The sequence below is a fragment of the Sorex fumeus genome, unplaced genomic scaffold (genome assembly GCF_029834395.1).
Source record: "Sorex fumeus unplaced genomic scaffold, SorFum_2.1 ptg000115l, whole genome shotgun sequence".
NCBI classification, from domain to species: domain Eukaryota; kingdom Metazoa; phylum Chordata; class Mammalia; order Eulipotyphla; family Soricidae; genus Sorex; species Sorex fumeus.
In genome coordinates, this window is record NW_026606172.1 from 2,293,133 (window position 1) to 2,437,311 (window position 144,179).

Consider the following 144,179-nt stretch of genomic DNA (forward strand, 5'->3'; position numbering starts at 1 on the left):
GTGGCCTAGAAGGAGGTGGAGACGGAGATGATGGAAGTTTCTGTAACTAGGCAACGAGAGCGTCCGGAGATGAGCTACTGGAGGGATCCCTGACAGGTTTCAGGCCAGACTTACACGTACACCTGTCTAAAGTGTGTTATCCTCTGAGGGTGCTGATCCTCGTCTGTCTCCATCTCCAGATGAGGTGCACATATCTCCGATCTTGTACTTGTTTGGTTTTGTTTTATGCAGCAGGGATGACAATCCTGTGGGAGTCCCACAGACTCTGGCTGCACGGCTACAGAAACAATACACTGAGGCAATTACTGTAAGTTAAAGACAAGGGAGACTCACTTGTAACTATCTCAATAGGTCATATGAGAGTTCATATGCTTGAATCTGTATAACGTTGACTCTTTGTTACATAAACTGGGGAATGGAATTTATGATATTTGCCAGTAGGGAAGAGGCAAATAAGTGACTATTTCAAAAATTACAGATTAAAGTTGAGGCCGCGCTGCCGCCGCCGGGTCTCCGGCCTCGAGGGCTCGGGCTCGCAGCGGCGGCGGTGGCCGCGCCGAGAGGCGGCGGGGGCGGGGGGAGAGGAGGGCCCGGGCCCGCGCTCCCCCAGCCCCAGAGCGGCGGGCCGCGGGCGGATCGGGCCCCCCGGGGGGTCGGACACCCCTGCTGCAGCCGCCCGGGGCGGGGGGGATCATGACCCCGGCGGGGGTCGCCGCCACCGCCGCCGCCGCCGCGGCCGAGACCGCGCAGCCCGCGGGACCTCATCAGGACCCTGCTTTTGGGGTGCTAGGAACTAAGAGCAACTGAGTCAAGAAAGCAGATTCCCAGGAGTTAATATTACCTGGCCCCCTGGCGCCGTGTAATCCCATCAGCGGCCAAGACTCAGAGACTATAAAATCCAGATCCCGGACGAGAGCAGTGCAGTCTCTGCCCCCGCTCCTCGGTGTTCCTTCCCGGAGTCCCTTGGAGGGGAGCGGGTTGAGCTTTCCTCCCCGCCCCGGCCAGGGCTACGGCAGCCGGAGACCTCCAGGACCAGCCACCACCATGCTGAGACCACTCTCCGCACACCTGAAGGTACTGGCAGAGGGACAAAGCCACGCGGGTTCCGGGGCCGAGACCTCCAAGCCTACTCGAATTGGAGTCGAGCATCTTCCACCCAGATCCTCCAAATTCCAGTAGGCGGGGGTCACACCCACCACCTGGCCCCCTGGCGCCGTGTAATCCCATCAGCGGCCAAGACTCAGAGACTATAAAATCCAGATCCCGGACGAGAGCAGTGCAGTCTCTGCCCCCGCTCCTCGGTGTTCCTTCCCGGAGTCCCTTGGAGGGGAGCGGGTTGAGCTTTCCTCCCCGCCCCGGCCAGGGCTACGGCAGCCGGAGACCTCCAGGACCAGCCACCACCATGCTGAGACCACTCTCCGCACACCTGAAGGTACTGGCAGAGGGACAAAGCCACGCGGGTTCCGGGGCCGAGACCTCCAAGCCTACTCGAATTGGAGTCGAGCATCTTCCACCCAGATCCTCCAAATTCCAGTAGGCGGGGGTCACACCCACCACCTGGCCCCCTGGCGCCGTGTAATCCCATCAGCGGCCAAGACTCAGAGACTATAAAATCCAGATCCCGGACGAGAGCAGTGCAGTCTCTGCCCCCGCTCCTCGGTGTTCCTTCCCGGAGTCCCTTGGAGGGGAGCGGGTTGAGCTTTCCTCCCCGCCCCGGCCAGGGCTACGGCAGCCGGAGACCTCCAGGACCAGCCACCACCATGCTGAGACCACTCTCCGCACACCTGAAGGTACTGGCAGAGGGACAAAGCCACGCGGGTTCCGGGGCCGAGACCTCCAAGCCTACTCGAATTGGAGTCGAGCATCTTCCACCCAGATCCTCCAAATTCCAGTAGGCGGGGGTCACACCCACCACCTGGCCCCCTGGCGCCGTGTAATCCCATCAGCGGCCAAGACTCAGAGACTATAAAATCCAGATCCCGGACGAGAGCAGTGCAGTCTCTGCCCCTGCTCCTCGGTGTTCTTTCCCGGAGTCCCTTGGAGGGGAGCGGGTTGAGCTTTCCTCCCCGCCCCGGCCAGGGCTACGGCAGCCGGAGACCTCCAGGACCAGCCACCACCATGCTGAGACCACTCTCCGCACACCTGAAGGTACTGGCAGAGGGACAAAGCCACGCGGGTTCCGGGGCCGAGACCTCCAAGCCTACTCGAATTGGAGTCGAGCATCTTCCACCCAGATCCTCCAAATTCCAGTAGGCGGGGGTCACACCCACCACCTGGCCCCCTGGCGCCGTGTAATCCCATCAGCGGCCAAGACTCAGAGACTATAAAATCCAGATCCCGGACGAGAGCAGTGCAGTCTCTGCCCCTGCTCCTCGGTGTTCCTTCCCGGAGTCCCTTGGAGGGGAGCGGGTTGAGCTTTCCTCCCCGCCCCGGCCAGGGCTACGGCAGCCGGAGACCTCCAGGACCAGCCACCACCATGCTGAGACCACTCTCCGCACACCTGAAGGTACTGGCAGAGGGACAAAGCCACGCGGGTTCCGGGGCCGAGACCTCCAAGCCTACTCGAATTGGAGTCGAGCATCTTCCACCCAGATCCTCCAAATTCCAGTAGGCGGGGGTCACACCCACCACCTGGCCCCCTGGCGCCGTGTAATCCCATCAGCGGCCAAGACTCAGAGACTATAAAATCCAGATCCCGGAACCTTATCAGGACATCTTTTTATGACATCTTATTATCTCATTCCTACTTTGGACAAACTTGCAGGCTGTCGAATGTAGCCTGCCCACAGGGCAGAGTCTGGCAAACTCCCCGTGGCCTACCAAATATGCCAAATACCAGTAACAATGATGGGTCTCATTCTCCTAAAGAGCCCTGAATATAATCTCAGGGCTAGGATGAAAGAGACGTTACTGGGGCCTGCTCGAGGCAATCGACGATTAACAGGATGATGAAATGAAATGAAATGAAAAGTTCCTGCAGACAATGTGAAAGAAAAAAAGGAACAAGATGAAGAAAATACAATTTCACACTCACCAGTCAAATATAAGCAGAACTAAAATTTTGATGTGCACTCTTCCCTGGACATTTCTTTGCTTGTTTTTTGTTTGTGACATATCCTATGCTATTGTTTTTGCAAAGGAGACGTTACTGAGCCTGTTCGAGCAAATGGATGAACAACGGGAGGACCTTTACCTTTACCTTTACCTCAACCTTCCAATCATGATAAGCTCAGCTCACAGGTTCTGTTGTTTGGGGTCATTTGTTATTTCCTTCCTTTGCTGTTTTATATCCCTCGGATGTATCTGTCCATCTCCTTTTGGCTGATGTCACTCAGCATAATAGTCTTCAGATTCATCCAGTAGCAGCAAACTGCATGATTTTGTCATTTCTTATTTAGATTTATGGTTTCTGCATTGTAGGGATTGTGAACACCTAGCTATATTATAACAAGTTTTTGCTTTAGAGTTAAACATCTCCATGTCTTTTTATACTAAGTACATGATAGGTGGGGACTGTATTCTGCTTCTATTTATTTCACATATTAAAACTATGTTTAAGAGAGAAACAGAGAGAGAAAAAAGAGAGAGAAACTGAGAAGCCCATGTTATCTAGAGGGAAGCAATAATTTGGAACTAAATTCTAAAATTTTAAAGTACTTTTTATTTTATAGAATAAAGTATAATATATAGTTTATAATTATGTGTATATATAATTATATGTATATATGCAAATACATGTGTATATAATATCTATCTATATATAATATAAGGAGGTTAAAACCTTTCATCCACTCAAAGGGCCCGCACAGTGGGTTCTTGAGTAATCTTAGTTAAAACTCAAATATTTTTCTTACTGTTTGTGTCCTGAACACAAGTATCCATCTGCAGAACGAGACTGAAAGTACATACTTTTTAGGTATGCTGAAATAATAAAAAGAGAGAATTAAAGTTCAAGTGAAAATTCTAGCATAGTAGATAAATCTTAAAATTGATATCACGTACCCTATAAACATTTAAAGCAATTATCATTTTGTCTCTTTCTCTAAACTTCTAGTGCTCTTATGCACTGTTGTCATTTTCCACCTCGGTAATCTGTTATTTTGCAATAAATCTGTGGGGAACATAAAGTTAGATGATGCCTTGACAAATTCTCCTCACCCCTGCTTTTCCTGTATCATCTCATTTTCTAATATTTTAAGATCTCCTTCCAAGATTAACTCCTTGCCTTGAACTTTTTTAACTTTCCTGAAACCCTATTATTTTAATAATTTCTCCTTGATCGAACAATTTCTATATATTCTACCTATATATGAAACCTCCTGTTTCATCCCTGAATCTTTGCTTAGAAACCCAGGGTGAGGTATGTGTAAGAGGATAGTGCAGAAAATGGTTCTTAACTATAAGCCAAGGTATAAAAAACTACGCACGCTGAAGGTTGTGTGTTCGCAGGCTTTCTGGACAGCTCTATCTCACTGCCGGCGTTCGGTGCCCTAGAGCTGCTGTGTGTGGCCTGCATCGGGACGGCTGTTGGCCAAGGGCAGATGAAGGAAGAGATGAGGGCCAGACCGGTTGATCTTTGTAGCAGTTTATTACAAGGAAGTTTATCCCATAGAAGAAATTTATGTTATGGAGGGCCTAGATTCTCTCAAGCACACGTTCTCCTTGCTAGTCTCTCGGTAGTCCATCTTTCAGCCCTGCTCTTTCATTCTCCAGCTCCCTTCTAGTCTGGGCTGACACTCCACCCAGTCAGGTAGCCAAATCAACATAAGAAAGCCCTTTCTGACTGCTCAAGGGCAAGATACCTCTTAAGGTGTTTTTCTCTTTTCCTCAGTCCAATAAACTATCAACTATTCCTGAGGTTATGCAGGAAGGACAGAACAGTGTTATCCTACACCAAGATAGTACTATTTTGCTAATTTCTGACATTCATACCTGTATCACTATCTTAGTAATTCACAAACTCTAATGCACTATTTTTGTTGTTCATTTTTTTATCAATTACTACAATTGATTTTTTTATCCAATCAAAGCATTAAAAATGCATTTTTATATGTAATTTTTGGCTTCCTAAGTATCAAGCTATTTTTCAATTTTTTTCATCATTTAATACCATGTGGTACAGTTAACTATTCAAAAGTCTTTGAATAGTTATTTTACCTATCATAATTATGTATTATTTTGGTTCTCTTTTGATTTCACTGATAAGAAACAGAATAATAATTATGTATTATTCTGGTTCTCTTTTGATCTCACTCATCCAGCTTCAAGATGTGGCCTTGGGCCAGAGAGATTAAACCATGCAACCCACTAACCCTGCTTCAAATCTTAAGCACCATATGTGGTACTCTGAATATCACCAGAGGTCACACTGCTAAGCACAAAGTCAGAAATAATCCCTGAACAGCAATGCTTATGAATCCCTCCTAAAACACTGTCCTCCCATTTTTCATCAATTTGCTCGAGGAACATCTCACAACAAATTGTGAGATTTGTTGTTACTGTTTTTGGCATATCGAATACAACACAGGCAGCTTGCCAGACTTTGCCATGCAGGTGGGATACTCTCGGTAGCTTGCTGGGTTCTCCAAGAGGGGCAGAGGAATCGAACCCTGGTCAGCCACATACAAGGCAAACGCCCTACCTGCTGCGCTATCGCTCCAGCCTCTCCTAAAACAAACTAAAAAATTATATATATATATATATATAATATTATCTCTCTCTGATTTTTTTTAAATACATGTTCTCTTGGAGAATTAAATTTTTACTTCTGTGATGAAGAGATTTTATTATGTGATATTTCTTTAGCAGTTTGGAGTATCTTTATCTTCCATGAATACACCTGAACCTAAATGAATTTATAGTTTCCATGGTACTATATTGAATTCGGCTGGAGGTCTTCGGCTGCTGGAGCCCTGGTCAGGGCGGGGAGGAAAGCTCAACCCGCTCCGCTCCAAGGGGCCCTGGCGAGGACAGCCAGGCGCCAGGGCAGGAGACTGCACTCTTCTCTTCCAGGAGCTGGTTTTTATAGTCTCTGAGTCTTGGCCGTTGATGGGATTACCAGGCGCCAGGGGGCCAGTTGGTGGATGTGACCCCCGCCTACTGGAATTCAGAGGATCTGGGTGGAGGATGCTCAGCCCCGATCCTAGTAGGCTTGAAGATCTCAGCCCCGGGACCCGCTTGCCTTTGTTCCTCTGCCGGTACCTTCAGGTATGCGGAGAGTGTTCTCAGCATGGTGGTGGCTGGTCCTGGAGGTCTTCGACTGCCAGAGCCCTGGTCGGGGTGGGGAGGAAAGCTCAACCCGCTCCCCTCCAAGGGGCCCCAGTGAGGACAGTCAGATGCGGGAGCAGACTGCACTCTTCTCTTCCGGGAGCTGGGTTTTATAGTCTCTGAGTCTTGGCAGCCGAAGACCTCCAGGACCAGCCACCACCACTTGCACACCTTGCCTTGCCCTGGGTTCGATTTTCAGCATTCCATATCATCCCCAAGCACCTCCAGGAGTAACACCTGAGTGCATGAGCCAGGAGTAACCTCTGTGCATTGCCAAGTGTGACCCAAAAAGCAAAAAAAAAAAAAAAAAAAAAAAAGAAAAAGAAAAGACTAAGTTCTGAGCACTGCCAGGTGTAGGCTGCAATAAATAAAAGGAAGGAAAGACAATTTCTATGTTTTCTCTTTCCTAACAATGGTAATTGTAGATGCCTATGTTAATTTTGAAGTCCTATAGAATTAAAATGGCATAGAATACTGACCCAATGCATTGGAGACAGCTGCCTCCAAAGTCCTACTGATATGTGTGTTTGTGTGTATAGTTATATCTTTAAAATATCATAATAAATATTTCTTGGCTTTTCCTCTCTATCTCAGCTTTATAGAAGTAAAATTCACTTATAAAATTCACTTGTAATATATTATGTGATCACATGATCTATAAATACATCTATTTATAAATAAAACTATTCAACCACAACCAAGCTATTGTGTGAGAACAATTAAGACCTATGCTTGTTCATTTTTTTCAAATAGTCTCAAAATTTTAGTATATAATAGAGTATAGGGCTGGAGCGATAGCACAGCGGTAGGACGTTTGCCTTGCACGCAGCCAGCCAGGCCGAGCTGGGTTCGATTCCTCCGCCCCTCACGGCAAAGCCTGGCAAGCTACCCATGACATATTCGATATGCCAAACACAGTAACAATTGTCACAATGGAGACATTACTGGCCCGCTCAAGCAAATTGATGAACAACAGGAGGACAGTGACAGTGAATAGAGTATAAATAAATGTAGTCATTAAGTTATTCATTTTATCTTCAAACTTATTCAACTCCTTACTTGGAATCTGTACCCTTTAATCAGATTCTCCAAATGTCCCTACCCTACTCCAACTGCTGACAAGAACTGTGCTACTTTGTCGCAGAATATCCTAGAGCTCTCCCTCTATTCTATTAATCTGCAGACAATTATGTTATTTTCATATCTTAGCAATTGCACTAATGCTGAAATTACTATAGGAGTGCAAAAGCCTCTTTAACATACTTCCTTTTGATATATGTCTAGAATTGTTGAATCATATGACATCTATTTTTTATTTATCTAAGAATTTTTTTCCTTTTATATAGAGACCACATCCACCAGAATAATGGGAACATATGGATATCAAGGAATCAACTCAGACGCCATCCTTTCTAGTCTTGTGCTCTGCCACTTCGTTTCTCTTTCCAGTCCTTTATCTTTTTTTTTTTATAAATGTCAGTTGGTTTTTAATCATTCCCTGGTGGAAAAGAAGCATTTTATAAACACTTTAAGGAAAACATTCTTAAGTACAACCATGTAATTCACTCTTATCTAAACAAACATATAAGCAAAGATAAACTAATAAAATAAGATCAGATCTCAATGACAATATTTTAAGTATGTTAGCCTGACCACTGGCTTTAGTTAACCAAATATTTTAATTTTTTTTAAAGTTTCTTTATTTTATTTTGTTTATTTTTTTTATTGAATCACTGTAAGATACACAGTTACAAAGTTGTTTATGATTCGGTTTCAGTCATATAATGTTTCAACACTCATCCATTCACCAGTATACATTTCTGACCACCAACACCAGACTCCATTGTTGGCTCTCAAAACATGGTTGTAAACTCTGGAAACATTTCAAAGTCAAAGTCAAGTTTCCATCCTGCTCCACATCTTTCAGCCTGCCTCTATGGCAAACACATCTCTCCTCTCCCCTCTCTCTCTCTCTCTCTCTCTCCCCTCATTTCCTTCACCCCTCTTCTCATCCCTCTTCCTCTTGTGTAACCAAATATTTTAATTCTATTGTGAAAAAAAATTCACATTTTAGGAAAATAAAATGTGCCCTGATCTTACTACTGTAAATTATTTTTTTAATTTTTGTAATAAATATTCATGGGTCTGTCTTATTAAATTTCAATGAATTGAATGTTTATACACCAGACTCCGTTGTTGGCTCTCAAAATATAGTTGTATACACTGGAAACATTTCAAAGTCAAATTCGTCCTAAAAAATACTTTTCTGGGACTATCCCAATAAAAATGCAAACAACAGGGAGATAAGAAACTGAGTGGGTAAGGGTGGCATGGAAGTTTTGGTTAAAATCTAAGCAGCTTTCTTGGAGGAAAAAAATGATGAAAGGCATCTCTTTCCCCAACTTTAAACTATACTGCAGTTCTGGAATTAAAACAGACCCTCAGATCAATGGGATAGAGTTGAAAATACAGAGACAGACCATCAGATACAGGCATTTGATCAATTAATCTTCGATAAAAGAGCAAAAAAAAAATGAGGTGGAGCAAGATAGTCTCTTCAACAAGTGGTGCTGGGAAAACTGGTAGCTACATGCAGAAAAAGAGAACTCAGACTTCTTATATTCCATATTCAAAATTCAAATTAAAAATTATTAAAGACCTTGATAGATCTTAATCCATAAGGCACACAGAGGAAAGCATATTCAGAACTCTTCTATGTAGCTGACATTGTCGCTAAAGTTATCTTTAAATGAAGACCAGAATCCAAAGACAGTCCACAGAATGGAAGAGATTATTCGCCCATAATTTATCTGATAATGGATTAATCATTTGGATCACTTGTTTTCCCATTGTTCATTGATTTGCTCGAGCGGGCGCCAGTAACGTCTCCATTTGTCTCTGTCGCGTACTAGCATAGCCCAGTGGCATATTGAAGACTCTTTCAGGATCAGGGGAATGAGACCTGTTAATGTTACTGTTTTTGACATATCAAATATGTCATGAGTAGCTTGCCAGGCTCTGCCATGCGGGCAGGATACACTCGGTAGCTTGCAGGGCTCTCCAAGAGGGAGAAACTGCATCGCTCTCTTCCGGGAGCTTTGTTTTATAGTCTCTGGATCTTGGCCATTGATGGCATTACATGGTGCTGGGGGTAGTTTGTGGATGTGACTGCCAAGCTACTGGTAAATGGAGGATCTGGGTGGAGGAGGCCCAGTTCCGATCTGAGCAGGCTTGGAGATCTCAGCCCCGGGTCCTGCATACCTGGGTTCCTCTGCCTTTTCCTTCATGCATGAGGCTTGTCCGAGCATGTGGAGAGTGACCTTGAGCATGGCTGTGGCTGGGTTCTGGAAGTTTTCAGCTGCAGAGGCTCTGCTTGGGACATGGAATGAAACTCAGTCTATGCCCTCTGAAGGTCCCCGGTGAAGACAGCCTGGCGCAGGGGGCAGGAGATTGTGTCACAGGGTTAATATCAAAGATATATAAAGCACTGGAAAAATTTGACAAGAAAAGAAATCCAACCTCATCAAAAAAACTTCCACCAATAATAAATATAACTGGCCAAAATACACATGAACATGTGCTCTGCAACACTAATCTGCAAATCAAAACAACAATGTGATATAAACTCACAGCACAGAGACTGGCATATCAAAAATAACAAGAACAGCCAGTATTGGTGAGGCTGCATGATACTCTGTTGATGGCGATGCCAAATGGTCCTGACTTTCTCTAAAGCAATGTGGACCTTCCTTTGAAAAACTAGGAATTGACTTCCATCCGACACAACAATCTCACTTCTTGGAATATACCCCAAGGCCCTAAAAACAAAATGGAGAAAAGAGATTGGTACCCCCATGTTCCTTGAAGTACTATCCATAATAGACAAAATATGAAAACAAACTAACTGTCCAACAAACGATGACTGGACAAAGAAACTTTGTACATAAATATAATGGAATAGTGGAATAATACTCAGCCATATGAAAAGATAAAATTAGCAGTTTGGTAGTACTTTAATGGAATATGCTGAGTGAAGTTAGTAAGAAAAAGACCAACACAGAATTAACTCTCTCATTTGAGGAATATAAAGAAGTATAATGTTGGAATAGTGAATGCCCAAAGACAATGGAAACAGACATGAGAACCGGCCTTCACTAGGAAACATGCCACTTGGGGGTTTTGGGGGTTAGGACAGGGAGGGGGCAACTACTATGATAGAGGAAAGCTTTTAACCAGGAAGCAGAGGCAGTGCTGAAAAGTGGTAAAGTACTATGTTTAACATGGTACTGTAAACCATAGTGCAAAAGCCAATTTAGAAAGAGGCAGACGGAGAGGCTCATAAACAAATCTCAAGAGAGATCAACAAGATATAGAGATTCTTCCAGACCCTGTGCAATGGTGAGTTCATCAAGGGTACCTCGGAGAGAGGTGGGTGAGCACCCACCCAAACAAAGGCCCGGCAGCCAAAATCTCCCACACTCCACAATTGCTTCCATGATTCCAGTTGGACTCCATTGCTCAGGACAAGCCTCACCCAGAAATTAACCTGCTAAAAAACTCAGGTATGTGGATTTTGTGACGAAATATCCAGGTTTTCACGGAGTGGGGATGGGCTGCATCCCTCCTTCTCCCAGCACTTCCAGAAGTCGAGGCAATCTCACACACATGCCCCCAAATATCACCCAGTTAAAAATTTAACTTTAGTTGTATCACCTCATTTAAAATTCCTGGAGTGGCTTCTCAAACTCTACAATACTGGTAAACCAGGAGTACCATACCAGATTGGATTAGATATAATATAGAAGGCATCCAATCTCTATTAACAAAGTGTCAACACAGAAGCTTTAACCCTATAGTAATTTCTTATACTAGGGCTCAGTGGTTCCATGGTGAGATACAAAAATCTTCACTAACTTTCTGTTGAGAAAACATTTGTTAATCATTCTTTTGGCAAATTTTAACAAACAGTATATTTTAAAAACCATTAATAACTATTAATACTAAATTTAACTTGATATTTGGCTTATTATTGCATAATAATTTAAGTAAGACATTAGAGTCTACTAAGAAACATGTTTTGAGGATAGGATTATAATATAGCTGGTAGGGCACTTGCCTGGCACACAGTATGGTCCTCCAAGCACTGTTGTGACATTTGAGCATAGAGCCAGGACTAAGTCCTGAGTACTGCTAGGTGTATCCCCAAAACTAAAAATAAAAGAAGGAGAAGAAACATATTTTTTAGCACATTGGACAATTTTCTGATCAAGAATGTATTTTAATTGTTTTATTTTAATTAAGACCACTCTCCACACGCTCAAATGAGCCTCACACATGAAGAAACTGGCAGAGGAGCCCAGGGTATGCGGGACCCGGGGCATAGATCTCCAAGCCTGCTTGGATTGGGACTGGGCCTCCTCCACCAAGATCCCCCATCTTCCAGTATGTAGGAGTTACACCCACCAACTGACCAACTGCCCTGACGCCATGTAATCCCATCAACGGCCAAGACCCAGAGACTATAAAACCCAGCTCCCGGAAGCTGGGACATCTTATTATCTGGTTCTTACTCTGAAGAACCTGGCAGGCTACCAAAAGTATCCTGCCTACACAGCAGAGTCTGGAAAACTCCCTGTGGTGAATTCAATGTGCCCAAAACCAGTAACAATGATGGGTCTCATTCTCCTGACCCAGAAAGAGCCTCGACTGTGGCACTTTCTAAAATCTCAGGGCTAGGACGAAGGAGACGTTACTCGAGGAAATCGATGAACAACAGGATGACAGTGACAGTGATACAGTGATTTTTAGTTAATTAATTAATTTTTGTATAGGACCCACCAGTTTTCCCAATGTCAGTTAGGATGGTTCTTAATAAAATAAACAGGCAAACTTTAATGTTATTCCATTATGGACTAGATTCCAGCTGGTATTTTAAAAACCTGGTTTGTAAACCAGATCCATGAACCTGCAAGTAATGGTGTCATGTAATGTCATGTGTTTACTGCAGACAGGTGCTCCTCTGTGCTTATTTAACTGCCCATGTTGATTTCTTCTCCTAATTCTTTTTACCCAGTTTCAATTCCCATAATCAGTTTTTAAAATCTTAAGGACATTTGTCCAGACACATCATTTAGATGATCATTTTGAGATTTACACCAAGTTCTCCATTTTCCAGCTTGCACAGTTTTCAAAAATGAAGTTTTTCTCTTAATCGGTGTAAGACAAAAAGGAAAAACATTAATATTGAATCTTAGGAAATCATATATATCAAGTGTCAGGCAAATTTGGTATCCATAGAGGTGAGCAGGTGGGAAGAGGGCGAGAAACTGGGGACTTTGATGGCGGTAAATATACACTGATGAAGGGATGGGTGTTGGAACATTGTATGACTGAAACCTAATCCTGAACAACTTTGTAACTGTGTATCTTTGTAATTGTGACTCAATTAAGAAAATAAGTCAATACACTAGAAAAAATCTGGTATCCATTCTGGTTTATGGGTTAAAATAATCTACAAAAATTATTAAGAGAGTAATTATCTGAGGCCTATAAAATATAATTACAGAAAATTGTTAATTTTCATTACTCTTTCCTCCAAAGTGTGTCAAATATTGTAAAAATAACCTATTTGTTAATCAAATTTACTTCTTATAAACATGGTTAGTTATGCTATGTAAACACAGCTAGTACAGAGAAAACCATATAAATTCTTTCACTGTGCTTTGTTGAAATTTTAATATTTCAGGGCTAAGGAGTCATTTGTCTTTCCCAGGAGCCATCTTTAGACACCCCTTACAATATCTGCATTTCTTTCTTTTTAGAAGGTTTTTTTATTAGATATTTGTAATCTGGGCCACCAGAGTGATAGTATAGCAGATGAAGCACTTACCTAGAGTGCAGCCCACCTGAGTTGATTCCCTGTTGCTCATAAGATCCTCTGAGACCTGCCAGGAGTGATTCCTAAGTGCAAAACCAGGAGTAAGCCCTGTGCTTTGTGATTTACAAAGTTACTGATGGTTGAGTTTTAGATGTGCAACATTTTGCAGCAATCCAATCTGTATCAATTTCCCTTCACCAGTATTCCTAGGTGATTACCCTCCCCCATCATCCTTCCCTAGCTTCTAACCTTGACTGAGACTTTTGAAAGTTTGCAGTTTAAATGCTTTCGGTGTTGTTGACTCTCTGGTTTGGATATATAGCTATCCCACTCCTTTGCATCACCAACGTACCTGAGACCCTTGGCCCCTACTCTTCTATTGTTTCCTATCTGCCTCTTCTTAATTTGACCCTGGGTTTCCTTTGAAAGAATCCATATTAGGGCATCAAATTTTTGCGTGCTTCAGCTAACTTGCAACATTGCTTTCTGTAAAACTGCTTGGCTGCTTTGTACCTGGGGGAGAAGGGACTTGGAATGTGAACAGGGCATAACTTCTTTCTAAACCAAGTGTGACAGGATTCAGGTGTATTTACTGTTCCTGAAATGTATTGTCTCAGTAAAGCACCCTGCAGATTTGGGTAAAGGATAACTCAGGATGCAGTGGCTAGGGGAAATTGCCCTTTCCTGGAGTGTATTGTCTCACTAAAGCACCCTGCAGACTTGGGTAACTCAAAATGTGGATGGTCAAGGGAGATTACCTAAGGCTTAATGATTCCGGCTATAACCTTGCTTGTGCTGACAATCGATGTACGATGTACATAAATGCTGATCTTTGAATCTACAGGCTAAGGAGTGAGGTACTTTTAAATGGATTGGTAAAGAAAGTATATGTTGTTACAAATCTATTGGCTATGAAATGTGCGGGCCTTGCTGTAACAGCCAGTGAAGGCCTATATAAGATCCCCTTTGAAGAAGCTCGGGGCTCTCAGCCACTGCCCACTCTGGGGTATGCTGTGGAGCCCCAGCACGCTGGTCTAAATAAACCTCGTTTTACTCCTGCAGGAATTGTGTCTATCTGTTCTCTCCTTGCCTCCCAGGGCTAGGGAACTCCCGATCCCAACACCTTCTCTACCAGGTCTCTTTCCCCCCTTATACTTTGAAGTCAAGGATGATCTAGGAAACCCTCTTTGATGTTATTGCATTTCTTCATCCTGTTATTCTATATACCACAGAAAAGTGAGATTATCCTTTATTTATCCTTCTTCTGGATTACTTCACTTAACATGATATCTTCCCGTTCCATCCAAATTGTAGCACATTGCATTATTTCATCTTTCATTAAAACTGCATATATTCCATTGTGTATGTATACACCCCATATTCATAATCCATCTGTTTTGGCCACCTAGGTTGATTTCATCTCTTAGCTATTGTACTAAGTGCTGCAGTGAATATTGGAATGCAAAGGTCAATATGAATGCATGTCCTGGGGATATGTACCTATAGCGGAACTGTCAGGTCATATGACAGCTCTTAGTTACTGAGAACTCTCCATACTATTTTCCTCAGGGTTTGAACCAGGTTACATTCCTATCAGCAGTGGATGAGAATTCCTTTCTCACCATATTCCCTCCAGTACAGATTGTTTCTGGTATTTTTGATATGTGCCACTCTCACTGGTGTGAGATGATATATACTTGTTGTCTTGATTTAGATTTCTGGAGTCACGAGTGATTATGAGCATTTTTTCATGTAAATTGACCCTTGTCTCCCATTGCTTTCTGTCTGCCTCTTCTTACTATGTCCCCTACGCCAGATTTCTTTCCTTCTATGTTATTTCCCTCCCTGTACTTCATTTTTTTTTACACTTCAATCTCCTGTCTTAGTTCCATAATAAACCTGGATTCTTATGCTTTTTTTTAATTCTAAGAATTATTCTGAATAGTAAACAAATAACTTCTGTAAATGGCAAAAAAAGTTCTAAAGTCATCAAAATTTAAATTTTATTGAAGTGCAATTAACAAAGACATTTGTACAATTTGAGGCACACAACATGATTTTTTTTAATTTTCAATTTTCTAATTGAGGCACCATGATTTGCAAAGTTACTCATGATTGAGTTTCAGGCCTACAATGCTCCAACACTAATCCCTCCACTGGTGTCCACTTTCCTCCACCAATGTTCCCAGTTTCCCTCCCATTCCTCAGCCTGCCTCTATGACCCAACTTTTTAAAAATGTTTTAGACAGTGTGGTTTATGATACTATTACTGATAAGGTTTGTGCATGGCACTTTACCACCTTCCAGCAATTTTCCCTCCTCCAGAGTGACCACTTCCCTCCCCCATTGTTGTACCATTGCTCTCCTGGTCCACCTTCCCAGTTGGCAAGCTGTTTATTGAAAACCAGTTCTTATGTTTTTCTTTTCTTTTGAAGCACCCAGTACTTTAGAATAATAGCCACAACTAATCAGGACATATTAATAGACTCTTAGCAGGTTTCACATATTTTTGAATGCTCATTAATATTCACACATATATGATAGTTAAATGCATTTCTTTATTGCCAATATTCCCTGACATTTCACTTTATTAAATTGGACTAATATTTATGTAGTTCTCCATAAAGGAAAGAAAAATATTATGGCTTTTATTTATTTTTGAGGGGGGGGTCACACCCGCCGATGCACAGGCGTTATTCCTGGTTCATGCACTCAGGAATTACTCCTGGTAGTGCTTGGGGGACCATACGGGATGCTGGGAATTGAACCTGGGTCAGCCCCGTGCAAGGCAAATGCCCTGCCTGCTGTGGCTCCAGCCTCTGGGTTTCTTAAGAGCTTAGAGTTCTACAATTTCCCACATTTTTCCTCTAAGACCTCATTCTTAGAATTTGTTTGTTTATTTGGGGACCTCACCTGGGAGTGCGTGGGGCTTATTCCTGGCTCTTTGCTGGCTCTTTGTTGAGGGTTCATTCCTAGCAGGGCCTGGGGCCATATGGAATTGCAGGGATTGAAACTGTATTAGTCACATGGAAGGCAAGCACCTTGCCCTCTGTACTATATCTCTAGCCTTTTTCTTAGAATTTTGATACCTATGCCTTGTCATAGATATTAAAAGATAACATACTTATATAGATCATTTTCGAAAAAAATCTAAGTTATCCATTCAACAAATGTGGCAAAGATTTCAAAGGCGATTTAAAAGCTTTCCATGCTTATAAAAAAATCAATTCTCCTAATAATAATAGTAGGCTTACTTGGGAAAATGAATTTTTTCTGATAACACAGGATATCTTTGTTTTCTAGGAAAATTACTTAGATAATTCATAATATGTTATTAAGAATGGATCACAGTCAAGAAAACTTTTGTCCTAGGAGAGAGAGCAAAAGGGAATGCCCTGCCACAGAGGCAGGGTGGGATGGAGGGATGGGGGGTGGGAGGGAGGCTGGGACCCGTGGTGGTGGAGGATAGGCTCTAGTGGAGGGATGGATACTTGATCATTGTATAACTGAAACCCAAGCACAAAATTTGTAAGTCTATTACTACCTCATGGCGTCTCACTAATAAAAAAAAAAAGAAAACTTTTGTCCTGTTTTAGATATAAGAAATGAAAGGTAATGTTCATTCCAACAGCACATATACTAAAACTGGAATGATACAGAGAAGACAAGCATGGCCCTTCAGCAGGATAACACACAAATTCATTAAGCTTTCCATATTTAATACTTGTCTCCTGGGTGGTATACAACGTCATACAAGATGTGGCTGAAAATGGCACCAAAGCAAGACCACCATGGCATTCAAATTTGTCTCAGTTTCAAAAAGGGTTAAGAATGATGATCGTGAAATTCAACTTTCCTGGTGGCCCTCATATCTGAGGACACATAGAGCATCTTCTTCCTGTACAAAGTGGCTGACCTTCCGGCAAGACTCTGCTCTCTACATGGACTTGACTTCAGCAGCAGCTGCTGTGGACCAAGCCGTCTTGGCCCCAGAATGCTGCAGGGCAGGAACTGTTCATGTCATTTCCCTGATGGCTGTGCCCCTATAGGGGGCTGTGGTAGGAGCAATAAACTTTTTCAGCAAAATAATAAAAAGAAAAGAAATGAAAGATAATGCAGGGGTTTAGGTGCTTGCTTTGAATGCAGCTGATTCTGCTTTTAATACTCAGCACTGAATAAACCCTGAACACAGCCAGGAGAGATTCTTGAATCGGTGTAAGAAGTGATCACTGAGCACAGATCTAGGAGAGGGTCCTGAGCCCATCTGGGTATGACCCAAACCTCTCCCATCCTGTGACCCACCCCCCTCCCATGCCTTCTCACTCCTCCCCAGGCTGCCCAAAGAAATGACAATCTAGTTTCACAAGAGTTATATTATAGATATTATAACTTAAAGTAGGTGATACAATTTAGTAAATACTATCCAGTTTGACCAATAGTGTGGCTTTTCTTTAGATTTTTTTCTTATAAAACCTATGTTTATTTCTTTTACATTCACATACGGTTCTATGTGAATTCATTACATTCCATACATAGCCAGTTTTGCCTCAAAACAATTATTTCATTCTTAAAAACAAAATATTTATATTCTTTATACTTTTCCTAACAAGACCATATATTTACTAGTGCTAGATTCAGAGTTGTTTTTCTTATATTTATTAATTGTAGTAGAATTCTTATAAAGTGTACATTCAAGCCTGTAATTTTTAAATTCAAAAATTAAGCAATTGTAAAAAAGTGTTGGTATAACCACATGCTTTAGATCAGAAAAATGCAAATAAATTCTTATAATTTTCTGAATTTTTTTTATAATATGATCTTAAGATGTCATAGGCATGTTTTAACTATAAATCTAATTCCCAATTTCAAAAGTAAATCCAAATTTATTTTAGCAATGTGACTTAGCTATTGATTGAAACTTTATTATTAACTTTAGTAAAAAAAAGCCATTTATTTCTTCCATGAGATTGCATGATCAAATTCCTGGCCAAACTATCAACGGTAGAACAACATAGTTATGATACCCAGTATTAAAATTCAAAAAATATATGTTCTAAATTGTCTTTAAAATTATTTAAATTATTTTTAAAATTTATCATAAATTACCCCAGATTACGAAAAGTTTGGAACAATTATTCTAATAATTCTATTTGAAGGCAAAACCTAAGTACAGAAGAAACATGAACATAAAAACAAACAGAAATTCCCCAAGTGTTCTTTTAAGATTATACTGATTTCTTCCCTTACACATTCAGATAAATGGTGCAGTGTTTTCAGGCCCTGTTTGTCCAATTAAGTAGGGTGTTTTCTCAGATGAGAGATTCCCAGGTCCCTTACTTTATTGGTGAATTTTTAGATTTCGCATTGAAGTAAAAAAAAAAATTTGTTCTTTGATCATAGATTCATAACTGCATATAATCACATCAGATCACATGCCCCAGTGGGCCTTTACACACACAGTGATACTTAATGCTGCCCTGTTAATAGCATTAGCAAAAAGAACCAATAAAACCAAATTCAAATCCAAATGGAGCTTTTTCAAATTCAATCCTCCTATAGAGGAGTCAGATACAGGTCTCCAAATCTTTCTCATCTGATGATGGAAGTGTCTCAAAGGACTGAAAAATTCAAATGAACCAGAGAGATGCTTATCTTACATGCTGCCAATCTCTGAGCACTGCCAGGAGTGATCCTTGGGCACAAAACCTACAGTGAAACCTGAACACAAAGTCAGGCAGAATTCTTGAGCACGACCAGGTGTGATCCCCAAAACGAAACAAACAGAAAAAAAAAATCTAAATAGTAAGGATACGATTTCTGGTTCTCCACATCAGGGACTTACCAGGTTTAGAGTGAATCAACTTAGGTCGTTTTTTTTCCTTTAGTAATGTAGTTCTTTGGGTAACTGCAGTGACCGGAAAAAGAGGGAGGGTTCCTAATAGGGCTCAACAAGTGTTGGGATACTAAAAAATTGCACCTACAGGCTTAGCTGAGCACTAGTAAGCAGCAGTCTTGGGCCGACCATTCCCAATCTCTATGGTGGTTGACTGAGCCTCACTCCTAACATAGAGAACCAAGAGGGTTGAACCATCTGGGTTGCAACAGCCTCCTACCTGCCTCATCTCTTCCAAAGCTGTCACTGGTGGTTGGCCAGGCAAAAAGCCAATTATCTGACAGACAAGTGCTGGTGGAAGAAAAACAAGTTCAGGTACTGAACAATCTGAGATGTCAGATTTACAACGCCCTACCGCCAACCCTTCAGGCTGGGGTTAGGGGTTCTGAAAGGAGATATATATATATATATATATATATATATATATATATATAATATATATAGCCAAAATTATGGGGAGCAGTAGAAAGGGGGTAGTGAAGGGTGAGGATCGCAGTGTTGAGGCTGTGACCTGGCCATCAGCGGGGTTCATGACGGTGGTCTGCATCTTGGAACATCTCTGAAATAATTCCTGCCCTGCAGCCTCGGGACATTTTCCCCTCTCTCTGGAGGACCTGATGGTTTGCGTTGGTCTCTTTGAAACTCTTGGTTTAATATTAGCCCGACAAAGAGGAAAACCCACTCTTGGGTCTTGGGAAGGGAAAAGGCAGAGAGAAGCCCAGGAAGGGGAGCAAGAGAGGTTTGATGCCCACCATGGCCTAGTCGTTAAAGCTTGCTCACTGACACCCTGGCCTCTGAGTCCTCGACGTTCTCAGGTCCCTAGATGCACCCTTGCCCGTGGGAAACTCTGCTTTTTTTTCCCAGAGAGAGAGAGAGAGAGAGAGAGAGAGTGAGAGGAAAGGGCTGCGGGCATGCGGGCACGGGCTGGGAAGGGCGTTTCTGCCCTGTTTACTACTAGGCCTCCGCCACCGGTCAGAGCCCAGCCTCCCGCACCGCAAAGCTTCCTGGAAATGTCCTCATTATCACTTCCCCTGCAGGGCTGGGGGCTGGGAGCGGGCAGTCCCCTCCGCCCCCGGCTCGGGCCGCTCCCGCCTGCTCCGTTGCGCAGCAGTCCTTGGAGAGCGGCTGCCCGGGCTGGCGGCTCCCACACGCGCGGCCCGCGCTCCGGCTCCCAGCCGCTTCGCCATGAGGGTCCCGGGTGGGCGCTGCGGGGCGCTGCTGCCCTGCCTCGCCTTCGTGATCGTCGTCTCCGAGGCCAACTGTGAGTTAATCGGGCATCCCGTCCGCCTTTCCCCGACCGAGCTCCCGCGGAGCAGGAGCGCCGGAGGTGGGGTGGCCACCCTCTACGAACCTCAGCCCGCTTGCAAAGTTTCCCCGAAGTGCCTCCTTAGCAGCACCGGGGCAACCGGGCTGCGTGCAGGGACCACAGCAGGGCAAGAACTGCCCGACTTTGGGAATCGCGTGGGGTTTGCCGGGAGAGGCAAGGACCTAGAGGCGAGAAACTGGGGCTGAGGGAGTTATCCTGGGAGAATCAGAACACCTACGGCTTTGCATCCAGCTGTTCCCCCATCGGACCGCACGCGAGAGAGCTCGTTGCAGGATTAAGATTTGGGGGGGGGGGGGGGGGAAGGCTCCTTTCACCGCCTTCCATTTGTAAATTGCAGGTCCCAGACCTGCACTCCCTCCCTCCCTCCCCGCTACCTGCCTCCCTTTTGCAATTTCTTGGACTTTGACCTTGGCTTGCTTATCGCAACATAGACACACAAATGATTGTAGGGTTTTTGCAGAGCCCTAGGCAGATGTCATTTTTCTAATCTTGAAATAAAAGGATTGTTGAATATTGCATTTCTCAGATCATTTTGTACTGAGGTTTTTGACACCCAGTGTCACTGATCTGAGGTGTGGGTGTGAAGTTTTTGTACTTTATCTTTGAATTACCAGCTCCTTATGTTCCCTTGCTTGGATTCAAGGCAGGCTGCTGAGTTTACTCTGAAAAATATATAAGTTAATATCAATGTTGTTAGTACGCTTAGTCATCAGTCGATTTGCTCATTTTCTAAAGTTGAACATACTGATTTATTAAAATACTTGCGCTATATTTTATTCTCAGGAAATGATATGGAAGAGATAAATTCTGAATTACAAATGACTTTTGGGCTGCCTGAAGCTCCAATGGGTACTTTCAAAGAGCAATTTCAGGAGCGTAAAATAGTAATTTTCTAACAGTCCACTACTTCTTACTTTGCTGATCAAGATATGTGAGATAATTTAGGGCGAAAGCCTTACTTGTTGATCTTATATTAAAGAGATACAGTAGCAGGACTTCAGCATTTTTATTGAGCCTGTATATCCACAACCTGCACTAACTCATCACTTATATTGCTAATTAGGACTGTATGATTTTGTTCTTGGTAACCTGTGCCTGTAGAGCTGCAATTACTATTTTCATTGGCTGTTCCTAAGACCTTTATTTATTTATTTATTTATTTATTTATTGCTTTTTGGGTCATACCCAGCAATGCACAGGGGTTACTCCTGGCTCTGCGCTCAGGAATTATCCCTGGCGAAGACCTTTATTTTTATAGTTGTTACATTTTCATTGACTCTAGGCAGAGTTAAATATTGTCTATGTGTGTGTTGTATGTGTGTGTGTATATTGACACTGATTGAATGTATTCATTCTATAAGTTTATCATATAATAAGAGTTGACCCTGTATTAAACTTACGAAATGACAGTTTATGAGATTGAGATAGATGCAAAATCCTTTTACTTACTAAGATTTTAAGTTTGAGATAGAAATAGAACCCAATATTTGTAGTACAAGGGCTAGGGTGTTTGTCTTGAACATGGCTGACTTGGGTTCAATTCCTCCCATATGGTTCTTTCTTTGAGCACTTCCAACAAGTGATTCCTGAGTGCAGAGCTTGAAGTAACTCCAGGACATCACCAGGTGTGGCCAAAACCAAAACATATAACACAGTTTTCTTTAAATAGTTTACTTGGATCAAAATGTTAACTGATAAGATTGAGACAGATGCAGAATCTTTTTACTTAAAAGGATTTTAAATTTGAGATAGAAATAAAGCCCAATATTTGGTTATTAATTCAGTGTTTGGTCACGGTCATGGTCCTCCCATTGCTCATCGATTTGCTCCAGCGGGCCCAGTAACGTCTCCATCATGAGACTTGTTGTTACTGTATTTGGCATATCGAGTGTGTCACGGGTAGCTTGCCAGGCTCGGCCTTGCGGGCGAGAAACTCTCGGTAGCTTGCCAGGCTCTCAGAGAGGGGCGGAGGAATTGAACTCCAGTTGGCCATGTTGGCTGCGTGCAAGGCAAACGTCCTACCGCTGTGCTATCGCCCCAGTGTTTAACACATATAAATGTAGTGACAAACCCTGGCAAGCTACCCGCGACGTATTCAATATGCCAAACACAGTAACAACAAGTCTCAAAAAAAATGGAGATGTTACTGGGCCCACTAGAGCAAAATCGATGAACAACGGGAGGACAGTTTGTTTTTGTTTTGCTATTTAGAGAAAAACACGAGCAATCATGTTAGTTATTGTTCTAGTTCATCATTTTAAAAATAAGTTATTTAAAGATGTTAGTTGATTTCCCAGAATTTTTCTACTATATACCTGTGTTTATCTATCCATCAGGTAGAGGTATAAAATATGTTTGCATATTTTATATTGTTTCTCACTAAGGGCTTATGGTAAAGTGAAATAGGAGAAAGGAAATGTTTCCCTTTCCTGTGCTAATTTGGCTCTCATTTCTGGTAAGTATATGCTATTTTTGATATCGCAGATATTTTTTTTCTTCCCTTTTCTTGCTTATCTTTGTTCCTCCCCTAGTTATTACTTTTACTCTCTATCTTTCTCTTTTTAAAACTTCATTTTCTACCAGAGCCCCAAATATGGCACTGATGGAGATATTTGACCAAGGTTAGGTCAGAATTGAAGTTGGTGGTAGCAGAGTTAAAGGTTATTTCTGTATTTTGCTTAGCAACAACAGCAACCATAAGTACATCAGCAAAACCGTATACCATATTCTTGTACTATTATGTCTATGTTATGAAACAGAAAAGCTTTTCAAAATAGATCCTTGTTTTGGTCAAATTTAATAGTTCTTAGAATGATTTATATGAATATTTAAGCTATCAAAATATGAGAAAATACTGTATGAGTCCTGATAAAACATGTCAAAATTTCTTAGATACAATATTGTGAATGTTTGAAGGAAGGAGGGGAGGGAGTGAGGGACAGAGGAAGAGAGATAGGAAAGGAGGGAAGGGAGGAAGGAAGAAGGGAGGAAGGAGGAAGGAAGGAAGGAGAGAGGGAAGAAGGAAGAAGGGAGGGAGGGAGGGAGGAAGGAAGGAAGGAAGGAAGGAAGGAAGGAAGGAAGGAAGGAAGGAGAGAGGGAAGGAGGGAGAGAAGGAGGGAAGGAAGGAAGGAAGGAAGGAGGAAGGAAGGAAGGAAGGAAGGAGAGAGGGAGGGAGGGAGAGAAGGAGGGAAGGAAGGAAGGAAGGAAGGAAGGAAGGAAGGAAGGGAGGAAGGGAGGAGGGAGGGAGGGAGGGAGGGAGAGAGGAGGGGAGAGGGAGGGAGAGAGGAAGAAAGGAAGAAGCTGATTCACTGCAAGGCCACTGAATGAACTGCAGAATAACCAGGCCTAGGTCAGGGACTTGGGTATTTACTGGGAGGAACTCATGGGTTTTCTGTATTAGAGCTGACAAAAGATGACTCATTTTGAACTGCCTTGGTCCTTTGTTTCTCTGCTTTAATTCCTAGGAAAGAAACTTCCTCCTTTGTCTCAACTTGTCTTTGGAGTCTTGTGACAGCAACTTTCTCAAATTAGCCTCTACAAAGGAAAAGATGTTGGGAAGGAAGCAGAAATAAAAGAAATCAATACATTATCATTATTGCCTGTAAAACTTTCACACACACCTTTCTTCCAGTAAATATCATTTGTGCCTGTTATAACTATAAATAATGCAGATAATTAGTATAGACTCCCAAGAACCCCCTCCATAGGTTACATTGAGCCACACCCAGAGAGGCAGTGAGATTACTTTCTAGTTTAGTATTTACCAGGGATGTCCACACTTCCTGCCGATCTGTCACAGTCACATCTCCATTTTTCTACATTATGTTGACGTACATTGTTCTGTGATAGTGCAGCATATGTGCCAAATAATATTTAAAAGACAGGCACAGGAGTATATTGTCTTTCAGGCTTACCTGACTTTCTTGGTTTCAAACTTGAGTTGGCATTTATGACATCCTCCTTTGGCTCTTGCTCTCAGACTGTTGTTTATGTGTTTTTGTCTGCTCAGGGAGATGATCTATACTCTTCTTTGGAAGATTCTGTGCCTTGCTTTCCACTGTGTGGGTGGTGTCCTCTCCCTGGAAGAATTCATTTTCCGGCCGCTGTATGAGTAGGAGCCTGAAACTCCAGCTATTCCTACCATATGGGCCTCTCTCCAGCATGGTAGTTTTCTTCCGAAAGATCTGCAGGAGGGTTCTGCTGATGCCTTTGTCTCTTCTGTTTCTAAAACCTAAACCTGGCATACAGGATTCATGGAGATTTCCAGATCTTTGCTTCTAGGCTACCTTTCTCTGCTTCCCTCTTTAAAATGGTCTTTTCCTGTGGCCGTTTCATAGGAGAGTCCCTTTGTCTGGAAGCACCTTCATTCCCCACCCATGCCAGATGATTTATCCAGTGGCTCTTTAGAACATATTATAAGATTTTCTTCCTTTTGTTCTAGCTTGTTTTCTTTATAGTAATGGATTGACATTTGATAATGCTTTCTTCTTTTACTTCTCTGTTATTTTATCTATTTATTTTTGGTTTGGGAGAACCACCCCAGTAGTGCTCAGTGCTTACTCCTGGCCTATGCTCAGGGATCACTTCACTCCCTTCAGGAATCAGGAGGACTGTAATGGGGTGCTGAGATTGAATCCAGGTCCACCACATGCAAGGCAAGCCCTATCCACTCTACTATTGCTTCAGCCCTATTTCTCTTTTGATTTTCTTTTTTCTTTTTGGGTCACACCTGGCGATGCACAGGGGTTACTCCTGGCTCTGCACTCAGGAGTTACTCCTGGCGGTGCTCAGGGGACCATATGGGACGCTGGGAATCGAACCCAGGTCGGCCGCGTGTAAGGCAAACGCCCTACCCGCTGTGCTATCTCTCTAGCTCCTCTCTTTTGATTTTTAAAGGATAATTTATAAAATTATTTTCTGAGTTCCTGTTGTATAATATACAAAAAATCATTTGCCTTTTCTTTTTAATCTTTTGGTTTCTTGCTTTTTTATTTAAGGGATAAATTGGAGTACTCTGTTTCATCTGAATTTTTTTTTTTTGCTTTTTTTTAGAGCTCTCTGATTTTTAGAAATGAGGGGATAAATTAATGCAGTATTAAATGCTCTGTGTTGTGAACTTTAAATAAAGTATTTCATAATTTTATACTTTTTTGCAAAAAATATGTTGGAATGATAACATTTTTAGTTACCAAATCTTCAAATCAGTCCAGTCTCTGAATATAGTTGCTTAATAAAATAAGAGGTCTTTTCTCAGTCACGTGAAGTCTAATGTGGTTTGTATAAATGCCTTCCATTTTTAGTTATACCATCTGTTACATGTCATCTCCAGTGTCTTGAAAAGAAAAGTGATCAATGGTAAAGGAATGCATATTCTTACCTTATGAGGTGAGAGTAATGAAACTCACTTTGCTTGTAGAACAAAGGCCCTAATCCAAGAAAGTACATGAAATTTTTGGTTCATTTTGTGTCTGTAATATTTTTTCCTTTCAGATTAGATTAATGGCTTTTTTTTCAAGAGAAGTACACATATAATTATTTTATTTGACCCTTAGTAATATAGTTATAAGTGTGAATTTCTAATGATCTGAGTAACATTTGTTATAGGCATAATTAATTATGTCTACTATTATACCAGATGGGGACTTAATATAACTACGCTAATGGAAGGTAATGTAGCAAGATAAAAAATGTTAATAGCTAATGCTCAAATTATACATGTTGTGAAAACTGTTACTATTTTGCATTTCCTTGAATATCAATTTGAGCTTTAGAAAGTGAAGTGCTGTAAACATGAAAGAAAATACACAAAGCAGCAACAAAAGAAAGAATAAAGGAAATGCACAATATTTAATAATGTTATCTTTGAAAAGTTGAGTTCTCATGCATATCATTCCTAGTTTACTCCCTTTCCTGACATGTAATAAGTTGTCATTAGTTCTAGTATCTGGAAATTACCATGTTTAATAAGCATATTTATTCAAATCCCCTTGGTTTAGTATGTTTATTTATACTACATGTTATAAATACTCATCTAACCAGAACCTGAGTGTTTCTACAGATGACTAAAGTAATAAGAAACACTTTTTACCCATTCTTAGTCATCAGTATAATTCTTCTTAGTCCTTTTGCCCATTTTTAAAAAAATTTTTATTAGTGAAACACCACGAAGTACAGTTGTAGACTTACAAATTTTTGTGCTTGGGTTTCAGTTATACAATGATCAAGTACCCATCCCTCCACCAGTGCCCATTTTCCACCATTTTTTGAGAATAGACTTTTTAAAGAAACATTCAAGAACTTTAAATCTTCATAGAAATCTTTAAATTTTCATAGACTTAAATCTTCACAAAGTGGTAAAATTACAACTTTCTGTAGATGAAAATATGATCTCATTTTTCTGAAGGGTGTATTTTTATTTTCTTAATGGTTTTTTTTAAATTTATTTTTTTATTTTGCTTTTTAGGTCACACCCGGCGATGCTCAGGGGTTACTCCTGGCTCATGCACTCAGGAATTGCTCCTGGCGGTGCTCGGGGGACCATATGGGATGCTGGGAATTGAACCCGGGTCGGCCATGTTGGCTGCGTGCAAGGCAAACCCCCTACCCGCTGTGCTATCACTCCAGCCCCATTCTTAATGAGTTTTATACCTATTTTATAAAGTTTTTACCTAACTTTAGGAAAATGTTTTCTTTATCTTGTTTCTATTTGAAAAGAATTACTCTCACAGACTCACCTTTTTTTCTACTTAATTCTTATTTGAACCTTTAGAAATAGTTTATTCCAGAAGTCACTATTTCCTCACTTTCTTTCTATCACTGGTATTGATTTTTGAAAATATTTATAGTGATTTTGTTTCTAAATTAGCTGTATGTATTTTAGCTCATTTTATATACTAATAACCATTATCTTATTAACTTCTTTACATCATTAACTTCTTTAGATTAGCTTACTGATTCTCTAATATGTGTAAAGTATTCCAACAAACCACATTTATTGGAATATAATTTGAATAAACACATATACATTGGGCCGGAGCGATAGCACAGTGGGTAGGGCGTTTGCCTTGCACGCAGCCAATATGGTCGACCCGAGTTCGATTTCTCCGCCCCTCTCGGAGAGCCCGGCAAGCTACTGAGAGTATCTCGCCCGCACGGCAGAGCCTGGCAAGCCCCCCCGTGATGTATTCGATATGCCAAACACAGTAACAACAAAGTCTCCAGTGGAGACATTACTGGGCCTGCTCGAGCAAATCGATGAACAACGGGAGGATAGTGACAGTGACATATGCATTTAAAAATACATTTGTAGTCCACTAGTCAGAAAGCAATGTAACACTTTGCTTTACATTCTTATAAGCTCCCTCATTTAAACAAAAGCTTCATCTCTTTTTGTTGTACCCATCAGTATATCTGCATTTGCTTTCAAACTTAAGGAATTTATTGAAACCATGAGTCTAATAATGACTCTTAGTGTTTTCTCAAGTTTTGTGCTCTATCCTTATATTTTTCTTTTCTTATTATGGTTTTAATTGGACCTAAAGGAGACGGTTCCCTGACATCATTAACCTGAAATGTGTCCTTAAAGAAAAGGGCACACTTCTTTTCATCCACAGTAACTAAAAATAAGAAAAGCATTTGTGTTTTAACTTATAAGACATTATGAACAGTTATTTTTGACCACTGGAGCGATAGCATAGTGGTAGGGCGTTTGCCTTGCACGCAGCCAACATGGCTGACCCGAGTTCATTTACTCCGCCCCTCTCGGAGAGCCCGGCAAGCTACCGAGAGTATCTCGCCCGCATGGCAGAGCCTGGCAAGCTCCCCGTGACGTATTTAATATGCCAAACACAGTAACAATAAAATCTCCAATGGAGACGTTACTGGGCCCGCTCGAACAAATCGATGAACAACGGGAGGGCCTCGAGCAATTTTTGACCACACCTGGCAGTGCTGAGGGTTTACTCTAGTCTCTGAGCTCAGCAATAACTCCTGGTGGGATTGGGTACTATATTGGGTGCTGGGAATTGAACCTTCATAAACTGTGTGCAAGGCAAATACCCTACCTGCTCTACTATCTCTCAGAATATTTGTGCTCCACCAAATTCATATGGCGAATTCTTAGTTTCCATTTTAATATATCTGAATGGAGGCGCTAAGGATGTCTAACTAAAGTTAAGAGTAGTATGAGTGAGACCCTGATCCCATAGGATCCTTAGTATTACAAGAAAAGACACTGGAGAGTTCATTCTTTCTTTCACTGAACACATACATGCTTGCATCCCCTGAGAAATGCTATGTGAGGATATAATCAGTCGGAAGACTGCAACACCAGGAATGGTTCTTCCAGAACCTTGATCACCTTGGAATTTCTGAGCCCACAAACTATAATTTTCTGTTGCTTAAGATGTTCCGTCAGTCTGTAACATTTTGTTAGAGCAGATAATTACTGATGTTTATTATGCTGACTGAATGTTGCTACATATACAGCGGGACTTAGAAATATTCAGCTCTCTTGAGTATTTATGTGTTAAAGCTACCATTTTCTAATTGCATGCTTTATTTTTCTTCTCATACTAGTCATTTTTTTCTCCTTTCCTAAAGGTTATCAATTTATTCCTCTGTTATTGAGATAGCTTTTGCAAAGTCAGCAAGGAATTCTAAAAGACGGACAGAAATAGTAGCGAGTCATAAAAAACTAGGTGACACACCAATTTTTAAAATAATCTTAATTCCAAATGAGCAGTTAAAAATAATATGCTGGGGCTGGAGTGATAGCACAGCGGGTAGGGTGTTTGCCTTGCACACGGCTGACCTGAGTTTGATTCCCAGCATTCCATATGGTCCCCCGAGCACTGCCAGGAGTAATTCCCGAGTGCATGAGCCAGGAGTAACCCCTGTGCATTGCCAGGCGTGACCCAAAAAGAAATAATAAAAGTAATAGTAATAATAATAATAATAATAATAATATGCTTACGGTCGAAAGGGAAAAAATTGAGATCCAAAGCCTTTTTCTAGTCTTTAAGGACACGTAAAATTTTCTTTTAGGCAGAACTCTGAAATAGTGCAAGAGTTGGAGACATAATTGCAGAAGTAGGCCTACTCTTTTATTGTCACCCTTAAAAATGTTCAGAACAGTTTGCCCATTGCTTTTTAAACTGATAAACAGACACAGGGCCAGTGAACCAGAATATTGATACAATCCTAAAAAAAATAGGTCAAATAGAACAAAAACAAACATTTTTTTTAATAATTTATTTCTTTATTGAATCACTGTGGGAAAAGTTACAGAGCTTTCGGGTTTAGGTCTCAGTCATGTAAATATCAAACACATTTCCCTTTACCAATACTTATTTTTAACCGCGAACCCCAATAGAACCCCACCTCCCACCCCTCCCAATTCCTGTGAGGCAGATGAGTTCTAGTTAATACTCTATCTACTTTGACTAGATACATTGTTTCGATAGAAGATGCACAATTATTGTTTAGAGTTTACGACCCCCCCCCCCCACAATCAGACATGCTGAAACAGCGTTGTGAAATGATTTGCTTTCTACAACTTGGTTTAAGAATAAAATGATGTCCGGCCGCGCGGTTTTGGATTTCTGCTATTTTACTTATTAACCCTGGAAGAATTTCTACTAAAAGTTAGATAGTTAAGAGATTGGTTTCTGTGCTCTGGAGTCGTGGCCGTGCCGGAGAGCCGCTCGTGGGGGGCAGCTGGCGACCTCGGTCGGGCGTGAAGGACTGCCCATTACGACCCCCTTCCCATGAGGTCCCTGCCGCCTCCAGCCGCAGCTCAAACCTGCTGTCCACAAGGCTCCCGTGCGGCCGCCATCTTTCTTTCCAGCCCAAAACAAACATTTACTATTTGTAATCTCTTGAAACATCTCATCAAATCAAATGGGTGCTTTGGTTTTCCAGTTTGTAGGAGCTAAAGCTATCTGTGAATATCTTACGGCATGTATTAAAGAGACACCTGTTGTGATCACAAGTGATATGGCTAGCTTTTCATGAAGTGAAGACAAGAAAAGAGAAAGCTCAGAAAATTCTTTTATCTTGCCCAAATATAAACCTCCAAATAATGTACCCTCACTTATCACTGAACAAGAGCAAGCAAGTGAGTCATTAAATAGAAATGGTCAATATAGTTCCCTTTTCTATAATAAGCTGCCTGTTCTGTCATATGGTTAAAAACATTTGTTGAGGGCTAGCACGATAGCACAGTGGGTAGGGCGTTTGCCTTGCAAATGGCCAACCCGGGGTAGATTCCCAGCATCCCATAAGGTCCCCCCCCCTCCCCCGCACCACCAGGAGTAATTCCTGAGTGCAGGCAGAGTCAGGAGTAATCCCTGTGCATCACTGAGTGTGACCCCCCTACCCCCCCAAAAAATAAAACATTTGTTGATTTGGAAGGAATAACTATATGCACCTCTTTCTTAGTTTAAGACTAAATCAAATGTTTTAATTTGGGGGCAGGAGAGGCAAGAGCAGTAAGTTTGGTTTATTGTTTCTTTTTCTAGAGCTGGATCTGAAATTAAAATTGCATTCTTCAGAGTAAGGGGAGGTTTCTTTCACTTCAGTTCAGGCATTGTTTCCATTCACATTTATCAGTGTGTTATAAAATGGGTGAGTAGGTGGTCAATGATAATGACCCCCAGTGACTTTCTTACAGCTAAAGACCAATCCTTGTCCTTTACAGGCCAAATTATTTAGAACTCACCTTTATGTATATAACATATAACTACCAGATTATTTTCTGGTTTTCTTTCTTATTCATACCTATCTCATGATTTTTGCTTTCTTAACACATTGCTCACGAGTTTATTTATTGCTCAGTTTTCTTCAAGAAAAGAATCATGGTTTATTTGTTTAAAATACTTTTTCTGACATTTTTTAACCCCTACCATAATAATTGGAGAATCAGTTCCTTAGCTGCCTTGTCCTCAGTGTGAATTATAGACAAAACTTAAGTATAACATCTATTACAAACTTTGTTTAAAAATTAAACTCTATCTTAAGTACACACATAGCATTTCTACTAGCCAACAAGTTTTTCTGAAAGTTATTGATAATTATTCATGTTGATAAATGGCTAATAAAAAATCTTTGTGTTATTCTTTTTTCTTGATATTTTCAAACATTATTCATCTGAATCTTCTGTGACAGAAATCTTTATTGATAAATGTAAGATATCACATTGAATAAGTGGTTTAATTAAAATTTGTAATACATGGCTATAAGCTTTGGTCATTATTAATTTTTAACTATTGCATTCAATTTTTCCTCAGGAAAAATTTTAATTAGAAAAAATATGCCGTTTCAAGAACTGAAGCACAGTTATATCTCGAAGTTTTATCTATTTGTTCTCTCTCTTTGAACACTGAGAGCCACTTTTTTTTTAATCTCATCCTACACTAAAACAGAAACAAAGGTTCAAACACCAATCTATATGCTAGTCAATGACTCACAGATACATATACTCATTAAGAGGCAGTTTTTCATACCTGGGATACTAGATAATGCAGGGCTGGAGAAAAGGAGGCAGAAGGAAGAACGTAGATCAAGAAGATTTTTGAAAAGAGGAATATAAAAATGCATTTGTAAAGAATTAGCAGTTAGAATGGAAGAGATCAGAAGCCGAGCTATCCTAGCTCTTGGACTATTCACCCTCATCACACTGATCATTATGAAGTAGCCTGAAGCTCTGTGGTTCTGTTCCACCTTGAGCAGAGGATAGGAAGCTTGGAAACCAAGTGCATATGGAGGATCAAGGACTAGACCTCCCTCTGGAATAAGGAACTGAACCGAAGATTGGAGACCGTGCCTATGAGGAGAAGCAATGCTAACCTCACTGTCCTGAAGATGAAGTCCAATATTAATGTATATAATTATGTAATAATTATATATAATATGCAATAAAATATATTCTATGCTAAAGCATATTATAGAATATATTTTATTTGTATAATATATACAATATATTTTTATTTATTTATATAAATATATAATATTTAAATAATAATAAAATAAAAATATAATGATATATTACCTTTGAAGATAAAACAGTCAAGTTTATGCTCCAAAAATAAAAGTTTTGTGCTCACAGAAAAATACTGAAGAGAACAGATGAAGGCTCTGATGACAATTTTGAAAAAAAAAATGCAATCAGTGTGGGTAATGGTTATGCCTAATTATCTAATCTTCTGGAGCCCTATTTAAAAGTAGGGATACAAAAAAAAAATCAAACAGATACAGTCATACTTCTCATTTAAAAATACAATTAAATATTATAACATCAAATTTTAATCTGGATGTAATACTTTTCAAGTAACATAGTTGGGTTTGAACAAGGACCTTTCTTGGAAGTCTTAACCCAGAAAAGAAAAACAAACTGTTGACTCTTATGCAGTGATGCAAAAAAGTTTTGGAAGCAGAAAGAATTCAGCGCTGGGAATTGGGTAAACATCCAATTTTCTTGAATTTTGATTTGTTCGCATATAAAAAGAAGACTAATTTCTACTTAGAGAACTTGTGATAAGGATTAAAGGACAATGCAAAAACAACATTCACATGCTTAAGTTGTTTCCAATCATGATGACTAATGAAACTTGCTGGAACTGTGGGGTAAGATGTTTTGGAGCAGACAGACCTTGAATCAGCTTATAAAAGCAATTCTAAACATTATTTGTCTCTGTAGTGCTTTTGGATCTGTGATATCATCATGCTGTTTTCTCCCCCAGGCCCAAGTTTTATTAAGAAATTACTGACATCTTTTGCTGAAAAATTCTGATATATAGCAATGCAGTTTGATTTTAAAATATTGTGAAATCATTACAAAAAATCAGATAATAGTCATTATCTCATAGATATAATTAAAAAAAGAAAAAGAAACAAAAACATTTTATTGCACTGAGAACTCCTAGAATCCATAATACTGTTATATATAGTTATGATGCTGTATATTATACTCTCTGTACTTATCTTCTAACTGGTAATTTTAGTTTGGGGACTCTTTCCTCCAACCCTTGCCCTTCGCTTTACCCTTTGCCTCTGATAACCACAAGTCTGATCCTTTTTATTAGTTTTGTCCTTCTTTCCACACCTTGTTTATTATTTTTTAAACTTATATGGGTCACTGTCCTCCCGTTGTTCATCAATTTTCTCTAGCGGGCCCAGTAACATCTCCATCGTGAGACTCGTTGTTACTGTGTTTGGCATATCGAATACGTCACGGGTAGCTTGCCAGGCTCTGCCGTGCGGGCGAGATACTCTCGGTAGCTTGCCGGGCTCTCCGAGAGGGGCAGAGGAATCGAACTCGGGTCGACATGTTGGCTGCGTGCAAGGCAAATGCCCTACCGCTGTGCTATCGCTCCAGCTTATATGAGTTCATACAATATATGTCTTTCTCTAGATGACTTATTTCCTTTAGCAAACTCCCTTTACATTTTACATAATCATAATAGTAGGATTCATAAATTGTAGGATTTTAATCATAAATAGGATTTCCACACATATATTTTTGATGAGATGTCAAAATTTTCCTTTGAAAGCACACTATTAGATGGATAAGTTTATATGACAAATAATATTATCTTGCGTAAGATCAATCCAGGCTATGTAGTTCTTTTGTTAAATTAAGCATTTGAATAGCAGAGTGCATAGGAAATTGAGCACTAAACTAAAGGGATTATTTCATTATTATTATTACTATTTTGGTTTTTGGGCCATGCTTTGTGTGGCTTACTCCTTGCTTTGTGCTTAGAGGTTGCTCCTAGCAGTGCTCAGAGAATCATAGGTGGTGCCAAGGATCAAAACAGGACTGTAGAGGAAGTGCCTTACCTCTGGCCCCGCAAAAAAGATTATTTTGAAATTCTTGTTACATTAACACCATTCCTAGTTCTGTGACCTCAGTATGCACTTTTTTTCAAATTTTTCAGTAGGACAATGGGGGGATAGTGATTTTATCCTACGGTGTATTTTATTATTTTCAATAAATATTTTAATATTTATTTTGTGAAGATTAAATGCAATAATATATAATTCAAGTGTTATTAAGTACCAGACCAATTAAAATATTAGGATGAAACTTAATAAGATAAAAATTTCACATTTAAATTTATTTAGATAAAATTAACTTATCGTTGGCTTTATTATTCCTTCAGAGTTGTAGCAGTTTTCTTTGTACTTCTCTCATCAGTGGAGGCAATAAAACTCATATCTTCTGAGAAGCAGCAATTAGTAATGGATAGGTAGCAGATCTGAGCATCATCAAAGACATTTTTTTATTTTGTAAATTTTATTATAAAAAGATACATTGTGCTTCTTTATCTGATTTTCAATATTTCTCTTTAGCAATGTTTGTGTGACTGGTTAGTATTCTTTTATCTTTTATTTATGTTACTTGTAATATTTTTCTATTTACCTGCATAATTGTCGTCACAGCATTGTACTCTTTAAACATACACCAATTTTTCTCTGTAAACCGATGTGAACTTAATAAAAAGTTTAGAGGACTAACATACATATCTCAAAGACTAGGAGCAACTCTTTTGCACACAGGAGCTCCAGGATTGATCCCTAACACTGAAGGGTCCCGCAAGCACCGCCAGGAGAAAAATCCCCAAGGACCTCATTTATCCACTCATCTGTCACTGGTCATTTGGTGTAGTTTCCAAGTCATGACTATTATAAATAGCACTGCAGTGAACATAGGAGTGCATGTATCTTCTCAAATTAATGTTTTTCTGTTCATTTAGTATGTACCTGGAAATAGAATTGTTGGATCATATGATAATTTTTTAGTTTTGAAGATTTCCACACTATCACAAGAAATGATATGCATATTTTGAGTTATCCTTGTATCCCTGGAATAAATCTTCTTGCTTATAATGTAGAATCCTCCTTTGGGGAGATGCAGGTGAATAAACTCAGGGTATAGTACAAAAGCAAGTGTTCTACCACTGAGTTATATCCCTGGTCCAAAAACTCTTAATGTTTTGTTGAATGTCATTAGCTAAGATTATGTTCCCTTGGCGTTCCTTGGGGCAGGGAGTGATCTCACCCCGCCCCAAGGAACCCAGCCCCAGCCCCTCCACTACCAACTGCTGCCTCGCTTCAGGCTGCTTTCCACATGCTCAGGCCAAGCCTCACATATGAGTGAACATATTCCTGGACATATCATAAGACACTCCCTACCCATTTTCCATAATTACACACCATATTTGATGGGGTTCAAACAGTAGAGACTTTTTTTGTCCATGTTCACATCAGTATTTGTTGTTCTGGTCTTTTTTGATGTTATAACAGGTGTGAGGTAATATATCTTTATTGCTTTGATTTTCATTTCCCGATAATCCGTGATGATAAACAGTTTTTCATAAGGCTGTTGTTTCCTTGTTGATTTTATGTCTGTTGACCTGTTTATTCAGCTGAGTGCATTGATCAGATATCTTACTACAAATGTATTGCTGTTGAGGTCTCTCATTAGTCATTATTTCTGTTATTTGTTGCTTTAAAAATATATATATTATATACAAATATATTTATATAAAACATTCATATATAAATATATATTTATAAATATAAATGACTATATATTACATATTTGGTATATTGTTTGGTGTATATATGTTAAGTGTCAAGATATATATGACCTCTTTCCTTACTCATTGTATCACGAATCATGAATCACGACCATCCTGTTATTTGTCGATTGCCTCGAGCAGGCCCCAGTAATGTCTCCTTCATCCTAGCCCTGAGATTTAACTCATTGTATAATGTCTCTTTTTACTCATTACCTTTCATATTTAGCTTGAAATATATTTTATCTGACATAGGCATGAATATACCTGCCCCTTTTGTCTACCATTTTTATGTATGTTTGCTTTTAAATCTTTTATTATAACCCCCCATTTTATTTTTATTTATTTATTTTGCTTTTTGGATCACACCCAGTGATGCACAGGGGTTACTCCTGGCTCATGCTCTCAGGATTTACTCCTGGTGGTGCTTGGGAGACCATATGGGATGCTGGGAATTGAACCCGGTTCAGCCACATGCAAGGCAAATGCCCTACCCACTGCGTTATCACTCCAGCCCTGTTTTTTTATTTTTGGTTTGGAAGTCAAACCAACAATTTGTTTATTTATTAATTTATTTTATTAGTGAAACGCCATGAGGTACAGTTGTAGACTTACAAACTTTCATGCTTGGGTTTCAGTTATACAATGATCAAGTACCCATCCTTCCACCAGTGTCCATTCTCCACCACCAATGAACCCAGTAGCCCTCCCACCCTCCACCCTCCCACCCCCCACCTTTGTGGCATGGCATTCCTTTTTGCTCTCTCTTTAGGGTGTTGTGGTTTATCCACCCCTTTTTTTCATAATCCTATCTAAGGCATGTTCTCTTGTAGAGAGCTTCAAGTTGGATTGTGTGTGTGTGGCGGCGGGGGCGGGGGGCGGGTGTTGTGTATGTAAGAGATCCATCCACTTTGTGGTTTCTGAGTCTTGATTCATGAATTTAGGTCATGAAATTTAGTGGAATTATAAATGTTAATAAATTTATTATTTTTTCTGTAAATCTGGGACATATTTTGTCCCTGTTCACCTGTTGGTCTCATTCTCTTCCCTTATACTCCATTACCTTCCTTTTCTGTAGTCATCAAGCTTCATTTGCCTCTTGTTTGTTTCCTCACACATTTGTTTTGAGGCTACCAGAACCCCAAATTTTTTTGACTAGGTTCTAAGTTTAGATTCAGTCTTTTTTGTTTTTGGACACAACTGGCAGTACTCAGGGCTTACTCCTGGCTCTGATCCGTCCTGTCAGATTCAGCAGATCATATGTGGTGCAGCAGAATGAACCCATTTTGACTTTGTGCAAGGCAAAGAGCCCTACCCTCTGTACTATCACTCCAACACCATAGATCCCACTTTTGATGGAAAGCTATTAAGTCAATTCATGAGTGCTCAATATTAGTCTCTTCCTTTCCCACACACTATGTTTTTTAGATATCTTGCTACTTCCCAATAAGACTTTCCTTCTAAAGCTGGAGGTAAGGCACTTCCTTTGCATTCTGCTAATCCAAATTCAATCCTCAGCACTTTACATGGACGACTGAACCCTCCCAGGAAAGATCCTTGAGCACAAAACCAGCTAGGAGTAAAGAATAAGCACAGCTTGGTGTGGCCCAAAAAAATAAATACATTTTATATTTTATTTATTTATTTGCTTTTTTGGGTCACACCCAGCGATGCACAGGGTTTATTCTTGGCTCTGCACTCAGGAATTACTCCTGGCAGTGCTCAGGGAACCATATGGGATGCTGGGACTTGAACCCGGGTCGGCCTTGTGCAAGGCAAACACCCTACCCGCTGTGCTATCTCTCTAGCCCCTCTTTTATTTTATAGAATTTCCTTTATTATTTATTTCACAGTTGGTTTAGTGGCAATGAATTCTTTTCTTTACTATAAAGCTTTTTGTCACTTCTTCAAACGTAAGTGATGTATCAGCAGGATACATCAATAGGTGGTCTTGGAAGGTCTTTTTTCACTCAATATTGTGAATATATCATGCAGTTTCCTTCAAGTCCTTAGAGTTTATGTGGAGAAATTCACCAATGGCACTAATGAGAGTCATATCTTCTTTTAGGATTCTTTCTTTATCTCTGACTCTTTGTATACTTCTATTTGAACTGTATTGTTTATAGCTCTTTCAACTTCCAGTATCTATTGCCTTCAACTTGGGAAATTCCTTTGCTATTATATCTTCAAAGAAAAATTCTGCCTCCTCACATCTCTTTCTGGAATTCTTATAAGCAAATGTTCTTCATCTTGATCCTATCTCACCTTGCTCTTATATTATATTTAGTTTAATTCTTTAATATATTTTTTTAAATTCTTTAATATCTTGTTTAAAATTCTTTTTCCCTGCTGCTCCTTTTGGATACTTTCCTCCAATATTATCTTCGAGTTCACTGTTTTAATATTTGGTGGTTTAATAATCTTTTATTTAAACTCTCTGTGTAAGTTTTAGTTGCTCTTCTGTATTCTTTTTCTTCACCTCCCTCTTCTTCCATAACTTTCCCCTAACTTCTCTTTATGGAGTCCAAATTGTTGGATGAGCAGGGGGTACACACAAACTCGGTTGTGTTGCTTTCACTTTTGGGTGTGGTATAAGAGGTACATCTCATCGCAAATTTGTACATTTGGCCATGGTGCTTGCCAGGAGACACACAAAACTAAATTTGGTGCTGGACATGTGCAAGGGGTTCCATTGTTTAGTTATTGGTGCTTGTACACAATCTGGTTGTGTTCACTTGGAATTGCTGTGGATCTCCCAATCACTCTTGCCATGTGTTATACTCTTGGCTGCTTTGCTCACACATACTTTTGTTGCAGTGCTCATCAAGGACTTCAAAGTTTAGCTTCAGCGTATGAAGCTGAAGTTCCTGCGTGTATGGTAGAGACTGCAAATCCTGATGTTTAACTGGAGTTCCCAAACAGTAGAGCGGAAGAGACCATGTTTGACATAGGCAGGAAATATTGGAGATGAACTTATGAACTAACATTTGCAAGCAAGGACTTTTGGCCTCTGAGTCACCCCCCAGGCCCAGTGTGTCTGTCCCCTTCACCTCTATGACTTTTGTTTGAATTCTTCTCATACTTTCTGGGTCCTTGTTGAAGTTCTCTTACATTGCTTTCATTTCAGTATCATCTGTGCTCATCCTTTGAGGTCTTCATTAGGGATTTCCCGTAGCTCTGATATACTTGGAATTCTTTCCAGGCCTTTTTGATTTCTCATCCCTTTGTCTCTTGATAACGGTGCTATAAGAGGATTTGATTAGAGGGTCCATGTTCAAACAAGTCCTGCCAATTCTGGGTGTTCGTGATTCCAAGTGCCGGGTCACAGTAATGTTTCCAAGTTTATGTGCGTGCCCTGCAGTGAGTGTAGCACTACTCAGATCTCTATGACCACTGGCATATTTGTCATAACGAGGATTATGCAACACATACAATGTTAGGGTCAAGCCGACCTGGGAAACATCAGGAGGATTGAAGTTGCATGTGTTTTGCATCACATTTCAGTGGACCTGGTCTGTCACTTGATCTTCTAGACTCCCGGTGCTTCAACAGGCAAACCTGGAGAGGTGGCTAGGGAGTCCATATCAGGAAAGTCTGTGGAGGAAGCTGGACGCTTAGTCATAGAACGTGTCCTCTGGGGTTAACAGAGCAAGGGGTAGGCGGACCATAGATCAACAAAGAATTTGCAGCAGACAACGGGGCCCTTGCTAACTGGTGGTACTTTGCTGCTTTATTTATTTATTTATTTATTTATTTATTTTGTCACCTTTACCACTGAATATTTTAATTTGGACGAACATTTATGATATTGCACTTTAATTTCAGATTTCACATGTTCATCACTTTACATAGAAATGCAAATTTTTATGTGTTAGTATTCTCATTATAATTTAAATTAAAAAAATTATTAGTGAATCACTATGAGGTACAGTTACAGACTTATAACTTTTGTGCTTGCATTTCAGTCATACAATGATTGAGGACCCATCTCTCCACCAGTGCCCATTTTCCACCACCAATGATTTCAGTATCCCTCCCACCACCCGCAACCCATCTTTCCTTTTAGGTGTTGTGGTTTGCAATCGAGGTATTTAGTGGCCATCGTGTTCAGTGTATAGTCTACTTTCGGCACGCATCTCCCATTCCGAGCGGGTCCTCCAAACACCCTTTACCTGGTATTCCCTTCTCTATCTGAGCTGCCTTTGTGGCTTTCTTAGTAGCAGTAAGATGGGGACTGAGATTTGTCTGCTGGGTTTAAGAATTTTGTCTGCTGGGTTTAAGATAAGTATCTCTCAGGCCCCAGCTAGCAAAAAGATGACTAATATGACACTCATAGGTGACTCTGACTCCGCTTTTTTGCTCTAAAATTTGTCTCTCAGTAAATGGTTTTAAGTATAAGATTGTAGATTTGAGGTGTGGGTGTTCTTTGTAACCCACTCCCTATTTATTCCCTGGGCAGAGTGCAACCTCTTAGATATTTCTTGCTTGCTGCAGCTTCTTCCTTGTGATGGGTGTCCTTTAGTGAGGGTTTCTCTATCTCAAATCCATCTAAAAGCTTATTCTGTCCCTTTCCTATAAAATTAATTGGGCTTCAGGTTGTTTTCTGTGTAACCATGCAAGTTTTAATATATGTTTACCTTCATCTGAGAAGGGTACAAATACAGGTTCTCAAGTTCAGCCACTTCCTGTATTTTTTTTTATTTTACTTTTTAATTTGAAAAAGTTGCTGCTTTTTTGGTATTGTTTCTATCTCTTCTTTATGATGCTGTTTTCCCCCCCTTAAATCTGTTGCTCAGTGTTGAATTTATTATGTTTTTTTTGTTATTCGTTTCAACTTTTAAAAATGTTAAGATAGTTGAAGTTGTCATTTTCTTTTCCCTTTACTTCCTGTCCTTTACGCTTTGTATAAGGTCTTCCCCCCCCCCTTCTGCTGATTTATCCTCCTGTGTTTCTCTTTTCTCGTAGAGTCGTGGAAGTTTATCATTAGCATTAAGAAAGTTCATTACTCTAGCTTAAAAGATGGTGTAGCTATGACTTCTGACATAGCTTAATTCTTTTTATCCAATGTAGTCATAAAAAAGTAAGCATTAAGTATTGTTTGGTAATTTGAACTCAAGCATGAACTTGAATAATTTCTGTAGATCTTTGTACAAGTGCTGTAGTGCGCAATAATTCTACTCAGAGTTATTAACCAAGGTGCACATATACATATTTTTTTCTCCTTTCAATGATACTATTTTAAATTTCCATACCTTAAAAGTAAATTACATTTAATCCAATATGCAATGGATTTTGTTATTTTATTTGGATCAGGTTTTGTTATTTTATTATTTAATAAGTATTTTATCATTATGTTTATTATTTTATTTTTGGATTTTGTCATTTTATTTATAAAATATGCTATTTTATTAAATAATTCTCTTTGTTTAATAATATAACATCTTAGTTAAAACAATAAAGTATTTGTTCACATTAATTTCATTTTTCCTTCAGTTTTATCCAGGCAGGATGCTTCCCAAGTCCTAGTTAGGAAACGTCGTGCAAACTCTATGTTGGAAGAAGCCAGAGAGGGCAACCTTGAAAGAGAATGCATTGAAGAAATTTGTAATAAAGAAGAAGCCAGAGAAATCTTTGAAAATCATCCTGAAACAGTAAGAATTCATGCAAACTATTAACGTAGCACACCTAAGCAGCTTGAGTCTGTGTTCTATTGTGTCTGTGTTGCAGTTAAATTGTGTGTATCTCCTTCCAGTTCTAATCACTGAAGCATTTTAGGAGGAAATATCTTCAAAGGAAGGTGGACTTGTTAGGAAGACACTGTTGCCAAAGGCATTATATTCTGACCAGTGTATAATTTAGTTCAACCTTATTATCAGCAAATAGTATTTACAAAATGGGTTTGTAAATAATCTCCACCAGAATTTGGTGGTTTTGGATGTACGAGGGACTCATTTCATGTACATTGTGTGTGTGTGTGTGTGTTGTGTGTGTATGTGTTATTACATTGTCATTATGCTTTATTAAAGTTCTACATTGGCCACGTAATAGAAAAAGAAACCTGATAATCCAGAACATGGTACATAAGTAGGTGTTTAGTGAATGTATAGTGATGAATTCTTTTCAATGTTATGTATCCTGAGTATACTTTAATTTACCCCATATACCTTGAGATGTATCTATGCCTATTCTGACTCTTGGGCTAGAATTTATATTTTTAATAAATAAATTTTTCCTAGTTAGTGGAAAATAATCTAATCAGAAAGACTTCTGAGCATTGCAGAGAAATCTGGATACCCCCTGGACCTCATTTTTAGTCCACTAATTTTCCTTAGACATATGCTAGTTTTAAGATGTCCTGTGCAACGCAAGAAGCAAGTGTGTAAACGGTACTTCTAAGAGTGAGGATGAGCACTACATTGAGAATTCAATCTAATAAACCTCAGGATACCTCAGGTATTTTCTGAGATAAACTCTAAAATATCCAAGAGGAGATGAGGGAGAAAGCATTACCAAATAACTCCTTTACCTTTGCCTTGGCCTCTGAGTTCATGATACTAGATGAGAGTTAAGAAAGTGGAAGCCCCTTCTTTAAAGAGATCTTGTCTGACTCAGTAATCATTTAGTTACTCTCTTTCTCTTTGGGGTTTCTCTTTGATCCTTTTTACCGCCACCTACTTCCACCTAGGTTCAAAGGCATTCCCAACCTAGGCATTCATTTTTAATAGTGGGTGAGAGGGAGTAGGTGAAATTTAAAAGTTTTTCTTTCATTTTTATTGCTTTTTAGGATAAGCTATTGACAAGGCCCAATTGTATTTCTACTATTTAGCAGTCTGATGGAAACAGATACACATGATATATATATTTACACATTTCTTTTTTATCATGTAAACTTGAAATATTCACCAAAGTAGAGACAATATGATAAACTTCCACACCCTTTTTCCTAGGCTTCAACAATGGTAAACCCTCTGCCATTCTTGATTGGTCTATTTTTCATCCCAACTATTTTTTATTGTATTATTTTTATATGTTAATAATGTGATTCTATTTGTTAATAATATAAATTTGTGTATATATTAATCACAATATAATAATATTATACAATTATTTTAGATTGTTGTATTATTTTGTATTATTGAATTATTGTATTATCTAATACAATACTATACTGTATTAGATATGTATTGTATTATTTGTATTATTGTATTGTATTGTATTATTTTTGCTAGAACAGCTTAAGAAAAGTCTGCATGACTGAGACTTCATTTTTTTAATTACATTCATATACATTCTTGAGTATTTGTTTCTGGTACTATTTATATGTTCTAATAGTTTAGCCTTTGAGTAGCAAATGGCAGTCATCACGATGAGGAGGGGAGATGGTGAAGAATGGAAGCTCATCTACCTGCTTCTACTTCTCTAATTTATTCTCACTTTGGTCTCAACAGTATCAGCTGATACCATAAGGAAGAAATAAAGAGAAATGAAATAAAAGAAGACAAAACAGAGAGAGATAGCACAGAGGTTAAAGTGCTTGCCTGACAAGTGCAGACTGTGGTTTCATTTCCTGCACCACATATGGTCCCCGTGAACCAGCTGGATGATCCCTTAGCAAAGGGCCAGTAGTAAGCACTGAGCACTGCTGAGTGTGACCTCTAAATAAAATCAAGAAAAGTTAAAGAAAAAATCTGTTACTGATTTTAACTTTCTTTCCTTCTGTCTGTTTCCTTCCTTCCTTCCTTCCTTCCTTCCTTCCTTCCTTCCTTCCTTCCTTCCTCCCTCCCTCCCTCCCTCCCTCCCTCCCTCCCCTGCACCACTTGTCTCCCACCCTGAATCCCTAGGTGTAGCCCTAGAGACCCCTGAGTATCCCTAGATGTGGCCCTCGTGATCCCCAGCACTGTAGCACTGCTGGGCCCCGGCAGCACTGATTCCTCAGGACTTCTCATTGGACTCCCTGTGTGTTCACTGAGAATTGTCGGATGTGCTCTCCATCCCTCAAGCATCACTTGGGAGACCCTGTACATAGTTCAGTAAGAAATTATTCACTGTAACTTTATAAGTTTAGAAGGTCTTTCTATCTGAGACACAACTCTACAAGTCAGTTGACAATTATACCTGGAATTACATTGACTCTAACATCCAGTTTTATCTGATTTCTTTCTACCTTAGTAATTTTATTTAGTTCGCCTCCCCCTCTCCCTCCCTTCCCCTTCCTTCCTTCCTTCCTTCCTTCCTTCCTTCCTTCCTTCCTTCCTTCCTTCCTTCCTTCCTTCCCTCCCTCCCTCCCTCCCTCCAGTCATTATGCCTGACAGTGCTGGGGGACCATACAGGGTGCCAGAAATGGAACCCAAGTCAGCTGTGTGCAAGGCAAGCACTCTACCACCGTACAACCTCACCATTTCATCATTTCATTTCATCATCCTGTTATTCGTCGATTGCCTCGAGCAGTCCCCAGTCCATCCTAGCCCTGAGATTATATTCAAGGCTCTTTAGGAGAATGAGACCCATCATTGTTACTGGTATTTGGCATATTGGGTACGCCACGGGGAGTTTGCCAGACTCTGCCCTGTGGGCAGGCTACATTCGATAGCCTGCCAGTTTGTCCAAAGTAGGAATGAGATAATAAGATGTCATAAAAAGATGTCCTGATAAGATGTCGGCCGCGCGGTTCCGGGATCTGGATTTTATAGTCTCTGAGTCTTGGCTGCTGATGGGATTACACAGCGCCAGGGGGCCAGGTGGTGGGTGTGACCCCCGCCTACTGGAATTTGGAGGATCTGGGTGGAGGATGCTCGACTCCAATCCGAGTAGGCTTGGAAATCTCGGCCCCGGAGCCCGCGTGGCTTTGTCCCTCTGCCAGTACCTTCATGTGTGCGGAGAGTGGTCTCAGCATGGTGGTGGCTGGTCCTGGAGGTCTTCGGCTGCCAGAGCCCTGGTGGGGGCGGGGAGGAAAGCTCAACCCGCTCCCCTCCAAGGGGCCCCGGCGAGGAACCTCAGAAGACAACCTCACCAGTCCCTACTTTTTATTTTTCTATGCAACATCAGTCACTTCCTGTCCTTGTAAAAATCCCAATATAGACATTCCTCAGCACCATTCCATTACTTACCTCCTTTATCACTAAAATAGACTTTTCTTCCATATCTTCTCCTTTCAACCTTTCACTATTGCCGCTCCTCTTGAGTTTTGTTCTGTGAAAAACAACACTGCTGTCTGAATTCCTCAGTGTGAGAGTCCATCCTTAAATTTGTAAGTCTGTAACAGTACCTCATGGTGTTTCACTAAAAAAAAAAAGAGTAGATAACTGTTGTGTATTTAAATCACAAGAGAAAAGAGTGGTTACTTTGAGTCTACAACTGGATAAAATTATATAATGTATCTGATTACAGTTTTGTCAGGAAGTATTTGTTTCTCATTAGCTAATCTTATGTTACTATTGCTTTGCATTATATATGTATATAGTAGATGCTGTAGCTTCAGAAAGCTTTTGTAAACTATCCTGGGAGCCAGAAAATTAATTTGTTAGTGGAAATTAGCGATTTAGTTGCTTAATATTGTCTTACACCTTTGCATTTTATTGTTTTAATGCTATTAGTTGTTTATTCCTGGTATATTTATTATAGAATAAATGTTGTAGTATGTTAACAACAGTTATATGTAATTTATATGTATTCTTTATGTAAAAAAATATAAAAGTAAGTTTTAAGTCCACATAAAATTTATTTTTGCTAAAATATTGTTATTTTTTCCTTCTAGGATTATTTTTATCCAAATTACTTAGGTAAGTTCAAAGGAGCATACTTATATAATCTTAGAGATGGATGCAAACTTATATTTGATCCAGTCCAACCCTCTATTCATGTATTAACTCCAATGTAATTACAATCACCTTGGTAGTAAAACTTTTTCCTATATGCAATTTGTTTTCTATTTAGAGTTGAAGACAAATTTGACATGGCTTCTTAATGATCATGAGCTTTTTTGACATTTATTCTTTTTTTTATTCTTATGTCTTTCTCAGAAAGATTTATGAACTCAATATATAAACATAGTATGTGTTAGTTATACATATAATGTTGAAGATTTTTGTTTTCCTTTATAATTTTTTTTTGGCGGTGACTATACCCAGTTGAACTTGGGTCCACTTCTGGCTCACTGATGCTGGAGATCAAACATGGGGCATCTGCACTCTAGGGTATTTCTCGTGCCATACAACTTTTCTCTTTTTTTTCTTCTCTCCTAACCCCAGTCCTAAGATCTGGAAACAAATTTAAACCTTGTCTTCCTTCTCTTTGTTGGTTTATTTTTGGAGCACACCCAGCGGTACTCATAGTTTACTCCCAGCTCATGCTCAGAGATCACTCCTGGTGGTCTTGGGAGGTAGGGGGGCATCTTTGGTGCCAGGAATTGAACCTGGATTAGTCATGTGCAAGGCAAACGCTCAGTCTTATATTATCTCTCTGGTCTACCATAAAGCCTTTTCTTATAACAACAATAACATTGTACCTGACTCACATTCCAAAGCTAACACAAAGCTAAAACTCACAATGCTAAAACTCACATCTCAAAGCTAAACAACTATTTAATGTTAAAGTGCAGAAGTTGGTACACCAATATTTACTTTTAAAGTGGAGAGGGGGGCTAAAGAGGTAGGGCAGAGGTTAAGACACCACCATTGCCTGTGGCCAACCCTAGTTCAATGCCTGGCACAGCATATGGTCCCCTAAACACAGCCAGGACTGATCCCTGAACACAAATTCAGGGTAAACCCTAAGCATCCCTGGTTGTGGCTCAACCCCAACTCTATCAAAAAGCGTAAAGAAGATTGAACGTCATAACTATCACAGTTTCTCAATGCTAAGTAGGAATTTAAGTATTTTATAATATAAATGAGATATTTTTTAGTCAATAAAATTTATAAACTTGCTTTAAAATTGAATTTAGCCTGTGTTTCTTAAAGTCGTGGAATGAAGGCTGTGTTTACAGGTATCAGCTTTCCAGAAGATACATACTTTCAGTCACAGAATATGTTTGAATAGAAATAATGAATATTTTAGTACAATATTAATGTCATGGAGAAGTTTTATAGATAAAATATATTTATTTTTCCTCCCCTTATCCCTATCAACTTCCTTTACTTAACTCTATTTAGATTGTCTTTTCTTTGCCTATCTTATTTGGCAGTAAAAACCCCATAAAAACCCACAAAAAACCTGGCAGATGTAAAAAAATAAAAAAACAAAACAGTCAGAATATTTGTACTTTGTTAGTATAAGCGAATTATTTTACTTTTCATGTTTTGTATTAAAATGAGCACTATACTTTCTGACTTTAGAGTGTTTTGGAATTTCATATAAGCATGTATATGTTTTTAGATTTTTAAAACAGCATCAAACTTACTTTAAACACAAAGTATTATTATTTTACTGACTCGTTATAAAACAAAAATAGACTATTATTTATTGTTATTTTATTTATTGGAAGGGGGTTGATACCCAGCTGCACTCAGGGCTTACTCCTGGCTCTGCACTCAGGGATCACTTCCGGCGAGACTCCGGGGACCATACAATGGTACTGAGGGTTGAACTGAACCCATGTTAGCTGTATGCAAGACTGATACTCTATCCACTGTACTACTGCTCTAGCCTAATACTAATTTTTTTATTCAGATTTTGTATTTTGATCTTTACTTTTATGTAGACATATGCAGTGAACTCTGCTGTTGACAATAAAAAAGAAGCACTTTGCCTAAACTAAACTTTTCTGACATTTGATGTATATATTTTATACAGGTCAGTGATTCCATTTAGAAAAAAAAACACATTGTAATTCTGTCTGTAAACATAAGAGTACTTCTGTTAATGACTACAGCATAAGCAGGGAGTTCCATACATTGAAACGAGAATTACTACACTCTTCCATAGGTTTTGGATAGTGTTTAGATTTATGATTCCAGGAATTTGGAGATTACTTCAGTCTATCTCTTAATTCCGTGTACATTTCTGAAAACATGAAATTTTGACAAAAAAGGGAATCTGGATTTTATTATATAAATATGTTTTTATGCAATTTTGTTTTCATTGAAAAACAATAAATATATCTATGTCTTATATAAACCCTTATGATATTGTTTGATAGAATGGGTGATTATATCAATGGGAGAGGTATTTCTTGGGAGGTATATTAAATTTTCTGCCTAAATAGAAGTATTGGAAGTAACTATTAGTATGTAGCACTTGATAAATTGTCATAGCTTAGACTGCTGACTTAAAATAATCTCAAGTGCAACAATAACATTCTTAAAATTATCTCAAGTGCAACAATAATATTCTAGGCACTATTAATAGCAAAATAAAATGAAAAAAAAATATGAGCAATCCTGATAGCCTAAAGGCTGAATTGGCCTAGTATGTGTGGGAATTGAGGTACTGACTGTGAGACAGCAGTAAGAACTCATATCAGAATAATTGGGAAATGACTTAACCATTAAAATCAAGAAAAAAATTAAAAGAAAGTATAATAAATAATGAAAAATAGGAAATAAAGACCTAGATGGCCATCTTGCATCAATCTTGCCTTGTACATAGCCAGCTCAGGTTCAGTACGTGGCACCACAAATGGTCCCCTGAGCTTGCCAGAAGTGATCCATGAGCACAGGGACTATGTGCTGAGCATCGCCAGTTGTGGCCTCAAAATCCAAATCCTCCCCATAAAAAAAGACATATAAAAATAGGTAGAGTTAAATGTAAAATTTAAAAATTTAAATGCAATTCTATACTTAGTCAAGATTAGTAAATTAGGTTGACCTCTGGTGAGAAGAACAGAACATAAAGGAAAAGCAAAAGAGAAAAAGATGAAATAACAGAATACAAACTGAAAAAGAGGAAATGTTATCAAACTAAATATTTTGTATTTATTTCCATAAAATAGTCATAATAAATTGTTACTGCCCCTGTCCTCCCGTTGTTCATCGAGTTACTCGAGCAGGCCTAGTAATGACTCCATTGTGACACTTTTTACTGTATTTGGCATATCAGATACATCACGGGTAGCTTGCCAGGCTTTGCTGTGTGGGTGAGATACTCTCGGTAGCTTGCTGGGCTCTCCCAGAGGGGTGGAGGAATCAAACCTGGGTCTGCAGAGTCAGCCATGTGCAAGGCAAATGCCCTAATTGCTGTGCTATTGCTTGAAATATACTAATACATTATTTTAAAATACTCATTAAACAACGAATGTAAAATATTATAAACAGCCATATGAAAATAAAATTTGAATCTTAATATGTTTGCATTCTTAGAAAAATATATATCTATAATTTCACAGGAAGGAATACAGAACTTTATTACACAAATAAATACTGAGCCACCTAAAACTTAAATCAAAGCCAGTTTCTGTATCTCACTGAAATTTAGACCAAGGAATTTTTGCAAATTATAAAAAAAATATTAAAGAATACTGAAATTCTAAAACCATTTAGGTTTCATTGTGCCCCTAATATAACCAATATGTTTTAAGGTGTTTTTCCCATGGAAAGGAACTCCTACCTCCCAAGGTAGGCTGACTAATGTGTTTCCTCTGCACCCCAAAGATGTCAATGTTTTTCTGCAGAATCTGTGAATGTTGTGTTGGAAACGGGCTTGTAAGAATAAGTCCAGGAAATTATTCTGGGTCTGTTACTTGAATTCCTTCAATGGTGAGGGTTCTTAAATGAGGAAAGCAGGAAATTAGGGTTGGTAGTAGTTGTTGGGATTGTTATGAGAATGGGTCCATGATCCCAGAGTGCAGAAGGCCTCTCAACGCCAAAAAATGGGAGGAAAAGGGCCAGAAATACATTGTGCATTTGTCTAACATGGTGCTGACTGGGTTTTGATTCCCAGTGTATTATAATGGTCCCTGGAGCACAGCCAGGAGTAATTCCTGAGTGCAGAGCCAGGAGCAACCCCTGAACATCACTAGGTATAGTCCCCTCATACACACAAAAATAATTTAAAAGGCAGAAAAGTTGTATTCTCCATAAAGCCTTTCAAAAGGACCCATGTTTTTCTAACACCTTAGTTTTAGATATCAATATAAGCATATTGATGTAACAATAGCAATACAACATCTTTTGGTTCTTTTTGGTCACTGTGATTGTGATAACTTTTCAGAGCATCTTAGGACTAATCCACAAATAAGCCTTTCAGTAGTAAATTGAGTATTCTAATAGACAAATAGAACTAATACACAAGAAAGCCCTTTCAGTAGTAAATTGAATCTTCCTTCCAAAGATGGTTGCCAGCACATTTCTCATCCCCTCTTCTGCAGTATCAACTGCTGTTCCCCATCACTATGGAATATGTCTGTTTGTTTGTTTGTTTTTAATTTTTATTAGTGAAACACCATGAGGTACAGTTGTAGACTTACAAATTTTTGTGCTTGGGTTTCAGTTATACAGTGATTGAGTACCCATTCCTCCACCAGTTGAAATATGTTTTCTACCCTCTTCTTCACTTGAATTGGGTGAACACTGGGCTGCTTTGATCAACAGAATACTATGGGAGTGATAAAATGCCTTCTTGTGGCTAGGCTGTTTCTGCTCTCTTCCTTTTGAAAGTGAGTTGCCCTGAAAGAAGAGCCTAATTTGAAACCAGTAAGAGAAACTCGGTCCAGGGGAAAAACCCAGAGCATGCCATAACTATGTAGGATGACTGGGACTCTGAACAGTGAAGCCTGTGAGAGAAGAACCCGTGGTGGTGGATTCTTCATGCAGCCATCCCAGCTGATCCCACATGAAGAGAGAGAAAGGGTACAAATGAACCCTTTCCCAAAATTTATCTCACAAATCCTGTACCAAATACAATGATCATTTTGAGCTACAAATATTTGGTATTGACTATAAAACCCTGCTCCCGGAAGCATTCGCGGCCGTGCGACATCTTATAGTCTAGTTTTTACTCTGGAGAACCTGGCAGTCTACTAAAAGTATCCTGCCCACACGGTAGAGTCTGGCAAACTCCCCGTGGCATATTCAGTATGCCAAAAACCAGTAACAGTGATAGGTCTCATTCTTCTGACCCTGAAAGAGTCTCGAATGTGGCACTTTTTAAAATCTCAGGGCTAGGATGAAGGAGACGTTACTGGGGTCTGCTTGAGGCAATCGATGAACAACAGGATTACAGTGACAGTGATATAGTGACATATAACATAACCAAAACAGCATCTTTTCAGTATGTTGCTCTGATAGTGAACTAATTTATATCTCAACTCTAGCTCTTATCTATATCTGTATAATGACATCACAGTGGTATCTATTCAGAAAAGTTTTGCTGCTAGTATTCAGTGAAGGCTAGTTTTTAAAGACCCCTGGTATTTTATCTTTACTGTTTTAGTTGTCATTTCCACCAGATTGCTATGTCAGATGTCACAGTGTAGGATGCAAAATAAAATAAAGTCAAGCTACTGTATATTATTGAGACATTAGGAAAATAATATTACATTATTATCTATGAAGCAGTATAAGAATGTAACTTGCCTACAGCAACAAGAAACACTAACTCATTCTTTTGACTTAATTATAGGTACTTTCTGAGAGCATGCACTATTTTACAGACTTGAGATTACTTTAGATCTCTCCTGCAGAACTAACATAGATAAGCATGACCACAAATTTCTCTGCTATTTCCAGATGTTTTTCATTTCTGGCTTTGTATTTATTCTCCAAAGAGAAGAAGCTTCCATAACATTTTTCACAATACTGCATTGATTAAAGTTTTTCTTGTGGAGTTTTAATTTTTCAAAAAGGTTGATGGATGCATTAATGATTGATAGGTTAAATGCTGAATCCTGTACAGCCTCAAGATCTAAACTAGTCTTTTTCTCTTGATAATAGCTACCATTATTTCTAGTAAAATTAAATGTGACTATTCTAAAAATTACCTTTGTTTGTATTTGCAGTTTGTCTTGGCTCCTTCAGAGCTGGATTGTCCAACAAAGAACTTTCGAAAAAAGCTGTTGCTACTGAACTAAGGAACTGTGTCAATGGTAATCCTATCAACCATGGAGTTAAAAAAAAATAAAATGACCTGGTTTTCCAAATTACAATGGACAAAAGTGGTCAGATTTGTTGGCTGCACGTAGTGGGATATAAGTCACTGGCTCTATGTAAAAATTTTTTTCTGATGAATTCATATTGTGAATAATACTGAGTTGAATATATTTTGGTTCTAGATTTTTGTATTTTGGCTAAAATGAACTCAACTCATAGATGATCTAATTGATTTTTATATGACTCATTAAGAGGATTCTAAAGACACAACTGAAAAATAACCTAGTTTTAGATGAAAATATCTGACTGAATAAATAAGCATAGTTATATTATTTTTCATTTTTATAAAGATAAGGGATAGTAAACATGCGTGTGCATTGTTATGTCGTATGTTTGTTTTGCTTTTGTTTTGGGACCACACATGGGAGTGCTCAATCTTTACTTCTGGTTCTCTTCTCAGAGATCACCCCTAGTGAGCTCTGGGCTCCCCATGGGTTGCCAGGGATTAAACTGACTGTGTGCAAGGCGAGTGCCCTTTTCACTGTACTATCACTCCAGCTCCCTATTATGTCATGTGAACTGTGGACTCTAGTTTGTGAAATTACTTTGTTTGCATAAAAACAAAACACAGGTGAGGTGTGCAAGTAAAGTATGCAGTTGTTTAAAACTCCATGAATAAGCCATTTATGGCTTGCAACTCAACAAAGAGGTTTTCTTAAAAATCATATTTGAAAGATCAGTTTTCAGATGCAAATGCTGTTGTTTTACTCGAGGAATTTTTTAACTGGCACTCAAATTGTTTTATTTATTTTTTTAAATTAAGCTAATCATTATAGACTTCAGAATTTTAATTTTAGCAGTTTTATTTTGGCTGTTCTTGCATGTCCATGTAGTATGACCAAATGTCGGTTGAATAATAGTTCATAATATTACCTTGTATATTCTCCTTTTGGGATCTACAAGTGGAAAATGTTATACTGACAGTGCTCAGAACTTACTCCTGGCTTTGAATTCTGAGGTCACTTCTTGCGGGCTCAGGGGAACATGTTGGGTGCTGGGGTTCAAACCCAGGTCAACCATATGCAGGAAAATGCCCTAACTGCTGCACAGTTGCTCCCTCCAATTCTATTATTTAATAATTAATTTTTGTTTTTTGGGTCACACCTGGTGATGCTCAGGGGTTACTCCCGGTTCTGCACACAGGAATTACTTCTTGTAGTTCCTAGGGTACGATATGGGTTATAGGGGATTGAACCCGTTCCACCACATATAAGGCAAGCATCTACATGCTATATTATCGCTCTGCCCCCCACAATTTTTTTTTGCTTTTGGGTCACACCCGGCGATGTGCAGGGCTTACTCCTGACTCTGCACTCAGGAATTACTCCTGGTGGTGCTTGGGGAACCATATGGGATGCTGCGAATCGAACCTGGGTCAGCCACGCACAAGGCAAATGCCCTACCTACTGTGCTATCGCTCCAACCCCCCCATTCTATTTTTTAAACAGAAAAATTATTTACCATATCTAGGAAATGATGAACTTTCACTGTGTCTAGTGGGAGGAGAGAGAGACCACAAATAAATATCAGCTTAAAGTGTCTATGACATTTTGTGAAGAAAGTTTTCTCTTTTAGTAAATACTGCTACCATTTGTCCTTTCTTAAAACCTTTGTTCCATCTATGTGACCAGAGGTCTTATTTATTTAAAATCAGGAGGACAAACATGATGCCTGTTAAATATTTTGCCCAAATTGGAAGCCCTAACTTCTGTTTTTCTGCTTAAACTGATAGTTTCAATAGTATTATTTTTGTTGCCTATGTCATGGAATGTTTTTAGGATCCAGTGAGGAAATATGTGTAAATAGAAGTCTGTTACAATTAAAACCACTATTCATGCTTGCGAGTATAAAAGTAGTTTGTTTTTGTAAAATAATTATAATGGTTTATCGAATGAATTCACCTTTTCAATGAAAAAGTATTGTTTGCCGGAAGGAACTTAATTTTTTTTATTAATTATAATGCTTCAGCACAGGATTTACATTAGAGGGGTTATAATTCCATTTTATTTCTGGCATGTGGTAAGAACTAGATTTCTATTTGCTTCAGCCATTCCTGACCAGTGCAATCCAATGCCGTGCAGTGAAGATGGATATATGAAGTGCAAAGATGGCTTAGCTACATTCACTTGCATTTGTAAGCCTGGCTGGCAAGGAGAGCTGTGTGACTTTGGTATGTTTTCTAAGCTCACTTGAGTCATTTGGATGGGCCTTGGGAAAAGTTATCTGAAGTCTAAATACTATCTAATTGATTCCCCCTTTTAGATATAAATGAATGCAAAGATCCCTCAAATATCAATGGAGGTTGTGAACAGATTTGTGATAATACACCTGGAAGTTACCAATGTTCCTGTAGAAGTGGTTTTCTTATGCTTTCAAATCAAAAAGGATGTAGAGGTAAGAACAAGAAGCTATAATTAAAAGGGTCTTTAGTGAGTGAGATCAAAATTTAGTTTTAGGAATTTTCCCAGGAATGTTTCGGGGCCTCACCCAGCTGTGTTTAGGTCTTATTTTTAATGATCACTCCTGGAGGGGCAAAAGGGACCATATGGGGTGCCAGGGATCTAATCTAACTGAGTCACATGCAAGGCAGTGCCCTATCCACTGTACTATCTGTATAGCCCTTCCAAAAATTTCTTGAAATTTTTTCTAATATAGAGGGAATAGGCCAACTTCTGCCCTGACAAAAGATAGACCAACTCCTGCTCCAACAGCTCTTCCCACACCCCAAAGGCCCCACCACACCTCTGGCTGGACTGCCCAGCTAAATATTCTGGATTTTCTGAACATCTCCAAACTCCATTCCAGTAGTAGCACACCAGATTAAATGGGATGTAACATAGAAGCCACAATCTTGACTAACAAAAATATTAACACAGAAGACTTTCCTCCTAACAACAGCTAAGTAAACCCTCAGACAAGGACTTAATGTCTCATGATCAGATACAATAATTTTCACAAAATTTTTTTGTATGTAAATATTGCTTGACCATTGCATTAGCCAGTTAGTGGTAACAAGCAGTATAAAATAAATTATTGTGGGCCTGCTACATGGGCGGGCTTGAGGTGTGGTTGGCGAAATGGAGACAATGCTAGAGGGACGTGACAGTGGTGGTGGAATATTGAATGCCTGTAACAAACCATCATGAACAACTTTGTGAACCAAGGTGTTTAAAGAAAGTGAGAGAAAAATTTTCTAGTCTAAGTGCTTATGATAAATGTATATTATTATCCATCTTAATTCATCATGAAAGTGCATTTTTACTTCCTTATAATTTTGCCACTTAAAGAATATTTTATTGATTTCTTATTGCTTTTTTTATTATTTGTAGACATTCTGTTATTTTGTGCATGTGCATCTACATGTGCACATGAAATTATTTCGTTATGTAGTGACTAGTCGAGTTTCAACGCATGTAATAGTCTTTGCAAAATTATTGTTTATACTTTTCTCAGGTAATAATATTACTTTGTTTATGTCAATGAGATAAGCATCTGCATAAAGAAATTCAACAGCATCCTTAAAAACTTTTTCCACTGCATTTTATGTTTCCTTATCAGAAATACCTTTCCAATCTCTAATATAAAATCTTTCATCTTCTGCCTCATCCTGTTGTGGTCTTGGGAGAAATAAAAATCTGGTTTTCCTTCTCTTTATGCTTTTAAGATTACTTTCTTGGTCATAACTTATTTTTTTCTTGATATTGAATTAATCCCTATTACTATAATTTTTTGACATGTCATTTTACTAGTGTATTTCTTTTGTTTTTCTTTAGCTTTCCAGTTCAACCCAATTTCAACATTCTTACTTTAGATAATGTTCTTAGTATTTGATGTTTGATATTACGCCAGAGTCTGGCAAACTCCCTGTGGCGTATTCAATATGCCAAAAACCAGTAACAATGATGATGGGTCTCATTCTCCTGACCCTGAAAGAGCCTCGACTGTGACACTTTCTAAAATCTCAGGGCTAGGACGAAAGAGACGTTACTGGTGCCTGCTCGAGGGAATCGATGAACAACAGGATGACAGTGATACAGTATTTGATAACTTCAGCTGTCATATCAATATCTTCAAATATTCACATTGACTTTATGCTTGGCTTAAAAACGAAATATCACAGTTTAAGTTTTACTTCTCTTAAAACTGGGGCATGTTTTTCATTCTTTTTTTTTCTCTCCCATTCTCCTCTCCCTCCTTCTCTCTCCACCTAGTCCCTATTTTCTTACCCTTATCCTTTTCCCTTTTCTTTTCTTAATCCCCATTTCTCCTCTTTCAAATTCTATTCCTCCACCTCCACCTCCTTATTCAGCCCCTCCTGTTTTTTTTTTCTTCTCAATATCTTCTTCATCTTGCTTTTTTCTTTTTTTGGCTTTTTGGGTCACACCTGGCGATGCACAGGGGTTACTCCTGGCTCCGCACTCAGGAATCACTCCCAGTAGTAGCTCAGGGGACCATATGAGATACTGGGAATCGAACCTGGGTTGGCCACTTACAAGGCAAACTCCCTACCCACTGTGCTATCGCTCCAGCCCCTCTTCTTCATCTTACTAGGAGGTAGAAACAATTTTAAGTTCAAGTATAAAGTTTTGCCTAATTCTATTCATTTGGTAAAGCTACAAATGTAATTTATATTCAAATAATGGGCTGTCCACAGCATTCTAGTGTTTATTATGGTTTACTATAATGTTATTTAAAATGGTGCTATAATACTCTAAAATAAAGTGTATTAACTGTCAATTTTTTTTCTAAATCATTGTCCATTTTGCAATCGTGTTTCTTTCTTACTTGCCTATTTGAAAGTTTAACATTAAAAATTTAGAATATGGGATGTTAATGAAACTTTGATGGTGTGATGAGTCTTGCATGCAAATAGAGGTGAAAATTGTACTTCAAAAATTCTATAGTATTTTAAACAAATGATAAAATAATAAAACTACGAGAAACCAAATTATTAGACCTCTAGTTAGTAAAAACTTTAAGAATACAGGGTATTTTTTTACATTCCGTAAGCAAATAATATTCTGCATGCTCTTTTAAACATTAAATATTTTGTCTTAAAACATTTGTGACTATGTTATTAATTAAAATGTAGTCTTAGGTGCTGGAAAACTAGTAGAGTGAATCGGAGCTTGACTTGCATGTGGCCAGCTATGTTAGTTCCCCGGCATTCTGTAGTATCCATCCCGCAAGATCCTCAAGGAGTAATCCCTAAGCACAGAGCCAGGAGTGAGTCCTGAGCATTGCTGGGTATAGCCCTAAAACCAAACTCTCCCCTCCATAAAAGTGGTCTTTACCAATTGAGTGAGTATAGTATATAAATGATAACAAATGTTTTTTTATAAATGTGAATGCCACAGATGACTAGAACATAGATTTTTATGTGTTTATTTATAAAATCCTTATCCATAAAGTCTTAGTGTTAGAGTACAGAACTATTAGAAGAATATGTGTACAACTGTCACTATCGGGCCTTTGCCAAGATGTCATTGTGTTTGGATTCATTTTGCCAGTAAATTTCTTAAAAAGTAAGAATGGACCTTTTCATTAGAGTTGTAAATCAAAGTGCTATAACCTAAACTCATATGATTTTAATAGTTCCCTCAATATGCCACAAATGAATTATTTTTAGTCCTATGACATTTTTTAAATAATGAAATATTTTGAGGTAATAATTATTTCACTAAATTGTAAACGATAAAAGCAATTTTTTAGTTTCTGTACCCTATGCCCAATTTATTCACTTTATAAAACTATGGTAGTATGTCACACCCAGGATAATGACATATATATATATATATATATATATATATAGTCAAGATCAGAAATATTTCTTTATTACTTGAGTTTGGTTGCATTCGTTTGGGGGGGGTGCAGGGTGTGCTTATTAGGCTGTGGAAAACTCTTTGTTTTTTTCTTTTTTTGCTTTGTTTTGGGTCACACCTGGCGATGCATAAGGGTTACTCCTGGCTTTGCAATGAGCAATTACTCCTGGCAGTGCTCAGGCGACCCTATGGGATGTTGGGAATTGAACCCAGGTCATCTGCGTGCAAGGCAAACACCCTACTTGCTGTACTATTGCTCCAGCCCAGCTGTGGACATCTTTTAACTTTTTAAAATAGAAGATCCATTTTCTATTGTTTTGGGGAGAGTGCTCTTAAGTAGTGTTCAGAAGGCTCAGACACAACTCCGAAAGCTACTCCAGCAGCCTACCCGAGGTTTAGTGCCAGGCACTGAGTATGCAGCACTGACAGCTGACCCTGGTAGTACTTAGAGCACCATGGAGTCCTAGGACTTGTGTGTCTTTTTGTTTGTTTGTTTGCTTTGATTTTGTTTGGGGGGCCACACCCAGCAGTGTTTAGAGATTGCTCCTGGTTCTGCAGTCAGGGATTACTCCTGATGGGGCTCAAGGGAACATATGTGATACCGGGGATCAAACCTGAGTCAGCCACGTGCTGAGCAAGCACTCTATTTACCGTATTAGCTCTTCAGCTCCATAATAGTCCCAGGATTGAACCTAGTTCCTGGACATGCAAAGCTTGCACAGCTAACCATTGGCCTATCTCTCTGACCTTAATTTTCTATTCTTCGCTTGCCTTATTCTGAGAGTACAAATAGAAAATTTTACTGGTAATTTCAATTTTCTCTGAACTATTTCTCTCACAGGTGCTTATGTAGTAATCAGTTGCAATGAATATTTTGTTTCTTGTCTCCTATATAAAATTCTGGAATGGTAACTTAGAGCTGAAAGGTCTTTTCTATTAGCTTCAGCTTTATAAATATGTTGACACTTTACTCAGTCTCACATTAAATTGATTTATTTTAGGCAATAATGAAAGAATGAAGATCTAGCTGTTGTCCATTTTCAAGGAGAAAGGAAAGTCTTATGAGCCATCTCATTCTTATTTATTTATATCTGTGATAATTAAGTTTTAATCTTCATTTGAAACTTTATTTCATAAACTTCTATTAATAATATGGTCATTTATTATATATTATACTCTAGTAGATAAAAGAATGACTAAAACCTGTTTTTTCATAAACACAAGGAATATGGTAAATGTTAATCAAATTCCTTATGCCTTTTATAAAGAAATAATATTTAGTGAAGTAAACTACAATGATAGATTTAATATTTTGTAATTCCAAGGTTACTTTGTTGTCTTATTACATAAACTAGATCCAGGAAACACAAATCAAGGGTTCTTTGCTAGCATCTTCTGGCATGAGAAAAATGCTCTTTAATATATTGGTTTCCTTTATAGATGTGGATGAATGCTTTTTAAAGCCAGACATTTGTGGCACAGCTGTGTGCAGAAACTTCCCAGGAGGCTTCGAATGTGAATGTGCTGAAGGCTACAGATACAGTCCCAAATCAAAAACGTGTGAAGGTAGAGTTTTGATGATATAATTGTTGATGGTTAAGAGAGTATTTTTGAAACCTGATTCCATATTAAAAGCACTGTTTTTGTTTGAGATGAACAATCCTATTTTTGAAGATGGCAAAGTCTGTGGTATGGCTCAGCCAATGGGGTAATCATTGGCTTCTTTTCAGAGGAAAGATATGTGAGACACATGATCCTCAGGCTTAATATTATGCACTTCTAGTCTCCCCTAACCTATATATGCATGATAAAAGCAAAATAACCACATAGTCACAACGTTTAAACAAAACTCACAGATAGAAGAGAATTACAAGTTGGAAGGAGAAGGACAGTATGGAAAATATAGATAGTATAAAAGTCATGGGGGTGGTATAATGTTGGTGGTTAGAAACCTAAGGTTTTTCTAATAAATTTCTGTCCATATAACACTATGTTATTTGTTATACAGAAAAGAAAGGTCATTTTAAGAACAGATTTAGAATAATTAGCATTATAGGATCTTTATATGTATAATTATTCTGTTATGATGAAATATTTATAAAAAATCTTATAATCAAGTGATAACTAATGAAGCTCCACAAATTTGAGAAATACCATTAATTTAATAATCCCTATGGACTTGGGAGCCATTTGGATTTGTTATTATTTCATTTGATTACAATCATGCTGCTTATAATTTTTTTAATATGTTACAGATTTTTTGGAAAGTAAAATAGCTTTGCTGAAATAAATTTATAGAAATGTGAGGGTGGAGAAAGAGATCTGTGTTTAAGAGAGAATACAAACTTTTCCTGAGTGGAAAAAACTAAGTATATATCCTAAGTATGGATGTATAGGCCATTTTCCCAAAATGGGGAAATGTACCCTAAAGTAAGGAAGTACGTATCTCAGACATATGGGCGCCAAAGAGGCTTCTAGGTTGTTTTTTTTTAAATTTAATCATTAATTACTTTTATATATATATACACACACACACAGTTGTCACATGTATATATGTATATGATATCTCATATATCCTTTAAATTAAAAAGTTTAAAATGCATTCAGTATCATAAAGTGAATTATATCAGGTCTGGAGACAGATTATAATGATAGGTTGCTTGCCTTACATATACAAGACCACAGTTTGATCCTGGCACCATATTACCAGGAGTTATCCCTGTTGGTAGATCCAGGAGTAAGCCCTAAGCATAGCTGATGTAACCCCCAAAACAGAAATGAGTAAAATAAAATAAATCAACAGTAGTTATAATCTACTGTGCAAAATAAATAATCATCCCTTTTTAAACATTTTAGGTGTACGCTTTATCATAAAGCCATTACCATTGTTTCCAAAACTTTTTAATAATCCTAACTAGCAACTCTAAGTATTTAAGCAATAAGTACTCTATACTTCTTCTCCCAAGCCCTGAGATCCTTAAATCTATTTCTGTAGCTGTGTATTTGTTTGAATAAATACTATTTTCAAAATATCTTTAAATATCTTTCGTGTCCTTCTGAAGAATTTGATGCCTTTTTTTCTCTTGCACTCACCAAAACTGATATTGCTTTTCTGTACATCAAATATACTTCGTTGCCAGTAAAAATTACTGGGGTGACCAACCCCAGACCCAACTCTACACCAGATAAGGGTGTGGCAACCTGGTAGGCCTGCCCATATCCCCCCACCAGTCCAGACCCCTATGCCTTTAGCTCCCGTGAGCAAAATGGAGAGTCAGGCTACCACACACCAAACTCAATGAGGAAGCATAGGAAGCCTCCCATATTAATTGGTGACCTCAAAAATTTGGTCAAGGCCCCAAATACTCAAGAGTTCTCAGTTCTCCCTGATGAAGAATTCAAAGTGACAATCACTAGGCTATTCAACTAAACGGAAGATAACAAAACAAGAGAGCTTCAACAAAGAAAAAGAAGGAGAATTGAAAAAAGACAACAGAAGGAATAACAAGCAACTGACTCACAGAAGCAGAGGAATAAATATATCAGTTGGAATCCCTGAAGAACAGGAAGACAAATGTGAAGAAACAGTAGTTAAAGAAATCATCAATAAGAACTTCCCAGAGTTGAGACTTACAGGCACTGAGATCCAAGAGGCCTGAGGGCTAGTCAAAATAGACTCAATGAGGAAAACTCCAGGACCAGTTATACTCAAAATGAAAAAAATCTCTTGAAAGTGGCAAGATCATAAAAGGAATTTACATACAAAGAAAAATCTATAAGATGTGTGGCAGATCTATCAAATGAGACAAGTCAGACGAACATAGATATGGTACAAAAACTCTACAAACAACACCTCACCAAGAACGCTTTATTCAACTGGATTATCATTCATATTTGAAGAAGCTATACAGAACTTCACAGATTGGCAAAATGTTCCTCAGTGAATTAATAGTCTTGAAATGAAATTTTCAAGAAGGTTTAAAAGAACTTCTTTAAAGGACAGGAGAAACTTCCCAACATGTGGCATTAAAATGGTACTCACTAATGGTGTGTATGGCTGTCCTCTACTAAATTAACAAAGATTAAAGTTATATAGCAAATAATCACTGCAAATTTATTTTTGTTGATTTTTCTTCTGATCATTCTATCTGCATTTCTTTAAATTTTGTTGGAGCAATTAATATAAAATAAATTTGTTATATGCTTGCCAACTGTGTGGTCTAGGGGATGAGAGGGACCAGGACTCTGAGGTCACTGGTAGTGGGATTGGTGTTCCAATATTGTATACATGAAATAATTCTATTACAAACTATTATAAACAGCTTTGTAAATCATGGTTTCTTTTTTTTTTTAACTTCCTCTTTTTTTTTTTGCTTTTTGGGTCATACTCGGTGATGTACAGGGGTTACTCCTGGCTTTGCACCCAGTAATTACTCCTGGCAGTGCTCATAGGACCATATCCATATGGGATGCTGTGTATCAAACCTGGGTCAGCCGCATGCAAGGCAAATGTCCTACCCGCTATACTATTGCTCCAGCCCCAATCATGGCTTCTTAATTAAAATTAAATTTAAGAAAAAAATTTAAATAAAGAAAACATCAGAGATTTATGAAGCAGCCACCAAAGATACAATATCTGAATTATAGAATTTCCAGAAGTAATGAAAGAAGAAAATGTAGAATCAGTTTTTGTAGAGTTTCCCCAACCTGATGATCAACCTATATACTCAGGACCAGAGAGCCCAAATAGTCCCAAACAGAATCAACCTAAACAGAAAGTCATCAAGCACTGTAGCTCTGTAGCACTGTCCTGTTGAACAATTTGCTCGAGTGGGCACCAGTAATGTCTCTATAGAGAGACTTGTTGCTACTGTTTTGGGCATATGAATATGCCTCAGGGAGCTTGCCAGGCTCTGCCATGTGGGCGGGATACTCTCGGTAGCTTGCCGGGCTCTCAAAGAGGGATGGAGGAATCAAACCCGGGTCAGCCACCTGCAAGGAAAACGCCCTACCTGCTGTGCTATCACTTCAGCCCATATGATAATTAAAATGTCTACAGCCAAAGATAGAAATAGAATCCTAAGAGCAGCAAGAACAAAACAAAACACTACGAAAGAACCTCTTTGAAATTTGCTAACTGCTAGGAGTAAATTGTGTGATATTAATTCAGTAAGTGAATTAGGCATTTAAACAAGAATACTCTATTCACTTAGATTATCATTCAAGTTTGAAGGAGTGGCACAGACTTCACTGACAAACAGCAGCTGAAGTTGTTCATGAACACTAAAACAGTGTTCAGGATAAACTGAAGAAACTTTCATCAATGGTAAATAAAGTCTTAATGAAGACTTTTATTTTTTAGCACTGTCCTCCCATTGTTCATGGATTTGCTTGAGCGGGCCCAGTAACATCTTCATTGTGAGACTTGTTACTGTGTTTGGTATATCGAATACGTCACGGGGAGCTTGTCAGGCTTTTCCATGTGGGCGAGATACTCTCGGTAGCTTGGGGCTCTCTGAGAGGGGCGGAGGAATCGAACCTGGGTCGACCAGGTCAGCCGTGTAAAAGGCAAACGTCCTACCACCGTGCTATTGCTCCAGCCCAATGAAGACTACATGAAGATTAAGAATCAAGATAAACATGGTTATGATTCACTTAATTTCAGTAATTTAATTAAATGTCAGTGGCCTTTTTTCACCAATTGAAGGACATAGACTTTTGTCTACACTATTTTTGATTTGCCAAAAAAACTAAAGGGTTTGGGGGTCAGTCAAACAAAAGAGCTGAAATATTAGTGAAAATTGAAATTCACTTTGAAAATAAATAGAAGACACAGAACACCAGAACATATTCCTTATTCACAAATTGATAAGATCAACAATGTCAGAATATCCATAATTCCCACAGTGGTTTTACAGATGCAACTCAATCATCAAAATTCTTGTGGCATTCTTTAAGGAAATTTAAAAAAAGCATATAATTCATATGAAATCTTGAAACTACCCCAATATTCAAAAAATCCTGAGGAAAAAAATTGGGAAGCATTAGATTTACAGATTTTAATTTTTACTTTGTTTTGGGGACCATACACACCTGTGCTCAGGGCTTGCTCATGGTCCTGTACTTGGGGATCACTCCAGGTGAAATCAGGGAACCATACAGGATGACAGGATTAAACTTGGATTGGCTGCATGCAAGGCAAGAGCTTTACCTGCTGTGCTGTCTCTCCAGTACGCAAAGCTGTTGTAATTAAAAAAAAAATGTAAGTACTGGAACAAAGACAGATTCTCAGACAAGTGGAACAGAATTGAAATTCCAGAGATAAATACTCGAATGTGTGAGCAGTTTAAAGTGAATCAAGAAGAGCTTCTTCAACAAATGAAAAAGTGGTTAGCCATATGCACAAAATAGAATTTAGACCCAAGTCATGCTCTACAAAAATATCAATAAGAATGAATTAAAGACCAATATTTAGTGTGTCTCCATAAAATTCATTAAAGTAAATGACAGGACTTTCTTGTCTCTCATTGACAAGAAAACAAAAGCAGAAAGAAACAGACCTGCATCAAATGAAAAAGTTTCTGCACTTTAAAAGAAAAGAGACCTTAAATAAAAAGACACCTTACTGATGGAGAAAATATTTGCAAATCATACTTCAGGCAATGGACTAATATCTGAAATCATGAAGCACTCTCAAGCTTAACAATTTAACAGACAGTTCAACTCATTAAAAATGAGAAGAGAAGATGAATAGACATTTTCTCAAAGGAAACATAACAATGACTGATAGACACATGGAAAATGTGTCATAATCACTTATTATTGAGGAAATAAAACCAAAATGAAAATGAGACATCAACTCACACCAGTGAAAATGGGCTCTGTGAGAAAGATTGGAAACAATAAGTGCTAGTGAATGATGTAAAAAAGAAACCCTCATTTACTGTTTGTGTGATTGTTTGATGCGTCATCATCTCTGGAAAACAGTTTGGAGACTTCTCAAACATGTAAAACAGAATTTTCATATGATCCTGCTATTTCATTTGTAGGAATCTACATAAAGGACACAAAAACATTGATTCAAAAAGTTATATGCACACCTTTGTTTATGTCAGCACGACTTACTACTGTCAAGATCTGGAAACCATCCAAATACTCAACAATAGATTGGTGGATAAAGATGATGAAGTTGTGGTGTACACACACACACACACACACACACACACACACGTGCGAATACTATTCAGCAAAGAGAAAAGATGAAATTCTGCAAGTTGGATGGAATTGGAGAGTATTATGCTAAGTGGAGTGATTTGAAAATGAAAGATGAGTAGCAAATGATCTCATTCATATATAGAGCTTAAATAAACACTTGTAGCTCATTTAAATTTCTTGCTAAGTATTGAAATGCAATTTGATGTCATAGGAATATCTTTTATATGATCTATTTATTAAATTTTCTCATGAAAATTAATTATTACTTCCATCAGATTGAACATTTAGGGATATTAAGGTTTATGTTCTCTTTTATCCCAGATGTGGATGAATGCTCAGAGAACATATGTTCTCAACTATGCGTCAATTATCCAGGAAGTTACTCTTGTTCTTGTGATGGGAAGAAAGGATTCAAACTTGCTCAAGATCAGAAGAGTTGTGAGGTAACACTTCACAGTGCTAAACTTCCAATCTCTTTTCTAAAGTAAGAGACCCAGGTACTTTTTCCACATACTTGATGCTCATCAGGAAAATACAGATATTTTACTAAAACTGCTTTTGATTTAAGTAGCCTAATTGTCACAATTATTGACTGTGACCCTGTAAATCATAAACATAAAGTACTTTATGTCTAGGTTAAAAACAAAAAACAGAAGACTTCATGTGAAATCAAGAGTTCAGAACTCAGCTTTGTGTAGTCTGTAGGTTTAAAAATTGTAAGGTGTACCTTTAAGATGTAAGAAATCTTCCATAGAAACTTTAGTAAACACATTTTCTAGTAACTGCTCTCTTTATTCTACTCTGACAAGTTTGATCATGCCTTTGGTACTTGCATGAGTGCTCATTAAATAGTCATAAACTAACGTTATCTCAAGTAAACAAACCCCAACAAACTAATCTTAGGAGAAAACATCTCTCAGAGTCTTAGTTGAATTAAAATTGCAGTTTGCAGAGAGTCAAGTTTGTGCCTGTATTTCCCAAATATAATTATTTGCTCAGATTTAATTCATAATTGATGCGGAAATGGAATGTCGGGTATACGTTTTTGTTTTTCCTTTATCAAGAGGTCTACATCTGAAGCTGATCCTCTCCTCCCGAAGAAAAGATCACATGTTTGTGGTCCTTAGTTCAATATTTGCATCACTTTTATTTTTTACAAGTGAACGTGAGATTTTATGAAATCATGAAACAGACTTAAAAATACCTAAATAGCAATTTAATGGTGTATACAAAAATCTTAAATGTAGCATTCCATATTACATTACCTTCTTAATAAGTAGAGGAAACCAGTTAGCATAGCAGTAATTTTTATAGTTCCTAATTAAAATGCCATGCTGATTAAATGTTTATTTTGTGAATTAGTTCCATAGTATTTTAGTATTTGTCGTAGTTACACAACACCGACTACCTCTAAATATATTTACTGAAATTATAAGAGGAAATGAGAAGTTTTTTATGGACCTAGAAAATATCACTATGCAAATGGACTTATTAAAATGTCACTATGTATGCAAACTTCCTATCTACTTAAGAAAAGTCTTTTTTTTTTTTGCTTTTTGGGTTACATCCGGCGATGCATAGGGGTTACTCTTGGCTCTGCACTCAGGAGTTACTCCTGGTGGTGCTCAGGGGACCATATGGGATGCTGGGAATTGAACCCGGGTCGGCCGCGTGCAAAGAAAACGCACTACCCGCTGTGTTATCTCTCCAGTTCCCTATCTACTTAAGAAAAGTCTTTAAATTTATTTTTAAATTTTATTTTAGTACTTATGATCTACAGTATTGATAATGACAGGGTTTCATGGAAAAGAAAAAAGAACAAAAACCCACAAACACCACATCTTCAACAGAATGTTTCCTTCACTATTTCCCAGCGTCATTCCTTCTCACCTCAGCCATCCTGTCCCTTCTTATCCATTCTGAGTGATATGCTTCTTTTAAAGACTAGTTCTCAGGGCTGGAGTGATAGTACAGAGTTCAGGGCGCTTGCCTTGCACATGGCCGACCCAGATTTGATTCCCAGCATCCCATATGGTCCCCCGAGTACCGCCAGGAGTAATTCCTGAGTTGCATGAGCCAGGAGTAACCCCTGTGCATCACTGGGTGTGACCCAAAAAGAAAAAAAAATTAAAGACAAGTTCTCAGTTTTTGATGCTTTTGAGAATTTTTTGTTTCTTTACTATGTTACTTTATATTCCACAGATGAAGGAGGTCATCCTGTAACTATCCTTCTGACTAAATTCACACAAGTTTTCTATTTTAACATTCATCTTTAGTCTTAGAAAAAAATAAATATCTAATTTACTGACACTAAATTATTTTGAAGGTAAATGTCTTGGAGACAGAGGTAATTTATAATTAATCCTACCCAGCTTTCCCAGAATTTTCTTTACTTTTTTAACACTTTTCTTATTTTCTGCTCAGAAAAATTTTTGTAATAGATGGATAAGTAAACAACAGAGGTGCTGTTCACTGGTGTATTGAGTCTGCCATCTATTTCTGAATTCAAATAAAAATGGTTCTCATGAAGAGTTGGGGTTTAGGGTGTGGCCGAGATAGGTTAAAAGGAACAGTTCTATGAGTGCTTCATCATAAAAAGTGCAAAAAAACTGAAATAAACATAATATCTTGGGAGGAGTACTAAAAATTCACTGAAAGAAAGAGAACTTATACAGGGATAAGGCTATTGCTTTGCATCTGGCTGACCTGATTTGATCCCCGCAGCACATACGGTCTCCCAGCACATCCATGTGTGTGTCCTGAGCAGAACCAGGAGTGTTTCATGAGGACCACCAGGTGTGGCCCAATCCACTTCCCTCACTCTCCTCCCCTCTGAACAAAAGAAAATTCACTGGGGAATATACCCATTACTGTAGGGAGGCTCAACTCGGAACCACCGAAATGTGGAATGGTTCAGATGTTCAGAGCTTAGGAGCGCTTCCTCTGAGTGGGGAGAAGGAGAAATAGAGACTGGAGGAGAAAAGAGACTGACAAGCTGGTATCAAATATAGAACACCAATCTGAGGTGGGAGGGTGCGGAATGTTAAGCCCGGGACTATGGGTTCCCAAGCGGTGAGATGAAGAGAGAGACTAACTTGATAATGCAAAAGCAGTAGGAGTTTTATTCCAGTATACTGGGGTCAGCTATCTCACCCACAGAGCATTCTCTTGATGGTGACCCCGACTTCAGGCAGCAAGCAGTTTATATAGGGTTTGATTACATAAGCGGTACATGCCTTATTGTTTCAGAAAGAAATCTTAGTTACCAAACAAAGGTGTTTTTGGCAAGTGTCTAGGGTAACAGTGGTCAGGCAATAGTTAAATAGTTCCACTAACAATTTATGGTTTCATATACTACTCATTCTTTTAGTGTTAACAAAAGGCAATTTCTGGGCCATTTTGACTGGGACATAGTGATTGATTGAACCCAGGGACTTTCCTAGGTGGGTAGAGGTTGGCTAGTTACACATTGTTTCATTGCTGGGAAACCGAGATTCTTTCAGTTCCAGGAACTGAACCTGAGGCCTAGTTGATTTTGCTGATTTCTGCCACCTGTCATGGCATCAGTTTCGCCCTTACAGGAACACAAAGGATGTACAGCCCTCCAGCTTTATACCGGCACTCCTGAACTGAAGGAACAGGCTTAGGTTTCCTTGAGCCCGACATGGCCATTCCTGAACCTGGTCCAACAGGGTTACCAACTCAGCTCTGTCTCAAAAGGCTTCTTCACGGAGCTGATGTGCCACCAGCCCTCTGGATAAGTTCATGCTGGAATACTGAGTGCAAAGGTTCTCCACAGAACTCAGTTTTGTATCCAAACTTGCTGAGTCAGTAAAGGGCACTGGGGTTTGTCAAGTTCAACAAAGCATTTGTGGCTACAGCAGTCGCATCCAGGAAAGCCATTCTGGAGGTTAATTCCACACAGCTCAGTTTCAGTCTTGACCCTACTGAATGGGTCCCAACTTTGGCACCACTCTTAAGTGGTCACAGCCTTGGCCCATAACCGTAGGCTCCCAGCTGGTGTACAGTATGAAAACTTTGTAGCTGTAGCCACTCGGAGCTGAAGAAAACTTGTCAGTGTAGGCATGTCAGACCCAGACATAGGTGCCAGCCTAAGATGGAGGACTTTGAGCACAAAGGCCCCACAGAGGCTCGATTTTGTGTGTGCACCTTCCATGACAGAAAGGTTCGCAGAACTGGTGACCCAGTACAGATGCTACAGTGATCAGCAGCCACTCCTGAGGGAGGTGTCATTCCAGAGGCCACAGCAGAGAGCAGATACACCAGGAATCAGCCCACCACCCATCCAGATCTTGGTGTGAAACTTCAGTCCCAGAACTGGTATTAGCAAATTAGGAAGGGAGGAAGGAAGGGAGGAAGGAGGGAAGGAGGGAGGGAGGGAAGGAGGGAGGGAAGGAGGGAGGAAGGAAGGAATCCCATTTTAAATAGTATGCAAATGCTTCACTTCCCTCGAAATCAACTTAACAAGGGATGTGAAAGACTTGTACATTAAAAACTGTAAGTCACCATTGTAAAAAAATATAAGAGGATGCCAGGAAGTAGAACAATGACCCATGTTCATAGATTAAAAGAATTAACACTGCTTAAATTACTCTCACCCGAGGCCTTATAAAAAGTTATTGCAGCCCTCCCCCAGTTATTTATGGTATATGGAATACCAAGGTGAGCCCTAATTTTTATGGACAGTTAATATAAAGGAGCGAGAAAAAAAGGGGTGAAAAAAGTCTTTAACAAATGGTATTGATAAAATTGGGTAGTCATTCGGAAAGAAAGAAGGAAGGGAGGGATATAACGACACTGGCTTCATAACTCACACCTTTCACAAATGCTAATTTAAATTGTGTTGAAAAAAACCTCATGATTCCCCCCAAATCTATAAAATCCAGGGAGGCAGAAATAGAACCCTCAATATTTGAACTTCAGAGGTATCTTAAAAGATTTAAGTCTATTGACAAAGACAGTCATAACAACAACAAAAACACAAATGGAATTAGATCAGATTAAAAAGTTGTTCATGACAAAAGAAATTTGGGCTAAAAACTCGGAAAGTTGCTCCTTTTGAGCCACTAAATACACTAAGTGCTTTGCCACCGATTGTTAAAAAGTTCAGTCCCTTTAAGATTGGGACAGTAGTTCTTTGTGTAACTCTAGCTTGCATATGCAAGACTCTGGATTCAATCTGCAGAATCTGAATTTGTGTGTTTGTTGGCATTGGGGGGCCAACACTAGGGAAGGGGCATTTGGGCCACTCTTGACGGTGCTCAGGATTTACTCCTGGCTCTGTACTCAGGGATTACTTCTGGTGTGCTTGGGGTACCATATGGGGTACAAAGGATCAAATCAGGGATTGCCGCATGCAAGGCAAATCCCCTGCCCAATATGCCAATATCACTCTAGCTCTTAAAAATTAAGCATTAAAAACCTCAAAAAATCACTTTAGGTCATTTAATGTTTCTTACAGTTTTTTTTAAATCACAATCTGATTGACCTGAGCTTTTAAAATGTAGTTAATTTTTAAAAAGCTTCAGAAAACTGTTAAGTTTTTTCATGTTGGATTTGGCCTTTAGTTATAGTTGAACACATTTGTGCGGCTAAATTTTCTTTTCTTTCTGGGTCACACCCGGCGAAGCACAGGGGTTACTCCTGGTTCTGCACTCAGGAATTACTCCTAGCACTGCTTGGGAGACCATATGGGATGCTGGTAATTGAACCCGGGTTGGCCACATGCAAGGCAAACACCCTACCCTCTGTGCTATCACTTCAGCCTCTTGTATGGTTAATTTTGTGTGTCAAAGTGACTGAACTAGATATTTGGTCAAATTTTGAAAATTTCCATAAGGTATTTTTGATATGATCCCTTGATCACTTGATATCCCATTGCTCATTGATTTGCTTGAGCGGGCGTCAGTAACGTCTCCATTCATCCCTGTCATGTGCTAATGTAGCCCAGTGGCGTCTGCTCGCTCCAGGAACATGGAGAGCCTCAAACTATTCATTCAGGGTCTTTATGAAGAAGTCTGTCTGTCTCGTAGGTAGGTGACCATGCGATCTTTTCATGTCCCGTGGAATCCACGGGAATGAGCTCTAGTTCAGCGGTTGACTCCAAATCTCATTACGTGCCCAGCCCATCTGATTTTTGACGCCTTGGCAAAGGAGACAGCGTCCCTGATTATTGATCGTAGACAGAGGTCAGAACTCCGGATTCTTTCTCTCACTTGAGTGAAGCATGATACTTCAAGCAAAGCTCTTTTGATTCCTCTTTGGGAGACCCGAATAGTGTTTTCATCCTGTTGGCGTAGGGCCCAGGTCTCTGAGCCATATGTTAATGCAGGAAGAACAGTGGAATCAAAGAGATGTGCCCGGAGCTGGAGGTTCTTCGTCCTCTTAGCTATTTCTTCGATGCTCTTGAAGGTGTTCCGAGCTGCTCTCTTCCTCCTGCGCAGCTCGGGTGCCAGGTCATTTGTCATGTTGACTTCTTGACCTAGGTACACGTAGCTGTTGCATTCGGAGATGGTCGTTCCATTGAGAGTGAATGGGGCGTCAGGAACGAGGCTGTTTCTCATAAACATTGTCTTCGTAAGATTCAGCTGTAGTCCGACCTTTCCACACTCACGGTCGAAGTCGTCCAGCATTTGTGCTGCTTGGCTAATGTTTGGTGTTATTAGAACAATGTCATCATCAAAGCAGAGGTGGTGTAGTTGCCAACCCTCTTTCTTCACTCCCATTCCTTCCCATTCCAGTCATCGCATGACGTTCTTGAGGGTGGCACTGAAGAGTTTCAGTTAAATGGTATTGCCCTGCTGAACTCCTCTCTTTATATCAATGATCACTTACTTATATGATCCTTATAAATAATATAATTAACATATTTTGAGTAAAACTAATTTCCTCTATAATGTTGGTGAATTCCATCAGTTCAGTTGAAGACCTGCCTGGCATCCCAAACAAGAAGGACTTCTGCAATTGGTTGCCTTTGGACTTAGATTGAACTTAGATTGGACTTAGATAGGCTTTTCAACCCACCCTTTCATATTTTGTATTTACTTCACAATTATGAGAATCCATCCTTTAAATGATGTTTTCCTAGCCACATGCAAAAAGGAAAGTAAAATGAATCTGTATCTGGATTTCACACCATACACAAAAATTCAATAAAAGGAATTTAAATACCTTGAAATAGGACCAGTATTCATAAAGCAGCTTGAGAAAAATTTGGCAGAATCTCCAGGATATGTACTGCAGAGGTGTCTCCAGTGATCAACTCTGTCAACAAAGATAATAAAAACAAAAATAAGCAAATGGAACTACTTCAAACTAAAATGTTTTTGTATGGCAAAACCACCAACAAATCCAAATATAAAATAAGAACTTTAAATAAAAACTTACCCTATTAAGTGAGAGGAAATGTTTGCAAAGGAAATATTTGCGAATATTTGTAAAGGGTCAATTTACAAGATAGATGTGACATTCATGAAACTCAACATCAGAAAGAACAATACAAGAAATGGCTTCACCTGTCTTTCCCTTCCAGCAAGCCACGGAAGGTGGGAGAGTGATACTCAACTTTTTAGGGAGCCAAACAACAACAAAAATGGGAATAGAAGATGAACAGACACTTCAAGAAATGGTCAGATAACCAGTAGGCATATGAAACTGTTCACCATCATTTGTTGACAATGAAATGCAAATCAGAACAACGATAGTATATATCACACCAGTGATAGGGTACCAAAAATACTGAAAACAACCAATGTTGTATGGATCTTTTTTAAAACAAAACAAAACCCCCCCAAAAAAAAAACCACTTATGCTTTGGGCCAGATAAATTGTACAGTGGGTAGGGCACTTACTTTGCAAACAGTGAACCTGAGTTCAATCCCTGGCAGCCCATATTTTCCCCAGAGCTCACAAGAAGTGGTCCCTAAGCATAGAGACAGGCTTAAGCCTTAAGCACCATGTGGTGTAACCCTAAGACCAAAACTTAGAAATAAAAATAAAGCAAACAAAAACAACATTTATGGTTACTGGGAATGTCTTTTAGATCAGTCTATGGAAAACTTTATAGAGATTTCTCAAAACAAAGTAATAATAGGATTTCCAGCAATTCCACTTCTTGGCATATGTCCCCCTCAAATTTAATTCTAAAAGATATATGAATACCTGTGTTCATTGAAGTACTAAGTATAATAGCCAGGATATGGAAAGAAGAGTTCAATAATAAATGTCACTGTCACTGTCCTCCCGTTGTTCATCAATTTGCTCGAGCAGGCCCAGTAACGTCTCCATTGGAGACTTTGTTGTTACTGTGTTTGGCATATCGAATACATCACGAGTAGCTTGCCAGGCTCTGCCGTGCGGGCGAGATACTCTCGGTAGCTTGCCAGGCTCTCCAAGAGGGGCGGAGGAATCGAACTCGGGTCGACCATATTGGATGCATGCAAGGCAAATGCCCTACCCACTGTGCTATCGCTCCAGCCCCAATAATAAATGAATGGATAAATTTTTGATATATCCCTATATATTTATATATGGGATATTACTCATCTATAAGGAAATAGGAAACCTTATACTTCAATACAACTTGATGGAAGTGGAGAATTCCATCCAATTTTGCTTAAGAAGATAATGAGTAAAGTAAGTCAGAAGCAGGACAAATACTCAACGATCTCACTCATTTGTGGTATATACTTGGAATAAAAAAAGGAAACAATAGTAGTACAATAGTACAAAAGTAGTCTTAGGGCTACACCACATGGTACTTAAGGCTTAAGCCTGTCTCTATGCTTAGGGACCACTTCTTGTGAGCTCTGGGGAAAATATGGGCTGCCAGGGATTGAACTCAGGTTCACTGTTTGCAAAGTAAGTGCCCTACCCACTGTACAATTTATCTGGCCCAAAGCATAAGTTTTTTTTTTTTGGTTTTGTTTTGTTTTACATTGCCTCTAATTTTATTCATGGAGCAGAGAATTGCATAATTGAGTAGTATTCCATTGTGCATATATTCTCTATCCACTCAACTGTTCTTGGGCATTTGGATTATTTCCATAACTTTGCTATTATGACTAGCAATGCAAGAAATATAGGAGTATGAATGTTTTCTTCTTTTCCCCAAACAGCGTCTTTGGGTCTCTCGGAGTAGAAGCCAAGAAGTGAAATTTTTATGTCATATTTAAGTTCAGTTCTTAATTTTTTGAGAAATCTTCACATATTTGTCCACATATTCCTGGTGGAGTACCCAAGAAAGTAAAATATGCTCTTTGTTATGATTGAAGATGTTCTTAATTTGTGTGTGTGCGTGTGTGTGTGTGTGTGTGTATGTATTACAGAAGATGCATTTAACAAGAACCTAGAAATTTGAGAAGGTTATATATAATAGCACAAACAGTAAGCAATAACTTATGAATTTTAATGAGATTGTTTCCTTTTTTTATTCCAGGATATTCCAGTATGCCTTTCTTTGAATCTTGAAAAAAATTATGAATTACTTTATCTGGCAGAGCATTTTTCAGCGGTTGTTTTATACTTAAAGTTTCGTTTGCCAGAAACCACCAGGTAAGAAACCAATGGTAATTTCCAGAGGTACTCAGATAAAGACCAAAGGAGTAAAGGAAGTGAAAAGATTTTGAGTGTATTATGCTGTATTATTTATCAGATCATTTAAGTATATCATAAATTAGATGATTTGGGGAACCCAAAAGTTAATTTGGTACTTGAGACATATAATTTTCATGCTAAAAATATTTTTTGTTGATTCTAAGCTGATCTTATGATTATTTTTACCTTATTCTCTACTTTAAGTTTTATAGTGAACTCATTTAAACTAAGAAGGTGAGAAAGTATACTTACTACCTTTGAAAATTGTTATTCTTCTTTAAACATTTTAAAAGCAAAGTAATAAGAAAAAGCTTAGTGTGTTACTTTTATAATATAATTGTATTCATAATTAGTGAGGAAAATTTGAAAAGATTCTTCCAGTAATATTTAAATAAATTCATTACATGATTTTAACTGACTATCTGAATACTTAATATATTCTTGTATCTTGGTGGACTTCAAGAGGGAGTATTGTTTATGTTTCTGAATCTTCTTTGTTTTATCAGAATTCCTCACAGCAATCTATTGTTGGAGCTAGATAAAAGAAAATAGAATTTTGTTGGAATAATGAAAAAGTATTTTGAGACTGATTATAGAGTCCAAAATTTTGAATGTCTTAGTTAATCATAAATATCCAGATTTTATTAGATATGAGTGATCACTAATAATGCAGCCCTCTTTACCAAAATCTTATCATTAAGGAACATTGATACTTATTCTTAGATACACTGATATAATTGTGCGCCTATGTCATTTTCTGCCCCTGAGCCCATATTTTTCTTTTTAACATCTCAGAGTAAGTATTATCTTTTAGTATGTACATTAAAGACAACCCTTCCTTACCATGAGAATACAACAAATCGGAGAGAAAAATCTTAACTACTGTGAACCTTCAGGCACTTGCAAGGGTATTCATTACGTAGAGTCTTTTGATGTTCTAAAATTGAATCAAATAGGCCAAAAACAAAATTAATATTTAATTTTGTTATTCTCTGGTTAAAAGTTTTTATTGAATTATATACATAGAAATGTACACATATCTTAAATGAAAATATGATAAAGTTGCAAAACTGACCACCTGTGTAAACAACACACTAAACAGCTAGTAGTCTAGTCCATTTCTTTTAATTTTCTTTCCTTTTTACAGTGTGTGTGTGTGTGTGTGTGTGTGTGTGTGTGTGTGTGTTTGTGCATGTGCTTGCCTGGCTTGTTTGGGAATTAATGCATGTGCTCTACTTCTAAACTTTATTTCCAGTTCTGGTTCTGTTCTTTTTTTCTTCCCCCTCATCCTTCTCTATTTCCTTCTCTGGTACTGTTCTTTTTTTTCCTTTTTTTAAATTCTCCCTCCCTCCCTAATTCCTCCCTCCTTCTCTTCCTTCCTTCCCTCCTTTCTCTTTTGCTCCAAAATTACTTCATCTCTGTGATGATCAAACACTTTTCCTACCTTAAAGTTAAATTCACTTTCTGTTTTGTACGCTGTTGTATTCTATAAAGAAAATCTGCAGATCGTAGATTAACATGATTTTGCAAGAAAAAGGAAATTATCACTATAATTTATCACTATCCATTATAGGATTCATTTCTGAAAGATAATGAACATGCACAGATTTAGATTTTGGCAGGATAATAAAGCCTTCTGATCAGCAAAATGTGATGATTATGAGATATACTAGAAGTCCTATTCCAGGGCAAGAGAGTTCTTTGAACATATATGTAATATGAATTTAGTGAATTCCTATTATAGTGTTAACTGTCTAACACACTTTTCTGTACATTTAACTTTTTTATATTTTCTTGGAGTTGTGCGACATTATTAATAATCCCTTTAATTTTATTGCTATTATTTGTGAGAATAAGACTGGTATTATTTCTGCTTTATTTGATACTTATAGAAAAACCTGCCTTTTAAAATGAAATTACCTTTATTTTAACTTAACTTCCATGGGGCCAGAGACAAAGGTAGTTAGTAGGGAGCTTGCTTTGTATGTGGCTGACCACAGGTTCTATTACAGGCCAGGCATTGTATATAGTCCCCAAGCTATGCCAGGAATGGCCCAAAGCACAGATCAGGAGTAAGCCCTGAGAACCAATATTATAGTCCTATAACATACAAAAACGAAAAGTCGCCTCCATTAAAAATCACATTTATATTTCTATTTCCTGTTTGTCTTTAAAATAATTTTGATTTTAGTGGTTTTGTGTAAACTTTAATATATGTTAATTTTTATGTGTATTGAAATAGCTTCATATATGTCTAGAATATTAATAGCAGTTTCATATATGTCTAGAATATTAATCGCAGTTAGAATTCACATCCTAAACATTTTAATCAAACTACATCCTTTATTTATGTCCTTTTTGGTGGGTGAGAGGGTTATACTTGACTATCCTGAGGATTTTATTCCTGGCACTATACTCAGGGATCACTCCTGGTGGAGCTTTGGTGAACCATATGTGGTGCCGATTGAACCCAGGTTGGAATATGCAAGACAAACATCTTACCCACTGTACTATATCTCTGGTCCCAGACTATATCTTTTAAATTCTTGTTCGTGTACTTTAGTATAGTGATTTATATAGAGTTTCATAATACTAGAGTTTCGTAATACTGTTGAAATCAAGCTAACATACATTTTTACTTTTTTACTTTTTTACCTTCCTTACCACACATGGAGGCTAATTATGTTTGCAATCATCCAGACACTTTTTAAAAAATAGATCTCTGAGAGATTTCTTCCTTACATATATGAAATCATACGGAAAGTATGCTTTTTGAGGATAAACCAGTCATGAAACAGTAACATCTTTTACTAATAACTTACGGATACAAAAAAATGTTAATGTCAGATTATATAGTGTTATAAAAGGTATGGAGAGAAGTATACTATGCCTGATATTTGTGCATATATATTTTAACCCCAACACTAGAAGGAATTCCTTTTTAAAAATGCCAGAAAAAGATGAAAAATTACCAACCATCTGTTCACCAGGAAAAATGACTCCAAGAATAATCAAGAAAATATAATATACTGATTCTAAATACACATGGAGCCAAAAATAATACATGAAGTCTAATTCTGCCCTTACCCTCTTTTTTAATCCTGGCAATGGAATAATTGACTCTTTCAATCCATATTAATGTTTAACAGTACAAGGAAAAAATAAAAATGCCATAAGCCTTCTGTGTTCTCATAGTTAAGGTTCTCTTTTTGTCTGTTTAGGTTTTCTGCTGAATTTGATTTCCGCACATATGATTCAGAAGGTGTTATCCTATATGCAGAATCTCTAGATCGGTCTTCTTGGTTCCTGATTGCACTTCGTGATGGAATGATTGAAATTCAATTTAAGAATGAGTATTCTACCCAAATCACATCTGGAGGCAAAGTTATTAATAATGGTCTATGGACTATAGTACGTTTTGCAAATTTTGTAGTCTTATTACTTTGATGTTATGTGCATAAAATCATTAGAATTTTTATACTGTTACCAAACCACATAGCTTTATCTTTTTTTTTTTTCTGAGAAGGAAAATATTTTTTTATTAAAAAAATTTTTAATAGTGAGACATCATGAGGTACAGTTGCAGACTTACACATTTTTGTGCTTGGGTTTCAATTATACAATGATCAAATACCATCCCTCCACCGGTGCCCATTTCCCACCACCACGGTGGGAAATATAATGAGATATAATGTTTTTAAACCAATTTTTCTTTACTTTATCTGTCTTTGTAGTGATTATTTTTTTTTCCCTTTATTTTATTTTATTTTTTTTAAAGTTGTAGATTTACAATTTTTTGTGCTTTGGTTTCAATTATACAATGATCAGATACCCATCCCTCCACCAGTGCCCATTTTCCACCACCATGGATAATATCCCTCCCACCCCCATCCCCCCATCCCCCCTGTCTCTGTGGCAGGGCAATCCCCTGTGTTCTCTCTCTCCTTTTGGGTGTTGTGGTCTGCAAAAGAGGCATTGAGTGGCAAACATGTTCAGTCCATAGTCTACTTTCGACATGCATCTCCCCTCCTGGGAGGATCCTCCAAACATCCTTTATTTGGTGCTCCCTTCTCTATCTGAACTGCCCTTTCCTCTAGGATACCCGGCTGGCCTCTAAGTTATGGAGTAATCCTCCTGGTGCTGATCTCAGCTATTCTTGGGTATTAATCTCATACTTTGTTACTTTATATCCCCCAGATGAATGCAATCTTTCTATGTCTATCCCTCTCTTTCTGACTCATTTCGCTTAGCATGATACTTTCCATATTGTACCACTTGTATGTAAATTTCATGACTTCATCTTTTCTAAGAGCTACATAGTACTCCATTGTGTAGATGTACCAAAGTTTCTTTAACCAGTCATCTGTTCTTGGGCATTCAGGTTTCTTCCAGTTTCTGGCTATTGTAAAGAGTGCTGCAATGAACAAACAAGTGCAGATGTCACTTCGACTATACATTTTTGCCTCTCTGGGATATATTCCCAGGAGTGGTATTGCTGGGTCAAATGGGAGCTCAATTTCTAATTTTTTGAGAATCGTCCATACTGTTTTCCAGAAGGGCTGAACCAGTGGACATTCCCACCAACAGTGAAGGAGTGTCCCTTTCTCGCCACATCCACGCCAGCATCGGTTGCTTTTGTTCTTTTGAATGTGGGCCAGTCTCTGAGGTGTGAGATGGTATCTCATTGTGGTTTTGATCTGCATCTCCCTGATGATTAATGATGTAGAGCATTTTCTCATGTGCTTTTTTGCCATTCAGATTTCTTCTTTGAGAAAGTTTCTGTTCATTTCATTGCCCCATTTTTGGATGGGGTTGGATGTTTTCTTCTTGTGGAGTTTAACCAGTATTTTGTATATCCTGGATATCAACCCCTTGTCAGATGTGTATTCGGTGAATATCCTTTCCCATTCTGTAGACTGTCTTTGTATTTTGGTCACTGTTTCTTTGGAGGTGCAGAAGCTTCTTAGTTTAAGATAGTCCCATTTATCTATCTCTGTTTTCACTTGCTCGGCCAGTGGCGTGGCATCTTTGAAGATACCATTAGCTTCAATGTCATGGAGGGTTTTGCCAACTTTATCTTCAATGTACCTTATGGTTTCTGGTCTGATGTTGAGGTCTTTAATCCATTTTGATCTTACTTTTGTACATGGTGTTAGGCAGAGTTCTGAGCCTATTTTTTTGCATGTAGCCGTCCAGTGATGCCAACACAATTTATTAAAGAGGCTTTCCTTACTCCACTTCACATTACTTGCACCTTTATCAAAGATTAGATGAGCATATGATTGAGGAGAGATGTCAGTGTATTCAACCCTGTTCCATTGGTCTGCAGTTCTGCCTTTGTTCCAGTACCAGGCTGTTTTAATTATTACTGCTTTGTAGTACAGTTTGAAGTTCGGGAGGTTGATTCCTCCCATTTTCTTTTTCCCAAGAATTGCTTTAGCTATTCGTGGGGGCTTATTGTTCCATATAAATTTCAAGAGTGTTTGCTCCATTTCTTTGAAGAATGTCATGGGTATCCTTATAGGGATTGCATTGAATTTATACAATGCTTTCGGTAGTATTGCCATTTTGACAATGTTAAGTCTCCCGACCCATGAGCAGGGGATATCTTTCCATTTCCTCATGTCCTCTTTTATTTCCTGAAATAGCGTTTTGTAGTTTTCTTTGTACAGGTCCTTTACTTCCTTAGTTAAGCTGATTCCTAGGTACTTGATTTTCTGGGGCACAATTGTGAACAGGATTGTTTTTTTCATGTTGCTTTCTTCTCTCTCACTGTTTGCGTATAGGAAAGCCATGGACTTTTGGGTATTGATTTTATAACCTGCAACTTTACTGTACGAGTCTATTGTTTCTAGGAGTTTTTTGGTGGAAGTTATTGGGTTCTCTAAGTAGAGTATCATATCATCTGCGAATAGTGAGAGCTTGATTTCTTCCTTTCCTACCTGAATGCCCTTAATATCTTTTTCCTGCCTAATCGCTATTGCAAGTACTTCCAGTACTATATTGAACAGCAGTGGAGAGAGTGGGCATCCCTGTCTCGTCCCTGATCTTAGAGGGAAGGCTCTCAGTTTTTCCCCATTGAGGATGATGCTTGCTGTAGGCTTGTGGTAGATGGCTTTAAGTATGTTGAGGAAGGTCCCCTCTATACCCATTTTGGCTAGGGTTTTCATCATAAAGGGGTGCTGGATCTTATCAAATGCTTTCTCTGCATCTATTGATATGATCATATGCTTTTTATCTTTTCTTTTGTTGATATGGTGGATTATGTTGATTGATTTCCGAATGTTAAACCATCCTTGCATCCCTGGGATGAATCCTACTTGGTCATGGTGTATGATCTTTTTAATGAGTAGTTGGATTCTATTTGCTAGTAGTTTGTTGAGGATCTTTGCATCTGTGTTCATCAGGGATATCGGCCTGTAATTCTCTTTCTTTGTGGTATCTCTGTCTGCTTTTGGTATCAGTGTGATATTTGCTTCGTAGAAACTGTTTGGAAGTGTTTTTGATATTTCAATTTCGTGGAAAAGCTTAAAGAGCATTGGGAGTAAGTCCTCTTTAAAGATTTGGAAGAATTCACTAGTGAATCCATCCGGGCCAGGACTTTTGTGCTTGGGGAGACTTTTTATTACCATTTCAATTTCCTTGATGGTGATAGGTCTGTTCAGGTATTCCAGGTCTTCTTGGTTCAGCCTTGGGAGTCTGTAGGAGTCTAGGAATTTATCCATTTCCTCGAGGTTTTGATGTTCCGTGGCATAAAGCTTCTCAAAGTACTCCCTGAGGATCCTCTGAATTTCTGTGGTTTCTGTTGTAATGACCCCCTTTTCATTTCTGATTCGGTTTATTAGGGTTTTCTCTCTCCCTTTCTTTGTGAGTTTTGCTAGAGGCTTATCGATCTTGTTAATTTTCTCGAAGAACCAGCTCTTGGTTTCATTGATCTTTCGGATTGTTTTTTGGGTTTCCATCTCGTTAATCTCTGCTCTGAGTTTTATTATTTCCTTTCTCCTGTTCGGGTTGTGCTCCTTTTTTTGGTCCTTCTCCAAGCTCTTAAGCTGTGAGGTTAGGTTACTTATGTGTGCTCGCTCCTCCTTCCTGAGGAATGCTTGTAGAGCTATAAACTTTCCTCTTAACACAGCCTTTGCTGTGTCCCATAAGTTTTGGTAACTCGTGTTCTCATTTTCATTCGTTTCCAGGAATCTTTTGATTTCCTCTTTGATTTCCTGTCTAATCCACTCGTTGTTCAATAGTGCACTGTTTAATTTCCAGGTGTTTGATTTAGTTTTCTGTTTTTGTGTGTGATTTACTTCTAATTTCAGCGCATTATGGTCTGAGAAGATTGTTGATACAATCTCTACCTTCTTAATTTTATGGAGGCATGTTTTGTGGCTCAGCATGTGGTCTATCTTGGAGAATGTTCCATGTACGCTTGAGAAGAATGTGTATTCAGCTTTTTGTGGATGAAGTGTCCTGTATATATCTACTAAGTCCCTTTCTTCCATTGTTTCCCTCAAATGAAGTATGTCCTTGCTAAGCTTGAGTCTGGTTGATCTATCAAGAGGTGACAAAGCAGTGTTGAAGTCTCCCACTAGTATTGTGTTGCTATTGATGTCTTTTTCCAAATCTATGAGTAGTTGTTTTAAGTACTTTGCTGGTCTCTCATTAGGTGCATATACATTTATTATTGTAAGTTCTTCCTGTTGTACAGATTCTCTGATCAATAAGAAATGGCCTTCACTGTCTCTTATGACCTTCCTCACTCTGAAATCGATGTGGTCTGATATAAGGATGGCTACCCCAGCTTTTTTTTTTTTTTTTTTTTTTTTTTTTTTTTTATGCAGTTTAGGCTTGTATTTTAAATAATTCTTTTTTTTTTTTTTTTTTTTTTTATATTTTTTTTTTTTATTAGTGAAAAACCATGAGGTACAGTTATAGGCTTACAAATTTTGTGCTTGGGTTTCAGTTATACAATGATCAAGTCCCCATACCTCCACCAGTGCCCGTCATCCATCCCCATGGGTCCCAGCATCCCCCCCCCCTCATCCCCCCCCCCCCCCCCCCCCGTCCCATCCTGCCTCTGTGGCAGGGTATTCCCCCTTGCTTTTTATGGGAGCTGTTTGCCTGTAGGATTGTTTTCCAGCCTTTGACTCTGAGTCTGTGTTTGCTTTGACTATTGAGATGAGTTTCTTGCAGGCAGCAGAATGTTGGGTTCAATTTTCTAATCCATCCTGCCACTCTATGTCTTTTAATTGGTGCATTTAGCCCATTGACATTGAGAGAGATTATTGTTATGGGATTTTGTCCCATTGTTCTGTTAAAATTGGGTGTATTTGAGGGGCCTTTCTTGCCTTAAAGTAGCCCATTTAGTTGTTCTTGTAACCATGGTTTTGAGTCTATGAAGTTCCTGAGCTGTTGTTTGTCTGTGAAACTGTGTGTTGTTCCTTCTATTATGAATGAGAGTCTTGCTGGGAAAAGTATTTTGGGGGAGGCATTTATTTCATTGAGTTTTTTTACTATGTCCCACCACTGTTTTCGGGCCCTGAGGGTTTCATCAGAAAAATCAGCTGTGAATTTTAAGGATGCTCCTTTGTAAGAGATTTCTTTCTTCGATCTTGCTGCTTTCAGAATTTTGTCTCTTTCTAAGGTTTTGGTCATTTTGATCAGAATGTGTCTTGGGGTATTTTTTTTCGGATTTCTTCTAGCTGGTACCCTTCGGGCCTCCTGAATGTGGTCACAAGTTTTCTTCAGCTCTGGAAATGTTGTAACAATGATGTCTTTGACAGTTTCTTCTTCATTGAGGTTTTCTTCCTGTCCCTCTGGGACTCCAATAATTCTTATGTTACCCCTCTTGGCTTCATCACGATCTTCTCTTGCCATCTGTTCCCGAATTGTGAGTCTCTTTTCCATTTTCTGCTCTTTTCTGGAGAGTCTCTGAACTTCATCTTCGAGCTCACTGATTCTGTTCTCAGCCGCTCTTACTCTGCTGCTGAGGCCTTTCACTGAGCTTTTCAATTCGCCTACGAGATTTTTCAGGTCTGACATTTCTGATTGCATTTTCCTCATTTCTGCCTTCAGATCCTCTTGTCTTCTATTGGCATTGCTTTCCATTGTTTCTTTTAATTCCCTAAGCATGCTAAGTAGCTCCCTTCTGAATTCCTTGTCAGAGAGGTTGTCTAACACTACAGTACTGTTGGTGTCATCTGGGCTAGACTCTTCAATATGAATGTTTGGTGGGCTTTTGCGTTGCTTTACCATTGTGAGAGGTGTGGTTTAGTCCTTCACGTTCAGTGTTACTATTCTGCTTGATATGCAGTGTGAGTTAAGATAGGCTTATGAGTTATTGGCAACTGTGTTTCTAGTGGCTGAGCTAAAATAGAGAAATTTCCATCTAAGAAGTTAGCTTATGGTTCCTATGGCATATGTAGTGGGAAAATATTTCGCGGCCGCGTCAGCGGCCGCGGCTCCGGAAAAAGTCCCTGGCACTGGGCGAGGAGTTGGGAAGGTCTCCTGTTTGGAATTGGAGCCGTTCAGCTTTGTTGCCCAGAGCTGGGCCTCTGTGCCCGTCCCACGCGGATCAGGGGTTGAAAACCGGCTGTCTAGGGGCTGTTTCAAGCTGCGCGTGCCCAGAGAGGAACCCAGGCCCTTGGGGGCGGGCTGTACCTGCTGGAATTGGAGCCGTTCAGCTTTGTTGCCCAGAGCTGGGCCTCTGTGCCCGTCCCACGCCCATAGCTTTATCTTTTATGTGAAGTATTATCTACAAAGCAAAGTAAGATTAGCAGTAGAACAATTGTCTTGCTTGTGTGAGGTCCTGGGATTAATTCTCAGCACACAGCAAAACAAAAATCCAAAAAAATTCAAATGTCTTGTAATCAAAATAAATAAAGTGAAATGTATGATTATAAAGTTATAAGAACGGTCATAAGGCAAAAGTAAACAATATTGCTTTATAAGCAATTTTATATTTTGAAATTATTTTTAATTCTGGTACTTACTAGTAGGGCGTCTATAACTTGCATTATTTTATTCATTTATAAGTTACCTTTTTCTAGGTGATGAGGATTCAACTGAATAAAAATATTCACTCCTCTTATGAGCTTGCATTCTAGTGGTGACATGAAAACCACAAATGCCTGAACATATAGATTATGTCAGATAGTGATTAATGCTATGAGGAAAAAGAAAAGCAAGGCAAAACCATTGAGTGTGATGATGGTGAGTTTGCTTATGGAATCAGGAAAAGCCATCTCTGATACACTTAAATCTAACCGAAGACTTATGAGTATGAGTCACGAGAAACATATGGGTGAAGAGGGTTCTTTGTGCTATGAACACAAAGTATAGAGACTCATGGGAGAGGGTGTGTTTGGTGTCTTTGATAAACCACACAAAGGTCAGTGTAGAGTTAGTGGAGAAGAAGAAAGAGTAGTCGGTGATCTGGAATAAGATCATGTAGAGCCTTGGGGACCATAATGAGATGATGGGTTGATAGAAATTTGAAAACTCCTGGGTTGGCTAATTTTGAAGAGTGATAGAGACAAATCCACTCTTTGGTTTTGGTTTTAGTTTTGGGCTACGCCTGTGCTTGGGGATTGTTCCTGGCTCTGAGCTCAGGTATCACTCCTGGAGTCGTCTGGGACCATCAAACCTGGTGGATTGCGTGGTGCAAAAAAAAAAAAAAAAAAAAAAAAGCATCTTATTGGCTGTAGTATCTTTCCCACCTCAGACAAATTCACATTTTTCAAGACAGCACTGACCAAGGATGGATGGCTTTGTGGAAATTAGATAATAGAAGATCAGGGAAGAGTAGGATATGGGAATAGGGGACCATTACAATATAAACCCAATGAAAGAAGACTGCAGCAGTGGCTGCTGTTTAATGGTGGGAACTGAAATGTATAATACTTGTCAAAACTTGTTCCTATGCAGTAACCTGTAAGCTATAAATATAGACATATGCTGGGAAGTTGCATCAGCAGTTTAGAAACTATAGATGTGTAAATGGTACTGAAAAATAGCAATATTTCAAGATAAAAAGAAAGTCTTGGTTAAGATCCAGTTGAAGCAAGATTCAGGTTAAGCTTTCAATCAAGTATATATAAATTTTGTATATCTACTTTAAGAGGGGTTTAAGTATCCTGGGATCGAGTATTTCAGACCTATTCTAAACTCATTCGGTGCCCAATTATAATACTATTATAAAATGAAATGCATTGGTAATGTAAGTTATCATGAATTTTGAATAGAAACCAAGAAAATGCTGCAATGCTTGTATTATTAAATAAATTCATTTATAAGGAAATAGTCACTGTCACTGTCCTCCCGTTGTTCATCGATTTTCTCGAGCGGGCCCAGTAATGTCTCCATTGTGAGACTTTGTTGTTACTGTGTTTGGCATATCGAATACGTCAGAGGTAGTTTGCCAGGCTTTGCTGTGCGGGCGAGATACTCTCGGTAGCTTGCCGGGCCCTCCGAGAGGGGCAGAGGAATTGAACCAGGCTTGGCCAGGTGGCTGCATGCAAGGCAAATGCCTTACCTGCTGTGCTATTGCTCCAGCCCAAGGAAATAGTATAAATTTAAATTTGAAAATATTTGAGCACAAGTATAATACTTGTTAAAGCTTGTTCCTATGCAATAACCTGTAAGCTGTAAATATAGACATATGCTGGGAAGTTGCATCAGCAGTTCAGAAACTATAGATGTATAAATGGTACTGAAAAATAGCATCACTGAGGTCAGAACCCAAGTTTCCTGATGCAAAGTAGATTACCAGTCTTTTGAGCTTCAACCCAGGATTTTTTTATTGTTTACCATTACTTTTTATTAGAAAACAGAAGACTGCTTTGCATCAGTTCTATAATTGGTGTGCAATAAAAGGATTACTGGAGATACAGATTTTTCTTGATTTATAATAATAACTTATTTACAGTATTGTTTATATGTACGTGGATTACCAGACAATTGCAAGTAAGCACACTTAATTTTTTTGACATTGTGAAGAATAATTTTTTTTCTTAAGCTTAATTTTATATCATCCTGGGGTTGAAATATGTCTTATAATTAAATTCTTAAATTTAAAAGAATAATGTTAATATTCTTATACTTTAAAATATGATGTGATGTTTACTTTTTGGTCAAGCACTATCACTTCAAAAGACATTTTTATTGCCTTTATAATAATTGACATTTCAGTTCTTTTGGAATAATGTAATAGTTAATTTAAACTGACTGTCTTGATAAGTTATTTATTGGAATAGTAACAGGATTTTTCAGTCCCACCATTTCAAATGACATGAAATGATATTTGGTTATTTGGTAATTTTTCTCTTTTTATTTATAGGTCTCTGTGGAAGAAGTAGAACACAGTATAAGTGTTAAAGTAGCTAAGGAACCTGTGATGAATATAATTAAGCCTAATACTCTTTTTAAGCCTTCATATGGCTTTCTAGAAATCAAAGTATATTTTGCAGGATTACCTCACAGAATGGAGAATGCACTCATTAGACCGGTAATTATTCAAATTTACCATGAATTAATTTTATCTATAATAGACTTGAAACTAATTTTATGTGTGTCAGAGTTATTTTCTTAAGTATAAGACCCATGGCAACTTAAAAGTGAAAAAATTACATTAGTGACCATTGAGATTTTCTTAAAGATCTAAGAAAATCAATGTGCTTATTTTATGACCAGATAAATCCCCATCATTATTCATGGGGAAGTAGCTTTAAAATGTTTTTCAAACATAAATTGTGTATTAACATCATACTTGTCTTTTCTTAACCATTAAATATATAAATATATTTGTTTGGATCAGATTTATTTTAGTACAAAATTTGGGAGTGAACATAGCACATACAAGGGAAATCAAAAAATTATTTACCCTCAGTATTACTATAGCTTGCCATAAATTATAGTTAGACTATGCTAGATTATTTCTGTATATAATATTTGTCTGATAACTATGGAATTAAATTCATGAAGGACACTGTCATTGAACTGTTCTACATTTTTATTTGAAGTTATGGGTCCACCTAATACACTGATTTAATTTAAATATTTACTATTGCATATTACTCTTTTTTTGAGGAGGTCACACCCGGCAATGCACAGGAGTTACTCCTGGTTCATGCACTCAGGAATCACTCCTGGCGGTGCTCGGGGGATCATATGGGATGCTGGGAATCGAACCTGGGTCACCCGCGTGCAAGGCAAGCGCCCTACTTGCTGTGCTATTGCTCCGGCCCCTGCATATTTATCTTTAACTCATGGCAGTTCACTCATCTTAACTCAAAATATTTATATGGTCTGATAATCTTGAAGTAGTTAACTTGTGTCAGAGAAAATAAGAAAATCATTTGAAATTGATAAATTAGAAGTTTTTTTATAGTAAAATAATTTATTCCAAAGGAATAGAATATCCATAAACTGCTACTGTGTACTTGAAATTTACCTAGAAAGTTTGATAAAAACTAAAGAATGAAATATTCTTGTTTATTTGGAGGCATTGCACCTCATGGTAGGAAAAACATCTGTTGGAATGTGATTAATGGATGGACAGAAAGTAAATTAGAGCCCGAGACTATAGCTAGAATACATAGAATTTAGTATGGGGAAGTGACCACTGGATAAGATAAAAGGTAGAACTGACATGTTAAATATAATTAAGATCCCAGTGAAGGCCTATTATAGCTACACTCACTTTTACTAAAACAGGTTGTTCTAAAATACACCTTGAATTAAAAAAAAAAAAGATAAAATAAAAAATATTTAAAATATAACCAACTTTTCCTTCTTAAGGAAACCTGTATCTATCATCAATTAAGCCACTTATCAGACTAAATTGCATGTTTAAAATATATTTCTTGGCTTCTATTTTAATGTGTTAGATTAATCCTCGTCTAGATGGATGTATACGAGGCTGGAATTTGCTAAACCAAGGAGCTTCAGGAGTTAAGGAAATTATTCAAGAAAAACAAACTAAGCATTGTCTTCTCACTGTGGAGAAGGGCTCCTACTATCCTGGTTCTGGAGTTGCTCAATTTAACATAGATTATAGTAAGTCTTTCCTATTTGTCTCCTTTTTTTCATTAATGATTAAATTTACTCATTGAAAATGGCAATAATTTCTGCACAAACCATTATAAAGTACCTACTATGTATCAGGTACAGTGTTAGACTTACTCATACTATTATGTATTTTGGCATATTGAATATGTCACGGGGAGTTTGCCAAGCTTTGCCCTGCGGGCAAGATACTCTTAGTAGCTTGTCGGACTCTCCAAAAGTGGCAGAGGAATTGAACTCAGGTTGGCCGGGTTGGCTGCATGCAAAGCAAATGCCTTACCCGCTATGCTATCGCTGCCAAACACAGTAACAACAAAATCTCACAATGGAGATGTTACTGGGCCCGCTCAAGCAAATCAATGAACAATGGGAGGACAGTGTTACAGTGCTATATATTTTAATAATTTTGGGGAGTGGGAGCAGGGTTAGGCCACACTCAACCACGCTCAGGGTTTACTCCTGGCTCTGAGCTCAGAGATCACTCCTAGCAAGGATCTGGGGCCCACATGGGATGCTGGAGATTGATTGAACTTAGGTTGGCCACATGCAAGGCAAATGCCCTACCAGCTGCACTATCACTTCCAGCACAATATATTTTAATCAATGTTCTTGGGATGTTTGGGAAAATTAAGGTAGCTGAATGATGTTATTAATATGGTCATGCTACTTAAATATTATTGGCATATAACCTGACTGATTTATGAAAATTTCACTGTGTGCCCCCTTTTTCTTAGACATATTGGTTTACAACACTGTATATGTTTTAGTAGGAACTCTTGTCCGCATTGCATATGGGTTTTTATGTGTTTAACTGTGCCTACAACTGCCATACTGTCACACTAGCTTTCACTGGTACTTTAGTAATTTGTTGAAAATTTTATAAGAATTGTTCTTTTGTGTGTGTGTGTGTGTGTGTGTGTGTGTGTGTGTGTGTGTGCTAGGGTGAGGGGCTGAGGGAGAGTTTATTGGCCCTCAGCCAGTGGAGACTGCAGTTTACTCCTGAATCTGGACCTAGGGCTTATACCTGATGGGCTCAGGGGTCCACATGTGGTACAGGGCTTGAACCCAGGTCTTCCCAGATACAAAGCAAGCACTCTAACCACTGTACTAGCGCATAGGCCCCAACCTAAATTGTTCTTAACTAATTGTATAGCACTGGATATTTGCCTTGGGCAAGAGAGTACTCCCACTCTATCTCTTCAAAGAAGGACATCTATTTTTTTTTTAGGTTTCTAATTAGTTTCCTGTTTTGTAATCTCAACTCTTTAATAGTTCAAGAGGAATTCAATTATGAAGATAGTTGTCTTTTTTATAAGTGTGCATTTTCCAGTTTCCTCCTATATGAATGAAACAGTAAGTTCTTCTAGTATGTTCCCACTTTTTTTTTTTTTTGCTTATTGGGTCACACCTGGCGATGCACAGGGGTTACTCCTGGCTCTGTACTCAGGAGTTACTCCTGGCGGTGCTCAGGGGACCATATGGGATGCTGGGAATAGAACCTGGGTCGGCCGCATGCAAGGCAAATGCACTACCCGTTGTGCTATCTCTCCAGCCCCTGTTCCCACTTTTTACCTTAACAAATAGTATTTCCATAACTATCTTTGAACATACAGCTTGTGATTAGCTTTGTATGAGAGAGTATGAGAACTATAGGGCCTTTTTCAAAGACGATGCAAATATATATATATGTATATATATATTTTGGTTGATCAAATTCTATTCCAAAGATATTTTATCAATTTATTTTTATCAACAAAATAGGAATGTTTATATTTGTTTGTTATATATATCTTATTTTTTAAAAAAATGATATCAATTCCTTACAAAGTTCAGTATTTTTTCATATGTTCAGAGACTGCCTGCACTTAATTATTTTATTGAAATTTTTTGTATTTTCTATTTTAGGAGTTCATTATCTGAGTTACTAATACAGCATTATAAATTAAGTCTAGAATTACTATGATACGCCTTTTTTTAAGAAAAAACAGCTCAAATGCTTTTATTTATTGCCTGGGAATTATTGCTATGTTTTTAAGGGAGACCTTACACTAGTGCATTAATGGTTTTGTTTTCTAAACATAAATTAAAACAACACCTTTATGTTTACTCTTTTTTTAATGATCTTTTTAATATAATTTTGTGTTGATACCTGAATATAGAAAAAAATAAGCCCATGGTGATATGTTGAATAGGGAAAAAAACCAGAAAATTTAAGTATTTTCATACCTAAAAATATTACTTCATAATTATTTAATTCACAAAGAACCTGAAAACTATCTACTTTATAATGTTTGCTATGTTATAATTTAATATTCTTGCATATTTTTGCGTTGCTACCTCCTGTTAAGCTTTTTTATTTCTAAATAATTATATTTTTCCTTGAGTGGGTATTAAATAATGATAGTGACATATGAGTAGCATTAGAAATGGTTAATGAAAGAACGTATTTCAAGGAAATACTATTTTCTCTAGACTTGATCTTTCAAAGATTTCAGGGGGCATTTTAGGCTGTTACAATATATTTCTTCACATTAAATGAGGAAGGCTTCAGATTTTGAGCTAATATTTTTGTGGATTAAATGATTTTCAAACAAAGTAACAAACTAAAACATTTGAATAAATACTGCGAAAAACAGATTATCGAGACATGTATAACTCATTTTCTTCAGCGTTAGATAATGTGCCTACTAATTAAGGAAAAGAAGACACATTTAAAAGAGTAATCTAGAAGTACTGTAAAGTCAACTGTTGATTTCAGAGTTCTTTTCTACTTGCCAACGATGCAGCCAACGATGTTGTTCAATGGTAGAGCACATGCCCTGGATTCAGTTCCCGGCACAGCCAAAACCAAATTCTCCAACTCCCCAGTGTATATAGGACATATCTATTATTCCCATTGCTCTAATCAGAGCACTTTTGGATGAGGAGCAGTATGGCGTTAGCAGCTGTACATAGATTTACCTTAAAACTACTGACGTGATTTCTTTGAATTTTCTCCTATATATTTTAAAACGTAACTTCTATGAGATTGACACTAGTGAACATGAAAAGGAAGAGGAAAAGCTTTTAAAGATAAAAATCGGGGGGGGGAGGGGCAAAGTTATAAAAGTATAGTACAGAAGGCCTTTTCTTTCCACACGGCTCATTTGGGTTTGATCCCTGGCATCCCATGGTCGCCCCAGTACCATCAGGAGTGGTTCTTGAGTGCAGAGCCAGGAGTAGCCCCTGAACATCACCAGCTGTGACCCAAAGAGGTCTAAGCAAAACCAAAGGGGAAAAAAATGAAACAGAAGGGATCAAGTGAGTGATAATCCAGTTGGTGTGTCCTCAAATCAAACAAACAAATCCCAAATCCAAAAGGCTACTTTGAAAATTTAATTCTTAAAAAAAAAAAAAAAAGCAAACAAGTCCATATCTGGCTCAGTGGTAGAGAAGCACGTCTTGTTTCTTTTATGTATGAGACTCTGGGTTTCATCACTAAAACTGAAGCTAAAAAAAAATTTAAAAAAGCAAACATATAATGTTAAAATAAAGGGCAAAAGAGAAAAATTGTAGTAGTTTTTAATTCTCTAATATAGAAGGATGGGGCACTTAGTGGGTTTTGTTTGCATTATACATGGGTTTCTTGTTTGTTTGGTTTTGGTTTTGTTTGTTTGCTTTTTTGGACCACACGCAGTGGTGCTCATTGGTAATATCTGGCTCTGCACTCAGGAATTACTCCTGGGTTGCACAGGGGACCATATGGGATGCCAGAAATCAAACTGGGCTATCTGCATGCAAGGCAAGCACCCTATTCACTGTACTATTGAGTATATACATCATTGAGGTGAGAATTGAAACTTGAGTACTATACATAATGTCTTTTTTTGTGGGGAGAGGGGGTCACACACAAGGATGCTCAGGGCTTACTCCTGGCTCTGCACTCAGGAATCCATCTTGGTGGTGCTTTGGGAGATCATATGGGATGCCATTGATGGACCCAGGTGGACCACATGTAAGGCAAGTGCCATCTATTACTCTGGCTGAAGATGTATTGGAGTATTAATGAGATGGCTAATAATATGATTGGACTGATATTTAGAAGAGATGACTTGCACAAAATACTTATAAATGTCTCTTCTGATACACATATTTCTAAATATCTCTTCTGATACACATATTTCTAAATATCTCTTCGGATATACATATAAGTACATTGATCCCACTTTTGTTTCTGTATTTAAACAGATAACGCATCCAAAGCTGAGGCTTGGCAACTGAATGTCACCTTGAATATTCGTCCATCTGCTGGCACTGGTGTTCTGTTTGCCTTGATATCTGGTAACACAGTACCCTTTGCCTTGTCCTTGGTGGATTCCACCTCTGAAAATTTTCAGGTAACTTTATGATAGATGTTTTGGCCGTTTTTATAAAAAATTGCATAAATGGATATATAACAGTATTTTCATCAAATCGCTACTTTGATGATTAGGAGAGAACACTTGCATAAAGTATTTGGCACAAATTCCAAAACATCATTAAGGACTTAATAAATGTCCATTATTTTTATTTTTTTGCATATTTATTTCTAAGGTCTGAACCAAGATGTCAGGAGGAGACATTGAAAAGCCTGTTGCAGATAGAACTAAGATTAGGCAGACACACAGGCATCTTGGAGCCTTCCCAGGGTACAGAGAGATCCACCCTTATTCACAATCCTTAAAGTATCATGGGAATTAGCCAGTACCAACAAAATAAAAGTGAGTCTGATTACAACTCACTCTCAGATATGTAGTATCTAATTATAATGTGTTGTGCTTTCTGGCACGCTTGTTTAATCTTCCCTCCCATAAGTAAATTAGGAGAGATGAGAAAAAACTAAAACCAGCCCTTGGCTTCTTGCTGGCAACTTTGATTTGAAATGAGAAGGAACAGAAAAAAAGCATCTTGAATAAAAGTAAACATGAGAGTTATCAAAGATTTGTATTATTTGGCATTCTGTTAGAAGCTATTTAATATGTCATCCACTGTAGATTCCAACAAGTTGCAGCAAGAATCTTGTGTGTATGCCAAGATCAGCTTGGATGATCTCTATATGTTTTAGAAGAGACAAATCACTGAATAGTGTCTATAGTCATAGAAGGGGGAGCTGTTTGCAATTTACAGGGTGATTGAGGCAGGCTGGCGTGGTCGTGGGGTAGAAGAAGAGTGAGCAGATTAGAAATTAATCTGAGATAAGCAACCTAAAGGTATCCTGCAAGGTTTTTGTCATCAGCTTGCCACAGGCATTTACAACTTTTGGATTTCAGCTAGATGTTAACTTATTTAAAAAAAAAAATGGAATTCCCATACTCATCCAGTACTCATTCATCAGTGAAGAGACAAAGGTATTTGGTAACTTCTATATGTATTTATTATTTAAATATTTTTTAAAAGTTTTATGTTTTGGGGGTCACACCCAGTTTCATATTTGTTTGCAGAGCCTACAACTCCCATAATGTCACACTAGCTTTAACTTGAGTTTTAGCAATCTGTTGAAAATTTTACCTAAACTGGTGTGAGTGTGTGTGTGTGTGTGTTCTGGCCACACCTGAAGGTGTTTAGGGCTTACTTCTGCCTCAGTGCCCAGGGGTTACTCATGGTAGTACTTGGAGAACCATATGTGGTGCTAAGATTAAATACACTCAATTGTATGAAGGCGAGCATCCTACGGGCTGTACTATCTTTCTCTCCCCATTATTTTTATTGAAGTTTCTGTGTTTATCTGTGTCTTCATGATTCTTCAAGATATGTATGCAGTGTTTTATAACATTATATCACCTAATAGTTATCATTCTGAAATGCTTTCTCAGCTAACAATCTTATTTGTTTTTGTTTGGGGATCACACCCAGCAGTACTCAGGCCTTACTCCTAGTTCTGCAGTAAGAGATAGTTGCTGGTCGTGCTCAGTCGACCATATTGGGTGCCAGGGATAAACCTGGGTCAGCTGTATGCAAGGCAAATGTCTTACCCACTCTACTATTGCTCTGGTCCCTCTTTATGGACTTTTAGATGAGTTCATAGATAGTGAAGATGAGTAACACTAGCAGATTTCCACAGCTTACATATCTTTGCAAAAAATAGATTTCACATAAAATATTGATCTTGGATTGCTATTCAGATACTTTAAGACTCTACCATCTGGAAAGCATTACAATATACAACTTTTCAGTTTCATTTAATTTTATTCTCTCATTTTTTATTTTTCCTCTCTCTCTCTCTCTCTCTCTCTATATATATATATATATATATAAGCTATATGCATAGATCACTGTCAATTGTTTGAGCAGTTTAGTCTATGAATGATTAAAAAGTAGAAAAATTAACTTTTAATCTATTTTGTGGGGTAAATTCTCTAATGTAACTGCTGCTAATCCCAGGTTGTTTTTTCTTTCTTGGGCCTCTTCACAACTTCATCCCCAGTGCTCAGAATTGCTATGCACAAAAGCCCTTTTCATTCATGTTGGCATGTGCTTACTAAAGCACTTCAAAATTTTCCAAGTCTTTGCTCCAACAAAGAGTTATTCAACTCCTTCCTTTTTCATATGTAAGTTCTGAAGTTGGGAAGAAGGAAAAATACTGCTTAATACGCGACGTTAAGTTTCCATTTTTGGTAAAACAACCCTGTTGGTGTATGAACATTTTCAGAAGCTACAGCATAGCTACATAATAGTGGAACAGGGACTTCATAATATAAATATATATTCAAAATGACCATTATAGTAATTAGTAATTTTTTTCATTGAAACTTGGAAGCTCTATCGCATATTTGGTTTTCTTCATTGAAATTCTGTTTTTCCATTTTCGAATTTCAAAGACTCCCGAAGTTACTCTTGGCCAGGGATGTGGCTCAAGGGGTAGAGAAGATGCATTCATTGCAGGTATGAGAGCTGGGCTCTCTCTCCAGTAGCATATGGCCCTGGGCACAGTAGGGTGTGGCCCCCACAATAGTGACCAAAAAATTAAGTTACTCTTATGTGGCATTGCCACTAATACTTATTTAAAACTAAGCTGTTATTTTGCTCTGCAGGATATCCTGGTGTCTGTTGGAAATACTGTAATATCTCGGCTAGAGGCTGTAAATCTGTGTTCCGGTCAAAATACAAATCTGGAATTCAAAGTCAACAGAAACAGCCTAGAGCTCTGGACTGTTCATAGAAAAGATCTTCTCTACTCTGAAGACCTTTCAAAACAACTTGCCATCTTGGACAAAGCCATGAAAGGAACAGTGACCACTTACCTAGGTGGCATCCCAGGTATACTACTTATTGTTTCTCCAGCTATGAAAAGTATATTTTCAGTAAAACTGGTTTAGATATATAATTTTAGTAAAATGATCCCAATGAGGAAAAAATCCAGTATTTCTTAATATTTTTGGGGGGTAGGGGGCTAATACTGAAAGCTGGGAGTGTGCGGTACATTTAAATTCTTTTAAATAATGAACTGAAATGATACTAAGTTTTGGTGCATTTGATTCTCTGAACCAGAACAGACTTATTATTTCATTTCATCTTCAGAATAACCTTGTGGAGTTAGTATTCAGTTCATCCATCATTTACCCTAATAACCTAACTACCTATGACCCAGATACTAGGAACATAGTCATAAATAAGTATTATTTTTCTCTTTCATAATTCAGTGGAAGAGGCATATGTAAAATAAACGATCAGAATATCAAAATAATTTAAAGTTGTGTTGCATCTTTTTAAGAAGTATAGATTGCTTTTACAGTCCAAAAATAGGAGCTTGATTTGGTTGTCAGAACCTTAAGGGATGTTCCTAAAAGAATAGAATAAAATATGCGTTATTTGGAGGATTAAGAAATTTATTCAGGTGATAGGATAGTATTAGAATTAGTATACAAATATAGTGGTATGTGTCTGTACAAGATGAGAAAGGATTGACATGACTGCAGAATATAGAGAAATATGGATGGTGAAAACCTGTTGAACAAAAAGAATGGTAATGAAATTGGGTTGTGATTGGTTTGATAAGTTGTAAACCTGACTTAGGACCTTATTGTAAGAGCCATGAGAATCATCAAGTTTAAGAACAGGAAATGGTAAATCAGTATTACAATTTAAAAAATCCTTTGAATGGCAATGATTGAGATGTATCATTTTTGACCTGAGAGTCAAAAGTGGATTATTAAATTAGGTGCTGTTGATGTAGCATAGTTCAGTAATTTGTAAACCTGAGTCATCCTTATTTCCTTTCGCCCACCCCTCTCACCCCCAATTTTACCAATTAGCCCCCCTGTCTTGTGCCGTGGCCTTCCATGTATATGATTTTTCATTTGTATCCTCTTTGGACTACCGTGAAGGCTGCATATAGAAGGGAATATATGGCCTGTGGTTAAGATTCTTTGTTTGCTGTTGTTTTGGGGCGACAACTGGATGTGCTCAGGTCTTACTCCTGGCTCTCTGCTCAGGGATTACTCTTTGCAAGCTGTGGGGGACCATATGGGATACCAGCAATTGTACCTGTGTTAGACATGTATTATGCCTTACCTGCTGCACTGTTTCAGAGCCTCATTTTTTAAAAATTTTGATATCTAGGTACTTAATTTTTATGTGATTATAAATAAAATTTTAAAACTTTCTTATCTAGTTTGTTGCTTGCATATGAAAGTAAAAACTCTTATGTATTGAAATTATAATCTGCCATTTTGATGGTTTATTATTCTATTATCTGTTAGTGGATTCTTTTAGGATTTCATATGTATATTACCATGTTATCTGCAAACAGTGGTACTTCTACTCAGTTTTTCCAACTTGAATTGCTTTAATTTCTTTTTCTTGTCTTGCTGTTGTTACTAAAATTTTCTTTTTCTTTTTCTTTCTTTTTTTTGGGGGGGTCACATCTGGCGATGCACAGGGGTTACCCCTGGCTTTGCACTCAGGAATTACTCCTGGCTATGCTCAGGGGACCATATGGGCGTATGGAATGCTGGGAATCGAACCTGGGTTGGCCATGTGCAAAGCAAACACCCTACCCGCTGTACTATCACTCTAGCCCCTAGAATTTTCAATAAAACATTTAAAAAGAATGTGACTGTGGAGATTCATGTCTTAGACAAAAAGCTTTCTGTTTTTCAGTTTTTTCAACACTGAGTATGATATTAGTGTTTGATTTGCCTTACATGGTCTTTACCATATTGAGATATATTCCTTTCCTCATTTTGCTAGCATTTTTATCATAAGCTAATCTTTTCAAAAACTTTCTGGTATATTGATATGATCATATGATTTTTATAATTTATTAAGGGATATGTATGATTTTTTTATGTTGGTGAATTTGGCATGTTAAGATTTTATTGATCATCTTTGTACTTTTGAGTATTTTGTAGAATTTTTGTTTGGGGGTCAATCTCTATCTTATTGATATTTATGTTTTTTTGAGTTCTGTTTTATTTCTGCTCTAATTTTATTTTTCCTTCCTTCTTGTAAAGCAAGATTTTGTTATTTTTTTTCCCTAATTCCTTGAGTTGTGTAATTATGTTATTTGAGATTTTTTATTTTTTCATGATGTAATTCTGTACTGTAATGAACATTCTTAGTATTTTCTGTGTCTATATGTTCTAAAAGTTCATATCTTTATTTTGGTTTGTTTCCAGGAATTTTTTTTGCTTCCTCTTTTAATTATTAACCCAGTAGTTGTTCCATAGAATATTGTTTAGCTTCCCTATATTTTCTACCTTTCCTTCTATGTTTAGTTTCTAGATTTATGACATTGTGATCCAAAAATATAGTTAATATGATTTCATTTCTTATGAATTAACATTTGCTCCATGCTCCAACATGTGTTCTATCCTGGAGAATGTTCCACATACATTTAAGAGGAATATTTATTCAAATTTTGGGCAATGGTGAGGACTATAAATGTCTATTAAGCCCATCTGGTGCAATTGTTCATTTAAGACTCTTGTTTCTTTATTGATTTTATGTCTGATTGACCTGTTCACGGTGAAAGTTGGATAGAAAAGATCTCCACTACATTTCCTTTGGGTGGGAGTGCACCTGATGATGCCTGTGGTCTACTCCTGGGTTGGTGCTCAGGGATCACTGCCAAGTGATATTCAGAGGTCCATGCAGTACTTTGTATTGAACTTGGGTCTCCTGAATGCAAAGCATGTACACTAGCCCTCTGAGACAGCTCCCTGAACCTCTATTACTATTTTGTTGTGGTCAGTGTCTCTCTTCAGACATTGTAATCATTGATTTGCGTATTTTGATTTTCTTAGGTACATACAGTTATTGAGTGTTAAGTTCACTTGTTTTGAAATGATTGTTTAATCATTATGTGATGTCTATCACTTTCTTTTTTTTTTCTTTTTGGGTCACACCCAGCGATGCTCAGGGGTTACTCCTGGTTCTTGCACTCAGGAATTGCTCCTGGCGGTGCTCGGGGGACCATATGGGATGCTGAGAATCGAACCTGTGTCCGCCATGTTGGCTGTGTGTAAGGCAAATGCCTTACTCTCTGTGCTATATCGCTCCAGCCCCAGTCTATCACTTTCTTGTTGAACTTTTTCTAAATTGAAGTCTATTTTATCTGATTAATCTGTTCCTGCCTTTCTTAAGAGCACTCTTTGTTTGATTGTTTTTCAACCTTTCACTCTGAGCCTTCATCACTGGAGTTGTGGAAGGTTGGATCTTGTTTTCTGGTCCATTCTTCTTCTCTATGCCTTTTGATGGGTGAGTTCAGTCTATTGCTGTTTAGTGAAACTATTGATATCAAAGTATTTACTGGTGGGGCCAGAGCAATAGTTCAATGGATAGGATGACCCAATTTTGATCCCTGGCACCCCATATGGTACTCCTAGCCTCTGCCAGAAGTGATCCCTGAGTGCAGAGTCAGGTGTAATCCCTGAGCATTGCTGGGTTTGGCATCAAAACAAAACAAAATAAACAAAAAATTTAGTGGCATAAAAAAATGGCTTATTTATATATTTTGTGTAATAATCAAGTTCAGTTACTTTTTTTCCATATAGGTATTTTTAAATTTTCATTTATCATAAGGTTTATATCCAAGATAATAAGTATATTATATTTTGGGGGGTTGGCTTCTCATTGTGTGCCCAGGGGATCCTGGTGCCACTTCTGGCAATATTCAGCCAACTGCGCCAGTGACTCAGTGCTAAGGCCTAAGAATCTGGTGTCAGTTCGGTCCTGAGGTTCTGGGAACCCACTACAGAAGTGCTTGGGAGCTACCAGAGACACATCTGACAATGCTCAGGTGACACTGATGATATTCAGGAGGCCATGTGGTGCTGGGGCCATGCCAGGCACACTAGCCACTGTACACTCTGTTGGCCGCACCCTATTTTAATTCAAGCAAGTAAATATATATTTTTTTTTATTTAGACACTGTACTTTACATAATTGTTTATAGCAGGTTTTCAGGCTAAGAATATTCCCACCACATCATGTCCCCATCTGTCTACCATTGATTCCATATTCCCTCAAACTTCTATCTGACTCCTTGATATTTTTTAAGTTAATTTTTAAATTTTTTAAAAATTTTTTTTGTAGGAGTGCTGCTATTTATTAAGCCACTGATTAGCTGATTGAATTGGGCATGAACTCCACCTTAATTTTTTTAATTTATTTTTTCTTTTTATATTTATTTATTGAATCACTGTGGGAAAAGGTACTAAGCTTTTAGGTTTAAGTCTTGGTCATACAATGATCAAACACCTTTCCCTTCACCAGTACTCATTTTTCACCACCAAGAACCCCACTATACCCCCACTCACACCCCTCCAAATGCCTGTGAGGCAGATGATTTCTACTTAAATCTTCTCTACATTGATTACATTCATTATTTCGACAAAAGATGCACCATTACTTTTTAGAATTTCCCCCCAAACAATCAGAATTGCTGAAAAGGCATTGTGAAATATTTTGTTTTCTATAGCTGGCTATGAGAATCATATAATGTCATGCGGCCACGATTTTGGATTTCTGCAAGGAGCCAGATAATTACAAGAATGGTTTCTGTGTGTCCGGTGTTATGGCCATGCCGGAGAGCCGCTCATGGGGGGTAACTCGTGACCTCGGTAAGGCGTGAAGGACGTGCCTGTACCGCCTCCCTTCCCATGAGACTGCAGTTGTCCCTTCACCGCCGGCTCGTACCTGGCTTTCCTATAAGCTCTGAGGCAGCAGCCACCTTGCTGCCAGGGGGGAAAAAGGCAGAAGGGAGCAACACCCTTTCCCTCCTGGGGAGGCATGGCCCCATAGTTTGACGCATGTTCCATTCACTTTTCTTCTGCAAACTGCTGGGCTCTGGACTATGTCCTTTTGCCTCTGGAGCCATGGCCATGCCAGAGAGCCGCTTGTGGGGGCAACTCATGACCTCGGTAAGGCATGAAGGATGTGCCGGTACCGCCCCCCTTCCCATGAGACGGCAGTTGCCTCTTCACCACTGGCTCATACCTGGTATTTTTTATAAGCTCTGAGGCGGTGGCCACCTTGCTGCCAAGGGGAGAAAAGGTGGAAGGGAGCAACACCCTTTCCCTCCTGGGGAGACATGGCGCCATAGTTTAATGCATGGTCCATTCACTTTTCTTCTGCAAGCTGCTGGGCTCTGGACTAAGTCCTTTTCCTCTGGAGCCACGGCCGTGCCAGAGAGCTGCTTGCGGGGGGGGGGGGGGGGACTCGTGACCTCGATAGGGCGTGAAGTATGAGCCAGTACCGCCCTTCTTCCCATGATACTGCAGTTGCTCCTTCACCGCTGGCTCATACCTGGCTTTCCAATAAGCTCTGAGCCGGCGGCCACCTTGCTGCCAGGGGGGGAAAAGGCGGAAGGGAGCAACACCCTTTCCCTCCCAGGGAGGCATGGTGCCATAGTTTAACACATGGTCCATTCACTTTTCTGCTGCAAGCTTCTGGGCTCTGGATTAAGTCCTTTTGCCTCTGGAACCATGGCTGTGCCAGAGAGCCGCATGTGGGGGGCAACTCGTGACCTCGGTAGGGCGTGAAGGACGATCCGGTACCATCCCCCTTCCCATGAGACTGCAGTTGCCCTGTCACCGCCTGCTCATACCTGGCTTTCCAATAAGCTCTGAGCCAGCGGCCACCTTGTATGCAGTCCAGATGCATTTCTGCCAAAAGCCACTGGGTTTCAAGATTTGTTTCTGAGTCTCCGGTATCATGGCTACTAATCAGCTTGATCAGGGACCAGAGAGGCCATTTGTAGGCGGTGACTTGGGGTCTCGTTGGGATGGGGAGAATGAGTCGGCTCCACCCCCATGTGTCTCGTCTCTGCAGGCCTAAACCTGACTGTCCAGTGGCCTCTGGAGGATGGTGGTCACCAGGCCACCAGGGGGAACAGGCCAAGGCACAAAACCTATTCCCACCTGGACTGGCCCAGTGCCAGTAACCTACTGCAGGACCAGGACATATTTCTGCCAAAAGCCTTTGGGTTCTGAGATTCGTTTCTGAGACTCTGGGATCATGGCCATTAAGCAGAGAGGCCATGCCTCCAGTTATATAGCTGAGCCGAAGGTGGTTTGTGGGTGTGTCTCCCACATCCCTAACTTTTGACCGTTTACTTTCTTGTTAAACCCTGCCCCAAGTTTTTGGGGTCTGGCCAAAGGCACAGCAGCAATTTCGGGGTATCTGAAAGTCTGACGTTGTCATCAGGCTGCTGATGCACTCACCTCACAGGTACAGATTGACCTGCTGGCAGCACCATACCCCCTAAGTTAATTTTTTTAATTTGGGTCCCATAGTTACATTCAATAATCACGGTCCTCCCGTTGTTCATCGTTTTGCTCAAGTGGGCCCAGTAACGTCTCCATCATGAGACTTGTTGTTACTGTGTTTGGCATATCGAATACGTCACAGGTAGCTTGCCAGGCTCTGCCCTGCGGGCGAGATACTCTCAGTAGCTTGCTGGGGCTGGAGCAATAGCTCAGCGGGTAGGGCATTTGCCTTGCACACAGCCGACATAGTTACAATAATATTGGATTTACTGATACATATATATCTATTTATATAGATAGATATATATAGATATATATATATATGAATGATACTTTTCCTTCAAATCAGAGAGTGCCTAAGGTGCTTAATCCTTGCCCCTATATTACTTCCCAACCTCTAGTACTTGCTTCCCCTTCCATCTCTTTCCTTGACACTTTTGTTTATGTAATCTAGAATCTGTTTTGCCCACTTTGAAAGCAAGTAAATCTTTATTTCATTTTAAATGTAACAAGTATCACTCTAATCTTCCCCATTTTATGCTTTAGGTATTTAAATATCCAAGTTAGATATCACTTAATCACTTAATCCCCGTTATTCATCGATTTATTCGAGCAGGTGCCAGTAACGTCTCCATTCATCCCAGTTGCGTGCTAGCGTAGCCCAATGGTATCTGTTCGTTCTAGGAACATGCAGAGCCTCAAACTGATCATTTAGGGTCTTGACGAAGAAGTCTGACCATCTTGTAGGTGGGCGTCCACGTGATCTTTTGATGTCCCGTGGAATCCAATCAGTAATGGCTCTAGTCCAGCGGTTGTCTGTAAACCTTATTACATGTCCAGCCCATCTGATTTTTGATGTCTTGGCAAATGAGACAGCGTCCCTGATTCTTGAGCGTTGACGAAGATCAGAACTCCGGATTCTATCTCTCATTTGAGTGAATCGTGATATTCCAAGCATAGTTCTTTCGATTCCTCTTTGAGAGACCCGAATAGCGTTCTCATCCCATTTTCGTAGGGTCCAGATCTCTGAGGCATATGTTAATGCAGGAAGAACAGTGGAATCAAAGAGATGTGTTCGTAGCTGGAGGTTCTTTGTCCTTTTAGTTATTTCTTCAATGCTCTTGAAGGCATTCCAAGCCGCTCTCTTCCTCCTGCGCAACTCAGGTGCCAGGTCATTCATCATGTTGATTTCTCGACCTAGGTATATATAACTGTTGTATTCGGAGATGGTGGTTCCGTTGAGAGCGAATGGAGCGTCAGGAACAAGGCTGTTTCTCATAAACATTGTCTTCGTAAGATTCAGCTGTAGTCCTACCTTTCCACATTCACTGTCAAAGTCGTTCAGCATTTGTGCTGCTTGGCTGATGTTTGGTGTTATTAGAACGATATCATCAGCAAAGCAGAGGTGGTGTAGTTGCCGACCATCTATCTTCACTCCCATGCTTTCCCATTCCAGTCGTCGCATGATGTTCTCGAGGGTGGCACTGAAGAGTTTTGGTGAAATGGTATCACCCTGCCGAACCCCTCTCTTGACATCAACGATCACTTCTTTGTAGAATGGTGAGATCCTGGTAGTGAATCCGCAATAGAGCTCACGAAGGATACTGATGTGTTGAGTTTGTATGCCCTGATTGGCTAGGGCTTCCATGACCTCTTCCGTCTCAACAGAATCAAAGGCCTACTTTAAATCAATGAACGTTAGACAGAGCGGCATCTTGAACTCCCGAGAAACCTCAATGAGCTTAGTAATCGTGTGGATATGGTCGATGGTACTGAATCCTTTTCGGAATCCAGCTTGTTCACATGGTTGTCCTTCATCTAGTGTTCTGCTAATCCTATTCAGGATGACTCGAGTGAATAGTTTGTAGATGACAGACAATAGGCAGATTGGGTGATAGTTGCCAATGTCGTGGATGTCTTCTTTCTTGTATAGTAGTACAGTCCTGCTGGTTTTCCATTGGGATGGAACCTTGCATTCAGACAGGTAGCGTGTGAAGAGTCAAGCCAATGTATTGATGAGTACTGATGGTAAGTTCTTCAGGTGTTCAGGTCTGATCTTGTCTGGGCCAGGTGCTCTTTGTTTCTTTACCGACGAGATGGCATGTTGGATTTCGGAAGGGAGAACATTGGGAATGACATATCCATCATGTGGTATGTGGTATGTGGGCAAGTGAACGTGGCTATTAAAGAGATCTGAGTAGAAGTCATGAATAATCTTCTCCATTGCCCTTCTGGAAGATGTGATAGATCCATCATGATGTCGGAGGGCAGTCATCTTGGTTTTGTAGTTGGTGAAGGACAGGCGGGCATTATGAATACTTTTCCCAGCTTCTGCCGCATCTATCAGTACTGCTGCTCTCCTGTTTTTGAGGTCATCCTTGATGGCTTCTCTGCACTGTTTTGCCAGTTCGGATGTTCGCTTGTGGTTGCCTGAGGCATGTGCCAAGCCACGTTGGCGAATAAGTTCAAGAGTGTTCGAAGAAAGGCGGTTTTTTGTGGTTATCTCTCTCTTGGCATTCCTCGCACAATCATGGAGGTGCTGAATCATTCGATCGTATTCCTCATCAATGTTGTCAATGACGGCATCTTCCCATGTTGCCGCAACAGAGCCAAAGAGCTCCCAGTTGGTGGTCATTCTGGGAGTCCTCTTCTTAAACCTTGCATTCTTTTCTCCTCGTTCTGTGAGGTAGAATTTTGCACAAAGAAGACGGTGGTCTGATCATATATATATGATATATGATATGTATATCTGATCCAGTTAGATATATTTCCCCCTTATTCGAAACTTTAAATATTTCTTAGAACATTAGTTTATGGGTGATAAATCCTTTTAATTGGTTGTCTGAAAACTTCTTTACTCACCACTGAAATCTAAGTAATTCTCCAAATGGGTATTTTTAGGTGAAAATCTCTCCTATTCAGTACCTTTTATGTATCATGCAACTCCCTCCTAGCTAGTAGAATACTGCAGAAAATCGTAGAAAATATATGCTGATATTTTTACAGTTGTTCTCATCTTTCTTTTTGCTTCTTTTAGTATTCTCTCTTTGATTTTTGTCAGCTTGATTATTATGTATCTTGGTCTGAGTGTGCTTGGGTTATTCTTTAGTTAGTTTGCTTTTTTTAGGTCACACGCTGGCTCTGCATCAGGATCATTCCTGGCAGAACTTCAGAAATCATATGCAGTGTAGGGGATTCAACCTGGATTGCTGTGTGGAAGGCAAACACTGTAACCAAAATACAATTCCTCTGGTCCTTTTTTGGTTTATTTAATTTGAAACTTGGTGAATCCTGGATCTGTGTATCTAACTCCTTTTTCTGCCTGGGAAGGTCTCAACTTCAGTATTTCTTTAGATAACAATTTTCTCCCTGTTTCTCTTCTCTTCATGGAACCCCTTTGATGCAAGTGTTGTTCATCTTGATTCTCCCTGAACCCCCAACCTCAGTTTCCCTAACATTATCTTAATTTAATATAGTTTAGTTTTTGCTTGTCTTTTAGGATAGTGTTTTTCCTGATTAATATTTGAATTCCCTAAATCAAAACTTGGATCTTCTCATTCTGCTGTTGAACATTTATATATGTATATATATATACATATATATGCATATACATATATGTCGCATATCGAATATTCTTGGTAGCTTGCCGGGCTCTCAGAGAGGGGCGGAGGAATCGAACTTGGGTCGGCCATGTTGGCTGTGTGCAAGGCAAACGCCCTACCCGCTGTGCTATCGCTCCAGCCAGACACAGGCATATCGATATGCAGACACAGTAACAACAAAGTCTCCAATGGAGACGTTACTGGGCCCGCTCGAGCAAATCGATGATCAACGGGAGGGCTTTTACCTTTACCTTACCTTTATATACATATATATATAATTTTTCTTTCTTTCACTTCACGTACTTTATTCTTTAGGTCTTTTATTTTTATTTACTCTTTTTCCACAGTTTTTTTTTCTTTGCCTAGTCCCCTTACATTTATATTTTAATTTCAGTGAGTATAATTAGATTGATGTTTTGAAGTTGTCTTTGGAGCCCTTTCATAACTCTGTAGTATTAGGATTCCTTCTAGGCTGTCATTTTGAGCTGTCATTTCAGGTGATTTCCTTGCTTCCCAATTTGGGGAGACTCTTCTACTGGGGAGACACTTCTGTAGCCTCGTGGGATCTGGGAACCTGTGTTTGAGTGGACCTTTTTGACAGCAAATGTTTTGCAGTTATAAGTGCAAATGACTGGGCTGGAGCGATAGCACAACGGGTAGGGCGTTTGCCTTGCAAGCAGCCGACTCGAGTTCGATTCTTCCACTCCTCTCGGAGACCCCGGCAAGCTGTTGAGAGTATCTCGCCCGCACGGCAAAGCCTGGCAAGCTACCTGTGGCATATTCAATATGCCAAACACAGTAACAATTGTCACAATGGAGACATTACTGGGCCCGCTCGAGCAAATCCATGAACAACTGGTGGACAGTGACAGTGACAAGTGCAAATGACACAATAAATTGAAGCAAGGGAGTGTTTTAATTTTTTTTTTTTTTTTGGTCATACCTGGTGGTGCTCAGGGCTTGCTCAGGACTCTGTATTGAAGGATCCCTCCTGGTGCAGATCAGGGGACACTAGGTAGTACCTAGGTCAGCTGTGTGCAAGGGAAGCCCCCTACACAATGTGCTATTGCTCTGGCCCCAAGGGATAAAATATTTTAGTAGCATTTTCAGATACCATTTACTGCTTACTCTCGGGAAAGAATTCTGAATTTGATATTACGGTAATTTAACTGCGTAGGATCTTCATTTCCTATACCTAATAATCTCATCTAGATTTTTAGGAAATAAAAGTAAATAGGACATAAATTTATAGAGCTAACTATAGTTAATTTTAAATGATGAATTATTAAGAAATGTAATTGCATTTAAAATGCATGTGTTCTACTTTGTAATTCATCTACCATTGTATTCATCAATTAGTTGGATGCAAGTTTAGGAAACAAATAAATTAAAAAGAAAAATATACAAATTTCACTGATTTTAGGGTTTTGTCAATAGCATTCAGGACTGATTTCAGACAATATGTATGCAGAAAAAGAATGAGGAAAAATTTAGAAGAACTAGAAAACTGATACATTAGGGTATAAATTATGAAAGTTATGCAAAACTGGTTTGTTAAACTACATGTTATGAATTTAAAATCAGGGATATTAAGTGAGTCTGAGGAATGTCATAGCAGTGGTATAATCTACAATATTAAGCCATACTTGACAGAGTTCCTTAAAAGCTGCTTTGAGACTGGAGTAATAGTATAGTGGATTGGTGCTTGTCATGCATGAGGTACACCTGGATTCGATCCCTGGAACCCCATGTTGTCCCCGGACAGTGCCAGAAGTCATTTTTGAGTTCAGAGCCAGGAGTAAGCCCTGACCATGCACAGGTGTGTAGCACCCTCCCCCAAAAATCTTAAAGGAAAAGAGAAAAGAAGAGGCTGCTTTGAGGGTAGGTGAAATAGTATAGGGGTTTGGGTGCTTGCTTCATGTGAGGCCAGTCATGTTCTATTTCTTACATACACGGTCCTACGAGCAGCCTCTGAGCACAGATCTAGGAATGTTCCCAAAAGACTGCTGGGTATAACCTCAAAACATATTTTTAAGTTTTCCTTGATCTCAGAGAAATGTTGAACTTTATTCACTATATTGGTAGGTTAGAGGTAGAAAACTTGAAGATATATATATATGAGTTTTGGATCACACCAAGCTGTGCTAAGGAATTTCTCCTGGCTCCCTGCACAGGGATGACTCTTGACAGAGTTTGGGGGAATAATAAGTGGTAAAGGGGATTGAACCTGGGTCAGCACCATGCAGGGCTGGTGTCCTTCACACTGCACTGTCTCTCCAACCCCACATATATTTTGCACAATGTAATGAGGACAAAGAATAGCATTGTAGCACTGTTCTCCTGTTGTTCATAGATTTTCTTGAGCGGACACCAGTAACGTCTCACAACAAATTATGAGACTTCTTGTTACTGTTTTTGGCATATTGAATACGTCATGGGTAGCTTGCCAGGCTTTGCCGTACAGGTGGAATACTCTCGGTAGCTTGCCGGGCTCTCCAAGAGGGGTGGAGGAATGGAATCCGGGTCAGTCGCATGCAAGCAAACGCCTTACCCGCTCTAAAAACTATCCAATGGGAATTAAAATTTGTGGCAAGGAAAGCGAGAGAGAGAGAGAGAGAGAGATGGGTTTTTGAAGATGAACTATGATTCTATGATTCTCTGTAATACTAGGTTGTTTCCTAAGTATTATTTGGATAAAGAGAGTGAAGACAGTGCAAGTGCAGTGCAGAAAGGCCCAAATGCTGTAAACTGTTCACTAAAGCCTCATTAAAATAGTTATCTTTTCAAACATCAAATGTCACATAAGTATAAATCCCCTATCATGATGTGCTAGTGAATGCTCAGCAAAAATTGTCTGAGAAATATGTAATTATTCCAACAATAATAAGAGAGATATATTTTCCATGACATTTAAAAATGATTTCCAAGTAGTTATAGAGTAGGAAAACAATTCAGCAATGCTTAAACTGTTACTTAAATTTTTAAAAGTACAGTGAAAACTGAGTATCAGAAGATGCTGACATGCTATATTTTATGTATTCCCCACCCCTGGGGGAGCACCCAGATGTGCTAGGGGCTCAATCCTGACTATGCTGTCCCCAGCAGAGTTGCTTCCCCCCACCCCACCCCATTTCACCCCCCCCAAGTGCCCTATGCTCATGGAATCACGTGGAACTAAAAGAACCATGAAGTGAAGGGAATCCAACCCAGCTCTCACATGCGAAGCCAAACCTGCTTTTGTCCTGTTGCCCTATCTTCCTGGTCCTCTCTTTTACTCTTAAGTGTACTTATAGTTCAGATGAAACTGATTGTGCTTATGATACCAGAGGCATTTTTTTGTTTTGGTGAAACAAGAAAGTTTTATAATTAACTTATTTAGAAAAAGGTGAGGAAAAAGAAAGGGAAAGCACACAGGCTTCTCTGGAGTGGAAATCAGTAAGCAAAGACACATGAGACAAGCAAGGGAGATTGTTGAGTGCTCAGAGGAATTCTTGAACCGACAAGTGTAATCAAACCACTGGAACCGCTTAGTATAAATTAATAGACTATAATTATCTAGTTAACTTTCGCTTGAAGATTTAGTTGGAAATGGGAAGCCTGACTGATTCCTTAGATGTAAAAAAATAAGCATGTTAAAAATACTGTGCTACAGTAGAAATGACATCTGTACCTATATGTTCATTCCAGCACTGTTCACAATAGCCAAAATCTGGAAATAACTCAAGTGCCCTAGAACAGATGACTGGTTAAAGAAACTTTGGTACATATACACAATTGAATACTATGCAGCTGTCAGGAGAGATGAAGTTATGAACTTTGCTTATAAATGGATAGACATAGAGAGTATCATGCTAAGTGAAATGAGTCAGAAAGAGAGGGACAGACATAGAAGAACTGCACTCGTTAGTGGAGTATAAAACAACATGAGGCAGACACCTAAGGATAGTAGATATACGGGACAGATAGATTGCTCCATAGCTAGAAGCCTGCCTCATGAGCAAAGTAGAGAAGGCAGCTGGAGTAGAGAAGCGATCACTAAGAAAAGATGGCTGGAGGAATTGGTCGGGATGGGAGATGTGTGCAGAAATTAGATAAAGGACCAAACATGATAACCTCTCAGGGTCTGTATTGCAAACCATAATGCCCAAAAGTAGAGAGAGATTATGGGGAATCATGTCTGCCATGGAGGCAGGGGAGGGTGGGAAAGGGGGGCATACCAGGGATATTGGTGGTGGGGAATGTGCTCTGGTGGAGGAATGGGTGTTTGATCATTGTGTGATTATAACCCAAACATGAAAGCTTGTAACTATCTCACAGTGATTCAATCACTGTCACTGTCACTGTCCTCCCGTTGTTCATCGATTTGCTCAAGCGGGCCCAGTAACATCTCCATTGGAGACTTTGTTGTTACTGTGTTTGGCATATCGAATACGTCACGGGGAGCTTGCCAGGCTCTGCCATGCGGGCGAGATACTCTCGGTAGCTTGCCGGGCTCTCCGAGAGGGGCGGAGGAATCGAACTCGGTCGGCCATGTTGGCTGCATGCAAGGCAGACGCCCTACCCGCTGTGCTATCGCTCCATCCCACTTCTGACAGTGATTCAATACAATTAAAAAATACATATTGTGCTAAAATTTTAATATTTTGTCTTTACAGATATTCCATTCAATTCCACACCGGTCAATGCCTTTTATAATGGCTGCATGGAAGTGAACATCAATGGTCTACAGCTAGACCTGGACGAAGCCGTTTTCAAACATAATGATATAAGAGCTCACTCATGTCCAGCAGTTCTGAAAAACACACATAATTCTTAAGGCATCTCTTCTGCTAATAATACCTTATTCCTATTGTAATTAAACTGATATTTCAATAATAGCTGCAGGGCTTGTGATGTGCAAATTTAATTATTTTGTGGTTCTTTCACCATTTTGGAACTTAAAAAACAGTCCCTTTTCAAGAAAATAAGATGGCTGGAGAGAAATTAAACAATGAAACAAATTATAATTTGAATTTTATGAAAAGTAATTTTTTAAATTTTCACTTCTACAAAAGTGAAATGTAATTTTTATCAGTTTTAACTAGTGTTTTAATACCTATTTTACTGAGAAAACAAAACAGGAAATCCAAACAAAGTGCATATAACTAACATTATTGATAAGAACTGATACTATTTTTTTACATATTTTTTAATGACAGAAAAATAGACAAAATTGAAGGCTTGCTACTATGAATTAAGTTTAGACCTTAAATATTATTACAACAATTTCTTGGGGACCCAAATTTGACCTATTGTTTTTCTCTTCACTTCACATTCAAAGCAGTTGCGTGACTTAAATTTGAAAACAAGTAGAAAAATTTTCATGAGAGCATTCCTCAACTCTTGCTGGTTTATAATTGGAGTTCCTGGGGATGGGATACTAGATTGTATTGGAATATGTGCAGAAACCTAGGCTGGGAACATGTCTAAAATGTGGTCTATGCATCACACAAAAACAAGTTACAAAAGACAATACCTAATAATGAAAAGGTGAGTAAATAGTAATAGAAGTTCAGTGGAGTTCATGCCCAATTCAATCAGCTTAATCAATGGCTGAATAAATAGCACTACTACTACAAACACACAAAAAATAGAAATTCATATTTTTTCTTAAGTCCAACTTTAATTACCAGGGTAGGCTGCAAGAATGTGACTGTTGAAGGATAAAGGAATTATGAAAGATAGAACAGTTTGCAATAAAAGGATACCCATAATGGGACGGTTAATATTATGTGTTTTAATGAAGGAGCTAAGATTACCCTTCACTTGCTGAAATGAATTTGCAAGTCATATCACCTTCAAACAAATCATTCACAGAAGGAATCCATTAGATGTTTCATTGCCTATTAAAATAATATTTTTTCTAATATAAGATTTTTATATATTGTAAAAGATAATAAATTGGCACATACTTAAAATTTGTATGAATAATGTCTATATTCTAGCAACATTTTGAGCAGCATAAAATTACATAATTTATATGCAATCATATATCACAGATCTTTAGTTAAAATGATAAAGCTCATTTACATTATTATATCTGGGTTATAGAATGTAGTTCATTAAAGGAATAAAAGCAAAAGTAACATGAATTGAGTGTTTGACGTATGAGATAAATTATGCTAGGTTATCTTTCTGAATAAAACCTCTCCAAATTACAAGCATAGGTGATGAATTTCAGCAAGCAGTAAAAAAAGAAAAAAAGGAAGAAAAGACAAAGTGAATTTTCTTTAAGGAGGAGTTCTATGATACCATTTAATTTTCCCACTCTATTTCAACTTCCATCAGAATCAGAAAGCTTTCAACATTCCGTGATCCTCATAGAGGCCCCAGAGACTTTAAATTTTATTAACTGTCCTTGAAAAATGCTTGAAGGAGCTGGAGTGATAGCACAGTGAATAGGGCATTTGCCTTGCACGCGGCCTACTTGGGTTGGATTTCCAGCCTCCCATATGGTCCCCCGAGCTCCAGGAGTAATTCCTGAATGCAGAGCCAAGAGCAACCCCTGTGCATCACTGAGTGTGGCCCAAAAAGCAAAAAATAAAAATAAAAATGCTTGAATAAGACAGATACTAACTCCATTGGCTATCCTTTAAGTCCTGATGCAGTACAGTGTTTTCAGATGACTTTACATAAAGATCTTATTTCATCATAGTCCTTAAAAACCTCCTTGGTTGGACCTGGAGAGATAGCACAGCTGATAGGCCATTTCCCTTGCATGCAGCCGACCAGGGTTGGATTCCCAGCATCCCATATGTTCCCCTGAGCACTGCCAGGAGTGGTTCCTGAGTGCAGAGCCAGGAGTAAGCCCTGAGCATTGCCAGGTATGACCCAAAAAGAAAAAGAAATAAATAAAACCTTTGTTTCCTAATGATTATTTTAGAAAGTAATGTTTATCAATCTTTTTATGACCGTGGCCCCTTCTCATCTTGTTTTTTTTCCCATGGCCCGATATTTCCTAGTTTAAGACCCCAATCCTATCTATTGGAACCCTAGTATCATGCTATGGCCTCTCATTTATGCTTTTCACTTGTGGAATATTCTTTTGGAATATATTGGGGATATAATTCCAAAATATACAGATAGGTTACGTGCGCCCTCCCCCCATTGAGAAAAGTTGGCCTAGAGTACATATTATGAACCCTGAATTTTATTATAAAATGAGTAGATGTCAATCCAAGATGCTTGTTAGACCACCAAAAATTCTCCTGTTACTATAGTAACAACCATATTTCACCCTCTCTGAGTAGCCCTCCAAAATACACTCCTTCTGTACCTGTTTGTCTTCATAATCCTATAATTGCACACTAACACATGGACATGCACAGGACAGACGAATAAAACACTAAGTAAAATAATAGGAGAATGAGTCAGAGAGGAGCAAGGTGTGTGTTGTATAAATAAAATTAGGAGATGAGAAGAGGACAATGTAGAAATAAAACGAAGATAATATTTGGAGATGCAGTGGAATATTTATTAAGATGAATAATAGAGGAAAGAAAAGAAAATACATAAAATAGTTTAGGTGAAGATAATTATAGAGAAAAAGGTGTTTTCCTGTAAAATTTGAAATAAGAGTTCAGAGGAATCGTTTAAGATTCATGACAAGATTAAAGAGAGATAATGAATTGAGATAGAAAAGCAAGGTTAAAAAATAGCACTGTAGCACCGTCCTCCTGTTGTTCATCAGTTTGCTTGGGTGGGCACCAGTAACGTCTCCAGGGTGAGACATGTTACTGTTTTTGGCATTTCGAATATGTCACGGGTAGCCTGCCAGGCTTTGCCGTGCGGGCAGGATACTCTCGGTAGCTTGCAAGACTCTCAGAGAGGGACGGAAGAATTGAACCTGGGTCGGCCATGTGCAAGGCAAACACCCTAGAAACAGAAGAAAATTCAGTGAAAATAGACAAAAATGATGAAAACAAGGTGCACCTAAGAGGGGAGAGAAATGGAAACCTAGTAGAAATGAAAGAGTTGATTTCATACTTTGAGGAATCCGTGGTAGATTCCCCTTCTAGAAATGTATTCTATTTCTAATTTGTGAATGTATTTCCAGCAGAAGTAGACATTTTATTACTGTTTATTAAAAAAAAACAGAAATGGAAGGGTAGAGGGAACATATGCTGAAAGAAAGAGAGACAAACATTTAAAAAATATTTGGGAAAGAAAGTAGCAACAAAAAGAAAATAGAAATATGGGGGTAATCAAAGACTAATGAGAGATTATGGGAAAAGAGTAATTTAGACTGAGAAAAAGAAAAGAAGAAATAAATACAGAGTGTAGCAAATAGAAAAGAGGGTGGTCAACGAATATTTCCAAGTTGAGAATTGTAATCATAAGACAGTGTAAAAATGATGATCCATTTCCAGAAGGTGGAGCTCTTAGCTATAAGAGTTTCTTCTATGATTTCTCTTTAATCATGGTTTCCTTAATCATGGAATCCTTAACCATTGATTCTTGAAGTTGAATAGGAATGGTGACTGCAACATTCTGCCAAGAAGGATGGAAGATCTTGCAAACACTACTGCTTTGAAATCTTTCTGCATTATTCTGACCTATGGGCTCTGTTTACACAAAAGGGAACTGTCACTGATTATATTCTAGGGAAATTCTGAAGGTTTTCTTGAACATGGCACATGGTTAATACTGGAGCTAAAGCTGTGAAAACTTCTTAGCCTACAACTGCTCGTGGATTATTATGCATAATAACATTTAAAAAATATTTGGGAAGGAAAGTAGCAACAAAAAGAAAATAGAAATATGGGGGTAATCAAAGACTAATGAGAGATTATGGGAAAAGAGTAATTTAGACTGAGAAAAAGAAATTTTTTTTTTTTGGTTTCTCTTTTTTTAATTGACAGGAATGTTTAGTCACTGCTACTGAGGGGCACACGAAAGCAGAATCATACAACGCACGGTGGCTGCGCTCGGCTCCCCGTACCGCTGGCCCGGGGGAGGGGGGGTCACAATCAAGGACCCTCCAAGCCCACAGAGTCCCTTCAGTGTGAGCAAAGAGCGACGGCCTGTACATGATTATCTGAAGAACGAGCAATAGCCACAGTTCAGACACACCAACTATGCAGATTCAACAAATGGGGCGGAGGCAGCCTGTTGTTAAAGACAAAGATTGGACAAAAAAGTGAAAACACAGTGGGGAGCACAGCCCCCCACTGCCTGCCTCAGGGCTGCTGGGGAGAAGGAAGAGGACGCGGGGAGGCGTGCAGGGTCCACCGTGATCTGGACACCAGCAGACATGAAGGGCTTGGGGAGGCCTTGCCACCCTCCTATGTAGAAATGGGGTCCGGAAAGGTCACTAGACAAGACGAGGGGTGAGCAGGAGCTCTGGGCCCCCTGCTCAGACTACAGGAGGGTCTAATGCCCGAGCCAGAGCAGCTGCTCTGACATCCTGAGGGGGCAGGAGGCACCCTGCAGGCAGGGAGTGGGGTGTGGGGTGCAGTAGGGGGTGCCAACAGCTGCCTTTAGCATATTCACAGGACCAGGGTGGAGCCGCCCCTCCCCCCCCAGACGGGACACTCCATTGGCTCCTGGGGACACTTTGGCCCCCACAAGGACAGCCTTTGTGTATTAAAAAACAAACCTGGATTTTCTGATTTTGGTCAACTTCCAGTCAGCAGTACAGAAGGACTAGTAGCCAGGAGAAAAGTGCAAATGTGGGGCTAGCTGTTGTGCAGGTGGTGGAATGGGACGAATAATATTATGCGTTATTGTGTGGTCTAGAAATGCAAATATGCACTAAGAATGTAGTAGAGAAAAACAAGTAGCATACTAATTTAGCTTATGAAGACAACGGAGTTATGAAGGATGTCATAGCTATTCAACTCCAGAAAGAAAGATGCATGCTTAAATTGTACCTTTCTTTGAAATAAATAATTGAGGTGATGTCATTCCAACTCTCTTCAGTAGTTCAGTTCTTCCTTAAAAATATTTCCTTCACTGAACATGTTTGCCACTCAATGCCTCTTTTGCAGACCACAACACCCAAAAGGAGAGACAGAACAAAAGGGAATGCCCTGCCACAGAGGCAAGGAGGGATGGGGGGGCATGGGGGTGGGAGGGATATTATCCATGGTGGTGGAAAATGGGCACTGGTGGAGGGATGGGTATTTGACCATTGTATAATCGAAACCCAAGCACAAAAAATTGTAATCTACAACTGTACCTCATGGTGTTTCACTAATAAAAATTAAAAAAAATATTTCCTTTAATTTCAAACATTCCTCTGACTTTGATACTGTACCAAAAAAGATATGCGTCAATGAATCTGGAAACTTTGAACACTGCACTTATTTTTTTTCCAGAATAATCCAGAGCTCAAAACTTATTGTTAAACCTGGTGCTGTGAAAAAAATTGAGAAACTTATTCAGCTGCTGGTGTGGCCCTGGGAGATCCCAGCCTCCTGGACTCAAGCACTACCCAATGTCAGGCTTCAACATGGAAGTGTTGGCCACACAGCAGGATTAAGCATGCACAGAGTGCTTCCCGGGCTACCTGAGCACTGCTGGGGCACTCCTCCACCCCCACCCACCAAAGAGAAAAATAATAGCTTTAAAAAAATGTCTCTCGTGTAACGCCACGTTTAGCTAAATCCTCACTCTTACCATTTCCTGTGCTGCTTAAAATACCCTTTGCAAATGTCTGAATAGGCAAAGCATCTGAATCTTTCTTTAAAAAAAGTTTAAAAAGGTGGGGGTTGAGTGGTCACACCTGATCACACACAGGGGCTATTACCTGGTCTTTAGTAGGGAATTGCTCCCTGATACTTGAGTATGTGGACCGAGTGTCACACCTGGGCCTCTCACCTTCAGAGCGTGGAGGCAGCCCAATGAACCATCTCTCAGACCCATGCACTAATGAACTACTCATCAGCTCAACTGAGCATTACAAGAGCTCTTTGCCTGGAATGTGACATCTAGCCCCCAAATTTCCTTTCTTGCTTCCTTTTCTTTCTCTATTCTTTTTCTCGCTCCCTACAGTTCTAACAGAAAGACTAAATTTTAAGCATTTTGATTATTGGAAAACTTCTGAAACAATTAGGTGGATGCTTCCTGGTCAAATTATCTTCCCAGGAACCACCTAGGGGGTCTTGGAGCTCTGCACAAGGGTATGTTACAGCCAGAAGACTTCTGAGTCTTCCCATTAATCTCTGCCCTTGAGCTTAACTCCCTGGGATATGTATGTTATGAAGGGTGAAAAAATCAATGAAATCACTAGTATCTTATCCTATGTTTCCTTCATAATCATAATAGTGCTCCAATTCAACATTATTCAGCAGATATAGAGACTGAATAGGTACCTATTAGCTGCAACATGGAGGTGTTGGGAAGACATTCATTTAACATTAACTTCAAAATACACAATATAATGATAGCACAGCATATAGGGCATTTGTCTTGCATGCGGTCAACCTTGGTTCTATCCCCGGAATCCCATATGGTCCCCCGAGCACCACCAGGAGTAATTCCTGAATGCAGAGACTGGAGTAACCCCTGAGCATCGCTGCGTTTGACCCAAAAAGAAAAAAAAATTAAAAAAGTAAAATATGTAATGTGATATTGAGATTTATAAATTTATAAATTAGATTTATAAATACATTTATACTATGATATAATTTTCTTCTAGTCTCTCGGACAGAATACCAAAATCCTTAGAATTTCCTAAAGATAGTTTTGTTAATGAGGTAACAAAATACCTAAGGATGGGATTTGGTTGCCTAAGATCAAGCATATGACTGAAGGTTTGAAATTTTCAGTCTCACCCTTTATCTTTTTTGAGGATTAGAGGATTGGAGTTATCAATAGTTGGCAATTTAATCAATACAACTCTGCTCCAAAAATTACCAATACTTCTCTAGGTTTCCATGCCTGTCATATTCAACACTAACTGCTAACAAGTGTCCTGTACATTTAAAAATATCAGACTCTCCATAAATAACATAATTCTTTTTCTCCTATCCACACACATGAGATAGGACTCGATTGGTTAAATGTAGCAGAAACCCAATTGGAGCAAGTAAAACTAAATGGAGAATTTTTTGAAAGTTTCACCCACATACTTCCAGATATGAATAACTGGGACTTGGATTGCTATGGAGAACTAAGAAAGTCACCTCAGATTTGATGAGTTTGGAATATAGAACCTCTATTGAGAGGCTAATGGGAATAAAAAATCTTATGGAAGTAAAAACGGGAAAATACAGTTGCAACAACACATTTATAGTGGAAACCACAGTGGGGAATACAGCACTTCCCCTTGGGACCCATGTTCCCATGGGGACCCATAAGGAGATACAGTTAATAAATCTCCCAGAGGCAGTCAATAAAGCACAGATGCAATAAATCCCAGATGCCAGTTTGCAGCAACTCTACCAAGAGAGGAAGTCTGTCAGCAGAATACCTATCAGCAGGATGCAGGCAAGTGTGATGAAAGAGCTTAGAATATGTCAGTAATGCCTGTCAGCAAAATTCATGGCAGGAAGCCAGCTTTAAAAGAACCCCGGATTCAATGTCTGGAGTAGCTGACAGGCCATTCTGGCCTTCCGCCTGCCTCCCATGGTGCCTCTCCCCATGGCACTTGGACAGATTTCCCTGCCAGCCCTACTGCCTTATTTTGCAGGGCAAGGTATTACTTTTGGTACTCCTTTTGAGGAGACCAGAGGTTGGATCTTGGGACCATGCCCAGTTGTTCTCTCTGGCTATTCTTACCTCTATGCTCAGAAGAAACCCCTGGAGGTGCTTGAGGGACCATATGTGGTTCCAGGGACTGAACGCTGTCATCTACATGCAAGCAAGTGCTTTTCCTTCTGTTGTCTTTCTTTTCATCAAATAAACATTTCCTTTGCCATTATTACTCTCAGAGTTCTTTCACAAACCAGCATGCCTCTTTCTCTGTCCCGATAACACTTATCATTGTTATTTCTGAGCAACTACATTTTTCTTTAACAATATATAATAGTTTCTTCAGCTCTGATAGAATTATGGATAATATTGAATGCCAACAGATTGAATTTACATGTTCAAGTTACACACAACTCGGGCACGACAAGAATACTAGTAATTTTTATATTTTAGTCCTGTTCTAGAATGCAAAAGAAAAATTTGATTCTCTTGGTTGAACCAACACTTAATGGTATGAAGAGGAGGTAAGTATGGATGTACTGCAAAATTGCTTATTTTCTTTAAAAATACTGACTATTCACCATTCTCTGGCATAGAACTTTACAGTCCAAACTTCCAATTAAATCAGTAAAGTGTTCTGTTTTTATCAAGGAGTGTTTTAAAGCTACACAGGCAATTCTAAGGTATATCCCACCATTATACTTGTCCATGAAGAAGGTGTGTAGTGAAGATGGGCACTTAAGTAATCTCAAAAAAGGCCTATAAAGGGGTTCAGGATATGGTTGAAGACTTGAATTCTGGAGACCCTGGTTCAGTCTTAGGCACTGCCTGGTCCACCAAACACCTCTGGGAGTGATCCCCAAACCAAACCTAACAGAAAAGAAGATCTTGGCAAAGGTGTCTTACTTGTATTTGTCAATTCTTAACTAAAACTTCTTTTTGTTTTTAAGAAGTTTTATTATTTAAATCATTCAGTAAAAGCTAAATTTCTGAAAACCATTTCTAAAGGATGTCTTATTTTTTTCCTTGTTTGGATAATTATTTTATTAAAAACACACAACCAAAATATTTCTTTTTTATCACAGGAAAAAAAAAACTTACTCTAAGATGTAATATAACCCTTGTGACAAATAATGGGTGTATAAAAAAAATCCCTCATTTTACAAATATTTTTTTCCTAGAAAAAAAAGTTTGAAAAACATATGCTCCTAAAACAAACTGATTTTTTGGTGTAAAATTACTCTGGCAGATAATGCATTTTCTCAATCACTTTCCACTGTGTGGAAAATACTCCTTTTTCAGGGAAATTAGTTCAGGAAAATACTTCTACACCTTTTATGCTGTGCCTATTGTGACTCTTAAAATCATTACTGCATACCTTCTTAGATTGAAATATCAAATTTTCTCTGAATTTGTCTTTATGCTGGTTTAGGGACTTTGGTAAAACATGTTAAAATGCTTGTTTCTTTTGCAAATTATTTCACTTTTCAGTTTCTGTCTCCTCCAAGTATGCCTGCCATTAGATTTAATGTCCACGAGGAAAATTCATTACATATCCTTATTTCATGATATTTGACTTAATCACATATGCAGAATACCTCTTGTCAAGTAATGTAACATTCCTAGGTTTGGGGGATTAAATGTAGACTTATCTGCGTTGAGAAAAAGACAACACTCAACTCATTACATTGACTAAAACTGTAAGGTCCATATTGATGTTCAAATTTTAAAGAACAAAGATAGAGACATATTTTTATTATGATGATCATAAACTTTTTAGTCTCGTTATTAACGTTAATGTCAGTTCAGTTACTAGTAAACAGTATGAAACTCAGCAAAGTGCTTGTTAATGTCATTTCAGTTACTAGTAAACAGTGTGAAACTCAGCAAGGTGCTTATTGTCTCTGTACTTCTGTTTTATTTGTAATAGATAATCATAGTGGTGGGCTGGAGAGATAGCATAGCAGTAGGGCATTTGTCTTGCAAGCCGCTGACCCAGCCGAGCCAGGTTTGATTCCTCCGCCCCTCTTAGAGAGCCCGGCAAGCTACTGAGAGTGTCTTGCTCGCACAGCAAAGCCAGGCAAGCTACTCATGACATATTCGATATGCCAAACACAGTAACAAGAAGTCTCAAAATGGACATGTTACTGTGCCCGCTTGAGCAAAATTGATGAACAACAGGAGGACAGTGACAGTGAACCATAGTGGTATTTTATTTACGGATTCCTGTAAAAATAACTCTTTATTGTAGTGATTGTGTAAGTATGTTATTATTTTTATTATTGATAATCCAAAATAGAGAAAGCATCCTCAAGAATCATGATGTTTAAAAAATAAAAAGAATCATGATGTAGTCATGTCATTGAGATTGAGATTATTTGTTTTGCTTAACATGTGGGAATACCAAGTTTAAAAGGGATGCTTCCTAAAGATCTAAGTTCATTCACTAATAGATCCCTATTTTGTCTCAAGATTGTGTTGATAATGGTAGCACATTGCTTTTACTCTCTTTGCTCCATTTTGTGCTGAAAAAGAAAGTCCACTTCATCAAAATTGGCTCAAATTTGCTTTTTTGTTCTGCAGTGCAAGATTTAGGGAAAAAGATAAAATCTTAAAACCCTAAAATATGTATTTATGCTGTGTATTTTCACTTCATCATTTTTTACTACTATTGCTAAAAAATACACTTAAAGTAATTGTGGAGCAAGAACATAAAATTTCATTCACTAAGTACTCATGTTAATGCTCATTTAACAAAAGAATAAATTCTGACTTGGATATTGTGTAAGGGAGAAGTAAGGAACTTAGAAATAATTAACTGGCATAATTCATTTAGATGCATTTCATCTGAAAGCATAAAAATGTCTTTGTTAGTTCCTTCATGAATTACTTTAAAGCATTAATGTGATTTTTCTATATAACTTTCTATAACTGATTGGTTTAAAGCAAAAATCTATAATTTCATACTCAATCTGGCCCTCGTTTATAAGCCATTAATTCATTCAAATAAAAATCATTTTCATGAGCTACTCAATTATTTAGGCACTCATGATTTCATGCTTTGTTTCCTTTTTCCCAAATTCTAGTCCAATGTTTGTTCTTATTTTAGGGTCACATTTTGCAGTTCCCAGGGTTTTTCCTGGCTCTGTGCTCAGGGATTACTCCCAATAAAGCTCGGGGAACCATATGTGGTCCTGGGGTTTGAACCTGGTTGATTGCATGCAAAGCAAGTGCCCAACCCTCTGTACTATCGTTCTGGTCAAAATTGTAATCCACTTTTATTTAAAAAATATACCTTCTCATGATGAACAAAATGGATACTAACTCAACGATTAAATAGGAGAAAACACTTTCATTTAATAAAGCTATGTCTTTGAAAGCAACTTTTTCAACTCTGGATCTACATGCAAGTCAGGCTGTTCTGGGGGCAGGGGACAACACAAGCCAACAGATTATGAAAGCAACCTTTTTATCTCCTTTGTTTTAACAGTGAGAAGACCTGAGTAGAAGCTGGAAAGGATCAGGAAATTAGCCGCACCCCCCCCCCAAATTGATCCTTGTTACACAGTGAAAAGGGAAGGGGAAGACAAACAAATTGATCAGATTAGACATCATATAAAAGCTCAGTTGCATAAGGCACCCATTCCAATGATGTTCTTGTGAAAGTTTGTTTACATTGGCTATACCTAATGCATAGCAGAAACAGTTAAAGATTGGGCTCACAAATAGATATAAAGGGCTCGGGCGATAGCACAGCGATAGGGCGTTTGCCTTGCACGCAGCCAACATTGCCGACCCGAGTTGTTTCCTCTGCCCCTCTCGGAGAGCCCGGCAAGCTACTGAAGAATAACTCGCCCACACGGCAGAGCCTGGCAAGCTCCCCGTGACGTATTTGATATGCCAAACACAGTAACAAAAGTCTCCAATGGAGACGTTACTGGGCCCGCTCGAGCAAATCGATGAACAACGGGAGGACAGTGACAGTGACAGTGACAATAGATATAAACACAGGTAACTGATAGGAGGTCATGATAGCTTCTACAAACAGTGAAAAGACAGAGACACAGACAACCTAGGTGCATGGGTTGCAAGATCACAGACTCAGACAGTGAGACCCAAGGTGGTGAGGAAAGCATTAAGGTGAAAGCTGTGATGACTGTCCCCGATGCAGAGGCTTCTGTTTCTGCGGCTGCCGCAACAAGAGTTACACCTACATTTCCTGTACAATAAAGACCTGTGATGTAGAAGATACCTTGTGTTTAGTGCGCTAATCTTGCATGCGATCCCCAAGAATGTGCTGTTAGCTGGTTCGCAAAAACACTGTGCCCATGTTGAGGTAATGTCAGGAAATAATTTCTATTTTAAAATTATTTTAGGGATTCTCTATTACTCTACATTAATTGACTTACTTTGTAATACTTGAAATTTAAAAATAATTTTACTCTATTAACTGCATAAGAAAACATTCCATGCATCAAGTGTATCTTAAAACAGAGAAATTATGTTCAAAAACATATTGTGAGTTGTCTAACGGAAGAATAATTATGTGCCTTAGGTGTGTCTGTGTGTGTGTCTGTATGTCTGTGTGTGTGTCTGTATGTCTGTGTGTGTGTCTGTATGTCTGTGTGTGTATGTCTGTGTGTCTGTGTGTTGGGGTGAGAATACCTGTCATTAAACAGGTCTTACTTAACTCCATGTTCAGGTATTGTTCCACAAGATGTTGGGATATCATAAAAGGAATTAAAGATTAAATCTGCCTAACACTGACCACTTGTATGACATGACCTCTCTGCCTTCATTTGTGTTCATCATTTATGCTCATTTTATTAGACTTATTTTATTTTTCCCCTTTTCTTCACTTTGTTGTTGTTGTATCTGGGCTGGCCAGGGTTACACGTATACATGGTTGTGTCAGTCAACAACAAAGCTGCTGACGGAACATTTGGGCAGGTTGAGCAGCACAGAAAATGGAATCTCAGCCTCACTGTCCTCAGGCTTGCAAGGCAGGTGTTTAACTGTTGAACTATCCACAGTGACTGAGATTTTAAAATAGCATTTTTGAATTTACCTTTTGTTCAGTTATTCTTTGCATTTTTTTACATAAAGAAAATCTATAATAGCTAGAGGCAAATGTTGCAAAATTGCTACAAGTTCTCAATTCTTTTCCCTAACTCCTACTTCTTTTTCATCATATGCAATATTCTCCCATCATAGGACTAAACATAAATATTCATTATGGAGAAAAAATGTTAAGTTCTGTGTCTAATTTACCTCATTTTTCTTTACAATATTTCTTTTCTTATGCTTTTCATTCCACTAATGAAAACTTCTTCACCTTTATTTAAAATTAATTCATCCTTTCTACCTTGGAGCACATAACCACATTTCTTTATGCTTTTATGTGCATTGTATATTTACAATGTGTCCTCCCATGATTCATACCATGACTAATTTTTATGAAAGGAGTGGTATTGTCTGTACATTAGTGCCTAACATTTGGTAAGCAATATATGCATGAAGAATAAATAAACACATTATATTTTTTTAAAAAATATTTACTTAGTTCCTCTACAGTTAGGTTACAAACATTTGTGCACAGGGAAAACACATTATCCCTTTTGAACCCATATTTCTTTCTAAAGAACTTCCTTGCCTTCTGAAATATCAATAACTTCATGGATACTTGGAAAATATAGGCCAATTAAAATAATGAGGCACCAGTGTAGGGAAAGAAATCACAAAGAATAGTTTAAAAAGATAGAGATACATGAGTTTTAGCAATTATGCAATTTGGTAATTATAGAATTACTTAATAAGATACATGAATGTTCAACACGCCCAGGTGAGATGTAATGAACTTGCCCTTCATGTCATCTAGAACAGAGTATATCTCCATGATGAAGTTTTTGGAGCTCAGTATTTATAGCAAAACATTTGCAGGAGATAAAAAGAAACATTGAATGCTTCTGTACTTGTGTTCATCTCAAAAGAAGCAAGAATATGCTGTTCATATGCATACCTAATACAGAATGATTTAAGATTAGAGGTCTTACACTATAAAGAGATATGATTTTTCGATGCAATCAAATCAACAAAGGTATTGACATTCAGAGATACATCCTATTTTTCTACTAATTCTTGGAATTTCATGTCCCAGGAAAAACAGATGACTTACATTACTGTAGAATAGCACATATCCACAAATCTTGCCAGAATTGTCTCAAAGGAAATCCTCAACTCTAAGATCAACCTGGACATGTCATTATTTTTCAAGTATTCTTACATAAGTAGTGTTTCATCATTATTTTGACATCTCTGGGGATAATTCAAATGAATTCTATTCAATCACAAAGGGAAAATACAATTGTTTTTATGTAACAGACTTGTTTTCCCTTCCTGTCTTAAAAGCCCACTATCCATCTGCATTTTTTCCTTTTGAACATTTTATAGTTTTGCCTGTAATACTGTTTCTTCCTTCTGCCTTTGAACATAGACCCATATTTGAGTCTTAAATTTTTTTCAGATCAATAAACCAACTGTAATGTGTTGGACAGAACATGTTGCTCTTTGGCCATCCTGCTTCTCTTCATTATTTCAAATAAATAATTTGTTAAATCACCGTGAATTAAAAAGTTACAAAATTATTTGCGGTTGAGTTCCAGGGGTAAAATGTTCATTCACAAATCCCTTCACCATTTTCCTCTATGAATGCCCTTAATTTCTTTCCTGCTCCCAAATCTGTCTCTCTGGCAGGCTCTTTTTCCTTTCTTTTTCTCCTTTAAGTATTTCAGTTTACAATACTATTATTGATAGTGTACCATATATATATAACTTTATCTCTTTGAGGTCCCACACCTCATCCAGAGTGGCCACTTTCTTCTGTCATTATCTTAGTGGAACATTCCCTGACCTATCCCCACACGCCCCATAGTGGCAAATTTTCTAAGGACCTGCCCTTTGTTTCTATTATCTTTGGGCATTAATTACTCCCTTACTATGATTTGTTTGCTTCCTACCATTTTTCACCAATGAAATAAAATTCACATAATCTATAATTAGCAATTTTAATGTGATTCAGTTCATTTCCACTAATTCTTTAGTTGAATTCCTTGACTATAATTTTTATAATCATTTGGTATTTTTTTATGATTGACCCCTGTACCTTCACATTTCATGAAATTACTGATTCCATGTGATGTCAGAGGTCTCACAGCTTACCTAGCCTGCTTTGTGCTCTCTTTTTCTATACACAGGACAATTAGTGTTTTTCCTGCTCAATGTGTTTCTGCCCCCTTTCCTCCACATTGCTGGTAACCTGTGTCACCAAATGCTCTGTATTCTTAAATAATAATTTTTTGTGCTTATTTTTCCTAGGGTACACTTGATCACTTGACATCCCGTTACTCATTGATTTGCTCAAGCGGGTGCCAGTAACGTCTCCATTCATTCCTGTCGCGTGCTAGTGTAGCCCAATGGCGTCTGCTCTCTCCAGGAACATGAAGAGCCTCAAACCGATCGTTTAGAGTCTTGATGAAAAAGTCTGACCATCTCGTAGGTGGGCGTCCACGCGATCTTTTCGTGTCCCTTGGAATCCAGCCAGTAATGGCTCTAGTCCAGCAGTCGTCTCCAAATCTCATTACTTGTCTGGCCCATCTGATTTTCGACACCTTGTCAAACGAGACAGTGTTCCTGATTCTTGACCATCGACAGAGGTCGGAACTGATTCTTTCTCTCATTTGAGTGAAGCATGATACTCCAAGCCTGGCTCTTTTGATTCCTCTTTGGGAGACCCGAATAGCATTCTCATCCTATTTGCATAGGGCCCAGGTCTCTGAGGCATATGTTAATGTAGGAAGAACAGTGGAATCAAAGAGATGTGCCCAGAGCTAGAGGTTCTTAATACTCTTAGCTATTTCTTTGACGCTCTTGAAGGCATTCCAAGCCGCTCTCTTCCTTCTGCTCAACTCAGGTTGAAGTCATTCATCATGTTGACCTCTCGACGTAGCTACACATAACTGTTGCATTCAGAAATGTTCATTCCGTTGAGAGCGAATGGAATGTCAGGAATGAGATTGTTTCTCATAAACATTTTCTTTGTGAGATGTAAATACAATGGGTCTCATTCCCCTGACCTTGAAAGATCCTAGGGTACAAATATATCCAAATTTCTCTATTTTGAAAAAGAACTTGAATCAATATTCTTTTGATGGGGTCCTGGATGGAGGAGGCACAACTAGTGCTGTTCAGAAGCTATTATTTTTGGTTCTGAGCTCAAGAATAACGCCTACTGGATCTTGGAGGACCATGTATTTCAGGTGATTGAACTGTGCATGCAAGGCAAAATCCCTATTCTCTGACATCACCCTGGCGCTAGTCAATTCTTCACCTTGGCTGTTACCTCTTCTTCTCCTTCCCCAACTCATTACTATATTTCTCAATACAATTGTCTCTAATTTCCCTAAATGTAAGCTGACACAATGAGGACTTTGTAGGTGAGGCAGATTTCCAAACAAAAAAAGAAATCAATATAATAGGCAACAATTAATTATAATTTAAAAAACCTGCACATTGATATTGGTGGTTCCTATTCATAAAAATTTTCAGCTAAACCATCACGTGCTAATTTTCCTTTTTTCTCCTTAATGCTTTTTTTTTTTTTGGTATTTACATATTCTGAGAACTGTTCCTCTGACCTCTTCCTGGAAACTGAATCCTTTCAGCAAGAAGTACCTGCTATAAATTTAGTTTTCAGGTTTTTTCAATTGCAAATTACTTGCCCTAAGGTAAAATGCATGCTTGAAAGAACCATCCCTTTAATCTCCTGTGACTCTGTATAAACTTGTCCTGCTGCAGGGTAGTCCCATTTTGTATATTTTGCATTTAGAAAATTCAGATGTTCAAAGATCTCTCTCTGACTCTGCTACCTATGGAGCTTTTGCTCTATATTTCTAGGCAACAAATATATGACATTTCATAAACAGCAGAACCTGAAATTGCACCTTTTAATGAATTATTATGTCTCTCTTGTTGTGTTCTTTATCCTAGATAAAAGATCAACATTCCCTGGGGCACTTTCTCTAAAGTTTCATTCATCTGTCATCTCATCCATCTTTTTTTACTCTTCTTACATAATGCATTTGATTACCAAATCTTACAAATTTTACCACTCACAAGTTTCGACATTCCTTAGATCTTCATTTACTACTACATTTTACACTAATCTCTCACATGGGTAATTTTATTTCCTTTTAAATGTATCTTCCCTCAACTTTCTTACATCTCTTGTTCTCATTTCCTCTTTTGTTGATAATATTTTGAAAATAGAGATCTAGCAAGTTATTATTGTGCCTGAAACTGTACATTGTCCACTGGAGAAAGTTCATATCCATCAACAGAACGAAATTAGGCTTTTCATTGAAATATCATGACCATGTGATCAATACTGATGCATAACAAATAAGGATTTGCAAATGCTTAAAATCAACTGATGTACAAATTATAACATAACTTAACGAGGATTACAATTGAGTTTTGTTATTTCTTACTATGTTTTAAGATAAACTTATTCTTGGCTTGCTCTTTCAAGCCTGTGTTCTCCCATGATCTCTTTCTTTTTGCAGTTTTCTTCTTTTTTTTTTTTAAGAAGACAGTGTTTCTCTTTTTTTTTTTTTTGCATTTTTTTTTTTATTAGTGAAACACCATGAGGTACAGTTGTAGATTTACAATTTTTTGTGCTTGGGTTTCGATTATACAATGATCAGATACTCATCCCTCCACCAGTGCCCATTTTCCACCACCATGGATAATATCCCCCCACCCCCATCCCCCCATCCCCCCCAGCCTCTGTGGCAGGGCAATCCCCTGTGTTCTCTCTCTCCTTTTGGGTGTTGTGGTCTGCAAAAGAGGCATTGAGTGGCAAACATGTTCAGTCCATAGTCTACTTTCGACATGCATCTCCCCTCCTGGGAGGATCCTCCAAACACCCTTTATTTGGTGCTCCCTTCTCTATCTGAACTGCCCTTTCCTCTAGGATATCCGGCTGGCCTCTAAGTTATGGAGTAATCCTCCTGGTGCTGCTCTCAGCTATTCTTGGGTATTAATCTCATATTTTGTTACTTTATATCCCCCAGATGAATGCAATCTTTCTATGTCTATCCCTCTCTTTCTGACTCATTTCACTTAGCATGATACTTTCCATATTGTACCACTTGTATGTAAATTTCATGACTTCATCTTTTCTAACAGCTACATAGTACTCCATTGTGTAGAAGTACCAAAGTTTCTTTAAGAAGACAATGTTTCTCTTAAACACATGCCTATCCCCTCAAGTAATTCTAAGTAAGTTTTATTCAACAAAAAACATTTGCTTTCACTTAAAAACCACTACCACGACCACCCTGTTGTTCGTCGATTGCCTCGAGCAGGTGCCAGTAACGTCTTCTTCGTCCTAGCCCTGAGATTTTTTTTTTTAAAGTGCCATATTCAAGGCTTTTTCAGGGTTAGGAGAATGAGACCCATCATTGTTACTGGTATTTGGCATATTGGGTATACTACGGGGAGTTTGCCAGACTCTGCCGTGTGGGCAGGTTACATTTGGTAGCCTGTCAGTTTGTCCAAAGTAGGAATGAGATGATAAGATGTCACGCGGCTGAAGGCCGCGCGCTTCAGGGAGCTGAGTGTGATAATCTCTGGATCCTGGCCGTTGTTGGAGTTACATGGCAGTTGGTGGTGTCTAGTTACTGGCAGGTCCAGTCCCAAACCGTGCAGGCTTGGAGATCTCAGACCCGGGTCCCACACACCTGGGTTCCTCTGCCAGTTCTTTTATGTGTGAGGCTCATTCAAGTGTGTGGAGAGTGATCCCAGCATGGCTTTGGCTGGGCCCCGGAGGTCTTCAGCTGTTGGGCCCTGGTGGAGACAGTCAGGCACAGGGTAGGAGACTCTGCCTTGTTCTCTCCCGGGAGCTGAGTGTGATAATCTCTCACTTAAAAAAAGATAAACAAATTCTTTTTATTTATTATTATTTTTGTTGTTGTTTGGGCCACAACTAGAAGTGCTCAAGGACTGCTTCCTGCTGTTCTTAAAGGATTATTCCCAGAGGTATTCAGGAGACAATGTGGTGTTAGGGTTCAAACCCAAGTCATGCAAAACATATGCTCCAATCCTTTGAGCTATTTCCCTGGCACTAAACTAGTCATTTTAAAAGACTAAAGTGTATATTATAATTTTATGAATTTCCATAAGGTGTTAATTTTTCATTATATTGTCTTTCAGTGATAATGCGTTATGAAGATTCAGTAGAACAAAGTCATATTAATCCCCCAAATTTCAACAAGACAGTCAAGTGTCTGTCTTAACATTCCTCATAGTTAACATTTCTCAGTCACGTAACCTATATAGAATTAGTTATCAAAACATACAATAAAATAGAGGATCATGTGATTTATTCTGCCACATTTGATCTAATTGCATTTTAGTTTTGAAGCCGCCAGAAATACTTCAGCTCTTCAAAGTTCTCGCCTGGAATTAAATGAGAATGTGTGACTTTCCTACAAAATCATGTGTACATGACAGCCCATGACTCTTCTGCAAAATTATGTATACATGTACTAAGAAACTAAACAGGCATGAATGCAGGAGGTATATAAAATATGTGCTCTTTACTCTTTGAGATTTTCCCCCATTAACACCTTCATACCTTGTAGGGAACTTCTGAGAGAGAAGGAAGTGAAGCTACTGATAGAGTAGGAAATTATTGACTTAGCACCAGTTTTGTTAGTCATAAACTGGGACACAGAAAAATATAGGTTAAGATGGCATGAGAGAAGGGAAATGACTTGGGCTTTAGTAATACAGATCTGTGTTACAAATAGATTATAATCCAGGTAACAAAGATGGAGGCTATTTTTTTTTTTTGTATTCTTACTTTTTTTTTATTTAGATGTTCTCTGTGCCATTATTTTTCTATGTACGCTGAAGACTGTGTTCGGACTAAATCCATAATAATGTGAAATAACATCATGAAAATTAATATTAAGAAAATTATAAATATGCACTTTGTATTTGTTGTTATAATATGTTGTATAAACTATATACAAGTTATAATATTTACTAAAAGTTATGTTGCACTGGAAAAATTGCAGAATATATTTATAGTGTAGTACAACTTTTTATAACACTAAGTAGGATGTACCTCTATCATTTTGCAACCTCTTTAAAATGCTTACATTTTATTGCATTTTTACATTACTTTCCCTGAATTATTATTATTTTTTTTGTATTTAACTCATTTATTTTTATTTATTTATTTATTTATTTTTATTAGTGAAGCACCATGAGGTACAGTTGTAGACCCACAAATCCCTGTGCCTGAGCTTCGGTCATACAACGATCAAATACCCATCCCTCCACCAGTGCCCATTTCCCCCCATCCCCCCTCCCACCCTGCCTCTGTGGCAGGGCATTCCCCTCTGTTCTCTCTCTCCTTTTGGGTGTTGTGGTCCGCAAAAGAGGCATTGAGTGGCAACCATGTTCAGTCCATAGTCTACTTTCAACATGCATTTCCCCTCCTGAGAGGATCCTCCAAACACCTTTCATTTGGTGTTCCCTTCTCTATCTGAACTGCCCTTTCCCCTAGAATATCCGGCTGGCCTCTAAGTTATGGAGTAATTCTCCTGGTGTTGATCTCAGCTATTCTTAGGTATTGATCTCATATTTTGTTGCTTTATATCCCCCAGATGAATGCAATTTTTCTATGTCTATCCCTCTCTTTCTGACTCATTTCGCTTAGCATGATACTTTCCATATTGTACCACTTGTATGTAAATTTCATGACTTCATCTTTTCTAAGAGCTACGTAGTACTCCATTGTGTAGATGTACCAGAGTTTCTTTAACCAGTCATCTGTTCTTGGGCACTCAGGTTTCTTCCAGTTTCTGGCTATTGTAAACAGTGCTGCAATGAACAAACAAGTGCAGATGTCACTTCGACTACACATTTTTGCCTCTCTGGGGTATATTCCCAGGAGTGGTATCGCTGGGTCAAATGGGAGCTCAATTTCTAATTTTTTGAGAAATGTCCATACTGTTTTCCAAAAGGGCTGAACTACTCGACATTCCCACCAACAGTGAAGGAGTGTCCCTTTCTTGCCACATCCACGCCAGCATCGGTTGCTTTTGTTCTTTTAAATGTGGGCCAGTCTCTGAGGTGTGAGATGGTATCTCATTGTGGTTTTGATCTGCATCTCCCTGATGATTAATGATCTAGAGCATTTTCTCATGTGCCTTTTTGCCATTCGGATTTCTTCTTTGAGAAAGTTTCTGTTCATTTCATTGCCCCATTTTTTGATGGGGTTGGATGTTTTCTTCTTGTGGAGTTCCACCAGTATTTTGTATATCCTTGTTATCAACCCCTTGTCAGATGTGTATTCGGTGAATATCCTTTCCCATTCTGTAGACTGTCTTTGTATTTTGGTCACTGTTTCTTTGGAGGTGCAGAAGCTTATTAGTTTAAGATAGTCCCATTTATCTATCTCTGTTTTTACTTGCTTGGCCAGTGGCGTGGCATCTTTGAAAGTACCATTAGCCTCAATGTCATGGAGGGTTTTGCCAACTTTGTCTTCAATGTACCTTATGGTGTCTGGTCTGATGTTGAGGTCTTTAATCCATTTTGATCTTATTTTTGTACATGGTGTTAGGCAGAGTTCTGAGCCCATTTTTTTGCATGTAGCCATCCAGTGATGCCAGCACAATTTGTTAAAGAGGCTTTCCTTACTCCACTTCACATTTCTTGCACCTTTATCAAAGATTAGATGATCATATGATTGACGGGAGATGTCAGTGTATTCAACCCTGTTCCATTGGTCTGCAGTTCTACTTTTGTTCCAGTACCACGCTGTTTTAATTATTACTGCTTTGTAGTAGAGTTTGAAGTTCGGGAGGTTGATTCCTCCCATTTTCTTTTTCCCAAGAATTGCTTTAGCTATTCATGGGGGCTTATTGTTCCATATAAATTTCAGGAGTGCTTGCTCCATTTCTTTGAAGAATGTCATGGGTATCCTTATAGGGATTGCATTGAATTTATACAATGCTTTCGGTAGTATTGCCATTTTGACAATGTTAAGTCTCCCGACCCATGAGCAGGGGATATCTTTCCATTTCCTCATGTCCTCTTTTATTTCCTGAAGTAGCATTTTGTAGTTTTCTTTGTACAGGTCCTTTACTTCCTTAGTTAAGCTGATTCCTAGGTACTTGATTTTCTGGGGCACAATTGTGAACGGGATTGTTTTTTTCATGTTGCTTTCTTCTCTCTCACTGTTTGCGTATAGGAAAGCCATGGACTTTTGGGTATTGATTTTATAGCCTGCAACTTTACTATACGAGTCTATTGTTTCTAGGAGTTTTTTGGTGGAGGTTATTGGGTTCTCTAAGTATAGTAACATATCATCTGCGAATAGTGAGAGCTTGATTTCTTCCTTTCCTACCTGAATGCCCTTAATATCTTTTTCTTGCCTAATCGCTATTGCAAGTACTTCCAGTACTATATTGAACAGCAGTGGAGAGAGTGGGCATCCTTGTCTAGATCGAGGCTATTTGTGATGTTGATGTCGGTGGGCCCCATGGATGACTTATGTGAAGCAGTAGGAACAAAAATTATCACTTTGATCTAGGCAGGGAGATAGGGAATGGTCCTATGTATTCAGCAATTACTCCAGGAAGTGCTTGGGGGACCATATGGGATGCTGGGAATCCAACCAGGGTAGGACACATGCAAGGTAAACGCCCTCCCCGCTGTGCTATCACTCCAGCTCCATTTGAAGGTGTAGAGATGGAGAGAGAGAGAGAGAGAGAGTGAAACAGATAGTAATGTGCTCAAGAGAGAATGCGGGCTGTTCCAAGGGCAGAGAGAGCTACTACACACATCCCAGCATTAGACAGGAAAGCATGAAAGTAGCACTGTAGCACTGTCTTCCCATTGTTCATCAGTTTGCTTTAGCAGGCACTAGTAACGTGTCCATTGTGAGACTTGTTACTGTTTTTGGTATATCAAAAACACATGAAAGTACACATCTCAATAAAGAAGATGAGAGTGACACAGTGCTCGGCCATGTGGGCACAAGCAGCACATGGGTTTGGGCAGCATATGGGTGTGCTTCCTTTGGTCAAGGTGGCTTTTATAGGCTCTTCTCTTGGGTTGTCTTGATCCGGAATATTCTGGAGCCTTCTTGGGGCTGAATCACTAAAGTTAATCGGATTAAGGGAGAGGTCCCAGAGTTTGAGGAACTTCATGGGGAGGGGTCCAATCTTCTCAGAGTCTGCTGCTGAAGGTCTTATCAGGTCTCTGTTTTCTGTATCCACAGGGTGGATCAGCCTTAGAATTTTCCTTCCAGAAGTTTTGTTGAGCTAAATTTCATTGCCAAGGGCCTTTCCCTGTCTGTCTGCCTACATCAATGTGACCATGAATAAATTACTACTTTTGGAGGGCATTTTACAATTTTTAAAATAAGTAAAAAATCACAGATCTCAGATCTCAGATCACAGATCACAGATCATCCTGTTATTCGTCGATTGCCTCGAGCAGGCCCCAGTAACGTCTCCTTCATCCTAACCCTGAGATTATATTCAAGGCTCTTTAGGAGAATGAGACCCATCATTGTTACTGGTATTTGGCATATTGGGTACGCCACGGGGAGTTTGCCAGACTCTGCCGTGTGGGCAGGCTACATTCGGTAGCCTGCCAGTTTGTCAAAGTAGGAATGAGATGTCATCATAAGCTGTCGCGTGGCTGCGAATGCAGCCGCGCGGTTCCGGAAGCTGGTTTTTATGGTCTCAGAGTCTTGGCCGCTGATGGGATTACACGGCACCAGGGGGCCAGTTGGTGGGTGTGACCCCCACCTACTGGAATTTGGAGGATCTGGGTGGAGGATGCTCGACTCCAATCCGAGTAAGCTTGGAGATCTCGGCCCCGGAATCCTTGTGGCTTTGTCCCTCTGCCGTACCTTCAGGTGTGCGGAGAGTGGTCTCAGCATGGTGGTGGCTGGTCCTGGAGGTCTTCGGCTGCCGGGGCCCTGGCCAGGGCGGGGAGGAAAGCTCAACTTGCTCCCCTCCAAGGGCCCTGGCGAGGAATAGCCAGGCACGGGGGCAGGAGACTGCGCTCTTCTCCTCCAGGAGCTGGTTTTTATAGTCTCAGAGTCTTGGCCGCTGATGGGATTACACGGCGCCAGGGAGCCAGTTGGTGGATGTTACCCTCGCCTACTGGAATTTGGAGGATCTGGGTGGAGGATGCTCAACTCCAATCCGAGTAGGCTTGGAGATCTCGGCCCCGGAACCCACGTGGCTTTGTCCCTCTGCCGTACCTTCAGGTGTGCGGAGAGTGGTCTCAGCATGGTGGTGGCTGGTCCTGGAGGTCTTCGGCTGCCGGGGCCCTGGCCAGGGCGGGGAGGAAAGCTCAACCCGCTCCCCTCCAAGGGCCCTGGCGAGGAATAGCCACGCACGGGGGCAGGAGAAAAAAAAAATGCACTCGAAAATATGAGTGTGACAAATTAATGAGGCATTACAAGTATAAATTTGAAAACAGTGCCTGGACTATATTAGGAATTTAATTTTATCAATTAAAAACTTTTATTTTTATGAATTTATTTTACTTCATCACCATCCATCGTGCCCTCCTCTTCCAGAATGAGTACTTCTCTCCACCATTATCAAGTGTTCCGTTTCCTGTCTTATTTTCCCTTATCCCCATCTGAATGGGATGCTTCCTACAGGAGATGAATTCACATGCTCATTATTTCTATTGCCTTTGGGCATCTGTTACTATGTTTCTTTATAGCCTGCATATTAAAGAGATCATTGTGATTGCCTCTCTCCTTCTAATATCACTCAGCATGATACTATTGAGATTGATCCACATAGCAGCAAATTTCATGACTTTATCTTTTCTTATGGCTGCATAGTATTCCATTATGTGTATGTAACAGTTTCTATACCCATTCATCTTATCTTGGGCACTAGGGTTGTTTCTAGATTTTTGGCTACTGTGAATAGTTCTGCAATGAACAAAGAATTGCAAATGTCTTTTCTGCATTGTGATTTTGGGTCCTTGGGACATATTTCAATAAGTAAATTGCTTGAACATATGGAAGGATCAATTCTCCAAGTTTCTATGAGGCAAACATTATCCTGACACCAAAAGTAGACAGGAACACTACAGAAAAGAAAGCTACAGACCTGATGAACATTTAGATGCAGAGATTCTCAACTGAACTAGCAAGTAGAATCCAATAAGAATATCAAAAGGATCATACACCATGACCAAGTGGGATTCATCCCAGGTATGCAGAGATGGCTCTACATACAGAAATTAATCAACATAATACAAAATGAAAATAATAATCATTTGATTATATCAATAGATGAAGGGAAAGTATTTGACAAGATCCAGTAGCCATTCACAATAAAAACGCTCAATAAAAATGGGAGTTAATGAAACTTTTCTCAACATAGTTAAAGCCATTTACCACAAACCCACAGCAAACATTATGTTTAATGGTAAAAAAACTAAAAATCTTTCCTGTAAGATTAGGCCGAAACCGAGGTTTCCCATGCTTACCAGTAATATTCAATACAGTACTAGAAGTACATACTATAGCATTTAAACAAAAATGATATTAAGGATGTCTTCATAGAAAAATAAGTCAAGCTCTTACTATTTGTAGATGACATGACATTATATTGTAAAATCCCTATATACCCTATATCAGTTATTTTATAAATGATAACCACCTTTCTAATGATAGATAATATTTAAAAATTCTTGTGAGTTAAAGTAACAAATTAGGAGACTAACAGCCAAGAGTAGCTGAGATAAGTACCAGGAGGTTTACTCCATGACTTGTAGGCCAGTCGCACATGCTAGGGGTAAAGACAGCTCAGATAGAGAAGCGAGCACCAAATAAAGGGTGTTGGGAAGATCCGCCCAGGATGGGAGATGCATGCTGAAAGTAGACTATAGACCAAACATGATTGCCACTTAATTCCTCTTTTGCAAACCACAACACCTGAAAGGAGAAAGAGAACAAAAGGGAATACCCTGCCACAGAGGCAGGGTGGGATGGGGGGATGGGGTGTGGGAGGGATACTGGAGTTAGTGGTGGTGGAGAATGGGCACTGGTGGAGGGATGGGTACTTGATCATTGTATAACTGAAACCCAAGCACAAAAAATTGTAAGTCTACAACTGTACCTCATAGTGTTGTTTCACTAAAAAAAAATATATATATGTATATATTGTTAATAAAGCAGTTACTGTAGATTTTTTAATAGGTAAAACTCTAAATTCCAAAGAAAGATTTCATTCTATAGTGAATTATTACATTCATTCTTTTTCCTTGTCTCATATGTTATTTAACTTTCTAGTTCATGCTAAGTCTTCTTATCAGTTACATTTTCCAGATCTATGCTTCTATATTTTCATGCAGCTTGAACTTTGTGGTTTTTGTCCAACTTAGTTGATTTCTTTCTTCTCGTAGTGAGAAGAAAGTATTTCATTTGACATTCAATTGTATACTACATAACTATTAAACTTACCCACATCAGTTATTACCCCTTTCCTCCAATATAGTCTGAGTCGATAAAATCTGAGTTGTAACTATAACAGGTTTTTTAATGTTACAGCTATGAATTGGTCCTTTTTCAACTAAGGTTAAATGAAATAAAAATATTTTTACATAAAACTATCATAGCATTATCACGTTGTGGAAAGAAGCGAAAATGATTCAAAATAAATTACACTTGAGATCAGAAAGTTAGATTGAAAGTGATGGTCATGAAATGCAGAGATGATTATGTATAGAAAAGAAAATACCCAGAAAGAAAGAGAGAAAGCTACATAATATGGTTTTGGTTATTCAATGAGATTTGGTACTTATATTGCTCTTGGTTTATTTTTCATTGGGTTTCCCTCCCAATATAAGGGGGCATTAAACAGGGGATTCATATGTAAGGCATTTATTAAGGAAGTGTTCCCAGATAAACAGGTGAAGAGTGAAGGAAACAGGAAAGAGGAAAGTAACGGTGTTATTTCAAGGAAGGGTGATGACAGTCTGATCTAGTAAAGGAATTTTGGAATGTAAGTTATAATGTACTATTTGTCCCAAGTCAAGGCAGGGTTGCTGGACTTTTAAACTTGCTCACCAATCATTGGCCTGCAGCCATCTTGGGAGCTGTGGTTGTAAACTCTCAAGCACTTCCTGTTCTTTGCTTGTGCTGGCAAAGATGCTTCACTAGCCCAAGGCATTCCTGTAAGTAGGTTGGTTGGAGTGGTCTTCAAAACTGTGAGAGAACAAATATCAGTTGTTTTAAGTCCCCCGAATTGATTTAATTTGTTACAGTGACTTTAAGAAAGAAGTACAGAGCCCACATCTTTTTAATAAAGTAATCAGTGGACCTATAAGTCCTTTTATCAAAAGCGACATAACTTATTATGTAAATTGTTTCATATCAGTGCCATTAACTAATCTTATCATGATTTTTGGATGGCTCCTTAAATAACACTAAACACATATCTGTATAATAAATTGGGTAAATTAAACATATGCTGAAACAATTCTAACAAATGAGTTTCTGTTACTTGCAGTCAAAAGAATGTCTACCAAGATTTCCTCCATTTCATTTTGCAAACAATAGACATCTATAAAGCTCACCAATATTCACTCATTGATATTGCTCCTTAGTTAGAACCAAACCTATGATAGCGAAATTACATATTTTTTCTAGGATAGGTTAGTAAGTAACCTGTAAATCAGTCTTTATTGTAATTCTATCTCCCTTAGTACCTAAATTCTTTTAATTAAGTGTGATTCCTTCAGGTTTTCTATTTGTTTTGTGATGTCTACTGTGTTTATTTAGCGTTTCATAATTGAGGCACCAGTAAAAATTATATTAATCTAATCTATGGATTAGATCATCTTTATTTCTATTAAAACATTTAAAAATGTTTTTCTTAAGCTTTATATTAGGTTATTTCCCTATCTTGTTCCTCTCATCTGCTATACCCTTTTTTATTGCTAAGAGTCATTACAGCAAACTTATTATATATATATTTAAAAAACTTTATAAACTCAGTAACAGATCATAATAGATCATATTAAACGAAGTTATCAAATTAATGACAGTTTGTGATAAAAACTATAGATTAATAGTCTTGTAACTATTGAATATATCCAGGAATAGTCACACTTTTTAAAATCTAGTAATCACAATCATTTTGTAGTTGATGTTCAGTAGATTTTGGAAAGAAGAAAGCAAATTAGTATTTTATAGCACAAAGTTGTTTGCTGTATATAAATTTTATAATGTGAAATAATGTGTTTGATAGCATTTGACATTTCTGAAAACATTTAGGTCATTCAAGTGTAATGACCATACTTCACTCATTTTATGTATGAATTAAAGGCAAACATTTCATCAACTATTTAGTAATTTTTTGTTTTAAGAGAGTTCATATAATATCTTTAAAGTAACATAGGTCATTAAAAAATTGAACTTTTCTCTAGATTTTTCTATTTTTTAATTTAACAATGTTTTATTTTTTTTAAAAAATGGTAATTTTTTCAGTAACTTCTTTATTTAAATACACACATTTACCAACCTATGTTTTTGATTTTCATGTTCTGTACTTGGAAGATACATTTTAACTTACAGAAATATAAATCTATTAAAATCACTTTATTATGATATGATTTGAATGAGTATACCCATTCCTCAGTATCAAAGATGATACTGAAAATTTGCAGAAGAGATTTTTAAAATTACGTTCTTAATTTTATCTATTTATTGATTTTCTTTTTGTGTCACACCCTTGATTCTCAGGGGTTACTTCTGGCTCTGCACTCAGGAATTTACTCCTGGTTGTGCTTGGGAGACCATATGGGATGCCAAGAATGAAATCTCAATTCTCTCTGGTCAAGGTAAACACCCTACCTTCTCTACTGTTGCTTCAGCTCAGGAGATTTGAAATGAAAGTTTGATTTCATACTTTTGAAAACAAAAGAAAAATACATAAATGGGAAAAATTAATGTTAGATGTCTATTTAATATCTTCTATTGAAAAATCTCTGATTCATACTATGCACACTTAAACTTATCTATCATTTACTCAGACCTTTTTAACTAGACAAAAAAAGGTGCTGAAGTTTTAAAAATTAAATTTAATCTGTAACTTGAGATTTTGAAACTAGTCCTATAAAGAGTGTGACTTAGATGCGTTTCTGGAGCTTTTTACATGACATACCCAGATAATTAAAACTTCTGAAATGGGAAATATTATTTGCTTCCTATTGTCTTTAATAGACTGTGCAAACCCCCTGGTTAAATAATTGTACTTAGAGTTATTGTATAAGTCACTTCAGGTAATTCTTTTTAGGTGATAATGAAAGGTATCTGCGTAGATCAAAACAAATAGCTCTTTCTCTTTTGGTAAATTTCAAATAAACATGTATGTACTTGGTCTACCACACGGTGGCAGTAAATGAATGCCATTTAATGAAAGCAAGCTCTAAAATGACTTGTTTTCAAACTGTATAACAATTAATATTGCCTGCTTAAAAGATGAACGTGACCTAATTTAGTTCTAAATCCATAGAATGCACTTCATATTAAAAATATTGCAAATTTATTCACTTTATGTTGAAGTTTCCCTCTCCACCATTATAAACTAATGAATCAGTTAAAAATAAAATTAATGTGAACCAAGGTAGATAAGAAAGTCATTACTGTGAAATAAAAATATAGTAAAAATAAAAATCAGGCATTTATATTGAGTAGGAGATAGGATAATTAATCATGTAGCTATGATTTTTTTATATGGACAATTCTGAAGCCTATATCAATACTCACTAAACTGCAATACAATCAGTGGATAGGGATATATATATTTTATAAAAATAAAACAAAACAGAAATAAGATGTATTTGATTATCTTGGAGTTAAACTTCATGTTACATTTTCTATTCTTATAAAATGTAGGACTAAGGAAAGTTATTCTTATTATTTATTATTTTTAATCTAATATGTTTCTTTCCTTTGTTTTGTTCATAAATCTTTTTAGTTTGGGTTTCTAAATATGATTCAGTCCATTCAACCTGCAGTAAATTCTTACTTGAAGTAAGCTCATTCTATCAGAAAAATGTTTCTATTAGTTCACCTAGGTTTGTTTGTTTACTAGAAATTCCGAACTTCGATAATCTCAGTACCTCTAAGGAATAATTCAGTTTAATGCAGAGATGGTGAGTCAGGTTTCCTTCCATGTGGTATATTCAATATGCCAAACACAGTAACAAGAAGTCTCAAAATGGAGATGTTACTGGGCCCACTCGAGCAAAATCGATGAACAACAGGAGGACAGTGACAGTGAACTTAAGTCACAAATTTTGTGATTCTGCTTTTTAGGCTGAAGATATATGGTGGCTGCAAGTGCTGAAGAGATAGAATGGAGGTAGGGCTCTTGTCTTGCACATAGCCAAAATCAGTACCCCATATGTTTACCCTCAGCCCCACTGGAAGTGGACTCTAAACACAAACCAGACATAAATCCTGAGTAGCCCTGGATGTGACCCTCAACAACAACAACAACAACAACAACAACAACAACAAAAAGAGCAAAATGGTAGCTGTAGTCTTTATTTATATTTTTTTACTTATTTAATCCTCTGCCCCTCTTGGGAGCCCGGCAAGCTACCGAGAGTGTCTCGCCCGCTCGGCAAAGCCTGGCAAGCTACCCGTGACATATTCGATATGCCAAACACAATAACAAGTCTCACAATGTTACTGGGCCCACTTGAGCAAATCGATGAACAATGGAAAGACAGTGACACTCGAGCAAATTTTAAACATAGCTTGACTGAGTTCCATAAACCATTTTCTCTATCGTATGGTCTCTATATATAATGTGCTCATTTAGCTTCTATGGTTGAGATAAACCAAGCATTTATATAACTTATTTGGTTGTTTTTTTTTTTTTTTTTGGCTAGAGATAGCACAGCCGTAGGGCATTTGCCTTGCATGCAGCCAGCCTGGCTGAGCTGGGTTCAATTCCTCCACCCCTCTTGGAGAATCTGGCAAGCTACCCATGACGTATTCAATATGCCAAACACAGTAACAACACGTCTCACGACGGAGACGCTATTGGGCCCGTTCGAGCAAATCTATGAATAACGGGAGGACCGTGACTGTGACCGTGATTTGTTTTTTTACTTAAATATTCTGATAAAGGAGAACTAAGCAAAATCTCTTGAGTGGTCATGCGGTTGCTTCTGAGAATAGACTATTGGACTTTACCAATTACTTTGCATATGTAAACTATACTATATGCACAGAAAAGATTGTCTACTAAGGTGTTGGACAAATAGGATACAGGACTGAAGCATATTCTTTGCATGTAGGAGGGCAGGATCTTATCATTGAACAGGGAGAAGCTGCTGAGCACGCTGATGCTAAAAATGTAAAACAAACAAGAAATTACTGAATAAATGAAACAAGAAATCTTCCTATTCTCATTTTGTATTTGGGACAGGTTCATTATCAGCTTTTATTTTGCTGTTTTAAATCACTTACATGTGCAAGCCCATAAAGTAGAGTAAAATGACCACAACCAAACAGTACCCTTCCTCACCCTTCCTTTACCTCCTCACTCTACCCTTTCTCACCCTTCTCTTCTATTCTTCCTCCCTGAGTCTTAAATTGTAAATTCTGGTCCTCAAAACCAAATAAGAACACAACTGTCATATTACAGGCTACAGAGACACAGTAATAAACGTCTGTCTGAATGTGTTATGAATGAAAACTGCATGGCTATTGTACAAAAATATGTGACCCACCTACAGATTGATCTTGTGAGTTCTAAGTAATACATGCACTGTTGCTCTGTCTGACTATCATGAATTTCTCTGTCCTCAGAATGAAAGATCATCCTTATTAAAAACAACATCAATATTTTCATTTCCAGAGCTGTACAGATGGATCCAAAATAAGCAGTTGGGAACTGCTGCTTCATCCTGTCATCCTCATCTACTTGGCCATGATAATTACACTACTGTAATCAGCTTGAATTCTCTTTAGGTTTAGTTTTACAGTGATCCATGTTACTATGATGAATATGTGTTTTTATGGTGCTGGCTTCATTTCCTCATCCTCAGGATTGGGTGATTGTGTTTCCTCTCTGGATGAATTAGAGTAGTATATTTGAGATTATATTTCATTAGTTTTATTGCTGCTTGTTAAAGTTTTATTATCCTCTCTGTTTTATATTTCAGACTGGCAACACTTGCCAGCAGTGCTAAGTGACTTGATATATATGAATAATAACATTGTGACCCAAGAATATGCTGTCTGCAAATATAATAGTGTCTTAGAAGTGATACTTTATCATGCTATTAAACATAGGCACTCACAAAACAGCGATCTAAAATTAAGTAACTTTATTTCAGATTTTTTTATACACAAGTTCATGTGCTCAGCATTTCTCTTAAGTGGTGCATAATAAGCTTTAAGTAAGAATTCATTCATTCTGATGATTTTGGTTTATCTCATGTAATTTTTATTTACAGAGCAGTGATAACTCAATAATTCCATTAAAGCAATCTGTTAAATGTGCCAATCTGCTTAAATTTAGATAAAAATCTGAAACCACTTGGTGCTAACTAGTTTGATATCGTTTTACTCAGTTGAATAACGGAGCAGGCAGAGTTGAGTGGGTATAATAGAGTATTTCACATAACATAATTGGAGTCATACTAGACAAATGAGGGCGTTGAGTAGGAAGTACATATTCTACCATAGTTAAGCCCTTTAATTCTTTGAACTCCTATACTGTGGTTTCTTGTTCAGTAAATGGAGATTAAGAATGCAACACTTGCCGTTTTATTTATAGGAACTACTAGAATGTTTGCAATTATTATTATAGATAAAATGATTAAAATAAATTACCTACAAGTAGGGTACTTAAGAGCAAATTTGTGAAAAATGTTTCTCTTCAGTAAAAAGTGATGTTTTACTGTCCTATTAAAGGGACTATTTTCTGTAACCACTATCAATAGTTTAGTAATTTGAAGGAGAATGATTAAATTATAAATATTTATTAAATTTCTACTTAGATGCCAAATAAAACCTTGAAATGTTTAATGTGCTATTATTATTTTCTGATACTATACTTAATACTGTTGAGATAGTAATGATACAAAAGTTTCTAGTTAGCTAGATGTTCAGTACCAATAACTTAAAAATTCATTAGAGAATTTAGAGGAAAATAATACATTCCCACAATACATTTGTTGGTAGTATTCTTTTACTTAAAAATTAACAAAATTTTATTAAATTTTAATAAAAGTGAGCAATATTTTATTTTCTATTAAAAATGAACTAAGACAAAAAAATCAAAGGAAAAGTGAG

The 144,179-nt window shown here is 38.4% G+C and overlaps 1 protein-coding gene and 1 non-coding gene across 2 annotated transcripts; both read left to right on the top strand.

Annotated features, from left to right (window-relative positions):
- Positions 1 to 16,761: 16,761 nt before the first annotated feature.
- On the top strand, positions 16,762 to 16,865 carry LOC130043221 (U6 spliceosomal RNA). The gene has a single exon (XR_008795346.1). It is a non-coding gene; the product is annotated as a U6 spliceosomal RNA (small nuclear RNA).
- Positions 16,866 to 19,968: 3,103 nt separating this feature from the next.
- Positions 19,969 to 115,113, top strand: PROS1 (protein S). The gene is made up of 15 exons (XM_056135465.1): positions 19,969 to 20,298; positions 41,439 to 41,596; positions 45,700 to 45,724; positions 51,877 to 51,963; positions 54,075 to 54,197; positions 54,290 to 54,421; positions 59,290 to 59,415; positions 65,386 to 65,507; positions 74,522 to 74,637; positions 77,901 to 78,090; positions 87,011 to 87,178; positions 88,560 to 88,728; positions 92,965 to 93,113; positions 95,787 to 96,012; positions 110,722 to 115,113. Exons 1-15 carry the CDS (start codon positions 20,223 to 20,225, stop codon positions 110,880 to 110,882), a joined length of 2,028 nt encoding a protein of 675 aa, XP_055991440.1. The 5' UTR covers positions 19,969 to 20,222; the 3' UTR covers positions 110,883 to 115,113.
- Positions 115,114 to 144,179: the final 29,066 nt, after the last annotated feature.

What these genes read in the sequence shown, in the direction of transcription:
- PROS1 (XM_056135465.1), top strand. Translation starts at nt 20,223, where the DNA reads ATGAGGGTCCCGGGTGGGCGCTGCGGGGCGCTGCTGCCCTGCCTCGCC. An exon ending in ATAATGGTCTATGGACTATA is followed by an intron (nt 78,091 to 87,010) that starts GTACGTTTTGCA and finishes TTTTATTTATAG; the next exon opens with GTCTCTGTGGAAGAAGTAGA. An exon ending in TCAATTTAACATAGATTATA is followed by an intron (nt 88,729 to 92,964) that starts GTAAGTCTTTCC and finishes GTATTTAAACAG; the next exon opens with ATAACGCATCCAAAGCTGAG.